Source organism: Myotis myotis, unplaced genomic scaffold (assembly GCF_014108235.1).
Source record: "Myotis myotis isolate mMyoMyo1 unplaced genomic scaffold, mMyoMyo1.p scaffold_m19_p_7, whole genome shotgun sequence".
Classification (NCBI taxonomy): domain Eukaryota; kingdom Metazoa; phylum Chordata; class Mammalia; order Chiroptera; family Vespertilionidae; genus Myotis; species Myotis myotis.
Window position 1 is genome coordinate 38,743,583 of NW_023416379.1, and position 106,022 is coordinate 38,849,604.

Below are 106,022 nucleotides of genomic sequence, written 5' to 3' on the forward strand. Positions count from 1 at the left end.
ACCCCCCTTGCTGGGGATTGAGGCTGAAACCCAAGCATGTGCCTTGACTGGGAGAACTGGGACCTCTTGGTACATGAAAAGATGCTCAACCATTGAGCCACACTGGCCAGGTGGAACCAGTATTTTGTAATGTTTTATGGATGAGCTCTACTTTTTACTGCAATATCTACACTAATAAAAGAGAAATATGCAAATTGGCGTCACTCTGCTACGCCCACCAGCCAATCAGGATGAGTATGCAAATTAACCCAACAAAGATGGGGGTTAATTTGCATATGCAGGTGCAGAGCAAATACTGAAGGCTCTGGCCTGAGCGAAGACTGCAGACTGAAGAAGACGACTGAAGACTGAAGAGGCTTGGCTTCTCCGCTGCGGCCAGAGCGAAGGCCTGGGTCCCGGGTGCCGGGAAAACTGGTGCCGGCAGCCAGGGGAAGGAAGGCCTATTGCACGAATCTCTTCATGCAGCGGGCCTCTAGTACTCCTTATAAAATGAAATGTTTTCCCAGAACAACATTGAAGTTGGGTTGCATTTCTGACCCAACTACAGGTAAATAATAGGCATCACCAGCAATGAATTGTGAATGCAAAAATGTAGTAGTAACCTATGTAGCACTTTATTTATTTATATTTATTTATTTATATTTATTTTTTATTTTTTCACATTCCATATTAGTCTGTATTAGTTTCAGGTGTACAACATAGTGGTTAGACAATCATACAGTTTACAGAGTGGTCCCCCTGATATTTCAAGTACTCCCCCGCCCCGGCCTGTACATAGCTATTACAATATTATTTTACCCCTATTGACCTCTCCCCAGCCATTCCCACCCCCCAGCACATGCCCTCCTCCCCCCCCCCCCCCCCAGTGTCTGTGTCCATTGGTAATGCTTCTATGCATGCATACAAGTCCTTTGGTTGATATCTTACCCCCACCCCCACCTGCCTTCCCTCTGAGGTTTGACAGCTAGTTCGATGATTCTCTGTCTGGATCTATTTTTATTCATCAGTTTATGTTCATTATATTCTACAAATAAGTGATATCATGTGGTATTTATCTTTCTTTGACTGGCTTATTTCGCTTAGCATAATGCTCTCCAGGCCCATCCATGCTGTTGCAAATGATAAGAGTTCCTTCTTGACTTGTATGCATGCATATAAGCATAACCAATGGACATAAGACACTGGAGGGTAGGGGAGGCCAGGGGATTGTCAAGGGCGGGGAAAAAAAGACACATATGTAATACCCTTTGTAATACTCTAAGCAATAAAAAAAAAGTTCCTTCTTTTTTATAGCAGTGTAGTATTCCATTGTGTAGATGTATCATAATTTTTTAATCCGTTCGTCTGCTGATGGGCACTTAGGCTGTTTCCAAATCTTAGATATTGTAAACTGTGCTGCTATGAACATAGGGGTGCATATATCCTTTTTGATGGGTATTTCTGGTTTCTTGGGCAATATTCCTAGAAGTGGGATCACTGGGTCGAATGGGAGTTCCATTTTTAACTTTTTGAGGAGACTCCATATTGTTCTTCACAGTGGCTGCACCAGTCTGCATTTCTACCAGCAGTGCACGAGGGTTCCTTTTTCTCCACATCCTCGCCAGCACTTGTTGTTTGTTGATTTGTTGATAGCCATTCTGATAGGTGTGAGATGGTACCTCATTGTCGTTTTGATTTGCATCTCTCAGATGATTAGTGACTTTGAGCATGTTTTCATATGTCTCTTGGCCTTCTGTATGTCCTCTTTCGAAAAGTGTCTATTTAGATCCTTTGCCCATTTTTTGATTGGATTGTTTATCTTCCTTTTGTTAAGTTGTATGACAACTGCAAATTTTTGAGATTAAACCCTTATTGGAGATAACATTGGCATATATTTTCTCCCATGCAGTGGATTTTCTTATTTTGTTGATGGTTTCTTTTGCTGTGCAGAAGCTTTTTATTTTGATGTAGTCCCATTTGTTTATTTTCTCCTTATTTTCCATTGCCCTAGGAGCTGTATAGGTGAAGATACTGCTACGATATATGTCTGATATTTTGTTGCCTGTGGTTTCCTCTAAGATTTTTATGGTTTCCCGTCTTAACGTTTAAGTCCTTTATCCATTTTGAGTTTATTTTTGTGTATGGTGTAAGTTGGTGGTCAGTTTCATTTTTTTGCATGTGTCTGTCCAGTTTTCCCAACACCATTTATTGAAGGGACTGTCTTGACTCCATGGTTTGCTCTTGTCTCCTTTGTCAAATATTAATTGAGCATAATGGCTTGGGTCGATTTCTGGGTTCTTTGTTCTGTTCCATTGGTCTATATGTCTGTTCTTGTGCCAGTACCAGGCAGTTTTGAGGACAGTGGCTTGATATCTGGCATTGAGATCTCTCCTACTTTGTTCTTTCTCAGGATTGCTGCATCTATTTTTTTTTTTTTATTCCATATAAATTTCTGGAGAGTTTGTTCTAGGTCTGTGAAATATGCCATTGGTATTTTAATGGGATTACATTGAATCTGTAGATTGTTTTGGGTACTATGGACATTTTAATGATGTTGATTCTATTAATCCATGAACACGGTATATTCTTCTATTTGTTTATGTCTTCCTCTATCTCTTTTTTTCAATGTCCTGTAGTTTTCCAAATACAGGTCTTTTACTTCCTTAGTTAAGTTTATTCCTAGGTATCTTAAATTTTTTTGTTGCATTGGTAAATGGGATTGTTTTTTTAATTTCTTTTTCTGTATGTTCATTATTGGTTTATAAAAAAAAATAGATTTCTGGGTGTTAATTTTGTATCCTCCTACATTGCTGAATTTATTTATTAAGTCTAATAGTTTAAAACTTCCAGCAAACAAAAGCCCTGGGCCAGACAGCTTCACAGGGGAGTTTTACGAAACATTCAAAGAAGAACTAAAACCTATCCTTCTCAGACTATTCCAAAAAATTTAAGAGGAAGGAATACTTCCAAGCTCTTTCCATGAAGCCTGCATTTCCCTAATCCCAAAACCAGATAAGGATACTACAAAGAAAGAGAATTACAGGCCAATATCTCTGATGAACATAGATAACAAAATCCTCAACAAAATCCTAGCAAATCGGATCCAGCATTACATTAGAAAGATCATACACTATGACCAAGTGGGATTTATTCAGGGGATGCAAGGATGGTACAATATCCACAAATCAATAAATGTGATACATCCCATAAACAAACAGAAATAAAAAATCACATAGTCATATCAATTGATGCAGAAAAAGCATTTGACAAAATCCAACATCCTTTCTTGATAAAAACCCTCAGCAAAGTGGGAATAGAACAGTCATACCTCAACATAATAAAAGCCTCATATGACAGACCTACAGCCAACATCATACTCAATGGGCAAAAACTAAAACCATTTCCCCTAAGAACAGGAACAAGACAAGGTTGCCCACTCTCACCACTCCAGTTCGACATAGTAGTGGAAGTGCTAGCCATAGCAATTAGACAAGAAGAAATTAAAGGCACCCAAATTGGAAAAGAAGTAAAACTGTCCTTATTCACAGATCACATAATATTGTACATAGAAAACCCTAAAGATTCCTATGTAGCATTTTAAAATGGAAAAAATTATGTTCTAAATCTTTTATAGTTTCTGTCTCTCTGCTGAAATTCCCATCAGTTTTTGCTTGCTGTCCATCCATTCCACTAGATTCTTTAGAAATTTAATCACAGTTATTTTACTTATTTATTTTTAACATGTCATTTTATTGGAACTACCTTTTTTTGTTTGTTTGTTTTGTTCATCCTCACCCAATAATATTTTTCCATTGATTTTTTAGGGAGAGTAGAAGAGAGAGAGGGAAAGACAGACAGAAACATCGATGTGTGAGAAACATCGATTGGTTGCCTCCTGCACATGCCCAACCAGGGAGGAGCCTGCAACTGAGGTACATGCCCTTGACCAGAATCGAACCCGGGATCTGTTGGTCCGCAGGCCAACGCTGTATCCACTGAGCAAACCCAGCTAGGGCTAATCACAGTCATTTTAATTTTTTGATTGAGAGAGAAAGAGAGAGAGAAACATCAACATGAGAGAGCATTGATCTGCCTCCCACATGTGCCCCAACCGGGGATTGATTGAACCTGCAACCCAGGCATGTGCCCTGACTGGGAATTGCACCTGTGACCTTTTTGTGCACAGGAGGACACTCCAACGAACTGAGCCACACAGCCAGGGCAATCAACAGTTATTTTAAAGTTCCTATTGTGTAGTATCAATATCTGGGCCACCTCTGGATCTAGTTCCGTTGACTACTTTATCTCTTGATAATGGGCCATTGTCATTTTTTCTTGCTTTTTAATGTATCTTGTAATTTGTGATTGAATGTCAGACATTGCATTTGAAAAAAAAAAACAGTAGAAACTGGTATAAATAGTATATATATATCTACAAATGGGCAAATCTCTCCTTCTATTAGCCATTAATGTCAGGGGGACCAGGAAACTCTCATCAGTAATTGATCTGTATTTGAGTTTTATTGCTGACCTTCAATATAACACAGATTTCAAATTCCTTCAGTGGTGGGCTGCTGCTACTTTATGTTTAGTGTGTGGAATGCCAGAGTTTTCCTTAGTGTTCCTGCTTCACCCTCAGCTTTCAGCTGACTGTACATCTATACAAAAGTGCGATCTCTCACTTATCCTACCTACCTCCTAGCTGTAGAGATCTTTTGCTTGTTTCTTTGTGCAAGACTTGTAGTTGGGGCCGCAGTCTCATGCAGGCCCTGTGCTCTTAACTAGTTAACTGCTACACATCCAAAATGGAAACCATCCCCACACACCATGATATTTTGAATTTAATTTAAAAAATCAACTTGCAATGAATATTATAAAAATAAATATATTACTCACAATCGGGCGTTCTTAAATATTTTCAGCTGAAAATTCTCACGAAAAATGATTTTACAGTTGGTCAGGGCTGCCATTTAGGGAAAACATGGCGTGTGGGAAAGGTCCACCGCTTGCGTCTACAGACACTTATAGCGTACAGTGGGTTAAACTTTAAGTGTGGGCCTTCCTCTCCTTGTGGCAGTCAGACTCTGCATTGTAATGAGGGTCTTAAGTGAGTGAGTTCCCTGTTCCTCTCTTATAGGCAGCAGAACAGTATCAGTGCAGGATCCTGGTCACAAATGGGGTGACTCCTGCGCCCCTCCACCATCACAGCCTTTTCCTGGCACCAGGGGACAGGAAGGTTTTATGCTACTCCTCTAAATGTTAAGAGATAAAACAACAACAACATGAAATTGATAACTTTGGAAAACATAAAAAAGGAATCACGTCCCCAAGGGAGGATAGGGGAGTAGTGAACTTAACTCAATGAAAGGGTTTTGTAGCAAATAAGACATAGAGATAGATAATTAAGACTATATTAGAATATCTCCAGAGGGAAACACTTAGGAAAATAATTTTAGTAATACAGGTGAAGTGTAAGAGAAATAGGGAACACAGTAAGATGATTTAAATGTATTTAGAATCCCTGAAGCAAAGAAGAGAGGAAAATGGGACAGAAGCAATTTTTTAAAAAGCTAATAGCTGACAATTTTCGAAAACTGGTGAAAACGTCACAGATTATGAAGCCTAAGCCAAACTTAACCCCAAAAAAACCTAGTCACATTCACAGTAAATGAAGACCAAAGAAAAACATCTTACAGAACATCTAGAGAAAAAAGACATTACCTTCAAAAGAGCAATAGTTGAACTTATTGATGGTTTCTCAAAAGATATATGAAAGCCAGAAGGCAAATGGGAAATTTTCACAGTGCTAAAAGAAAGTAACAATCTAGAAATCTATACCCAGCAAAACAACAACAACAAAAACACCTTCTTCAAAATTAAGAGAGAAATAAAGGCATCTCTGGACATCAAGGCAATTATCACAAATAGGCCTGCGTTAACAGAAATAAGACAGGTGTTCAAGCAGAAGTGAAATGAACCTAGATGGAAAATCAGAGGGGCAAGAAGAAAAAATTGATGAGAAGGGTAAAATCTATGGACAAATCTAAATAAATATTGACAGCATATAGCAGTAATGCACTGTGGGGTTTAAAACATAACAATGGCATGAAAGTCGAAATTCTTGGAGTTAAAATGTTTTAAGATCATTGCACTGTCTGGAAAAAAGGGTTCTCTTGTGCTGTTGCTGGAAGTTGAATTGACTGTCAAATGGGTACTGCTAAAGACTTTTGTTATTTTTAAATTGGATTGAAGGAACATTCTCCCTCAGACCCAATTCCACTTCTTTCATGACATTTTTGAAATGACTTTCTTCTGCTTTTGACTCCTAACATTTCTTAAAGAAGCAGCTTACCATAAAGGACAAAGCCAGGGCTTTCAAGTCTGACCTGGGTTTACACTCCTGCTTGTCCCTTTACTTGGACAAGCAATTTACTGGAGCCTTCCCTTTTCACACCTGTGACATCGAAGGTAATAACACAGCCTCTCAAGATTATTGTGCAAATTAAATGAGATTAAGTAAATGAAGAGCTTGCAGTGTCATGGCCAATGCTGAGAGCCCCGTGCTGCTCCATAAGAAGTAGCCGTCGTCCTCATGGGCTGCACTGTGCACAAACTGTCCTGTGCAGCTTGGCACTTGATTGATCACCCTGCCGCACTGCCTCCCAGGTTCCTATGTTTGTGATGATTCTCCTTCCCCTCCTGACCAGATTGTAATCTTCTCCAGGTCAGGGACTATATCTCCTTTTCCTCTTGTATCCCTAGTTCAATGAATGGTTTTTGGAGTCAAGAGTAATACTTGTTTGGAGAAAACGTGTAAATGAGATGAAATACACTCCTGAACCACACAATGTGTTGGAAGGTGTCTTCATAGCTCTCATTGCAGAAGGATGTCTGCAACCTTGAATTAAAGTTCTTCAGCTGCCCATGAAAAGCATAAATGGTGAAAGCGTCACTAATTAATGAAAAGAGAAAAGTGCTGTTTTACCGTTTAGGATCCCTCCAGTTGAAGCACTGAAGAATCCAGTGAGGCCAATGCTGAGTGTCATGGATTTATGCCCTTAAAACCAGCATCTTTGAATCATATATAATACCCTTCCTGGGCAAGAATCCCAGCTGCTTAATCTCTGCTAAATGAGTGTATTTTAGATCTAACTGTTGAAAAATACCAAGCTAAATCAGTTAAAAAAAACAACAACAGAATGCTCATAACTGGTTTAATTGACCTTTCAGTAATCACACACATTACCTATTTATTTGCTATAATGAACACGCCATTTCAGCTAAAATAAAATGTAACTGCTCAAACCGTGGCATTACAGGCAGGGAACTTCACTGCTGCTTTGTGTCCATTGTAGGTTTCAGCAGTTAAACAGTACGGTGTTGTCATTTCTTCCTTTGTCTCAAGACTGTTTCACTTAGGATTAGGGCTCCCCAGCCGATTCTCCTGATGGAACATTTGAAGCAGCAAATTTCTATGTGTAGGTTACAGCCTGGCAGCGATGACAACATTCAGAATCAAACCCGTTGGCCTCATCAGCACTCAGATTGCACTGCTCTTGGTGAAGCCCCCCTCTGCTGTAATGGTGATGACTCTCGCCTGCCAGGCAGACTATGCAAGGAAAATCGGAAGGGGGTTGGCCGTGCATCTGGAAAATGGCATTGTGATGACTCAGGTGGGATCAGAGTTCAGAAAATCAATCCAAGTTCCCCTCAAATGAACAAACATTCACCCGTTCTCTGAGTCAAGGTCAAATCCCACTTCAGTGAAGCTTTTTAGACTGTTCCAGCCCCACACACATCTCTCTCTCTCTCTCTCTCTCTCTCTAACTCTAGTTGCAATTATAGTTCTCCCTACATTACTTAAGACTGATTATTTATTGATTTATATGAGTCATATTGTTGTTCTGTATGGGCTAACACTAGTCTCTTCAGTTAGACTGCAAGGTCTCAGAAGTCGGGGACTAACATCTACATGATTCTGGGCCCATAAGAAGGGCCCAATAATAGCACCTGACTGAAGGAAATACCCTCTGTGTGATTTGACCCTTTATGACTCTGCCTAGATAGTCTGCAGTGGGGATAGCAGCCTGCAGGGAGCTCCTAAACCTTATTACGCCTTCTCTTGTGTGGATCAGATTCCATGTTGTTTGTGAAACAGAGTTAACATGGTGACCAACAGATTTGCCCATCCACTCATTGATTTATTCATTCAATAAATATTAAGCACCTACTATGTGCCAACTCTCATTTCTCAAAACTCTAAGAACTGAGAAAATCCTTGCTGACCATTTTGGTAGAAACGGGGAAAACAGTTGAAAAGAGCTAGAAGAAAACTTTCTTCTCACACACTTCCCTTCAACCCCAACTATTGAGCAGGAGCACGCTTCCCCCTTTCTCACCTCTCCTGCTAAAATCACTGCCCCGATAGGTGGAACTGCCCCTCTCCTGCCTCCCTGGCTGCGGTAATAACAGGCTATTGCAGTAATGGTGAACCTATGACATGCATGTCAGAGGTGACACGCAAACTCATTTTTTTTGGTTGATTTTTCCTTGTTAAATGGCATTTAAATATATAAAATAAATATCAAAAATATAAGTCTTTGTTTTACTATGGTTGCAAGTATCAAAACATTTCTATATGTGACACGGCACCAGAGTTAAGTTAGGGTTTTTCAAAATTCTGACACACCAAGCTCAAAAGGTTCGCCATCACTGGGCTATGGCATTTTCCTGTGTGAAATTGGTCTGCTCAGGTCTCTGCTGGGCAGGCTGCCCTTGCTAGGTTGGATGGCTTCCAGCTATGTTCTGGATAAGATTTCGTGTGGATCAGGATTCCTCCGAGGGCAGGAAGAGGGTGGGAGGGAAGAGGAAGATTAAGTTGGCTCTGCTCTCTCTGCCTAGGGGATCAGATCACTTATTTTATGAGTTATAAACAGGAAGCCCTGCCTTGGGTCTGCCCTCACCCCCAGCCCAACAACCACTGACCATGTTTTAACTCCCCAGAGAAAAGTCAGAGCCTCAGGTGCCCATGGGATGATCTGAGCTGCCATCTGAGCTGGACCTCGTGGGAAATCTGAGGTCACTCTCTTGACAGCTGTGAATCCAAGAATGATGCGCCCTACTCCCAGCTTCCTTCCTTTTCCTACTGGAAACAGGATGTGCTAGAATGATAGGCTGTTAGAACTGAGAGGCACCGTAATCATCCTTCATTGCAGGCCTCCTTTTTCTCAGGTGTGGAAATTACGAGTCAAAGTGGTTTATCCAAACAGGCAGAGCCAGCGCTGTGTGCAGGTCCCCTGACTCCCAGACTGGGGCTCTCTGATAGGCTCTGTTATCTCCCACCATTCTCTTTCCATCACTCTGTTCTCTCAGTCTGTTCTTTCTGCCTTGACTGGCTCATCTTACTGTTTTTCTTCCTTTTACAATTATAAAAGCAAAAATTACTAGTATAAGAATGAAAATGAGCAAAACTGGTTTCCTCAACATTCTGCCAGACACCTTTGATTTGTCCACAGTTTGCTAAAAAAGATTTCTTAGATTTCAATCTGGTTAAGCATTCATTCTATTGATTTACTGTGGACTCCTAGAAGTTTATTGTCTTGCGCTGCTTTGCAAGCGTAACCCTGCTGAACGGAATCTGCAGGCCAGCTCGGCGGTTCTGTCCTGCAGTCCAGCATCCTCTTTTCCTCCATGTCACCCCTTCAAGCATCCTTTAGGACAGGCTCGGCCTTCACTGCTGAATTCCTTCACGCCACAGGGAGAAGAAGCGCCTGTCAGAGCATACAAGTGAGAAGTACTAGTAAGTGATGGTCAAATGAAAAGCTGATTCAATGATTAAGACAGATTTCTTATGAGACCTACTATCACCATCTGTTTTTTGAAACCCATGAATATTATATCAGTAGGAACCAAGCATTTATTTCCAATTGCAGCAGATAATGACAAGTGATGAGGGACCAAGGCTCGTGCCACTATCAGTTGTGCTTATTTCAGATTATTCACAGACTTTACATTAAAAGGAATATAGAGAACAACATAGACTGATGAACAGGGACAGATCCAAAGACAGAGAAACAGTGATCAGACTATCAATCCCCAGAGGAAAAGTAGGGGAGAGAGGGGGTAAAGGGGAGAGATCAACCAAAGGACTTGTATGCATGCATATAAGCCAAACCAATGGACACGGACAACAGGGGGGATGAGAGCATGAGTTGGGGGGTGGGAGGTGGGGCCGGGGAGGTTGGGGGTTCATGGGAAATGAGGACACATTTGTAATACCTTAACCAATAAAGAAAATAAAATAATTTTTTAAAAAAGGAAGTAAGCAATTTGTGAGGAAAGTATTTTGGTGAAATGAAGGATAAATAATTTGATAATCTCTTGATTTCCTAAGAAGGAAAAACTTTAAAATCTGTAGCTTCCTCTCAGAGAATACTTTACACTCATTAACTCAGAAAAAGTTTGTTATTGTAAAGAAAAGGAAAAGGTAAATTATCACATAAGCCTCTGGGAAGCAGGAGTGATTAAGTGCCATTGCCGACCTAGAGTGCAATCTTGTTTTCATGAGAAAACATCTGAAAAAAAACTTGAGTAGCCTACACAGTCCAAAGCAACCTTTGTAAGCAGACATTGCCACCTCTGGAGCCACTAGAAAACAAATCACTGGGCAAATTACAAAATGGAACTTTTAGAAATTAGGAAAATAATGAGCCATTTTACTTTCAAACATATGGTGATGAAATCATATCTGTGTTTGTGGTTCAGTTTTATTTAAAAGTATTTTTTAAAGTTGGTAGGAGTAAAAAAAAAAAGTTAGTAGGAGTGAAGACACCCCACCCCCATCCTTCCCACAAGTACCATCCAGCCAATGGCAGGGCACCCTGGGAAAGTGGAAGTATAAAGAAGCAAAACTTTTAAGTGTCATTATTCCTCTGATGTTCCTTAAAACCACTTCTCTGGAGTATCAGGCAAATTCTCTTAACCTCTGGAGTTTGGAATGGTTTTGTAGTTCATGTGACAACAGACTTCAAAATAAAGGCTGCAACTAGCTGCTCTCTTCTCTAAATATGACTTACTAGAGGCCCAGTGCACACAAATGTGTGCACTCGGGGGGGTCCCTCAGCCCGGCCTCTGCCCTCTCGCAGTCTGGGACCCCTTGGTGGATGTCCACCTGCTGGCTTAGGCCTGCTCCCTGGGGGATCGGGCCTAAGCTGGCAGTCAGATATCCCTCTGGCAGCCCGGGAGCCCTCGGGGGATGTCCACTTGCCAGCGGGGAGCAGGCCGAAGCTGCAGTCGGACAGCCATCAGCCTGGCTTGTGGCTGAGCAGAACTCCCCCTGTGGGAGTGCACTGACCACCAGGGGGCAGCTTCTGCATAGAACATCTTCCCCCTGATGGTCAGTGTGTGTCATAGTGACTAGTCATTCCCAGTTGTTCTGCTGTTAGGGTCAATTTTCATATTACCCTTTTATTATATAGGATAGAGGCCTGGTGCACGGGTGGGGGCTGGCTGGTTTGCCCTGAAGGGTGTCCCGGATCAGGGTGGGGGTCCTGCTGGGGTGCCTGGTCAGCCTGGGTGAGGGGCTGAGGGCTGTTTTCAGGCTGGCCACACCCTCTTCAGGGTGGAGGTCCCCACTGGGGTGCCTGGCCAGCCTGGGTGAGAGGCCGATGGCTGTTTGCAGGCTGGTCAAGCCCCCCCAGTGGGGACCCTCACCCCATGGGGGCATGGCCAGCCTGGGTGAGGGGCTGATGGCCGTTTTCAGGCTGGCCACGCCCCCCAGTGACCAAAGCTCCCAGCCTCTCCTTTTTTTCTTTTTTCCCCCTGGGATTTATTTATCTTCTATAATTGAAACTTTGTAGCCTTGAACGGAGCCCAGGGCAGGCGGGAAACTTGGCTTCCTCCATCTCCGGGGCCAACCCAAGCCTCCTGCTTGCTCCATCTCTGTAGCAGCCGCCATCTTTGTGATGGAGTGATGGCTAATTCGCATATTACTCTTTTATTAGGTAGGATAAGAAGGCATATGCCTATGGAAGCGGGCATGGGATGGGGAACCAGGGAAATAGTAGAGGAGAAAAAGAGGGGGCTTGGAGGAAGGGTGAGAGGGAGAGTTAGAACAAAGGACACATGGGGTTCCAGTGTTCTGCCTCCTGGTCCCTCTTGTTAGCACAAGTGATGGGGCTGCCCATGTATTCACAATCCTCTCTAGCTCTTCTTGAGAGCTGCTTGAGGCCTGAGGCCCAGGCTGACTCTCCCAGGAGAGTGTGGCTGTAGCAGAGGCAGAGGTCAGACAGACAGGCTCTGACACGTGAGTGAGCCATGGGATGATGTCAACAACAGCTGACCTGTCACAAGTCCTGAGGATGAAAACCGATGGGAATCTTGTTTCGGAGCTGCCAGTGCCCAGCTAGCTCTTGGCTAGGTGCTTGGGAACAGACTGACTAACATAATGGAGTAATTTTGTAATCTGTCATAATACCATAAGCCACAGATCCACAGGCCTTGACCCCTCACAGGTATAAAAAGCTCCTTTTTTTCAGCTGCACATGTTCTCCCTGTGGGGAGCAGAAAGGGGGCACTTTTTCAAAATGCATATCCAAAGCAGATGTTTTTCTGGAGAACAAAGCATTATATTCATTAGCAGCAATCTTATAAACCAGTTCTTTTTACTAGCCAGTTAACTAATTGACAGGTAAGAATCTGTATTAATAATATACTGTAGCCAGGCATTGCTTAATCTCACAGTTTTATTAAAAATGTAGGCAAGCTTTGCAAGCCAGCATGACTGTCAGCTTTAAGCAGGAATCCTGCTTACCAAGGATCTTAACATTGCCTGTAAAACAATATCCCACCAGCAGAAAATTGTTCTCCCAGGACACGAGTCCAGGAGTCAGCAGAGTTCCTCACCTGGAGGACTTTTTGTTGTTGTTCCCTCTGTGATGCATCTGAGCAAGGAATTGACTTTTGTCCCTGTTTTCTTAAAATCTTATTGGCATGATTCACATGTTCTGGACCAAATTATCCAGGTGGTGAGTTATCCCGACTCTTCCTTTCTGCTTTTCAGTATCCTTCACCCTCTTCTAAAACATTTTATTTTATGGGGTATGGAAAGAACTATTTCTCAAGTCATTAGCAACTCCATCAAAAGTTTTGTCCGTAATGGCAGAGATGGTGAAATTCACAATCTATAATATCACCTTTCCAGTCTTTGCCCTTGAAACCGCACCCATTTTTCAAGGCCCCGCTTACACACTCCCTGAATCTTCTCTCCTTTCCCCCTCTGATGGAAATCAAGTGTCTTCCTCTTCCACTGTCCCAGCACTTGTGCTACACTTCTCTTGTGCCCTCGACTCACCTTGGGGCACAATCTGCCCCATCCATGTTCTCAGCCTCCCTCCCATGATCCCTTGCCCACGGCAAATACTAAATACTCAGTAGGTCAAATGGAACTTACCTTTCAGTGGTATCTCTAATCTCAGTCAGTCTGTAAACAGTCTTTTGACCTCTGTGCTTTTTATAACTACCTCTAGAATCTAGTCCTTCTCTGTGCCAAGACCTTTCACACCTCTTGCCCACCTTCCTGTTTCAGCCTCAGCCCCCTTAAGAGGACTATCTCGAACCAAAAATATGACCATGGGACTCCTCTGCTTAAAATTCTTCCACAGGTATTCATGCATTCCCCAGATATTTACAGAGCACAGACTGTGTGCCACGTACTGTGTTGGGCGCTGGTACCTCAGCAGTGAACAAAACGCTCCAAAATCCTGCACTCGTGGAGCTGATACTCTAGTGGGGGGGACAGACAATACATAAACAAGTATATATAAGTGCTATGGGAGAAAACAAACCAGCAAGGGGATCTGGAGTGAAGAAAGGGGAGTCCATGCCCTGCCGACATGGCTCAGTGGTTGAACAGTGACCTATGAACCAGGAGGTCAAGGTTCAATTCCTGGTCACCCGGTGGGGAGCATGCAAGAGGTGGCCGACCCATGGTTCTCTCTCATCATTGATGTTTCTATCTCTCTCTCCCTCTCCCTTCTTCTTTGAAATCAATAAAACATATTTTTAAAAAAAAACAAAAGAAAGAAAGAAAGGGAAGGCCCGTGCATCCTGGGTTGGGCAGGAAAGGACGAGCTTCTGTGAGAAGGTGACTTTGACCAGGGACTGGGGAAGTGAGGGAGAGAAGCAAGTGGAAACCTGGAGGAAGAGCTCACCAGCTGGAGGAAACAGCAGTGGAAGAAGGTCCCATGGTGGCAAGGAGCAAATCAGTGTGTTTGGAGCAGAGTGAGGGTAAGAGGTAGGAGGTGGTGGGTGGGTGGGGGGCAGTGGGGGGACTGGGGGGTGTTGGACTTTGTGGGCATTATAAGGACTTTGGATTTTACTGAGTGATATGGGGAGTTCAAAATGTTTCAACAGAGGAGAGTTTTAATCTAACTTCAGTTTTTAAAACCATTCTTTCCCTCACGGCTCCACTCCTGCCCTTTCACCTGGGAGCTTCTTGCCTAGAACGTATCACCTGATGATTTTTTCACTCAGTTAATTTCTGATTCTTCATAAAATTCCCAGTTTAAACAGCATGTCCTTAGGGAAGGTTTCCCTGACCACCTAGATCCCACCCCTATTTCTCGGATTCAATGGTCACAGCACTTATTTCACCACATGATAAATGCTTAATTGTCTCTGCCCGTCCCAACCTCTGTGCCTGTTCCCCATGGTGTCCCTGGTTCTAAAAAGAACAAATGAATGTCTATCCTCTGTAATCTATTCCAGTTCTGCTCCTCCATCCCATCCCCAGAGCCCTGTGCTAGGCCATGGCCCTGTCACCCTGGATCATGAAGTAGCCTCGAACCAGCCTCCCTGCCTGAGTGTCTTCACACAATTCATCCTGCTCACAGCAGCAGGAGCCTCTGTCCTCAAGCATTTTGATCATATCACTGCCCTTCTTAGAAGCCTACAGTACCAACTGCCTCTTGAATGAAATTAAAACTGTTAATTATGGGTTTCAAGGGTCTCTACCAATTAGCTGCCTCCCTCCCCCCACATCTAACTGCTGTCATCTTCTCACAGGCCCTCAAGCAAGGCTTCCCCTGCTGCCCTGAAAACCTGGGCCATGTCCGTCCACCTCCCTCCTAAGCCAGTACCTGGGGCATCTCTCTCCTTTCTTAGCTCACTCTCTCTTTCTCCCAAGTCATAGCTCTTCCCCCATTTTAGAAATACAGGGTAGGGCAAACGTAGGCTTACAGTTGTTCATATGGAAAATAGTACAATAATGAATAAATAATAATACAAGAATAAACTTTTGCATACTCATGACTGTAAACTTAAATAACTGTTTCTTAAGTCGATTCCATGTGGCTTTGTCCTTTCTATTATAACCTGTTTTCAGGTCTCAGAATATCTGTGCTTATATGTTAGTGCCTCAGCCTGTGACTTCTGCTCATTGAGTTTTGGTATTATCTGCCCTATTAGGGCCCAGCAACACCAAGGACAAGGGACTGTGTCTTTTCATCCCTTGGGACTCCCTGTGATCCTCAAGCATGTTCTATGCCTGAGGTCCTTGCTCACCTTTGCAACAGAGATGGAGGGGAGACTAGAGAATGGGAATGCCTAAAGGAAACCTGTTTTCCTTCAGGTTGCCCAGCCCAGACTCCAGGCAGTCTGACAGGTGCAGCCCAGCTGAGCAGCAGTTAGTTAGTGGTCAGCATCGCTGCCACGGTGGTGGGGGTGGGGGTGGGGTGGGTGGGGATGGGGGTGGGTGGAGGGGTGGGGGGTAGGGGGGACCTCACTGTGGTGGTGAAGAAGAGGGACAACAGCAAACCTTCTGAGTGCCCACTCTGTGCCAGGCCCTGTGCTTGGAGCTTTACAGTTGTTTTTCATGTCCACGCCCCTGCTCTCCCCGCCCCGCCCCCCAAACCTGACAAGTTAGGTGAGATTATTAACTTACAAGCACTTTAGGAGTCAGAGCAGTGTGTATAATCAGCCCCCTCACTGACAGAGGTCTTGCGGACCCCCTAATGTGCTTCTCTGCTCACACCAGGAAGGACACGTAGGGGGGAGCGGACCTTCTGGCACAGTGCTCCAGATCTAAACCCGAGGCGGACAATGTTGTATCCACACAACACATACACAACATACACAATGTTGCCTCCCACTTTATGTCTGAGGAAGATGCCCCAAGCTTGCCTGCCCCGCACAATCCTGCTCACCTTGTTTCTTTTTTAAAATATATTTTTATTATTGATTTCAGAGAGGAAGGGAGAGGGAGAGATAGAAACATCAATGATGAGAGAGAATCATTGATCGGCTGCCACCTGCACGCTCCACACTGGGGATCGAGCCCACAACCCGGGCATGTGCCCTGACCAGAAGCGAACCGTGGTTCATTGGTAGATGCTCCACCACTGAGCCATGCTGGCGGGGCCCTGCCCACCTTGTTTGTCTAGTCAGCCCATGTGAGACAGGACTCTTCCTATAAATAATTACTTTTTAAATTCTAGCCAAAGATTCCTTTAAGAATTTGATGAAAGCCATGGACTCTTTTCTGAGAAAAGAACGACATGAACATGCGACATTTATGTATAGCATCGGTGTTCACGGAACTCCTCCCTGACTCCTCGCCATCGGGTTATCCCAACCCAGGACCTACAGCGAGAACTGCGTGTTCTCTTCCATCTTTCCGGCTTGCAGAATTCAGAACTCATTAAAGGGACGTGCTGGAGGACTCTGTGTCCATGTTATTTCTGTATGTTCATGTTTCAAATGATGTGCTGCAGGAGTCTGGAGTTATTTAACAATGCAAGTGCTAGCTTGATAGTGGCGACCTAAGAGAAAACCTAGCGATTGAAAAAGAAGTTAGAGAAGGGGTTTGCGGGAAGGTAATTTCATGCTCCTTTGCTCTGATTGTACCCAATGAATCTGTGGTCCCCACTGTCGGTTTGAGTCACAACACCTTTATTTCCAGAGGGACTCTTGTCGTGACTATAGATTACACTACCATTCTGCTTCGGCTTAATGTTTTGAAGCACTATGCCAGAGTGGGCTCCATTTACAAGGGGGAGCTCCTTTTCAAACAGTGAACTCGTTTTCCTGGAAAACTCTTCCCTTTGTATTTGATGAGAAAGGAAAAAAGAAAACAACTGGTCTTGAGAGAGGCTGTTTGAGGCTGAAGCGTGACATCTTCGGTGGGGAGAAGGAAGGCCTTCTAAGTAGGCCACATTTAACTGCGACATGCCCAAGACCAGTGTCTGTGGCTTCAGAGTGCCTGTGAACCCCCTAAAGGTGTATGCAAAATTTGGGGTGTAAAATATGCGTTTTTCTTAACAAAAAATTAGAAAAAGGTCCAGAGCTTTCATCAGGTCCTTAAAGGCTCCTTTGCTCATGAAAGGTTAAGGTCCACTGGGTTGGGCCTGTTTTCTCCAAGTATTTGAGAGAAGATGACCTCCAGCAGAACCACTGGGGGAGCTTGTTGAACACTCAGATTCCGGGGCTCCCCCCCCCACGCCCATCTTCTTAATCAGAATCTCTAGGGGTGTGACCTGGAACTCGGAATCTTTAACAACTTCCCCAGGTGATGTGGTTACATTTCTGAATTAGCTAGGAGGTTTCAATTGTTTAACATCACTGGTTGGAATAAGACCAACAATGACAGTGTGGTGCCTATATTTACCCAAATAGGGCTGCGTTCAAATCCCAGCCCAATTACTTGCTAGTTATGTAACCTTGACAAATTATGAACCCCTCTGAACCTGAATGCCTTCATGTGTAACTGTGGGGCTAAATAATTTACCTGACTTGAGGTAATATTGCCCAATGCTTAGTAAGAGTCCAAAAAATACTTACTGGTCCTCGCTCCTCTTAAACACTGAGTATTTCCAAAGCTCTCCAGGTCCAATGTTGTTTTCTTAAAAATGCCGCCGCCCCGACCCATAAAAATGTTGTCATTAAAGAAACAGGTTAATCATTTTCCACAATGATCCACCATCCATGTGTAAAGGAGTCTTGTTATGTCATCAAATATGCCTGAACTATAAACTGTAAGTTGAACTTTCTTTGTCTCAACTTAACAAAATAGCAATATTCATATTTTGCAGGTTCTACTACACTGTAGCTCTCTCTGTGGAAATCCCTTCCTACTCCTCTCCCCCATGCACACACACTGGATTGTTTTGAGCAAATTCCTTCCCTCTGGTGATTTTGCAGCCCTATTCTACAACAGTTGCATGTTTTCTGTCACTGGAAACTCATTAACACAACCGGTCATTTTTTATATACCAAAGAACATTTATGATATAAACAGAAAATATAAAAGACATACAATGTCTAAATAAAAACAACTCTTCTCATTCATTTTCACATACATTAACCAAAGTTGTCATTTGAGGAAAAAAATCTAAGAATTTGTCCCTGGTGCCTTTTTGAGGTTAGACATTTATTTCAGTCACTGGTGGAAGAAGTGCTTATTTTGAGCAACAGAAATTATGGCTCTGTGAAGAACCACAATTCTGCTTACCTTAAATTTATCACCTTATTATTCTTAAATCTGTTTATCAAAATCTTTTTGAATGGGATAAACCCAGGTTTTGTAGTCTTTGATTGCCATCTGCTGGTGGTTCTCCATACTAGAAAGTAAAAATTCCCAGGAAGATTGCAACACCCTGGCTATTGCTTGATTTAAGTAGTTCTTGCAACCTCAGAGAGAACGATATTCTAATGCCCGTAATGATATCAGAGAATCACGCCAAAGTTCCAGAGAACATGCCTCTCAGAGACATACCTTGGGCAGTTGTTTCTGGGGAGGATGGTTGCACAGCTACCAAGCATCACTCTGCAGGGCCAGTTGCTCACTTTTTTTTTTTTAATAAATAGACTTTACTTTTTAGAGCAGTTTTAGGTTCACAGCAAAATTGAGTGGCGAGTACGGAGAGTTCCATATACCCCCTGCCTCTACACATGCACAGCTTCCCCCACTATCAACATCTGGCACCAGAGTGAAATGTTTGCTGCAGCTGATGAACCTATATGGGTGCATCATAATCACCCAAAGTCCATAGTTTCCATTAGGGTTAACTCTTGATGTTGTCTATTCTATGGGCTTTGACAATGTATAATGATGTGTATCTAACGTTATAGTAGAGAATAGTTTCACTGCCTAAAAATCCTCTGTGTTCTGTTCATCCCTCCCTAAACCCTGGCAACCACGGATAGTTTTAGAGTCTCCACAGTTTTGCCTTTTCCAGAATGTCATATAGTTGGAATCCAATGATACGTAGCCTTTTTATTTTATTATTTTTAAAAATATATTTTTCTTGATTTCAGAGAAGAAGGGAGAGGGAGAGAGAGATAGAAACATTACTGATGAGAGAGAATTATCAATCCACACTGGGGACTGAGCCGCAACCTGGACATATGCCCTGACCGGGAATCAAACCATGACCTCCTGGTTCATAGGCCGATGCTCAACCACTGAGCCACGCTGGCTGGGCGGGATATAACTTTTGTACTAGATCTTTAAAAGGTTTGGCTGATATCCAAGAGTGAAAACTATATTCTGAGTAAAGAGAAAAGAAGGAATTAGTAGAAATGGTGAGCTAGTTCACCCCTCTTGTTTACTGCAGGAACATACTTAAGCCATACTAGTTAAAAACCACCTCTCTCTCTCAGCATCCAAAGGAGATTGCAATGTCTCTCACTCATGTACTCCTTTAATAAAGTTCAATTTAAAGGAAGTATTGCTAATGTGTAGACCAGTGGTGGCGAACCTTTTGAGCTCGGCGTGTCAGCATTTTGAAAAACCCTAACTTAACTCTGGTGCCGTGTCACATATAGAAATTTTTTCCTATGAACTTATAAATTTTTTGATATTTGCAGCCATAGTAAAACAAAGACTTATATTTTTGATATTTATTTTATGTATTTAAATGCCATTTAACAAAGAAAAATCAACCAAAAAAATGAGTTCGCGTGTCACCTCTGACACGCGTGTCATAGGTTCGCCATCACTGGTGTAGACTGTAACCTGGAAGCTGGACTGAGAAATATTTTCCCACCTCTTATTCCTATTCACAGCCAGACTGGACTTCATGCTATTTTCCAAATGTGCTCTGAGATGATTCCACCTGGATTTTTTTTCTTTCATTTCTAGTTAAGTTTCAAGACCTAGCTCAATTGCCTTCTCTCTTCTTTGAGGCCTTCTGATTCTGTCAGAAGAAATGACCCTTTCCTATGAACTTATAAATGATTTATTTATATATCTCTTATAACATTTACAATTTCTTTTTTGGGTTTTGTCCACTTATTGAAATATTTTGTTCTCCTTATTAGATTGTAGGTGAGTTTCTGGAGGTCAGAGACCCTGTCTTAAACATTCCTGTACTCCCCACACTGGCTAACAGTGTGTATGAGCTCTGAGAATGTTGAATGTTGAGTGACTGAGTCTATAATAATCTGTATATTTGGAGGTTGGGAGGTACATTCATTCTGGAGTTGGTGATGTTTTTACGTGGTTTACAGTTACTTGATGTATAGTTGCTATCACTTCCAGGAATGCCCCTTCCACCTCCAGCCCCTGCAGCAAACTCACCCAGCATCGAAACATGAGTGATACATCTTTTTTTGTTGTTGTTGCTAATCTTTACCAGAGGATGGAGGGATATATATATATATATATATATATATATATATATATATATATATTTTATTTTTACATTGATTTTTCAGAGAATGAAAGGGAGATGGAGGGAGGGAGGGAGGGAGGGAGGGACAAAGAGAGGGAGAAACATCAATGTGAGAGAGAGACATCGATTGGCTGCCTCCCACACATGCCTCAACAGGAGTCAGGTATCGAGCCTGCAACCAAGGTATGTGCCCTTTACCAGAATCAAACCTGACACCCTTCAGTCCTCAGGCTGACACTCTAACCACCGAGCCAAACTGGCTAGGGCAAGAGTGATACATTTTGATTCACAATATGAATATATCTCACTAGGCCTGGCACCTTAAGTATGTAGGTAGTGGAGGAGAAACATTGTTTAAAATGTATGGAGTCAGAAACTATTCTGTGGAAAATTCTTCTACTCATTAGATGGTAAATTTGTAAGCAGAGGATTTGATTGTCATTGAGCCTTGTCAAAAAGGAAAATCTATTTTAGTAGGAATATACTCAATATGCAGTGCATACAATTATGAATGTATCATATTTTTTAAAAATTCTGATGGGAATCATGCAAAATAGAATTTATCAGAATTTTTCTGTTTGTAGAATACAAACTTACAGCAATTACAATTATTATAAACTAGAGGCCTAGTGCACGAAATTCATGCGGGGGAGGGGGGGGAGGGGTCCCTCAGCCCGGCCTGTGCCCTCTCACAGTCTGGAACCCCTTGGTGGGTGTCTGCCTGCAGGCCTAAGCCCCCTCACAGTCTGGGACTCCTCACTCCTTATCACCCGCCTGCTTGCTGTTCCTTACCACTCCCTCGCTGCTCCTTAGTCCTGCTGCTGAGGTAGGAGAGGCTCCCGCCACCGCTGCTGTGCTCGCCAGCCATGAGCCTGGCATCTGGCTGAGCAGCAGTCCCCCTGTGGGAGCACACTGACCACCAGGGGGCAGCTCCTGCGTTGAGCGCCTGTGGTCAGTGCGCATCATAGCGACCGGTCTTTCTGGTCGTTCTGCCATAACGGTCGCTTAGGCTTTTATAATATAGATATTAATTTTTTGAGTAGACCTTTATTTCTTAGAGCAGATTTAGGGTCACAGAAAAATAAAGTGGAAAGTACAGAGGTTTCTCATATCCTTCCTGCCCCCGCATCAACATCCCTCACCAGAGTGGTACAAGTGTTACAACTGATGAACCCACATTACACATCATTACCACCCGAAGTCCAGAGTAAATATTAACTTTTGTACCTAACTTTATAATTTTGTATTTTTCTTAATTAGAGATCTTCAATTTTATAAGCTTCAGGACCCAGAAATATTTGCTTTTTAACAAGATGATTTATGTTTTTACTGAAGTTCTAATCTCTACTGAGATGTTTTTCTTCTTCTTACTCAAATATCTATGCCTTTGATTGCCCAGAGTGAACTCTTCCATTGACTTATGGCACTCTTCCAGGTTATAATTCAATCTGGGTGGGAAATTTCACTAAGTGCTATTTTATGGCTTACTTTGCAATGCCAATCATTACTTTTTCACCATGCAATTTAGCTGTATTGGTGATGCATAAAGTTAATTCATAAAGAAATGACCTGAGTTTGTTGATACTTCATTGACAACTTGCTGTAGGACAATAAATTTTCAGCTTTGTAATCGCAAAAGTATTGACAAGTCCAACAACATACTAATGAAAACTGAGGAGCCAAAATACTAATCTGCTCCCAATACTAAAGGAAAAACATAGACCTCAACTCCTCTTTTAAAGTTGTTTTCATGGTTTTAGAGTTGAGCATAAACAAGTTCTAATGTCTTTCTAACTCACACCTCCCTTCACATTCTCTCCAAGTCTGAGATTGGGATTTCATTGGGTCCTAAGGGCCTTAGGGGGATAGGGAATGAAAGAATTGCAGTTGTTTAGTTCCTTTTACCTAGTCAAAGTTTCCACATGTAGGCTACAATTTGAAATTTCAACTGAAAAAGTGTTGTGAAAGCTTTTTGTCAATCATAAGTGTTGTAGAAATGTTACTTTGTTGATGTTACTGTTGTCATTATGATGGAGGTTACTTTTCATTTTTATTAGAGACAAATAAAAGAAATTGGTTAACCTGAAGAAATTTAGCTCTTTCTTAAAAAATTTGTTTTTATTGATTTTATAGAGACAGGAAAGGAGAGGGATAGAGAGATAGAAACATCAATGACATTGAATGGCTACCTCCTGCACACCCCCTACTGGGGACCAAGCCTGCAACCAGGAGGCGTGTGCCCTGACCAGGAATCAAACCAGTAACCTCTTGGTTCATGGGTGGATGCTCAACCACTGAGCCACACCATCTGGGCAGATTTAACTTTTTTTTCTTTATCTTTAAATTCTTTATTAGTTAAGGAATTACAAATGTGTCCTCATTCCACCCCATTAACCCCCATCCTCCCCCCACACCACTCATGCTCTCATCCCCCTGTTGTCCATGTCCATTGGTTAGGCTTATATGCATGCATACAAGTCCTTTGGTTGATCTCTTCCCCTTACCCCCACCCTCCCCTTCTTTCCCTCTAGGGAATAATAGTCTGATAGCTGTTTCTCTGTCTTTGGATCTGTCCCTGTTCATCAGTCTAAGATTTAGCTTTTAATGGGAAAAAATCCTGACTCTGAAACAAAATAAGGGTGATTTGCTAGGCTTTGGCAGTGAAGGTTATTGTAAGGTTGGGGGGAAAAAGGACTGGAAACACTGTATGTATCTACTTAGTAATTCCAATCTTTCCAGTCTTTTTGAGGCTAATTCCATTAAGTAGAAAATTAAATAATGTTGATTATGCCTACACAAATATATTTTGGTATGTATAAATGTAAGTCAACACCAGTAGTACAAGGATGACTTGCAACGAAGAAAAGAGTCACTCTAAAGAAAAAGCAAATTATTAAAAGGAACCTAAAAATAGTTAGGCTTTCTACACTTGAGAGGAAATATCTGCCTAGCAATTAAATATTCATTTATAGACACATATAGAGACAACACAAAAATGCCTTTTAACATGTACCATTAGAACGAGAAGAAAGTGTGGTTGTAGCTCTGGTTCTACCATACTCATTTTAAATATTTCATTAAAATGATCTCTTGAAAGGAACTATTGTGTTGGCTTAAAAGCATCACAGTGAATTAAAAATTGTGATTAATTAAAGGTATAATTCAGATTTGCTTTGGAGAAAATTTGGATGATTTGAGTTTATCTATGTTCAATAAAGTTAAGTTTTAGGGTGAAATGTGTTTATACTTTTGGAAATATAATACATTTTCAAATCTTTAATCTGCTTTGGTAAAAAAAATCATATTTTAGACTGGTCTGGATGTTAGTAAATAAATGTGATTTGTTCAAAATGTTGTTTCATGGTTCAGTTCTGTTCAAGCCACTCTTATGCATGACCCCAAAGCTGCAGTGAAAAGATTACTACTGCAGAAAAAAAGTCAGAAATGAAGTATTTATCATCAATAATTTACGTTGCCACGAGATTATAAAACTGATATGTTATCTTTACACAAATGCTGAGTAAAACATGTAATCAGAACAATAAAAAATAACCAGTTCAGCATTATTAATAGCTGGGAAGACTTAATAACAAATTCAACATAAACAAAAGAAACGAGGATCCTACCCATATCCGCAGAGCCAACTTTTGTTTCTGAAGCCAGGCCAATAGTTCTGAGCATCTTAGCACTGGGTGATCACAATACTGCTCTGACTTCATAGTCCAGTCCTCTTCCTCTCATGTCTATGTTTTATTTTCCCCTCTCTAATATAGTCTTTGATAACTTTATACAGAACAAAGTGAGGAGGGAAACACAGAGAAAATGATTTCCTGAAATTTCCTTTCAAAATGGGACATTTCAAAGGGAAGACAGAATACGTGTGAACATAGTCTATGGCAAAGGAAAGCATTACTGATAATGATCCTACTAGCTTTGAGGACATGATATAAAAGATGACATAGGGCTAGATTTCTCTTCCAACAACGGCAAGTATATGGAAAGGAACTTAGTAAATAGAATATAAAGTCTTAAAGTGGCTTTTTAAAAAATACAGTGTACTATGTAATAGGACATAAAGAAATCACGGTCTTCGCCTACTGCCTGGGTCGGAGAAAGCGCGGTTGGCTTGGCGGAGGGGACGGGGAGGTCGCCGCCTCTCCGGCTCGGGGAATGTCCAGCTGTAAAATGGGCGCATGGAAGACCCCAGTCTTTTAATAACAAGCACTACGTGGCAACCAAAACCTTGTCCGCCCTGTTCTGAGTGACCCTTGTTTCCAAAATGTGGGGGCTGGAGGAGCGGATCCGGAACCTAAAGAAAATGATTATCCGCCATGGAAATTAAAAAGCGAGAAGGCAGAACTGGGTGAGGTAGGGGTAGGAGAGAGGGAGAGACAAGGACGTTCTGCGCCCCCAATCCCACCACGTGACCAGCCCGTACCCACTGCTCGGCGGGCGCGGAAGCCGTCGTTGGGGCTCCACTCACCGCCCCTGGGCCGGGAGTGGGCCCTGGGACAGGAGGCAAAGAAGGAGGGTGGAGGGACTCCAGGACCCGGAGCCGGGTCCCGGGGGCGGGCCCACGGGAGCTCTGGGGGGGGCGGAGCTGTAGCTCCGGGGGCGGGGCAAGGGGCGGGGCCTCGCAGAATTCCACGGCTGCGCGCGCCACGTCTCCCTTAGCGAGCGTGTGAAGCAGAGGCAGGGGGAGGGAAAAACCGAGCTGGGCGGGAACTATCTCTTCTCGCGAGAGTAGGCGACGGCAGCGGCGGCGGCGGCGGCGTGTCCGTGAAAGTAGCGTGGGGGCGGGGAGGAGAGGCGGCGTCGGCGTCCGAGCTACGCCACACCGGACAGGAGCGCTGGGCGTCAGAGCGCTGAGCGGGGTCGTGGGGGCGGCGGGGAGAAGAGGGAGGCAGAGGAGGGTGGGCCATGGCGGGGCAGCAGTTTCAGTACGATGACAGCGGGAACACCTTCTTCTACTTCCTCACCTCCTTCGTGGGGCTCATCGTGATCCCGGCCACATACTACCTCTGGCCCCGAGACCAGAATGCCGGTAAGTTCCTCCTGCAGCTGCCCGCGGACCTGCTGAGGCCCCGCCGGCCCCTCCGGGCCGCGCCGCTCCCGCCAGCTCGGGCCCAGCCCAGCTCGCCGCGTCCGGGTGATACCGCCCGCGCGGCCCGGTCTGGCTCCAGGCGGCCGCCGCTCGCGGGCCCCGGGAGCGGCGGTGTTCATCCCGGTGCCCGTCCGGGCTCCTCTCCACCAGCCTTCATTGTCCTCCTGCAGTGGGGAGTTTCGCTTCTCCCCCTCTCCCCATTGTTCTGGACACTCGGCAGCCTCCTCCTGTCTCTTTGTCTTCTCGGCCTCTGGTTTTATTGTCTATTTTTCTTTATGGAGGGAGCAGGGTGGGAATGGGGAGTGAGAGAAGAGTTGGCAAAGGCGGTAGCCGAAGGTGCAGGCACAACTCTCAGTCCCCCAGCCACGTTCCTCTGCCCCCACCCCCGTTTCCCAGCTGCAGCTGTCGGTACAGATGTTTTAGGTACCGTCTGAGCTGGGTGGCGTGTTTAGGATTCCAGCGGAGCTCACCAGCCGTCCCTCCCCCGTCCCTTTCCCCCCCTCGCTTTTCCATTTGTTAACTCACACTTGTGGTGGTTATTCATTCCCCTTAGCAAAAATAGGCTTTTCTCTATTTCCCTTTCTTTTGGCGTTTCCTGTTTGTGGCGGAAAAAGTGCGAGTGCGAAGGATTAAGGCTTGGAGGTAGTCCGTCTTGTAGGTAGTTAGGAGGTAGCTGGTTCATTTGCTTTTAGTTCCAAATCTTTTCACATTAAATGACCATTGGATTAGAACACAGAATATAGATTCTTGTCAAGGTATTTTATGTGTGGGCAATGCGTGCATTCCATTTGTTGCACTCTCCTAGGGCATATGGCAGGTGCTATTCTTAATGCAGATGGAACTGTAAGGCCCTAATAGGTTATTTATGGAAGCGTTAACAGTGACTAGTAGGTTTTGAGTACTAACATTTAGGGAAAGTTTCTACTTCACAAGAGCTTTGCTAACTTGATTAAATTTTCCCCTAAGTTAGGTGTAGTGGAGGTCTAGGTTGTCCAGGTTATATACTGTACTTTGGGGTAAATGTTAACACAAACATTTGAATATGTCCAGAACTTATGCTTTAAGGCTGATTATTGCTTTCCAAAATTCTTTGAGTTATAGAAGTTAAAATTGAATGTAGGATAAATAATAGCAAAGGGTTCCATTTTTTTTTGTACATTTAGCAGTAATTAAAATATCCATTAGGTGCAGAATACTAATCAAAGTTACCAGTTTTCTCATTCAGTGGGTAGTTTATGAAAATTGGATTTTGATCTTTTGTGCCTTTTCTTTCCTAAGTTTATTTAAATTTCTGGGTTCTTTGGACAGTGGTTGTGTATAAGTGGTAAAGTCTATTGTTTCCCTTTATCTTCAAATCCTAGGCCATTTTGGTAATTTTATTTCAATCAAAAAGAGTTCATTTTTCAGTATAGAGTTTGTTTTCACTTATCACCCATTTGTATGTGTAGTTGGTTGTGTGGAAGACAAAATGGTATTGGGAGAATAGGTAGGTTTGGTTTGAATGTACTGCAAGCAGCTGCCCGGATTTCAGAAATTAGTCATTTTAGTCTACATTGAATTTTTGAAATTTGAAAGTTATATATGTATATATTTTTATATATATATAATTATTATTTTTTAAATATATTTTTATTGATTTCAGAGAGGAAAGGAGAGGGAAAGAGAGATAGAAACATCAATGATGAGAGAGAATCATTGATTGGCTGCCTCCTGCATGGGATTGAGCCTGCAACCCAGGCATGTGCCCTTGACTGGAATCGAACCTGGGACCCTTCAGTCTGCAGGCTGACGCTCTATCCACTGAGCCAAACCAGCTAGGGCTTGAAAGTTATATTTTCATGATGGGTTTTATATGATAAAATTTGCCTGATAACATATCATAGGCAGGTCATACTTGAGCCCCTTCATATAGTTTGGTCTTTGGAAAAGTGGTAGGGAATTAATATTGACTAAGTCAATATGGACTTCAAATGTTACTTTATTTAATCCTCAAAAATACACATTATTTTTTTAATATATTTTATTGATTTTTTTACGGAGAGGAAGGGAGAAGGATAGAGTTAGAAACATTGATGAGAGAGAAACATCGATTAGCTGCCTCCTGCACACTCCCTACTGGGGATGTGCCCGCAACCAAGGTACATGCCCTTGACCAGAATCGAACTTGGGACCCTTGAGTCCGCAGGCCGATGCTCTATCCACTGAGCCAAACCGGTTAGGGCAGTAGGTACTATTATTATCACCTTTATTCCTACATGCAGAAACTGGAATTTAGAGAGCTTAAGTAACTTTCCTGTGTGGTGTGGTAGAGCCAGGTCAGTTTAGCTTCCAGTCCCTCTGTTATTTCCATATTGCTAGATAGAAAGTTAGATGTTTATCTGCCCTTTCTTCACACCTTTGCCTTAGCCAGTAAGTGTGCCTATGTTGATGTTTGTTTGGTCTTGCCTCACATTGCATTATAAAAGTTAAGGTGGATACTTAAATGCTATTCTAATCATGAAAATTGGTGTGTATCTTTAGAATAGAGTCGTTTCTTTAGAATTGCAGTGGTATTAAAAGGATGTTTTTGTCATAGTGACATTTTCCCCAAAGTGTCTTGAATATCAGAGAAATCTTGAATTATAGGTTCACCCAAAGCTCTGAAAAAAATAGTTTTTCATATTTTTGCAGCAAAATAATTTGGTGACTGGTACTGACAGGAGGCTACTTATAATATTTATTCATCTCACTTAAAAAATCATATTTTGCTGTTGTAGTATTTCTTCGTTTGTTTATTGGAGCTGTTTTAGACCTCCAGGGCTTGTTAGGGTAGAAATATACTGTCTTTCTAAAATCTGAGAAATTCTGAAGTATATCTGTCCTCAAAGATTTTGAATAAAGGATGTGGACCTGTAATAGTACTTTTGAATAACACAATAGGATATTTTAATATTTGAGTTTTAAGCTTACATTTTTTAATTTTCCTGTGAAACTGTAAGTAGCCAGTACAAAAAGTTAGGCATATGAGTCTGAATTTCAGAGTTCTTATGGCAGTCTTGACTTTTCAGGGATATCCTCTGTATGAAAGCATGAAAAGATTTTCTTTGCCAGCAATTATACAACCTTAAAGTTTAGTTTAAGTAATTTTTGTTTAGCTTTTTTTAAAAAGATGACATATTTGGGGCTTTTAGTTTCATGGTTAATAGTTGTTTTAGTGTAGCTCATTTGGAATTATTGGGCTCTCAGAAAATATGGCACCATTTCACAGATTGTAAAATCTAGGATTTGAGAAATAGAAATAGCTTGGTCGTTGGCATATTTGGCATGTTAGTTGAAGTTAGTCTGTTATCCAAAACATTATCAGTAGGATCCTTTTGCCTTGATGTTTTGTCTAATATTTTGGGTTAAGTGGGCTTATAATTAATACCCCTTTTAGTAGTTGAAGGTGATAATATTGTAATGAACCCAGTTATTAATAACTGGAAAGGAGCAAAGAAGGCCAAATATTATAGGCATGCCCAATGAAGTCTGGGTGAAATAGGGAAGGTACTTTGTCTGTTAGTCACACCTAGGAACAAGTCATTGGCCAGAGTAGGTGTGGCTACAGCAAGTGTGGGAAGATTTAAGATACTTAAGCTCCTAGCCAGCCGTGGGCAAACTATGGCCCGCGGGCCGGATCCGGCCGGTTGGAAATGAATAAAACTAAAAAAAAAAAAGACCGTACCCTTTAATGTAATGATGTTTACTTTGAATTTATATTAGTTCACACAAACACTCCATCCATGCTTTTGTTCCGGCCATCCGGTCCAGTTTAAGAACCCATTGTGGCCCTCGAGTCAAAAAGTTTGCCCACCCCTGTGACAGAGGAGTTCTCTCTCCTGCTTGCTCGTATTTGACTCCTGGCTTGTGGTGTTCTCATGCTCCTGCATTTGCCCACATGGCCCACTGCCATGTGTACCCCCCCCCCCCCCCCCCACACACACACAATGGACTGATGGAATGTAACTAGCCTGACCCAGCACTACCAGGACTGGAAATTGGACACTAGTTTTGTTTCTAGCTCTGCTGAATCTCCATTTGCAAACAGAGGGATGTAACTCCACATAAGTCTCTCATCCTCTTGTGAGAGTTTCAGAAGATCATTTGTCTTGATATTGTAAGGACCTCCCCGCTAGCACTCAGTTGGGAAAAGCGATTTTCCACATCCACTGGTGGATAACACTTTGATAACAATTAGACATTTATATAACTTATGAAGCAATCATCCCAATAAGTCTAGTACCCACCTGACACTATACTTAGTTATTGTAATGTCATTGACTATATTCCCTGTGCTGTACTTTACCTCCCCATGACTGTTTTTGGAACTGGCAGTTTGAACTCCTTAATCCCTTCACCTTTTTCTTCCATCCTGCCCAACCTTGCTCCCATCTATCTGGTGGTCAATGATTTGTTTTCTGTATCTATGAGTTTGTTTTTGTTTTGTTTGTTTATATTGTTTTTCAGATTCCACATATAAGTGAAATCATACAGTATTTATCTTTTTCTGACATATTTAACTTTGCATAATACCCTCTAGATCAGCCGTGGGCAAACTACGGCCCGCGGGCCGGATCCGGCCCGTTTGAAATGAATAAAACTATTGAAATAAAAGACCGTACCCTTTTATGTAATGATGTTTACTTTGAATTTATATTAGTTCACACAAACACTCCATCCATGCTTTTGTTCCGGCCCTCCGGTCCAGTTTAAGAACCCATTGTGGCCCTCGAGTCAAAAAGTTTGCCCACCCCTGCTCTAGATCCACCTCTGTTGTTGAAAAGGCAAGATTTCATTATTTTTTATGGTTGAGCAAAATTCCATTTTGTGTGTGTGTGTGTGTATTACGAGGGAGAGGGAGCGAGAGATAGAAACATCAATGATGAGAGAGAATCATTGATTGGCTGCCTCCTACACACCCCCTACTGGAGATCAAGCCTGCAACCTGGGCATGTGTCCTTGACTGGGAATCGAACCATGACCTCCTGGTTCATAGGTCCCATGCTCAACCACTGAGCCACACCGGCAGGGCTATACTACATCTTCTTTATCCATTTATCAACCTGTGGGCACTTAGGTTGCTTCCATATCTTGGCTATTGTAAATAATGCTGCAGTGAACATAGGGGTGCATATATCTTTTCTAATTAGTTTTTCGGATCTCTTCAGATAAATATGTAGAGGTGAAATTGCTGAAAACTTTTTGATCTTACTCCTTGATCTTTTTCAATACTCACTGTGTGATCTTAGGCAAATTACTATTTAACTTCTATGTGTTTACTTATCTGTAAAAGAGAATGTAGTTACCTGTTTCACAGAATTTAAAGTCAGGATTAAACAAATAGATACATGTAAAGTGTTAGTGTCTGGCACATAGTGGGGCTGTTAGCGCCTTCTGTTTTTGCTGGTTACATATCCTTTAAAAAATATATATATATTTATTGATTTCAGAGAGGAAGGGAGAGGGAGAGATAGAAACATCAATGATGAGAGAGAATAATTGATTGGCTGTCTCCTGCACGCCTCCTACTGGGGATAGAGCCTGAAACCTGGGCATGAGTCCTAACTGGGAATTGAATCATGACTTCCTCGTTCATAGGTCAACGCTCAACCTCTGAGCCATTCTGGCTGGGCTGGTTACATAGTCTTTCTGGAACAGTTTCATTGGGAACTTAAGTACCCAGATTTTTATTTTTGCTTGGAAGGATTAATGAAACTTTTTTAAAAGGTTACATTTCTTTATTCTTCTTTGCTTACTCCCTCTCAAATGTCAAGTGTTTCATCTCTGACCTGGGAATGTCAGTAGGAGTCCACTTTTAGTGCTTAGAAGTAGAGTAAGAAAAACTCTAAATTTGAAAAGTTAGACATTTTGGTTTTAAGTTCCAACCTAGTCCCTATTTAGTTATTTCTGAACTCACAGCTTCATTTTGTAGGGGTAGTAATAAAAACCTGCCCTAGCTACCCAACAAGTGATTATGAGAAGCAAATAAAGAAATGCATACAAACAAGCAAAACTGTGCACTGTAGAAATTGCTTCATTTAGCAAATGTTTATAGAGTATTAACTTTGTGCTAGATGCATCTTCTAGATAATGGATTAGAAGCATAAGGGAACTGAACAAAAATTACCCATGCTAATTAAATATTTTGGTGTATGCAACCCCATTGTTTTCCCCCTGTGGGGATGACTTTAGACATAATTCCTCCTCTTGTGGGGAAAGGCCTCACATCCCCTCCAGTCTTGAGTGAGATAATTGTGGTCCTCCTCATCAGCTCTGCTGCTGTTTATTGAATGTTTACTAGCATCAAGGTGGGTAATACTAAATGCACTCACAATAGCACTTTGAGCTAGATTCATGTATTATCTCAGTTTTATTAATGAAAAAATGGAGCCTTATAGAGGTAACTAACTTGCTTAAAGCCATATAGGTACTAGGTAGAAGATTGGGTGTTAGACCCAAATCTGTCTTATGCCAGAGCTTCTCTTATTAGCCACTAATCTATACTGCCTCCTGTAATTAATATAACATTATAATAAGTATTAAAATGGCAAGTGGAAAGTGCTCTGGGAGGACAGAGGAAGGAGTGGATAATTTTGTTTTGGGATTTAGGTGTTTAATGCACAGGAGAAGTGATTTATGATAGGTCTTACAAGGTAAGTGGGATAAGAACATTCTAGATGTGGGGAAAGCATATGCAAAAGCAAGATGATGTTCAGAAATGGTAAAAATTTAATGTCATTGACACTTAGGAGCATATCAGCCATTTTAGGAAGTTCATACTTTATTTGGTACGTTATTGCATAAACAGTGGAGGTTTTTAAGTAGGGGAACAACATAGTCAGTTTTGCTCTTGTGGAGCATTGTATGAAGAATGATTTCGTAGAAGCGGGGGTGGTGGCTAGGTGGGAAAAAAGTAGATGGAGAAGGAGTCCATTTCACAGACTTATTAGTCCATTGAGACATCAGGATGTAGGGGAATGGGCAGATTCGAAAGAGAATTCTAAGTTAACTTGGGCTATTTATGGAATATAAGTATCAGAGAGAATGAGAGAGTGGAATGTAGATTTTGAATTTTCACTCATCTCTGTTTTTACTTATTTCTCTTTTTCTTAAAAGCTATTTGGTGATTGGCCCAATAATAACCTATTAACATTTGTCAGTTTTGAAGATTGAGTTCAGGGAAAAGGATGGGTATGAACATTTTTATTTAAAATGAAATATTGGTCTTACTGATTTACGTTAGGGGATTTCTAATTACAGTAGTTTTCTCAATTTCTTGAATAGATTTATTTGTGTGTGTGTGTGTTTTTTTAAACAAAAAACTGGCTAGTATCAGCTTTATGTTCAAAGAAATATATTTTATGAGTGTGCGTATTTAATTTAGAGCAGCTGTTGCCAAACTTTCGGACTTCACGGACCACCAGTGGTTCGCGGACCGCTGATTTAGAGCATATAGTCTTCCTAAGACTTTAGATCTCAAAGGGATATTAGAGATCTGAGAAGTTTGAGTTGTTTTAAAATAAAGTCATTCCCACTGTGTTCCATCTAGACTGGTAGCATAGACACACTGAAGTCCTACACAGTAGAGGAAACCAGCTGAGTACTTGGCAGTATGAATTGTATTACAGCATTTAGGCTTTATAGATGTGGTGACAAACATTGGGTTAGTAAATGCTTTGTGTAAAATTGTTTTTATTTAAAGGTCATATTGCATACTTGCTTGATCTTAGAGAATCTAAAAAACAAAGATAGGCTTATTTTTGTTTCCTCAGATGTTCTCTTAATCACACTTTTTATTCAGACATAAAGGTCATAACAAATATATCCATATTGTACCTGGACTTCCTTTTAAGAAATGTTTCCTATTAACAGACTATTGATAAGAAATGTTGCCACCTCACTATCACATTGCTTCTTTGAAAAGTGATGTTCATTCTCTTAACATTGTGGAATTGTGTTTGTGTCAGTATGGATGGAGGAATTTTCTCATATAGATTTCAAATCATTTGGCTTTAGATTTTTGCCTGTTTAGTTAAATCTAGTAGTTATTGGTTGAACATTTCACTGTTTGCCTGTACTAGGAGCAGCAGACACCTATAGAGATGAATGCAGTATAGTCCCGTTTTGATAAGTCTGTAATCAGGGTGGATTGGAAGGATTATAATTAGATAAGTACACAAATTATATTCAGAGCACAACAGAATGTATAGTTCTTTTTTTTTTTTTTTTTAGTGAGCTATAAAAATATTTAAAAATTTATAATTCCACTTCTGGGACTCTTCTGAGGATACAGTCCTTTTATAATAAACTGGGTGTTTGCTTTTCTTTTGGACTTTGACATTTTATAGCAAATTGAGAAAAAAGAAATGAGAAAGAACTAGTTTGCCATCCCCCTCCCCCCTGAAATTTATGTGCTGTGTTGCCCTGTCCCACACAAGTAGAACTGAAGTCCTTGCAGCAGTTTTATTTGTTGCAGTTTCTTTTTTGTAAAATTCTATTTTGACTTTTTATTAGAGGTATCATCTGATAAGTTGTTTTTATTTTATTTATTTATTTATTTTTTTTTAAAATATATATTTTATTGATATTTTACAGAGAGGAAGGGAGAGAGATAGAGAGTTAGAAACATCGATGAGAGAGAAACATCGATCAGCTGCCTCCTGCACATCTCCCACTGGGGATGTGCCCGCAACCCAGGTACATGCCCTTGACCGGAATCGAACCTGGGACCTTTCAGTCCGCAAGCCGACGCTCTATCCACTGAGCCAAACCGGTTTCGGCTGATAAGTTGTTTTTAGCTACCTCTCGTTCTTAAAATGTTTGACTTGGATTTCTTACATATTACATTTTCTGCTTTGGATATATAGTTAGGATAGGTGTGATTAAATTAATGAGAACAGGGACACTGTATTTTAGACAATCTAGCTATTCCTTTAGTAGAGGAAGGCAGTTAAAATAGTGATTAATCACACAGGCTTATGAGTTTAAACCTGGGCACAATTCCCATCTCTTTTCTTTAGTGGTTACTTGCTACTCCTTTGATACCATCTGTAACTTTGGGCAAGTTACTGAACCTCTCGGAACGTTTAAAAAAAAAAAAGTATAATACATACATACCCCCAGGGTGATAGGGGAGTGTCCTAAATGAGATAATTCATACATTCAACAAATTAGCACCTCCAATTTGCCAGACATTGTGTTAGGCACTGGAATATGGGTGAATAATATAGATGAGATACCTGTTCTTTTGAAGCTTACATCTTAATGTGGGGGAGACATACTACATATAAACAATAAAAAATATCAGATAGTGATAAATAGTGTGTAGAGAAGTAGAGTATTCAGAGAATCTTCCTGAGAATGTTTCTTTGAGCTGAATGACAAAGGAGAGTCAGCCATTCAAAGACATGAATTGGATGAGTAAAGCCTATTTCAGGCTTGAGGAACAGTATGTACAAAAGCTTTTACTAGTAAAGCAAGAAACAGTGTACATATTCCAGGAACAAGGGAGACCAAAGTGGCAGGTATGTGGCGGGTAGGGAGAATAATCTGGGATAAACTCAGAGAGGGAGCTGGGATACATCATATCTGTAAGCCAGGGTAAGAGGCTTGAATTTTATTTTAGATGCATTGGGAAACTATTGAAGGTTTATAAGCAGAGAAGTGACAAGGTCTGACTTACTACTGTATTTCTTAATGAGATGAAAACATTCTTTTTTTAAAAAAAATATATTTTATTGGTTTTTTACAGAAAGGAAGGGAGAGGGACAGAGAGTTAGAAACATCGATGAGAGAGAAACATCGATCAGCTGCCTCCTGCACACTCCCTACTGGGGATGTGCCCACAACCAAGGTACATGCCCTTGACCGGAATCGAACCTGGGACTTTTCAGTTCACAGGCTGACGCTCTATCCACTGAGCCAAACCCATCAGGGTTCTCATTTCCAATTTTATGAGTAAAATGCAGCAGGGTGGGGTGGCGGAAATTGGATACTTGGCCATATAAAGGACTTGTATAAAACACTGTGAAATCTCAAATGGAAAAAATTATGTGACAGTGAATGAAGAATGGGAGAATATATATATATATGTATATATATATGTATATATATACATATATATATATATATATATATATATATATATATATGGTCAAAATCTATAATTAAGGGTGGTGGACAGACACATTAGGTTTCAGGTATCTGTTTCAATTATAAAAGGTAAATAAATACCAGAATTAAAAAAGAAAAAAAAGAAAAAAAGGAGAGGCTGGGAGCTTATGTCGCCAGGGTGCTTGGCCAGCCTGAAAACGGCCCTCAGCCCCTCACCCATACTGGCCAGGCACCCCAGTGGGGACCCCCCACACTAAAGGGGGTGTGGCCAGCCTGAAAACAGCCATCAGCGCCTCACCCAGGCTGGCCAAACCTCCATGGGGTGAGGGTCCCCACTGGGGTGGACATCCTCCAAGAGGTCCCACACTGCAAGAGGGCATAGGCCGGGCTGAGGGACCCCCCCGAGTGCACAAATTTTTGTGCAACGGGCCTCTAGTTTTCTATAAATTGAATGATTCAAGGTAATTTGCAACTTCAGGTTTTGGCAAGGAAATAGTTCTTTTCAAAAATTTCAGAATACATTATACTGTATATATATCCCACATTCAAAGACTGTTAAATTGTGTTGTTTACCCATATCTTCAGAAAAAAATCTCTTCTACTGTTGTGGTAAACTACCTGCTTCCCTATTTATAATGGTCTGGCCCTCTAGCAACTTCAGCGTGAAATTATAGCTAATTTGCCTACAAAGGTCAGGTGGTCATAATAATCTGGCCACTTAGTGTATATGTTTTGTTTACATTTGCTTGGGATATAGGACTTGGGTTCTGAATATGATACAATCACTGGACATTTTTCCCCAAGCCACAGGTGTGTCATTATGTAACACTAGTGACACAGTATGTGAAATCACGTGAGACCCAGACCCGTGGGAAATCACATGAGACCTGGGACCCCAGACCCCGCCACACCGCAGGACTCCCCCGAGACCCAGAGTCAAGTCCCCGCTCACCCACGCGTGCCTTGCTGTGCATGCAGCCTCTTGGTGACCGGTCTTTGGTCGTTACAGCGTTAGGGCCACTGGGTTTTTATAATGTAGATTAGGTATTTTGATCATACTTTAGATAACTTACAGCATTTTTAATTTCCATAATGTAGCCACTTGCTGTATTTTTAAAGTGGTCTTTACAGAAGTTGCTTACAGTAACAGATAACACTTGTAATTGTGAGATATACATACCTCCTTGGGATAATTATGGAAATTATTATTGTTATTGCCTTTAGATGATCTCTAAGTATGCCTAACTACCATTGAGATGTTAGGAGGAAGAGGGGGCTGTTTTTTTTGTTTGTTTTGTTGATGTTGCTGCTTGGCTTTTTGGTCTTTTAAAATAGTTATCAAGCTCCCCAGCTTGATTGTCCCAACAATGAGTGAACCAGTATCATATTGGTGAGAGATTTTCTCAGCTAACTGCAGATAGACTTTGGATAGCTAGAAAACTGATGTATAATGTTTTTAGACTTTTAGAAATATTGAATATAACTTTTGATTCTTGGTACTGTTTTCTGGGATCTTTTTAAGGATTTAGGAATAGTTTTAAGAGTTTCTGAATTTTGGAAAGAGAAATGTGGAACATCTTTTTCTTTTAAATAAATGGTTATCTGTATATCATTTGGCTTTAATTTTAATAATCTTTGTTAAAAGGCATGTCCTAAAATTTAATCCTCAAAATATAAAAATTTATAGATATATTTATCTGAACTGAAAAATGAAGTCAGACTTTTCTGACCAAGTTTCATTTGCCTAATTGGTTTAACAGTGAGGACTGCTTTTGCCAGTTAGGTTACACAGCATATATTTTCTATAAATTGAATGATTCAAGGTAATTTGCAATTTTAAGTTTTGGCAAAATATGGTTAAAGTAGAAGATAAAGCCATTTTGTCTTTGTCTTTATATTTTGCCATATGGGTAAGAGTGTACTTTTTATTTTTAAAAATAAGTTATAGTATTTACAGTTTTAACTCTTTTTGGACATATAGAATATTTACAAGTTGCTTATTAATGAAAGCATACATATTTTTCTTTTAATAATTTATCAATTTGTAATATTTATGTTGCCTTGATAACATAAATGTAGTGTCAGATATTTTAACACATAAAACCTTATAGATGTTAAACTTAAGTATGATATATAAACTTATGATATGTAATAAGTCTTTGGTGATATGTGCCAAAGCATTTATTAGGTGTAATGTCTTGATGTCTGCAACTTGCTCTAAAATAATTCAGATAAAAAGGAGGGGGAGGGAAAGTGGGAGCTAGAGTTAAAGTCAAAGCTGCAAAATCTGTGAATTTAGGTGAAGGGTGTTTATTTTAATATATATATATATTTTTTTAGCTATGCTGAAGGCCTGAAAATGTTTGAAATATAAAGTTGGAAAACCGTAGTAGTCACAGGGATTAAAAACTTAATTTTGAGAAGTATGTGTCAGTGTTATAAGAAATGTCTTACCAGGGTGAAAGTACGTTAGGATACAATTATGTGGGGAAGTAGAATGATGGGCTTGTTCATGAATTTTTGTAAATGGATGATGGTCGTATGAAATTACTATGATTTTTAGATGCCATTGGTACATTTAACAGCAATGGAACTATTTTATTTTAAAATGTCAACTTTATGTAAGAAATGGCATCTTTTGCAACTCTTCAAACTTACGATGAAACATTTTTTTCTGCCAAATTAGAAATCTATAAGAAGGTACATGATTTTAATGAAATTTTTGTGGTAAACAGGCAGGCAGGTTTGAAGACTTCAGACCTGGCTAACCATTCTTTCAGCTCTTTGGGTTCTAGGAATATGGTGCTCTGAGTTCATTCAGTTATACTACACTTTGGCAGATTATCATGGCACGGCCAGATGGATGTGACTGTTTTAGCAAAGGTACTGTATAGCACAACCATAATGGTTCCCCCCCCCCCCCAAACCTGAACTACTCCCACAGACATATAACCTTACGTCCAACTGCTGAGAGCAGTCATAATATGCTATGTTATTATGCTATTTTTTAAACTACAGAATTGTTTTATGACCTTGTAATTTCCCTTTTCTATAAATATGGATAATTTCTTAAAGAAACTATATCATATGTTAATGATATTACTAACATAATTTTTACTGGCCATGAAATTAGTAATTTCATAAACTGGAAGTTTAAAAAGTGAACTGCTTTTTTTTATTCTTTTAAGTGTCTATGTCATTGTACTGTGGGATAAACCATACCTTGTAATACTTATTGACTAACTTAAATTTCTCTTAAAAGGTTAAGAATTTTAATTTTTGGATTGGAAGAGTGAAACATAATGTACATATTGTACAAGACTGTGGAGGCTGAAAACCATGTGTACTTTTTTCTTTTGGCCAGAGACATTGGGAGAATATCATTTCTTTGAATAGATCAGGCTGTCTGGCTAATAGACTTCAGCATTGTTCTTATAATCTTATCAATTGTTTCCTTGGTTTTGTGCCTGAAAATGGGAGATTGTGGAGGCTTAATTTATTGAAATACAGATAAAAAAAATCACCAGTGGTATTTTCAGAAGTGTCCATAATTTAATTATGAAATTCAGAAAATTAACATTATTACCATTTCCTTTTCAGATCCCATTCAAGTTTTGTCACTTATCTTACTGATGTCCTTTACAGTAGAAGATCCAATTCAGAATTACACATTACATTTAGTTGACACGTTTCTGTAGTTTTTTTAAGTGCAGCACAATTCTTCAGCTTTTTTCTTGACTTTAAAGATTATTTTGTAGAATGAACCTGAATTTGGAATGTCTGGTGTGTTTTGTTTTTTAATCCTCACCCCTGGATATTTTTCCATTGATTTTTAGAGAGAGTGGAAGAGAGGGAAAGACAGAAATATTGATGTGAGAGACACACATTGATTGGTTGCCTCCTGCACAAGGCCCTATCAGGGCTTCTGTCTTTGGTCCTCTTGCCTCCTTCTAATAAGGACCCCTGTGATTATATTGGGCCCACCCAGATAATCTAGGATAACTTCCTCATCTCAAGATCTTTAATCACATCTGTAGAGTCCCATTTGCCATGTAAGTTAATATGTTCACTGGTTCTGGGTATTAGGATGAAGACATCTTGGGGGGAGGAGGGAGGCGGGAATTATTCAGCCTATTTCCCCACTGTGAAATCATTCTTTTCTCTTTTGTAATGTTTTTGTGGGAAGATACTTGGATCCCTGGTTCCTCTTAATGGAGAAAGATATTTAGAAGCCAAGATCTGAGTGCTAGGTGTGCTCACTACTATTGAGATGTCAGTGTTCTAGCCTCACTTATTAGATAGAGCTAGGGAATATGTATATATGTGTATTGAGCTACTTCTGTATTAAAAAATATTAGTTCATACTGAGACCTTCAATTCTAATCCAATAACACACACACACATCTATACTAATAATAGCCCTCACATCATCACAAGATGGCTGTCACAAGATGGCTGTGCGCACAGCGGAAGTGGGGCCCAGCGGCTACTCTGCATGGTGAGGCCTGGGGGTCACATGGCTCTGCGTGACGTAGAGGAGGCTGGTCCTGGCGTCTCTGCTGCCTCGTGCAGAGGAGGCTGGTCCTGGCAGAGGAGGTGGGTCATGGCAGGGGAGGGCAGTTGTGGGTGATCAGGCCGCCATGGGAGGGCAGTTGGGCGATCAGGCTGGCAGGGGAGCAGTTGGGGTGATCAGGCAGGCAGGCAGGTGAGCGGTTAGGAGCCAGCGGTCCTGGATTGTGAGAGGGATGTCTGACTGCTGGTTTAGGCCCGATCCAGCAGTCGGACATCCCCCGAGGGGGTCCCAGATTGGAGAGGGTGCAGGCCGGGCTGAGGGACACCCCCCCCCCACCTCTGTGCACGAATTTCGTGTACCGGGCCTCTAGTGTGTGTGTGTGTGTGTGTGTGTGTGTGTGTGTGTGTGTGTGTGTGTGTCTTCTCTGACAGTGAAAAACTGATTCCTGTTACCTCTAGAGGGTTGGGCAAAAGTAGGTTAACAGTAATAATATACAAGAATAAACTGTGTTTTGTATACTAACAACTGTATACCCACGTTTGCTCACTCCTATATTATTTGGTCAGTCTTCCTGCGATTTCCCTTTCTGCCACCTCCCCTTCAACTACATGGATCCTCCTTTACCATATCTGGTTCTGGTAGCTCCTGCCATATAGCTAAGCTGCCTTGTGGATGCTTTTCTCAAAGCATGGTGCTAACAGGATAGTTGGACTTCTTAACATGGTGGCTTTGAAGCATTCTATTATCTATAAAGTTCTTTTACTTATTTGACATCTCATTTAAGGACTGTGGTTTTGTAGTTTCCTAATAGCATTAGCCAGCTGGACTCAGTTTAGATGACTTTGGTTTTATTGGCAGCATCCAAAGCATCCTAAATAGTCAGGACCCAGTTGAACATATGCCTTCTCTCCAATAGGCCTGAGTAGTGTGTGACCTTGGCTGTGTCATTGTCATAGAGCTTTTTTTGTTTGTTTGTTTTTTTAATCCTCACTTGAGGATATGTTTTTATTGAGAGGATATGTTTTAGAGAGAGAGGAAGGGAGAGAGAGAGAAACATAAATCGGTTGCCTCCTGTATGTGCCCTGATCGGCAATCGAACCTGCAACATTTTGATGTATGAGATGGTGCTCCAACTAACTATGAGCCACCCAGCCAGGGCTGTCATAGAGTTTCTTCACAGTCTGTTTGGTCTGGTGCTTGTTAGCCTTGACATTGGCAATGAACCCAAGTGTGTTTTTGTCTTCTATTTTCATGGTTGACTTCAGTACTAAGGGGGAACCCAATGATGACATAGTGGTCAAGCTTGTTGCTCTTTTGAGGATACTTGGGCTGCTTTTGGAATGTCTTGGGCTACCAGAAGGTGAATAACATGTGGATAATTTTTTGTGTGTGGCTGTGGATGCCTTATAGCACCTGCCTTCTCGGCCTTGGCTTCTTTCTTTGCTTTCTGCGTGCCATCTTTGTGAAAGGGTATTTTATTTTAAAACTTAAAACATTTTTTTTTTAAGTTGGGAGCATTATCCAAATCAAATGATTATAGTTTTATTATAGTAAAATTCTACATGATATTTTGGCCTTGGTTTAATTTCTTTTCAGTTTTTTCCTGGGCACTAAAATAATGCCTTTTGTCATAACTTATATGGACTCATTTTAACATCTTATGGATTTGGGTGACTTTTCTAATTTAATATAATTACTTTCATGTTTGAAGAATATAATTTCTGCCTAGCTTCCTTAATAAACCACATACTTCAACTACTTTATACTTTTTATTCTTTTTTTTTTAATATATTTTTTATTGATTTTTTATAGAGAGGAAGGGAGAGGGATAGTGAGTTAGAAACATCGATGATGAGAGAGAATCATCGACCAGCTGCCTCCTGCACATCTCCCACCGGGGATGTGCCCGCAACCCAGGCACATGCCCCTGACCGGAATCGAACCTGAGACCCCTCAGTCCGCAGGCCGACGCTCTATCCACTGAGCCAAACCGGTTTCGGCACTTTTTATTCTTTCTATAGTAGAAGGGAAAGGAGGAGAGACTATCTCAGAAATTACTGATTATGTAACTAAGTATTTTGGATTCAAGTTAGTTTTTACTTATTTCATTTAGAAGTATTTAGGTCTCACATGGAAAATGATTCCCTGGTAGTTGAATAAAATTTCCCAAATAGATCATTTGTTCTAAGTGGCAGAAAATTTAACCTATCTTGTGAAATTTTCCTAAATGTTATTTAAGTAGGCAGTATTTTCTTGTGCCAATAAAGTATTAGCATGGCAATGAAGGTTAGTATGGTATTAACTCTGGTTTTGCCTTTACTGTGAAAAATGGTTTAACTTATCCCCTTATTATTTTTTTTGACAGAGCAAATTCGATTAAAGAATATCAGAAAAGTATATGGAAGATGTATGTGGTATCGATTACGGTTATTAAAGCCCCAGCCAAATATTATTCCTACAATAAAGTAAGTAATTGGTTTCAATAAAAAAATATTTAGTGTTTACTTTTTGCTAGGTATCGTCTAAAATAGGTGTATAATAATGAATAAAACATGTATCTGTAAAGAAATTGTGACCTTAGTATGGTTAAGATGTGAATAGTAAATTTGAGAGGTGTCTGAACAGAGTTGTTTACAAATTGAAAGGAGAGAGTGTGCTTCTGACTCAAAGGAGAAGGGGAGAAAGAGAAGTCAAATCTTAAAGGAAAACCTTGTGCATCTTGTGTCAGTATTTGAATTTTTGTCTTAAAGACATAGAAGAATCTTTAAAAGATTATAAAAAAAGCAGGGAAGTGACATGATCAAGTTTGAATTTCATGTTATAAAGTTTATTGAGCACATACTGTATGCCAGGTGCTGTGCTAGGGCCTTGTAAGTTATCTCATTAGTTTTATATTAACTTCAAGGTAGATGTGTTTGCTTTTTCTCAGATGAGGAAACTGAGACTAAAAAAATGAGGTTACTTGAACGAGATCATACAGCTAGAAGTGGTGGATTGGAGACCTAGTTACTCTTTGTTTTGGCAGGCCTATCTGCTTAAACAGGCCATTACCATGTTTAATTAGAGTCGGCCTATTTGATTTTGTGAGGCTATGGCAGTGGTTGGCAAACTGCAGCTCGCGAACCACATGCAGCTCTTTGGCCCCTTGAGTGTGGCTCTTCCACAAAATACCGACTTCTGCGCATGGGCCACGAAGTTTCAATCGCACTGTACGTGCGCGCCCGCACGTGGTATTTTGTGGAAGAGCCACACTCAAGGGGCCAAAGAGCCGTATGTGGCTCGCAAGCCTCAGTTTGCCAACCACTGGGGTATGGGATATGCCGGTTTAGAGCATAGGCTTTGGATCTTCACCCTAAGTCAGTGGTTCTCAACCTTCCTAATGCTATGACCCTTTAATACAGTTCCTCATGTTGTGGTGACCCCCAACCATAAAATTATTTTCGTTGCTACTTCATAACTGTAATTTTGCTACTGTTATGAATCGTAATGTAAATATCTGATATGCAGGATGTATTTTCATTGTTAAAAATTGAACATAATTAAAGCATAGTGATTGATTACAAAAGCAATATGTAATTTTATATGTGTTTTCTGATGGTTTTAGGCGACCTCTGTGAAAGGGTCGTTGGACCTCCACAGGTTGGCAACCCACAGGTTGAGAACCGCTGCCCTAAGTCATCAATCCTTTATAATAAAATTGGTCAACACTTTGTAGGTATTTGAACCTTAGTTTTCAAGAAAAAAACAGCAGACCAACTCTGTGAAATTCTCTTCAGTGATTAATAAACTGATTTACTTAACTGGAAGTACAGATTAAAGAATGTTCAAGTAAGGAAGGGTTACATTGATACTGGTAACAATTTAGATAAGGTCGGAAACATCAAAACCTTTTTTGCTACTTAACCCTGAAGTATTCTTTTACAATTAAGCAGTCATTGTGTAATACTCTAATTTCTGAAAGTTGCTTCCAAAATAACTTTGAAAGTGTGCTTAAGAAAAATACAAGACTTCACAAGTTAACTAATTACTGACTCTATATATACAGTGGGGCCTTGACTTACCAGTTTAATTCCTTAGGAGACCGAGCTCGTTAAGGAGCTCGTTAACTCAAATTACTCTGTCAACTCAATGCAAAAAATCGGCAGAGAGACAGCTGGTATCTCAAAAAACTCATTAGTCGGGACACTTGTAAGTCAAGGCCCCACTGTAGTGAAAATGCTTATCTTTTTAGAGCAGTGGTTCTCAACCTTGGCTGCACATTAGAATCACCTGGGAATCTTTTTAAAATCCTGATTTCTGGGCCTCATCCTCCGGAAATCCTGTTTCTCTGTTATGGGGTGGGGCCACAACATGAGTAACAAAGAAACAGAATTTCCAGAGGATGAGGCCCAGAAATCAGGATTTTAAAAAGATTCCCAGGTGATTCTAATGTGCAGCCAAGGTTGAGAACCACTGTTTTAGAGGAACCAAACATGCTTTCTAAAAAAATTGGTCACAGAGCATGATGCAGTTTATTGTTTCCACCTTTGCTTTGGCTCGGGAAATTAGACCAGGGTTTTATTGATTGTGGTAATTTTTTTCATCAATCTGGTGGGTTCTGTCTTGAGCCTCTGCTCTCCTCCCTTTGGCTTATAGAGTCAGATGCTACAAGTAAAGCATCTAAAAAGGGGCCTAACATATCCTAGGTGTTTTGTTTCCTTTTCCTTCTGCCCTTGTTTGCTTTTAAATCTGGCTTTCAATTTCACCTTTATCTTTGTTTTCTGACCTTTGTTAGCCTGTTGGGAGAATTGGTAAAAGAAAATGCGGAGCCCTAGCCGGTTTCGCTCAGTGGATGGAGCGTCGGCCTGCAGACTCAAGGGTCCCAGGTTCGATTCCGGTCAAGGGCATGTACCTTTGTTGCGGGCACATCCCCAGTAGGGAGTGTGCAGGAGGCAGCTGATAGATGTTTCTCTCTCATCGATATTTCTAACTATCATTCTCCCTTCCTCTCTGTAAAAAATCAATAAAATATATTAAAAAAAAAAAGAAAATGCGGAGTTATTTGTGTGGGAATAAAGTATATTTTCATGTGTTCTTTTGGATATTGGGGTAATTAGCAAACTTTGGAGTTGAGTTAAAATTACTATTTTAAATTATTTTTATTTTAATTCAATAAATAGTTATTGTGCACCTACTATGTATATGTCAGGTATTATGCTAGGTGCCAATATACTGTGATTAATAAGTAGACATGTTTCAGCTACTTACAGTCTTGGGGGATACTGTTAAGTAAACAAGTAATAATAGAGTTTAGTAAGGGGGATGCCATGAAGGAGTAGAGGAATGGCTTATAACTCTGGCTCTACACAGAGAAGTGTCCCTGAATAATGAGGTCTGAGCTGAGATTTGGGTGGAGTTACTAATAACAGCCAATAGCTAGTATGAATTATTTATGATATCTGAAGCACTTTCTAGGTGCTTTACATACCTAATCTCAGTTGATTCTCAAACCTACCCTAAAAGTTGGAAACTGAGATATAAAAGGCTAAGCAACTTGTTAAGATCTCTTGGTTAATAAGTGGTGAAGCAGGGATTTGGCCTTAGTTGGTAGTTTTGTTCCAGAGCCTATGTTCATAAGTACCTCTCCCTAGATAGCCAGGTAAGAGTGGGAGCACTCCAGATAGGGCTCCCTTTTCTTCTTTTGGCCTATAGATAGTGTGGAAAGCAGCTTGCAGTACTTATTATGCTCTTAATAAAGAGTAGAGCGTTATTTTGACCAGATGGAAATAAATTTGCATCTCAGTGCTAACTGTTTAAGCTACTCTGAAGTTAGTTAAAACTGAATTAAGATCATATCCAGGGCTCAAGGAACTTGCATCAAGTCAGAGGAGGAAAGTCATGGTTTTTATTTTTTTGTGACAGTAGTTACAGTCTCCCCGTTGATGAGGACTGCTTCTTGGAGGGTGAATAACCTGAGTTGAGTCTTGAAGAATGAAATAGAGTTTGGATAGGCAGAGATGTGAAATGGGAATTCTAGGTAGAAAGATCCAAGAGAGCAAAAGTGTGATGGTGGGACAAGCTTAGGGGATTTTGAAAAAATCAGCATGATAGAGGTAAGCAGGTGGGTTGGAACTTGATTAGTCTCATTCCAAAGCTAGGTTCCTAACAAGAGAGATTAAACACATGGAACATTTTCTTTCTGTCTTTGAAGACAGGCCACCCCAATTTTATTTTTTATTAGGCCTCCTATGATTCTTTTTGTATTGGTTTAACAATTTCTATTCAGTGTAACAGATTGTGATATTTCATAAATCTTTCAATTTCATCACTTAAAGATAGCCACTATTAAGATGATTTACATTTCTATATTTTTATTTGCAATAGACTTATTTACAAAAATAGGATTATATTACATGTACATACAGCTTTGAAAGCTGTGTTGTTGGTTTTTTTAATTTAATAACACAAGGTAGATAATCTTCCAGTGCACAAGTTTTTAGTGGCCAGGTAGTGTTTCACTGTATAGGTATACAGTGTTTCACTGTTAATTTATTTGTCTAGTGCTCTGTTGATAGGCATTTATGTGCATATATGTTTTCTGCTGTTATTTATATCTGTAACCACCCTTTTATATTTTATGTATTTAATTCTAGTTTATTTCCTTTTAAGTTTCTTGAAGTAAAGTAGATGGACAGTTAAAAGGGTATGTACTTCTTTAGGTCTTTTGATACCTTATTGCCAGATATTCCTTCAGAGTATAGAGTGTGTGTGAGAGCTCCTTTTTTCTTTAGTCTCTCCAACACTGGTAATAATCTCTAAAATATTTTCACTAAACAGAACATATCAGAGAGAATAAATTAGTTTTTTCCCAAATTAAATGTTATTTTATATCTTTTTAAAAACTAGTATGTACATCTTTTTTATATCTTTATTGGCTAAAAAATGTTCCATTGTGTGGTTCTATCTTTGTTTACTTAGTTTCCTATTAAAGGACACTTGTTTCCAGAGTTTTACCATTATAAACATGGCTATATATTCATCTTTGCCCAATTGACCCATTATTTTTTGTAGTTTGTTTTTCTAAAAGTGTTATTGCAAGGTCAAGAACAATTCTTTTTTATATTAAATGGTTTACTGAATTCTTGGCATTAATGTATTTTGATTGAATGCAATAGTCCAATAAATTAATAAGTTGAATTTGGTACTTACAGTTCTGCAAGTAGTAACTGAGAATATGAAATGACAGGCATTATACAATATTCTAGAGATTCAAAGGTGAAAAGGACACTGTTCTTGCTATAACAGGAGTTTAGAATTTGAGTCAGTGGCATAGTGTTATGAGACCACTTCAGATTGTTTTATGCCTTGATCTTGCCATAATGACTCTTAAAGGAAAACCATGTAGATGTATTTATTTATATTTCACTTATCTTTTTTCTAAACAGGAAAATAATTCTGCTTGCAGGATGGGCATTATTCTTATTCCTTGCGTACAAAGTTTCTAAAACCGACCGAGAATATCAGGAATATAATCCTTATGAAGTATTAAATTTGGATCCTGTAAGTAGTATTTTTATATAATGCACATTAGTTTAATGATCCCATGAAAACACTGTAAGTCCACGTCCTAAAAGAAATTGGACTGTGCCTAAAAGTAAAACTGTGGTCAGTTAAAAAATTTTTATTAAAATGAGCTATCTAATCCATTATTTATTATTCTGATGTACATATGTTTTTTAAGCTACAGATGATTGCCATCCTATTAAGAATTGATTTGTAATTACTAAAATGTAAGAATATTTGAAGATCAGGTGGAAAGTTAGTGAGTGGGTATATTTTTAAAACACATATGTAAGATGGGTTAATGCAAAGTTAAAACCAGGAGATTTATATATGTTAGTTGGATGATTAAAATCTTATGTCCCTGTGTTAGTTGACACTAAGGTAGAGTGTTAACCCTTTATGTATTTTAAAGAACTGGTGTCATTGTCATAGAAATTCACATTAACTTTGGGTGACCCATTGGGTGATCTCTTGATTGATTAATTGAACTTGATTATTGGGTCCCAACAGAAAATTAGTCTTTTAGGTTTATCAGTGGAAAGTTAGAACTGAAATGAATGCTAGAGGTCAGCTAGCCTTTTTTCCTAATGGTGAAAATGGGACCCGAAAAATTTGTATATTGTCCAGGATCCTATAACTTCTTAGGAGTCAAGTTAATCTAGTGCTCTTTCCATGTTTTCCCCAAACCAGTTCTTTTACTTCTAGTGTCTTTGCTCAGTACTAGTAGATGACTTGACCCAGAGATTCATATAATACAAAGTAAGGAATGTGTTTATCTTCCAGTTTTCTGCTTTGTTAGAAGCAAAGTATTTCTATAATTTGTTTTTCTTTCATTGTGATGATCATGGTCATCAAGAAATTTTAAAAATTAAAAGGTTTGGGGGCAATTTGATGCTATGAAAGTCATGAAAAACTTATTAATAGAAAGTGAATCTAATAGGAAACAACTAAAGTAAGCTTATTAAGTATTTACTTAATTTTAAAATATTGACAAGCAGATGAAACCAGATATTCTTCAGATTATTTCTTAGAAAGGAAGTTAAGCTTTGATTGGAGGTTTTTTTCAGCCAGACTTAATTTACCGTGATCATTCTTTGATATTTAAATGTGACAATCCTTTTATTTTATTTAAATACATCATTACAGTTGACCCTTGACAGCATGGGGGTTGAGGTGCTGCTCTTGCCTGGTCAGAAATTCAAGTATAGCTTTTGACTCTATAGTCCTTCACATCACAGTATTTTTAGTCTGCGGTTAATTGATTCCACAATGTGAAATCCTCGAATACCAAAAAAATCCATGTATACATAAATGAACTTGTGTAGTTCAAATCTGTGCTGTTCATGGTTTCATTCTTGTATCATCAGTGCCTAGTGTACTGCATGACACATAGTAGGTGCTCAATATAATAAATATATCCGACAAAATAAGTATATTTTTATTTAAAAAGTACATGGGGCGGAATTTATGGCACAAAATATATAGGCTAAAAATTCATTTTCTCTTTCTGAAAATATTGAGTATTTAATATCTTAAGTTCCAGATGAGATGGGTTTTGTTTTTATAGCATTGTGCTTGCTTTTACTAAAACAAACCTTTTCCTTTTAGGGGGCAACAGTAACAGAAATTAAGAAACAATATCGTTTGCTGTCACTTAAATATCATCCAGATAAAGGGGGTGATGAAGTTATGTTCATGAGGATAGCAAAAGCTTATGCAGCGTAAGTATCATAGGCTTCATTACATATTTTTAAGAGTGGTAAAGATAGTTTTCTATTTGAATAAATTAGTAAATAAAATAGTTGTCATACATTTTTATTAAATGTTGACCTCATATGCAGAGTCTGTCATTTATAGAACTGCCTGGCAGAGCTAAAATGGCAATCTAACTAAAACCTTAATTTTAAGTAACGTAGATTAGTGCATTTGCCATATGAAGTTGGTTAGATTAAGTAGTGATTTGTTAATTGACCTTTTTCTAAGCATCCTAATTAAAAGAGGATATACTTATTCCCGTTTTCATTTCTAGTTTTTTTTTTTTTTTTTTTTATAAGGTAAGATTTATTTCTCTTGTTTTGGCAGTGTAGCTTGTCTCATTTAAATTCTTTACAAGACCAATTTAATTTTGGGGAAACAGGATAGAGTATATACAATTAGAAGTAGTTATTCCTTGAGCATTACTATTACAAGAGTTAAAGGTTAGCTGGATTCTTTAGGACTTGTGATAGGTATATCTCTACATAGCTCTTAAGTTGAATTAAAGAGTAAAATACAAACAAGATGTCTGTTTTTTGAGGATTCAATGACATAAAATGTAAGTAAATATTAGGATACTCAGATATAATAACAAACTGACAAAAGTTGGGGACATACTCTCTTATTTATGTTCTCAGTAAAAATACATTGACTGTGTCTCTTCTTCCCCCTTTCCTGTGGATTGCTTGTTATCTATATGAATGTGATTTTGTAATTCAGGAGCATCTGAAGTCCGTACCACTTTTTTCTTTTCTGTACAGCTAATGTCCTTCAAATTACTGTCTTTCTATTGGTGTCTCCTTTTCCCCCATTTTTTGATTGTGTCTCCTTCAAGAATTTAATTGTGCAAGTATTGCGGTGCCTTAGTTGCCATTTTCAGAACTGAAGATTTCAGAGGAAATCAGATAGACAGTATTACTTAATTAGTTTTAATTTTAGTGCAGTTTTTTTTTTTTTTGCCCTAGTCTTCAGGTATTGTAACATGTTCAAATTTCTGAATTTGTTCTGAAGTTACTGGAAATCTGACTGTTATGTATCACTATTCTAAAAAGTACAGAAGAATAAAATGTGGCCTTTCATTTTAACTCAGTTACATGATCGAGATATAGAATGTTTTGTATGTAAGATGTCTTAGTTGATGGTCTATATAACACAAATTGAAAAGTAAATGATTATGGGACCCAGACTTTGAGATCTTGTAACTTGTACAAGTATAACTAGATTTGATAAAACTGTACATTTTACCAAATATAAGTTCTGACTGATTGAATTGAAGCTCCCATCTTATGTATAACTCTAGCAGCCTAAGTATAACTCAAGCAGCTTTTGGAATGCAAAAGTTATAGGCTTTGATCTATAAAGCTTTTTAGAATTTGCTTTGGTTATTCAGGATATTTTCTCTTCCCTTATTTGTCCATTATAATAAACTAGATGGGTCATTCCTATTTCTTCATACCAGATTTTTAACTTAGAGGAAAAAAGGTGGTCTGGTTATTTTTGAGGAGTTAGAAACTATTCAATTTTCTGTTTCTTTCTTCTGGATACAGTTGGGATTTGACTTTCAGGTATAAAACCTAGGATCAAGCTACTTTCTCACAAGTGGGCAGCAGAGATGTAACCTTAAAGCTATTCCAGTTTTTAAAAATATGTTTTCATGTGGTTGTACACATGAGTATGTAACTTAGCTTTACATAGCCAACTCAGTGTCACGAATGTATAATTTAGTGAAAGCATTCTCTAGATCAGATTTATAATCTGGGGTCCTTGAAATTGTATACAGAATATTATATATATAAGTTCTTTATTGATTTTTCGAGAGAGGAAAGGAGAAGGAGAGAGAGAAACATGGATATGAGAGTGAAACATCGATTGGCTGCCTCCTGTATGCCTTCTACTGGGGATGGAGCCTGCAACCTGGGCATGTGCCCTGACTAGGAATTGAACTGGCAACTTTTTGGTGCCCAGGATGACACCCAACCAATTGAGCCACAATGGCTAGGGCTTTATGTATATATTTAAATGTGTATATATTCCAGAGCAAAAGAGGCACAGATTCCATTAAATTTATACTTGGATCTGTGATACAACCTTCTACCTCCAAAGTTAGGGGATATAATCATGTTTAGGAAACTTTATTCTCATTGAATTAAAAAACATTATGTTAGCATTATTGGCCTTGTTTAAACTTATACGAATTAACAAATCACCTATAGCATGTTCTTTCATATTCTTTAGCATATTTATACTTTTTCCTGTGAAAATTTATGATTCTTTGTTTATATCTTTACTAGAGACTAAGTCTTAGGAATGGTATTATACTAAAGCACTAGTAAGTGGCAAAGAAATCACTGACTTTTTAAAAAGTTGATGAGCCGAAACCGGTTTGGCTCAGTGGATAGAGCGTCGGCCTGCGAACTGAAAGGTCCCAGGTTCGATTCCGGTCAAGGGCATGTACCTGGGTTGCGGGCATATCCCCAGTGGGAGATGTGCAGGAGGCAGCTGATTGATGTTTCTCTCTCATGGATGTTTCTAGCTCTCTATCTCTCTCCCTTTCTCTCTAAAAAATCAATAAAATATATTTAAAAAAAAAAAAGTTGATGAATCCTTTTATTTGAGTATCCAGCATGGTGCCTATCACAGTGGTTGTACAAGTTGGTTTAATGAATGAATTAATAGAATTATAATCAGGTATGGTTGCAGGTTAAAAATCAAGTGCTTCTATTATGTGCTTTATTTTGCAAAATCTGTGCTTTATTTTGCAAAATCTGAGGGCATTGAATAGAGAACAGAGCAGTTTATTGTGCTGCCATCAACAGAAAGGCAGAGGGGTCAGAGATAATTATTTTGTGGAAAAGAATCTAGTTAGAATACAGAATATTGAGAGAAACAATAGCTGAAGCTTTGGGTGGGGTGTACAGTTGTACAAGGAAACTGGGGCAAACTTTTTTGAGAAACATCTCAACAGAAAAGAATCTTAGCACCATTTCTTATTAACTTGAAATCTCTCTAATTATGCTTTCCATTGGCTCCTGTGTTTTATTGTGACCTTAGTTCAAATAGTGTAAGTAGAGATACAGTTAAATAAGGGCTAAAGATGTCAGGATACTTATTTTTATAAATTATCAAATCGATAAGTTCTAAAATATTTTCAAATTGTTGAAAATTTTTGCTATTTTATAAAGGTACTTCTGCATTCTCTCTTTCAACTTGGAACTTGGTTGACTAGAACCTACATTGTATCTTAAGTACCTATATTCTGGGAAATAGAAATAGGACCAAAATTGGATTTGGACATAAACATAATCTTTTGCCAACTAATCTACAAGAAAGCCTTTCTTATTTTATTATTAGTCTTTTTTTTTTTTTTTTTGGTGTATTTCTGCCTTGTTCCCTTAACAACATTATAAAGTGTTCGAAGGAAATAAAATTTTATTTTAATGTTTTCTTAGCATCTACACTGGAACCTGGAATAAAACCACTCTCACTCTGTGCCTTTAGCTATTGCCCAGCTCATAGGTAATATTTATATTTAGGTGTTAAAAAATATATTCACTCTGTCACTTCATATTGCCTGGGTTAGGAAGAAAATTGTGGTCTCAGCACAGTGCTAATGACCTTTTACACAGCAATAGACTTTTATAGGTGTTTTTCTTCTTTTTTTTGTTGAGAATATGGTACCAGTTTTGGAGGGATTATTATGGATTAATTTTATATTTAGAAAATAGGTTATATTATTATTGAAGTGTGAGCATGCTTATTGAAGAAATTTTGGAAATGTATGAGCATATAAGAACAAAAAAAGGCACCAATAATCTTCCTGCCTTCTCTCAGAAAATGTGTTAGCTTTTAAAGTTTCACTTCCTGGCTTAAAGTAGCTAAATTTGAAGACCCATGGGGCAACCAGGAATTTGTATCAAGGCTCAATAGTTGACATTTTCTGTTAATCCAGAATTTCTAGCTTCCTTGTTTTTCTGATTTCAAAGAGGCTTTCCTTGATTCTCTGAAATTAATATCTTTAAGAAATGAGTTGGTTGGTTAATGGAATTTGTATATATGAGTACTTTTTTCAGGTAGGGCTTTCTAACTATTAAACTTTGTTCTTTTGATGCTAGTTTAACTGATGAAGAGTCCCGGAAAAATTGGGAAGAGTTTGGAAATCCAGATGGACCTCAAGGTGGGGTAAATGATTATTAAAAAACACTGGGTATATGATATATATTATTAAAATATTAATTAGATAGAAAAGAATATTTTAACAGCCACAGGGAGTTAAACAGATGTGTCAATTGAGTTCCTTTTAATTAATTTTTAACTATTTTTTTTCTAGAAAATAGTTTAGAAGATAAAACTTAGATTGATTTGATGAGAAGAGTAGTCACTGTCATTCACATTTTCAATTAGTAGTTCATAAAAATTGAATGACAAAAATGTTTTTTTTGCTGACTTTAAATATTTTCTCACATACAGTGTTTACATAAACTCAGGAAATATAAAAGGATTTAGATTTTTTTTAAGAAGGAATTTATGTACTTTGATTATTTTTTTCCTTCTGGAAAGATTTAGTTTCAGATATAGACTATTTCCATTAATTTGTGTAATGAGAACATATGTTGTAATGAGATGATTTTTCTCAGTTGTTTTTTTTGGGGGTGGGTGGGGGTGGGGATGAGAGGCAGAATTTTGGGATATAAATTCTGGAAGTATAGAAATGTTCTTTCTATTTTAGCCACAAGCTTTGGAATAGCCCTGCCAGCTTGGATAGTTGACCAGAAAAATTCAATTTTGGTGAGTCTATTTATATCACATTATAATACATTTGACATAAAGAGAGCTATTACAATGAAAATATTGGTATGCTATTTTTAATTTAACTGTGTATTGTGAAACTTTTTATGTGATGGAGAAAAGAATTCTTTCCCATGATTAGGTTGCTGGTTTGGGGCAGTGTGTTCTAACTGTAGTCTTAAAACAAAGATGTGATTTTCTTTTGGAGTCAGTTTCAGATCAGGTCATACCCTTGGTTTGGGGAACTACTGCTTTTTAAATTTTATTTGCCATTAATTTTTATTTTCCAATTCAGTTGACATACAATATTATATTAGTTTCAGGTGTATACCCAGTGATTAGACATATAACTTAGACCTGATCCCAGTAAATCTCATACCCATCTGACACCGTTCATAGTTATTAGGATACTATTGACTATATTCCCTATGCCAGTGATGGCGAACCTATGACACGCATGTCAGAGGTGACATTCGAACTCATTTTTTTGGTTGATTTTTCTTTGTTAAATGGCATTTAAGTATATAAAATAAATATCAAAAATATAAGTCTTTGTTTTACTGTGGTTGCAAATATCAAAAATTTCTATATGTGACACGGCACCAGAGTTAAGTTAGGGTTTTTCAAAATGCTGACACGCCGAGCTCAAAAGGTTTGCCATCACTGCCCTATGCTGTACTTTACATCCCCATGACTATTCTGTAACAACCAATTTGTACTTTTTTTTAAAAAATATATTTTATTGATTTTTTACAGAGAGGAAGGGAGAGAGATAGAGAGTTAGCAACATCGATGAGAGAGAAACATTGATCAGCTGCCTCCTGCACATCTCCTATTGGGGATGTGCCTGCAACCCAGGTACATGCCCCTGACCGGAATCGAACCTGGGACCTTTCAGTCTGCAGGCCGACGCTCCACTGAGCCAAACCGGTTTTGGCTCAATTTGTACTTCTTAATCCCTTCACCTTTTCCACCCACCCCTTCAACCCCTTCCTATCTGGCAGCTGTAAAAATATTCTCCGCATCTATGAATCTGTTTCTCTTCTGCTTGTTCGTTTATTTTGGTTTTTATATTCAGTTGTTGATAGGTATGTATTTACTGCCATTTTATTGTTCATATTTTTATATCCCCTTTTCTTAAAGAAGACCCTTTAACATCTATATATATAAAAGGCTAATATGCTAAGTGTCCCTCCGACCAGTTGCTATGACACACACTGACCACCAGGGGGCAGACGCTCATCGCAGGAGCTGCTGTGATGCACATTGGCCATTTACAAAGAAACGGCACCAGGGACCTGGCACCCACAAAGCTACACTTGGCTCCCCCAAGTGGAACACAGGCCCTGCCACCACGCTGGAGCAACACCCCACCAAATTGCAGCTAACACTGCCGAGACCCTATGGTGCAAAATTCAGCCCACAGCCCAGCCCAGCCCGAAAACGGTGGCTGTGGGCGCCAGGTAATGATGTCATGTAGCAATGCCCGGCTTCCTCTCCCTAGTGACTAGCCTCCTTGGAGTTTTTTCAGCCCAGAAATACGACTTGCTTTATAGCCAGGTGGAAACATTTTACACTTTAACCAAATGTCTGTGAAGTGTTTTCCCATGCCTCATCTCATTTGATCCTCACAGAAGTCCTGGAGTAGGTACATTGGAGACTTGGTGGAATTCTATTTTTTTTTCATTGGCCAGCAAACAAGATTTAGAAAGTTTAGAAACTTGACCCAACTGAAAAGAAGGAAGAAATGGTGGAACTTGAAAATGACTTCAGATTTTCTCACTGTGCAGAATATAGTCAAAAACTGCTGCAGTCAAATATTTTTTCCTTTGTTCTCCCTGCGTGATCTACAATAATAATCTGCTTTGTGTTGATATTTATTGCTGTGTTGCTGACAATTACCTGAAAGAGAAGTTGGGGTGCTTCACTGGGCTGGAAAAAGTTTAGCTAAATCAGAAAGCAGGTCTAATTAAGCAAGTTTATTCTATATTCCATATATATAAAAGGCTAAGTTGACTCGCACATGTGTAGTGCATTCAAAACTCTTGCTGGCACCAATCGCATGTGTGTGTTTTGATCTGTCATTGTCAATTGTGAATTTGGTTGACACTTCTATTATAGAGAAAGGGTGAATAGCGTTATTAAAATATTTCTTCTAATTAATTTCCTTTCAATGTGCATGAATTTGTGCACCGGGCCACTAGTTTCATATAATAATGATTTGGTGGTGATGAGCTCTTTTAGCCTTTTCATGTCTTGGGAGCTCTTTATATGTCCTTTGATTCTAAATGATAGCTGGGTAGAGTAATTTTGGTTATAGGTCCTTGCTTTTCATCACTTTGAGTATTTCTTGCCATTCCTTTCTGGCCTGCAAAGTTTCTTTTGAGAAATAAGCTGACAGTCTTATGGGAGCTCCCTTATAGGTAACTGTTTTTCTCTTGCTGCTTTTAAGATTCTTTGTCTTTAATCTTTTGCATTTATTTATGATGTGTCTTGGTATGGGTCTCTTTGGGTTCACCTTGTTTGGGACTCTCTGCACTTCCTAGACTTGTATGTCTATTCCCTTCACCAAGTTAGGGAAGTTTTCTTCATTATTTTTTTTTCTAAGAAGTTTTCAATTTCTTGCTTCTTCTCTTCTTCCAGTGACCCCATAATGCATATGTTGGTACACTTGAAGTTGTCTCAGAAACTCCTTATACTACCTCTTTTTGGATTTCTTTTCTGATTGCGTAATTTGGCTTCCTTATGTTCCAAATCACTGATTTGATTCTTGGCTTCATCAAATCTACTGTTAATTCCCTGTAAATTATTCTTCATTTCAGTTAGTATATTTTTCATTTCTGATTGGTTCCTTTTTGTGATTTCTATGTCCTTTTTCATGCTGTTGAAATTCTCACTAAGTTCCTTCAGCATCCTTATAACCATTGTTTTGAACTCTATAGTAGTTTGCTTGCTTGCTTCCATTTCATTTAGTTTTATTTTGTTTTTTTTTTAAGAGGGTAAGGGGGAGAGAGAGAAAGAAACATTATTGTGAGAGAGTAACATAGATTGGTTGCCTCTAACACACGCCCTGACCAGGGATCAAATGTACAACCCAAGTATGTGCCCTGACCAAGAATCAAACCAGTCACCTCTGGTGTACAGGATGACACTCCAACCCAACCAACCGAGTCCCACTGGCCAGGGCTCATTTAGCTCTTTTTCTGAAAATTTCTGCTGTTCTTTTATTTGGGACCTATTTCTTTGTCTCCACATTTTGGCTGCTTCCCTAAGTTTGTTTCTAGGTATTAGGTAGAGCTGCTATGTCTCCTGGACTTAGTAGAGTGGCCTTGTGTAGTAGGTGTTCTGTAGGGCACAGAGGCACAGCCTCCCCAGTTACCCCAGCTGGGAACTCTAGGTGCACCCCTGTGTGGGCTGTGTGCACTGTCCTATTGTAGTTGAGCCTTAATTTTTCTGTTGGCATCACTGGAAGGGATTGACCCCCAGGCCAATTGGCTGTGAGGACCCGCTGTGACTACAGCAGAGTAGCTGTTGTTCAGGAGCCAACCTTATAAAACTTCAGTGGGGCTGTTGTGCTCACCAAGTTAGCCCAAAGAGTTTCTTGCTAGTGAAGGTGGTAAGATTGTAATCTAGCATGGTCTAAAGCTATCCATGAGGTGCACTGGCCCTGGGGACTCCCAGGAGGTGCAAGGTCATCCACTGCCTTTGCCCTGTCTGGGACCACCTGGCATGAGCTTTGGAGCAATCTGCAGATGGCTCCTACTTGTGCTTGGTTTGGAAGTGCCCAGGAGAGGCCAGGCTGCAAACTAAGACTGGCTGCCACTAGTGCTGGGGCTGGGCCCACTTAGTGAAAGGTACAGGATATGTGCCAAGACCAGATGTTGCTTGTTTGAGAGATTTTAGGAAAGTCTGTAGCAGGTGCCAAGAAAGGTGGTTTGTATGGAAAAACCACTGGAAATGGCTTGGTCGGGCCCTCAAGTTGGGCGAATGGGGTCTCAGGCAATCACTACAGTGTGGTGAACAGTGTGAGCCAGGTTGATGGAGATATGACACCCACTTGCTGGCTCTTTGAGGTTGGAGGGGGTCTCAGAAAAAGAACAATGGCTTTTGCCAGCACATTTGTCTGCTCCTCCAGCTTTTGCTCTGATGCCAGATAATTCAGTTCCTCCCTGTATGTCCCTGGTGCCTTTTGAGCTGCTGTCCCAGTGCTGGAGCTCAGAGGGAGTGAGTCTGAATAAATCCATGTGCAGGCCCTTTAAGAGGAACTGCATGGGATTCCAGCAGCCCTCATTATCACTCAGCCACAATCCCCACTGGTTTTTACAGCCAGAAGTTATGGGGACTTCTCCTCCTGGCACTGGAACGCTGGGCTGGGGGGGCCTGGTATGGGGCTGGGATTCCTTGCTCTTCAGGGGGACCACCATGACTGAGGTACTCCTCCTGATTTTTATCTAGCACATGTGGATGTGGGACTAGCCCATTCCAAGTCTCTGACCCTCTGACCAGTCTCTATGTAGCTTCTTTAAATCCCTATTTTTAGGTCTTAAATTCAGCTAGATTTTAGGTGGCTCTGAATGATGGTTCTGTAGTTGAGTTGGAGGATTCAAATACTGCATTTATCTATGCCGCTGTGTTGACTGGAAGTCCTGGAACTACTCTTTTTTTATGGTATCTGTATTTATCCTAAGTTGTACTCAAATGTTAAATTACCCTTCATTTCACATTTACCCTGGCTAAATTAATTATAATATATGCTAAATTAGTGGTATATATTCCGTATGGTACTTCAGGAGGCAGTAGGATACAGACTTCAATCATATAGATGCTGAACTCTAAAATGTCAGAAATTCCTATTGTTTAGGAATAGATGATTCCCTGCTTTCTTGAAAATAATGATCTAGGTAGGAGCTATCTTTGAAGTAATAAAAACCAAAATCCATATAGTCTGTAATTTGTTTTGAAATGGCTATTTATAATGTTATTTTATGGCAGATTAACATTTGTTTTCTTCAGTGGTATATAGTTGCTGTATGTAAGTGTGCTTATCATGCCTAGGCTTATTCTGGGAATACTAAAGAAGAGAAACATAGTTAGCTACGAGATTAGGGATCAAGCAGTGGGAGAAAAATCTGAGACCAATAGACTTCAAACAGAACATTATGAAGTTACTCCTCAATATTTAGACAAAGGAACCAAACAGGGTTCTATTATTATTTATTTCCAAGGCATTAACCGCTTGCCAAGGTGTGACTATATAAGTACTTGACTTGAAGGGAAATATAATTTCTGTTTTGCTGGTGTTATCTATAGAGCAAATGAAAAGGTAATTTATTAGTAGTGGCAAAGAACATAGTTTCTGTAGGTGGAATGCCAATCCTGGTTCTTACCTACTTACTAGCTGTGTGACCTAGGACAAGCTATGAAACATATATATGCTGCAGGTTATCTTCAAAAGGAAAATAATAATGGTACCTTCCTCAGAGGATTTGAAAATAAGAATTAAACAAAATAATACATGAGGAGTGCTTTTAATAGTGCCTCCTCCATGTAAGCCTCAAAATAAGTGTTCATGGATATTGTTATAATTTGCCTGATGTAGACCATAATTTTTTTCTCTTTAATTCTAGGTTTTACTTGTATATGGATTGGCATTCATGGTCATCCTTCCAGTTGTTGTGGTAAGTTCTAGCTTTTTTTTTTTTTTTTAACATATTTTTGGAAAGGGAATTGTTGGTATGCTTTGGAGTCTCCTTGTTAGATTATAATTTGTATTAGAATATAATCCATTGATCCTTGAATTTTAAGAATCTTATTATATTCAACTATATTTTGAAGGTCTTCTAAAGGTGACATCACTTGAGTATGCTAAAGTATATTTCCTCCCAATTCAAAAATTAGACACAACTGATAATACTACAGTTGTATTTAGAGTTTAAAATGAGTCTTCCTTCACTACCTCCCTCCACATCTCTGTTGGAGATAATCACTGCTTAAGTTTGGTGATTTCCCTTTTAAATACAGTTTCAGGCAAAAGTAGGTTTACAGTACATGAAACAGAATTTATTCTTGTTTTATTATTTATTATTTGTATTATTTTCCATACAAACATCTTAAACCCACTTTTGCCCCAGCCTGTATTTTTCTATACACACATTACAAAATATATGTACTGTTCTGACTTTTTTGCTTTAACTATAAGGGGCATGACATTTAGAGCGATCTCATTTTTAAAACAGCTACATGGTACCTCAATATGTAGATACCATAAAGTTTATGATTTTACTGTTTATTACTTTTATGACTGGTGGTGTTCTTTTTGCTCTTACAGTTTTTGAGTTCTATGTGAGGCTAATAATTAACCTGTGTGCCTTCTTCAGAGGATTTTTGTGTGAGGATCCAATTGTATGGAATAATGTGAATTAAAATAGTAAAATTGCTTCTTTATTTATTTATTAAATATTTATTGAAGGCATATTATGTATCAGGAACCAGTTTGTTGCTTATAGTAGTGGGTTGGTTCATTTCTATTTTGTCTTCAAACAATTTCTAGTTGAAACTTAAATGTCTTAATGGTATAATTATAGTTAGGTAGTCATCAGGCAGTATACATATTTGCAAAATAAATAATTTAAAATATGTGTTGAAGGTATTTGTTCTAAATCTGAGGAATTTTTATTGGTTTATGAGCATTTAGAAAATTTGACCACAAACATATTCCTTATTAAACTAGCATTTATTATAGTTTTTATGCTTTATTTATTTAATTTTATTTGTGTTTAAGGGGTCTTGGTGGTATCGCTCAATACGCTATAGTGGAGACCAGATTCTAATACGCACCACACAGATTTATACATATTTTGTTTATAAAACTCGAAATATGGATATGAAACGTAAGTAAATTTAAATAACCATGACAATAGATTATTTTCTGAGTCACTTATGTGGAATTGATACACATTCAAATAGAGAAATTCCATTTTACGTTTATAGATATTTAATTCGTGTACCTAAAACTGGAGGAAAATGCTAACACCCTTACCACATTTCTTGATCTATTGCTATTATTTCCATCTACTCAGCTATATATGTATTTTTTTCTCAGAAATTTTATGTTTAAGCTTCATGTGGACTAATTTTATAATACCAGCTAACATTTTTTGAGTATTTGTTATGTGCCAGGCGTGCATTAACTCATTTAGTATTTGCTATGCCCCTGTTAGTGTGTGCTGTTTGTAAGCACATTTTATAGATGCGAAAACTGAACTCAAGGATGCATAGTAGGTGACAGAGCCAGTATCAAACCCAGGCAGTTTGGTTCCTGAGCCATAAACCAGTACATTATCCTGTATTAATTGTAATAAAATAAGTAGAGGTCTTGGGTGTGTTGAAAGAAAACTGTCAGGATATTTCATTCTCAGAGTCTTACTTTAAAATCCTATATAATAAAGGACTAATATGCAAATCGACCGACCAGTGGAACGACCGGTTGCTGTGTTGTGCACTGACCACCGGGGGGTAGACGCTCAATGCAGGAGCTGCCCTCTGGTGGTCAGTGCCATCCACAAGGGGAGTTTCACTCTGTTAGAAGCCAGTCTCATGGCTGGCGAGTGCAGTGGCGGTGGCGGGAGCCTCTCCCGCCTCCGTGGCAGCACTTAAGGATGTCCGACTGGCGGCTTAGGCCCACTCCGGGACTGTGAGAGGGCACAGGCTGGGCTGAGGGATCGTCTCAGGGCCCCTCCCCCCGCACAGATTTTGTGCACCGGGCCTCTAGTTTCTTAAAAAAAAAGATACCATCCTAAATACTTTCCGTGAGCTCATAAAGCTAATATTGTAAATTTTATCCCTGTAATATAGTATTGTCTTTCACAATCACTGCTATGCAGAAATCATAGACATCCCGCTTCCTCTTTTAAAAGTTTTAAATTGTGCCTCACTGGAAAATGCATTTTTTTGTTTCAAAACTTAAGTGGACTTTTCTGTATTTTGGATTTGCCATTTTACTATCTTTCTTGATAATCAGAAAGAGACTCCTCAGGATCATGTGACTGTGTGATTATATTCCTGAGGAATGAGCATATCTTTTATTTCTGAGGAGCAAGTGAACATTACTCTCCCTTATTAACACATGCCACTCTTCCTTATGCTGGCTTGAAATATTAATATAGAACTATTTCCTTATGTCGATGTTTCATGTTTTTATTTGTTTTAATTTTTTTTGCATCAGTAATCTTTTTTCTGTTTCATTTCGGAGGGTGGTATTTAGACTTATACAATTGGTCTGTTAAAAAAGCATTATTTAGCTGGTGGGTTTGGTTATATATCTTTTGTTACTTTATCATTGGCACCACTTATATGGCCATCTTAGGAACAATTTCATGAAAACATTTGGAGGTAGTAAGGGTAATAGTTCACATATTACTGTGTTTATTGTGTGTCAGGCTCATGTGAAGAAACTAGGGTCCAAAGAGGTAAAGACTATTATTTAGGTCAGTGGTCAGCAAACTCATTAGTCAACAGAGCCAAATATCAACAGTACAACGATTGAAATTTCTTTTGAGAGCCAAATTTTTTAAACTTAAACTATATAGGTAGGTACATTGTTATTAACTTAATTAGGGTACTCCTAAGGCTTAGGAAGAGCCACACTCGAGGGGCCAAAGAGCCGCATGTGGCTCGAGAGTCGCAGTTTGCCGACCACTGATCTAGGTCATTTAGCTAGGAAGTAAAACTCTAGGTCAGGGGTGGGCAACATTTTTGTGAATGCGTGCCAAAACCAGCAGAATCTCTGACTCAAAATTCTTCTGCGTGCCAACCCTAATTTTTTGAGAACATGTTACGCCTACTTGATATCTCTTAAGGTGTACGTATGTGGAGAACCTTGAAGAAATAATAAAATTCATTTGAGCGACAAAAACACAGTATATGATGATGAAAAATACATTTATTTTTTAATGTATACATGTACACTGATAGTCCGACAGATAACTTTATGATTCCGTTTGATATTATCAGTGGGACTTTTGCTGCTGCATCACTGATGACAGAGATTTTACATCAGGTTTATATTTCGTGACCTTCAGAGATATGCATGAGCTACTACTTTCATCCATCAGGCTACTCCTATTACGAGACTTAACAAAATTCATCACTGAGAACAAAGATTCACAAGCATATGTGGATGAACACATGGAGAGTAACTCTGTTGCAAAGTTTTTTAAACATAAAAAATTTTCTCGAATGACATTCCAAGTCCTCAATAGCTAGTTTTCGACACTATTGAAATTGCTCTTCCCCTCTCTCGTCAATCCATGTCTATGGTCTTTAAGATAACTTGTTATGTAAAATTATTTATTTATCTAAGATGCACCTTCACTGAATTTATCTGAAAAATAAAAAAGTCGATATTAAGAAAAAAATTGTAAATGGAAGATTATAAGAGAGGGTTTCGCGTGCCAGCAAAAGTTACTGGTGTGCCATGTTTGGCACGGATGCCAGGGGTTGCCCACCCCTGCTCTAGAGTTTTAGGCACTTAACCTCTGTGTTGTCCTGCTTTTTGTGAACAGATTGTATTTTCTGCTGTAAGGTGAGATTGATAACTCTAGTGCCAGTCATGAAAGAGCTTGTATAGGCTTACAAAAGTAATGCTAATATTCGGGTAGGGCAAAAATAGGTTTATAATTGTATGGAAAATACAGTAATTAATAAATAATAATAAAACTGAATAAACTCTGTGTTCCACCCACTCACAACAGTAAACCTACTTTCACCCCACCCTGTATGAGGCTGCAAATCATGTGTTTTTCAAGGAACACTATTCTCCCAAACCCTCCAGAGTTCTATAATAAAAGTTTCTGTAAATGACAGTATATTTTGGTTTATTGAAGGCTCTGAGAAGTCATAAAGCAAAGAAACATGTAGCTCTTTTTAACTCATTATTTCCCATATTTAACTCTGGCCCCCTTTTTTCACATAACATTTCTTAATATCACATGGAATATTTAATGCTCTATAGAAAGTTTCTGTGGAACACATGGTTAGGTCTAGAAACAGACATTATTTGAAGTGATTTTAATGCATCTAGTTGCTTTGGGGTCCTTAATTTGATTTATATTTCTATTCACTTGCGATAGGTAACATTGTGCATGTTTTAAAACGTGAGGCTTTTTTATGGAATAAATTAATACTTGTTAGTAGTGGAGTTCACATGGCTTTTAAGCATTGTGTATGGTTGGAAAATTGCCTCACCCTAGGATTAATGAAGTATCATAGCAGGGAAATTAATAAGTGAGCAAATATATGTATTTACCTTCATATGTCTTTTGTTTCCTTAGGTCTTATCATGGTTTTGGCTGGAGCCTCTGAATTTGATCCTCAGTATAATAAAGATGCCACAAGCAGACCAACAGATAATATTCTCATACCTCAGGTTAGTCCTATCTCCTACATTCCTTGATAAGCATTTACATATTAAAGTTAATGCTTTTTTTTAGATGTGTATTTTTGAATAATTATTTTATTTACTCTAGCTAATCAGAGAAATTGGCAGCATTAATTTAAAGAAGAATGAACCTCCACTTACATGTCCATATAGCCTGAAGGCGAGAGTTCTTTTACTGTGTCATCTTGCTAGAATGAAAATTCCTGAGACCCTTGAAGAAGGTATTTATGATATGTGGATTTAATTAGACTTCATGGTGCACTGTTTTAGTCACTGTTATTTTTTGCTCAATCAAATAATTGCTCAAGGGCTTTTTAAAAAGAAATCGACATGGTACATAATTACTTCACAAATACTTTGAAGGTCTAAGTAAGTCAGATGTTAGAGCAAATGTTAAAATGTGAAAGTGAGAATATATGAGAAATGTTTAGTCAGTTGCAGGTTATGTAATAATTCCTAATGACTTTTAAAAAAAGGATTTTGTAAGGTTTTGCAGGGAGGGGATGAGAAAACATTGATTTCACAATAAATATCTCAACTCCATTGCTCCACCCACCACTCTCTAGGAGTGGTTACCAAAGAATGGTTAATCTCTAGTTAAAGCTTCATAAATACTTGAAGCCATCTATTCTACTTAAAAGAAAGGCAGTAGATTGAGACAGTGGTGTTTCCAGGGCTGTCATAAACTCGAGTGTTGTTCTTCTTCACTTGTATCATTTCTTTTTTTTTTTTTTAATATATTTTTTATTGATTAAGATATTACATATGTGTCCTTGTCCCCACGTTACCCTCTACCCCCTCCCCCCCCCCCCCCCCGCTCATGCCCTCACCCCCCCGTTGTCCATGTCCATTGATTAGGCCTATATGCTTGCATATAAGTCCTTTGGTTGATCTTTCCCCCTTACCCCCACCCTCCCCTACCATCCCTCCAAGTCCCGACAGTCCAATCAATGCCTCTCCGTCTCTGGATCAGTCCTTGTTCATCAGTTTATGTTGTTCATTATATTCCACAAATGAGTGAGATCATGTGGTATTTATCCGCTCTCCAGTTCCATCCATGATGTGGCAAATGGTAAGAGTTCCTTTTTCTTCTTCCTCTTCTTAAAGAATACCTTTCAGCATTTCATATAATGCTGGTTTGGTGGTGATGAACTCCTTTAGCTTTTTCTTATCCGTGAAGCTCTTTATCTGACCTTCTATTCTGAATGATAGCTTTGCTGGATAAAGTAATCTTGGTTGCAGGTTCTTGCTATTCATCACTTTGAATATTTCTTGCCACTCTCTTCTGGCCTGCATGGTTTCTGTTGAGAAATCAGCTGACAGTCGTATGGGTACTCCCTTGTAGGTAACTTACTGTCTTTCTCTTGCTGCTTTTAAGATTCTCTCTTTATCTTTTGCTCTTGGCATTTTAATTATGATGTGTCTTGGTGTGGTCCTCTTTGGATTCCTTTTGTTTGGGGTTCTCTGCGCTTCCTGGACTTGTAAGTCCATTTCTTTCACCAGGTAGGGGAAGTTTTCTGTCATTATTTCTTCAAAAAGGTTTTCAATATCTTGCTCTCTCTCTCCTTCTGGTACCCCTATAATTCTGATGTTGGTACGCTTGAAGTTGTCCCAGAGGTTCCTTACACTATCTTCATATTTTTGGAATCTCTTTTCTTTTTTCTTTTTCGGTTGGGTATTTTTTGTTTCTTTGTATTTCAAATCTTTGACTTGATTCTTGGGATCCTCTTTTCTGCTGCTGGATCTCTGTAAATTATTCTTTATTTCAGTCAGTGTATGCTTAATTTCTAGTTGGCCCTTTTTCATGTCCTCCATGGTCTCACTATACTTATTGAGAGATTCATTAAATTTATCGGCGGTTTCCATAAAATTCTTGAAAAACCTTATAAACGTGGCCTTGAACTCTATATCCAATCGTTTGCTTTCCTCCATTTCTGCCATTTGTGACCTGTTTCTTTGTCTCCGCATTTTGGCAGCTTCCCTGTGTTGATAGAGTGGCCCTGCACGCCAGGTGTCCTGTAGGGCCCAGTAGCTCAGCCTCCCCAGTTACCTGGGGTGGACACTCTTGGTGCACTCTTGGTGCCTTGGTTGTTGTAGAATCACTGGGAGGAATTGACCTCCAGGCCAATTGGCTGTGAGAATCAGCTGTGTCTAAAGTGGGAGAACTTCTGTGCTGAAGACACCCTTCTGGGGCAAGACTTGCTTCAGTGGGGCTTTGGTGCTCACTGAGTCTGCTCCCTGAGTGTGTCCCTTATGGATCTGAGGAGTTGCAATCTGGATGGTCCCCCTCTGACCACTGGGTACAGTGGCTCCTGGATCTAAGGAGGTGCTAATTCAGCCTCTGCCTGAGGCCACACAGCAGGAGCCACGAAGAGGCTCAGCTGTGAAGCAATGCAAGCCGCTGTGGGGCCTTGGGCCTTCTCTTGGAAGTTCCGGGTCTGCCTGGCTCGGCTGCAGTTAGGTACATTCACATGCAAAAGCCTCTGCCGCAGCCTGGGTGGGGCGGGGTCTCAGGGAATCAAAGGGCGGATCAAGGAGCTATGGCTGATTCTCCGCCCGGAGTCGCGCGTCTCAGTGACCCGTTAATTGCTGCAAGCACCTCTGAGGGAAAGCCGCCTTCAAGTTCGCCCGCTGCCGGACAGACCAGCTTCTCCCCGTATGAGTCCTGGGTCCCCAGAGACTTCCGGAACCGGAGTTCAGAGCAGTCGGGAGCTTGTGATTCAAAAAGACAGCCGCGTCCTCAGGTGCCACCCCCTTTACTCGCGCGCGCATGCCGGCCGTACCTCTGCACTTGTACCTCCGCACTTCACCTCTGCAGCTCCTCTGGCTCTCAGCGTGCTTTTCTTTCCTTCTAGTTGTAGAATTTACTCTCAGCCAGCCTTCCTGTTGTTCTGGATGATGTTTGCTCTGTCCTTTGCGGTAATTTTCAATTGTTGTGTGAGGCGACAATTTCCCGGTGTTTACCTAAGTCGCCATCTTAGTTTCTCCCACTTGTATCATTTCAATTGAAGTTTTTTGTTGTTTTTATTTTTAAATATTTTTTTTTATTGCCCTAACCGGTTTGGCTCAGTGGATAGAGCATCAGCCTTCGGACTCAAGGGTCCCAGGTTCGATGCTGGTCAAGGGCATGTACCTTGGTTGCGGGCACATCCCCAGTAGGGAGTGTGCAGGAGGCAGCTGATCGATGTTTCTCTCTCATTGATGTTTCTAACTCTCTATCCCTCTCCCTTCCTCTCTGTAAAAATCAATAAAATATATTAAAAAATATATATTTTTTATTGATGTCAGAGTGAGAGGGACAGGGAGAGAGGGGGAGGGAGGAAGGGAGGGGGGAGAGAGAGAGAGAGAGAGAGAGAGAGAGAGAGAGAGAGAGAGAGACACAGACAGACATCGAGAAACAACCATGATGAGAGAGAATCGTGGATTGGCTGCCTCCTGCACGACCCACACTGGGGATCGAGCCTACAACCCGGGCATTTGCCCTTGACTGGAATTGAACCTGGGACCCTTCAGTCCGCAGGCTGATGCTCTATCCACTGAGCCACACAAGGGCTCAATTGAAGTTATAAAAGAAAGTTATTCTTAGGGAATAAATGTTCTTTTTGATTGATCCTTTTAAGTCAGTAATGCAATCAAATGCCTCTGAAAACAAGGCCAGTTGATGCTCAGTGATTGGTGATAGGATAGTTTGCTTATGATGGCATGAGAGAGCACTATTTAAGCATTGTTATTAGAGTTGCAAGTTAAATAATAATTCTGTTTCTAATATTTTGTACAGATACCAACCATCTCCATTGTTACCAAATACCTAAGAAGTAGGGAACAAAATTTTTTTAGATTGAGTATTAATCCAATGGATGATCTTAATGGTTAACTATTATATGCAGTACTAGACGCCCAGTGCATGAAATTCATGCATAGTAGGGTCCCTAGGCCTGGCCGGCAATCAGGGCCAATCTGTGGGGCAACCGGTGGGATGATTGGGGCCCCCGCTTGCACATGTCTTGGCTGTCTTGGTGCTGCCCCCTTGCTGGCCCCGCCCCCCACCGTTGCTGCTGGTTGGGGCCTGCAGGCTGGGGGTAGCTCCTGTGTTGAGTGTCTGCCCCCTGATGGTCAGTGCACATCATAGTGACCAGTCATTCCGCTGGTCATCCTGCCATTCAGTCTATTTGCATATTAGGCTTTTATTATATAGGATAAATGAAAGCATCTCCCCCTCATTTCTCCTCTTCCTCTCTGTGCATTTATTCTCAATCTTAGCCTTTGGATTTATCCATAATTCTACTCATAGAAGAAGGAAATTCTTAAAGTTCTTAAATATAGTAAGATTAAGCTAAAGATTAATTGGGTAGGGAGTCGATTGATAAAGCCTAATACCATAATATTAAAATTTGGTCTTTGAAACATCTAATCTGAGTTTGGGTTTTCTGACTGATTGTGATGATATATTGAGTAGATACTATTAGGTTCAACCTGTAAAATTCTGAGGTCATGGGAAATATTTGTAGGATACCTTAAATTTGTATTAGTCTTGGACTATAGGTGATAAAGATGTTTTAATTATAAAGATAGAATGATTTGTCAGGTTTTTCATTGTTTTGCAGATCAGCAATTTATGCTGAAAAAATGCCCTGCCCTACTTCAAGAAATGGTTAATGTAATCTGCCAACTAATAATAATGGCTCGGAGCCGTGAAGGTGAGGAGGAGATGTAATTAATTATGTTGTACTTTTTCTTGCAAGCATATGTAGATTACTCTTCATAGTTTTAAGATTTATGGGTACTTCCCGTAATTCTGTCTATAAATTGAATCAGCTTTCTCACATTTATTTATGATTTTTCTTATTTTTTTCCTTATATTTTCCACCATGTAAGTGTTTATCACAACTTATGTTTTAATTTTATTTTTTTCATGTTTTATTATTATTTGAAAGATTTAAAATATCCTTTTCTTCTGATTTTGTTAGAGTTTGGTTATTCTGTATTTTAACAATGAGTTTAAAATAATTCTTTAAGTGATGTAATGATGATTCCTCTGATATGTAGTGCTTTTTTTGCATGAGGAAAAAAAGAATGAGGGAGTTTGTGGTCTGTAATGGAAAGGGGGAGAGAGGCCCTTAAGAAAGGAGGCAGTGGTTGTTGTTTGTTAATATGGATGATGTCAGTTATTGGCATGCTGTGAGTATATTCTTGATAGTGATAATTTCTGATAACTTGCTGTTTTTGGAGGTAATGCGAAGAATTTTTCTATTAAATCAATGGTTGTTGCTGGATAATATGCATTTAACCAAGTGTGTGTGTGTGTGTGTGTGTGTGTGTGGTATTTTATCCAATAACTTTTAAAGGAAAATCAACAATAAGATTTTAAAATTTGAGGGGTTAGGGATAGTGAATCTTAGTTTGTCATGCATTGTGTACTCCTCAACATGTAGAAAGTCCAGCTCTGTCTTTTCTTTTCTTCCTATTCTTTCTAAGAAAGGGAGTTTCGTGCTCCAACTTTGGCATCCCTAGAAAACTGCATGAAGCTTTCTCAGATGGCGGTGCAAGGCCTTCAGCAGTTCAAGTCTCCCCTTCTGCAACTCCCTCACATTGAAGAGGACAATCTTAGAAGGGTTTCTAATCATAAAAAGGTAATTCTTTGCTACTTTAAAATTGGTTTTAAGCAGTTTGTCATGTCACTTAAAGATAACATGAATGAAAGTTTTCTAGAAATTGTTACTATGAATTACTTAGATTTAAAATATCTTAAACATTCTGAAACTCCCTCAAGTGGTTCTGTCAGGTAGCTGTTTAATATCTTACTACTGTAAGTGATTTTAGTACGGGGTCAGTGCATTTTTAGCAGTTAACACTTTGTTCTTTATATTATGTTACTAAAATTAAATGCACTAAGTAAAAATGCACTGTATACTTTGCAATAATTTTATTTGTGGGTTAAATGTTGGGCAGTGGTTTATTAGTTTAGAGTGAACAGAATAAGTGTTCAAAATAAGTAGATTAGCCCTAATCAGTTTGGCTCAGTGGATAGTGTCGGTCTGCGGACTGAAAGGTCCCAGGTTCGATTCCAGTTAAGGGCATGTACCTTGGTTGTGAGCACATCCCCAGTGGGAAGTGTACAGGAGGCAGCTGATCGATGTTTCTCTCTCATCAATGTTTCTAACTCTCTCTCCCTCTCCCTTCCTCTCTGTAAAAAAAAAATCAATAAAATATATTAAAAATAAGTAGATCAAATAAAGATAATGCTTTAAAAATATACATATATATATTTTAAATACTTTTTTAAATTGATTTCAGAAAGGAAGGGAGAGGGAGAGATAGAAACATCAATGATGAGAGAGAAGCATTGATTGGCTGCCTACTGCACACCCCCTACTGGGTATTCAGGCCGCAACCTGGGTATGTGCCCTGACTATGAACTCCTGGTTCATAAGTCAGTATTCAATCACTGAGCCACACCGGCTGGGCAAGATAATTCTTATTTAGAAAACACGGTTTATAGTAAAGACATGATAATGAATCTTAAGATAAATGAAAAACTTGAGGAAACACAAGGAAATACTGAACAAAATCGTAATTTTGTAGATTTTAAACATTACTTTGTATGCATTAGACAAAGTAGGCAGAAGATGTACATTAGATTGATAGTATATTAAGGTAAAACTAATGTATATTAGAAATTTGCATTAGAGTTCTCCTTTCAAGTAATTGTGTTATTATGCTTATAAGTTCGATCACATTTTAGGTTACAATTGAAGATTTAAGAATCCAAAAGCAGGCATTTCACATACCTTGTGATCTAATCCATGTCTGTGAAAATAAAAATTAGTGACTAGCACTAAACACCTGAAAATTAAAGAACACTCCTAAGTATCCATTTAGATAAGATACATATTACTGTAATAACAAATAGCTATATTTAGACAATAAAAAAATGAGAATATTCCATAGGATACAGCTGTACTTGGAGATAAAGTCATATTCTTAGCATTAAAATTGAATAAAGGTCAGAAAACTGAGCACTGAAATGACAGTAGGTCTTGCATGGGTCAAGATTCTATATGAATACTAATTTTTCCCTATAACTTTTATTTTTTCTAATTAAAAAATATAACTCTGTATTAACTCTATAATAAATAAATACTAAATTTAAATTTCCTTGGAGAAAAAGGCCATGAAATGCTATAAAGCTGCTATTTGCTGCTTTGAAATATATATAATCTTAACATTTTTCTACAAGTTCTTGGATTGTGTTTTAGTAAACATGCTAATAGTTTTCTTTTATGAAATGTTTTATGACTTTAGGATTTATTTTCTTTTATTTTTTAAATTCAGTACAAAATTAAGACTATTCAGGATTTGGTGAGTTTAAAAGAAACAGATCGTCAATATCTATTGCACTTCCTAGAAGATGAAAAATATGAAGAGGTTATGGCTGTGCTTGGGAGTTTCCCACATATAACTATGGACATAAAATCACAAGGTAAGTGGGAGGTTTCCTTGTGGAATATTGCTTCCCTTTTGATAGAATGGTTCTTGTTTGCTTGACTCAGAATGCTCCAAGCACTTCATTTAATAACATAACTTGTAATTAGACTTACAGAATCTAATTACCTATTTACCTGTCAGATTTACTGTGATGGAAAATGATGTACACTTAATAGTTTTGAGAGCACAGAGTCCTACTTTTATTATCCTCGTGATGGGAATGAAAGAGTTCCAGATGTAATGAAAGAAACTTAAAATGTATCCATTAGTGTGAAAAACATTGCTTAGTTCAAACATTAATTAAAAACTCCAGCTTATTTATGTTCATGAAACCTTGAAAATTATCATAGTCTGTGCTACATTGCACGTGTTTTTCTTGACTTACCTCTGTGTGTGCTTGGAGTGAAAAAAATAGAGATTGTTTATTTCACCTTCATAATTGCCCTGTTTGTTCCCATTTCAATAGCTGAATAATATCGTGAAATGACCAAATTAGAGATTATCTGCTTCATTCCTTCATTCTGGCATTGTTCTGAGCTTTGACATTTATTAAGCTACTATTGTGCTAACATTCTTGTGGGACCAAGAATACAAACATGCATCAGGAATGGTTTCAGTCTTTAAAGGGCTTATAGTCTAACTAGAGGCCCAGTGCACAAAATTAATGCACTGGTAGGGTCCCTAGTAGCTACCGGCTGCCGGCTGGGTACTTCCTCCCTTCCCCCGGCTGGCCCCGGATGAACTCCCAGTCAAGGGGACAATTTGCATACTATGCTTTTATTATATAGGATTGGGGATATAGGTCATAAACAAGGATTAAAATAAGGAATCTTGGGCTAAGTGTTAAGTGAATGGCACAGACATTGTGCATTTATTCACTCAACAAATATTGAATGACACTACTACTTCTGAGTGCTGGGGAAGCAGTGGTATGACAAAGATTCTGCCTTACTGAGTTTACATTCTAATTGGAATCAAGATAGAAGGCTCTCAAAGATTGGGTGTTTGAGAAAGGAAGCTAAATTGCAATCTGGTTTCAATTTGGCTGGTGTATAGGATACATGTAGTGAAGACTGGTGCTGCTTTGATGGGGTTGGGGTGTTAGGATTTCCTTGTAGGCCCATGAGTTTTCAAACATTAAACATACAAAGCTTCATTCAGGACCATAATAATTTAATTAGAAGCTATTAATACATCTAGTTTGAGACTGAAGAGATACTCTTTGATAATAATCAAGGGTTGTAAAAAGTACATGCTGCTTTAAAAAAATGAATGTTGGAGAGATTATTTTTTCATCTTCACTCAAGGATATTTTTCCATTGATTTTTAGAGTGAAAGGGAGAGAGGAGTGGGAGAGAGAGAAACATTGATGTGAGAGCGAGACATGATTGGTTGCCTTCCACATCCACCCTGACCCAGCCCGGGGGTAGAGCCTGCAACTGAGGTACATGCCCTTAACCAGGAATCAAACCCGTGACCCTTTATTTCATGGGCCAATGGGAGAGATTCTTTATTAGATGTGTAAGGTAAGATTATTCTGTCTTACTGCAGAACGTTATGATGTGTTTCTTTCCATAGTATTTTGTATAGATGATTTATATTTTTACTATGCTATCCAAATGTATAATATGAGTAGTGTAGTTACTGGAGAGAGAGTAGAATTATAGAAGCAGAAAGGGGCATCTGCATGATCCAGTGTTGGAGATGGTGGATCCCTTTTCCCACATTGCTGGAGGATATATAGAGTAAGCTCTTCTTCACTTTAAAGCAGTGGTTCTCAACCTTCCTAATGCCACGACCCTTTAATACAGTTCCTCATGTTCTGGTGACCCCAACCATAAAATTATTTTCGTTGCTACTTCATAACTGTAATTTTGCTACTGTTATGATTTGTAAATATGTGATATGCAGGATGTATTTTCATTGTTACAAATTGAACATAATTAAAGCATAGTGATTAATCACAAAGACAATATGTAATTATATATGTGTTTTCCAATGATCTTGGGCAACCCCTGTGAAAGGGTCGTTTGACCCCCAAAGGGGTCGCGACCCACAGGTTGAGAACTGCTGCTTTAAAGTGTCAGAAGGCAGGTAAACACTGTTAGAGCTGTTGATTCATGTGCAGTGCTCATGTACATACAGCTTTGCAATCTTGATGAATATGTAGCCCAGATTTTGTTTGAGGTAATGGAGACTTCCAGAAGAAACGATATTGTACCTTTTTTTGATGCCCAGCCATTGCACTTCACAGCCAGTAATTTAGATAGTAATTATAGGTTGTTGGAGGCCTTCTTTTCCAACTGGTGGTGTGTCAGTGCAGACTAGAACAGAGTATGCTCATCTAAAGCTGTGTAAAATACACATGACAAATTTAGAAAAACCTGGAGGCAGAAATGCATAGTGAAGAAAACATTTATAGGTAAAATCTGTAGAAAAAAAAAAAGAATACATTTGAATGCAGGATCATGTTTGGTAAGTTATATTAATTTTACTGTTAGTTTATTTTAATGTTATTTTAATATTAAAATTTATTTCATTATTAGACTTTTGGGGCTGTGTGTGGCAAACATGGTTTTAAGAAATTAATTGCAGACCGCTGGTATGCTCAGTGGTTGAGCATTGACCTATGAACAGGAGGTCATGGTTCAATTCCCAGTTAGGGCACATGCTTGGTTGTGGGCTCGATCCCCAGTGTGGGGTGTGCAGGAGGCAGCTGATGTATGATTCTCTCTCACCATTGATGTTTCTATCTCTCCCTCCCTCTCCCTTCCTCTCTGAAATCAATAAAAAAAATAAATAAAATTAATTGCAAAAACATTGCAAAATATAGTTTTAAATATCTTGAAGTTCTTCCCTTAAAAATTAATCCTTTTTTATGTGGCTTACTAGAGGCCCGGTGCATGATATTCATACACAGGGTGGGGGGGGGTGGGGGGGCACGGGCGTGTCTCTCAGCCCAGCCTGCACCCTGTCCAATCTGGGATCCCTCTCACAATCCAGGACTGCTGGCTCCCAACTGCTCGCCTGCCTGCTTGCCTGATTGCCCCTAACCACTTCTGCCTGCCAGCCTAATCACCCCCTAACCATTCCCCTGCCAGCCTGATTGACGCCTAACTGCTCCCCTGCCAGCCTGGTCGCCCCCAACTGCCCTCTCCTGCTGGCCTGATTGCCCATAACTGCCCTTCCCTGCCGGCCATCTTGTGGTGGCCATCTTTGACCACATGGGGGTGGCCATCTTGTGTGTTGGAGTGATGGTCAATTTGCATATTGCTCTTTTATTAGATAGAATAATACTAGTTTTAGTTTATTCTGATAGGCAGCACTGATCATACAGGTAAAATCTTTTGACTGTAAGGTTTGCACAATTCAATGGAATAACATAACCCTATTTTTAATATCACTGTGAGAGAAAGCTACGGTATGGTAGCCCTCACATTATACTTTGTTTAAAAAAAGCAGCCTGGGTTTGAAACGTGGTAGTGCCAGTTTAGCCATTATGTGACCTTAGGCATTTTACTTTATTTCTGAACCTTAGTTTCCTGTTTAAAGTAGAAGTAACAGTAATCCTCCATAGAGCTAGTTCAAGGGTTTAAATGAGCACATTGCTGAAGGCATCTATTGGAGGGCCTTATACAAAGTAGGCAATCACATTATTTTTTTAAGTTTAAAATATAACATATTTGAAATACTGAAGTATCAACTTCATTTGGGTAGGTTAAGTTTTATTGTTTGCATTGACATAAAGCTTAATTTTTAACTCAAATTTTTTCTTTCATCTTACAGTATTGGATGATGAAGACAGCAACAACATCACAGTAGGATCCCTAGTTACAGTATTGGTTAAATTGACAAGGCAAACAATGGCAGTAAGTAGTCTATTTGTATTTTTATGCTTTAAGTTATGTGTTATGTAACCAATGTCACCCTAATAAATATAATAAAAGGGGAAAAAAAGTTATGTATTAAGGTTTTTATATTTAATTTCTCATTTTAAGCTATATATTCTCAGATTAAAACTATTGAATAGCAAAATCTAATTTTGCAAGTTATGTTAGCTGTTTTGAAATTTTAAATTAACTCTCATAGTTTTTCATATGAGTTTTCACACAAGAAAACTTTGGAAAATAAATTAATTTTTCATGTGATGGTTTAATTTCTTATATAAAACATTATAATAACAGTAATGTGGGTATAATTCTTAAATTTTTAAGTGCTATACAGAGTTTACTATTGATTATTGTTGAGAATTTCATCACCTATTCTTTTTCAGTCCATTCTTTAGAGCAGCGATCACCAACCTTTTGGACCTCACGGACCACCAGTAGTCCACGGACCACCAGTTGGCGACCGCTGCTTTAGAGAATTTTTTATTTAAAAAATTTAAAAATTATAATGAAAATACCCAATTTTAATGTGAAAAATTCATGCTGTTTGAGAAAAAATTTGGCACTGCAAAAAGTAAAGGAAGAAGTGAATATTACTTAAAATCCTACCCTTCTGATATTATCAGTTTTGAACCTCGCCCCTTTAGATATCCTAATGCATGACTATCCATAAAGTTAAATTCTTTTTTTATAATCCTCACCTGAGGATATTTTTTCCATTGATTTTGAGAGAGAGAGAGAGAGAGAGAGAGAGAGAGAGAGAGAGATAGACAGAAACAGTAATGTGAGAGAGAAACATCAATTGGTTGCCTCCTGCAGGCACCCTGATCAGGGCCAGAGATCAAACCTGCAACCCAGGTACATGCCCTTGACTGGGAATTTAACCTGCTGCCCTTGGTGGTTAGGCCAATGCTCTAACCACTGAGAACACTGGCCAGGGCTTAAATGATGTTTTTTTCACAGATCCCTTCTCTCACTTCTCTCAGGAAACCCCTTGTCCATCTCCAATGACTAGAATTTAGTCTTGTGTATATCCTTTCATATGTTTCTTCATTGGTTCTATTTGTATTTACTACCTGGATCTTTACAGTGCATATATGTATATATATATATATACTGGTATTTTTCTCATTCTTCTTTATTAAATGTGATCATATTAATATGTTTCCTGCATCTTGTGTTTCTCAGTTTCTATTACATTTATGTTACTTCCCAAGTTATAACTTTAGTTGTAATTTGTTTTTAATAGACTATAGTATTTCAACTCAGTTTATTCAACTAATGGTAGATTTTAGCCTGTTCTGCTCTGAGATCTGTGAGCATCTGTAGGAAACATTTGCTGCACTTAAACTCTATGTCTAAAACCTCTGGTAGGAGAATCATCTTTTGTAGTAGGCTATATCAAATCAAAATATGTTGATTTTATAGTAGCAAGTGGTAAGGAAGCATTTGTGTTACAGATTCTGGATGAGAGGTGCCTTCTGGGAGAAGAGGAAACTAAGTTAGTGATCAGGATTGGTTTTAGAATCCAAATTTATATTACCTACATACTTTGGAGTTCCCAGCCTGAGAAATGAACAAGATATCGGCCTTGGGCTGTTGGTACCTGGAATAACTGGTAGAAGGAAAACAAAACTGCTTTGGAGGAAGGGAAAGAATCAACTATTTATTCAGTTTTTGTGTGAACTGTACCTCAGAGTAATTAAGAATTAAAACCCAGTAATAAATGAAGAAATGAACCAGAGATGATAGAATTAGATAAGAAGTTGGCAAATCTTTCTGTAAAGGTCCAATTAATAAGTATTTTTTGTGATATAGCCCATGTAGTCTCTGTAGCAACTACTGAACTCACAAATGGGCATTGTGTTCCAATAAACTGTTTAAAAAGCAGACCCCTAAATTAGGCAAACAGTTTAGAGCCTAACAATTGTCATTGTTTTTACTTGTTAGCTTTAATAATTTCAAGGAATTTATGAAACACAACCCACATCACTTGTCATCTTCTCGTGTAGATTCTTACTGGAATTTAAATGCTAAATGTACTGATTCTAAATGGATTGTATGGTGGATGGATGTCTTTAGGGTATGTGGATTTTCATGGTGTTCCACTTCTTAGTTATAGACCCAATGAGCAATATCACTGACAATAAAGAATAAACTAATATTAGTCTCATGAAGTTTTCATGTTGGAAAATATTGTAATATATTCAAATTTTCATAACATTAAAATAGTCATGTCTAATTACTATTAGAATAAAAGTGAAAATTTAAACTAAAATATTTTTGAGTTTATAATGAGTGTACATATCTTAAGTCATTGCATTTATAAATTTCAGTACAGTGTACTTTTCAAAAAATATTCAGGACAGATGTGAGATATTTCAGAAGGTAATGTCTGAAGTATCATTTAGTGATTGCTAATTTTCCTGTTCTCTCCCTCCCTCCACCCCGATTGTCACCAATTTAAAAACTTACTGGTGATATATTTGAAAGATTGTTTTGCTTACCTGAAGGATGAGTGCAGGTTGATGGATTATACTTTCCTTCTTGCTTCCTCTAGGAAGTATTTGAAAAGGAGCAGTCCATCTGTGCCGCAGAGGAACAGCCAGCAGAAGATGTGGTAAAAACTTGAGTTTTCTTACAGTTCTTTCCTGGTGATAGGAATGCTTTCTTTAGTTTTCTGATTGATTTACATTTCTGTGGAAGAATCATTCAGTTTATGAAAACGTTTACTTTAGCCATTCCCACTTAAAAATTACCCTGACTCCCAAATGAAACTATTGCTATAATTTCTGAGTGTGTATGTGATTTACAGCAAGGCGATACTAACAAGAACAGGACAAAAGGAGGATGGCAACAGAAGAGTAAAGGACCCAAGAAAACCACTAAATCAAAAAAAAAGAAAACTGTAAAAAAAAAACCTATACCTATTCCCTTATCACAATCAAAGCAACAGAAACAAAAGCAAGCAAATGGAGTCATTGGGAATGTAAGTTAATTATTTTTATTATATAATTATCTTTATTGAGGTATAACATATACTAAAATGTTCAAATCTTATGTGTGCAGCTCCTGAAATTTTACATATGTATGTACTCATGATACCCAGATCAAGATATAAAACCTTACCACCATCCTAGAAAGCTCCCTTGTGCCCATTTTCAATCAATGACCCTTCCACCCACCTTTGTACTCTCCCCTCTATTCTATTATTACCATAGATGAGTTTTGCCTGTTCTTAAACTTCATGTAAGTGGACTTATGTTTGGTTGCTTTGATTTAACATCATATTTGTGATACTCATTTGTATTATATATAGCAGTAGTTCATTCTTGTGTGTGTGTGTGTGTTATTCCATTGCATGGATATACTACAATTTCTTCTGTAGTTGGTGGACATGTGGATTGTTTCTAGTTTTTGCCTCTTATGAATAAAGGTGCTATGCTTATTCTTGTACATTTCATTTTGTGGACATTTATTTTTCTTGGATAGGTACCTAGCAGTGGAATTACTGGGTCATAAAATTGGTGTGTGTTTTAACTCATTGAAAGAATCTGTCTTCCAAAGTTGTACCGTTTTATGCTCCTGCCAGCAAATAATGAGTCCATTTGTTCCACATCCTCACCAGTATTTGGTTTTACCAATCTTTTTTTATTTTTATTTTTTTATTTTAACCACCTGTGGTAGATCTGTTATAGTATCCCTGTGTGTGGTTTTTATTTGTATTTGCCAGATTAATGATATAGAGCACCTGTTCATATGCTTACTGATAATTTTGGATATCCTCTTTTTCTATTGGGTTGTTTGTCTTCTTATGGAATTGTAGGATTCCTTTATATATTCTAGATATTAGTCCTTTTTTACTCTTCATGGTAGCTTTTGGTGGTTCTTAATTTTAATGAAGTCTATTTCATCAGTCTTTTATGATTAGTTCTTTTGTGTCCTGGTTAAGACATTTCTGCCTATCCCAAGAACATGAAGATATTTTTGTTCTCTTTTAGAAGTATTATTATTTTACTTGTTATATTTAGCACTGTGATACATCTTGAATTAATTTTTGTGAGTAGTGTGAGATAGGGATTATAGACCAGTTATTCTAGCATCATCTGTTAAAAGGATCATCCTTTCTTGTCTGAATTGCAATGGTGATTTGTTTTAAAACAAATGGTTATAACAGTGTATGTGCAGATGTGTTTATGGATTCTTAAATCATTTCATTGGTTATTTGTCTATTCTTGTGCCAGTGCCACACTATCAATTAATTAATTATGGTGGTTTTATGTTAAATCTTGAAATATGGTAGTGTAAGTCCTCAAACTCTTCACTTCTTCAAAATGTTCTTGACTACCATATTTAGATCCTTTGCATTTCCAGCTAAATCAATTTTCACCCAAAAAAAAAAAATTGTTTTAGCTGGAAATGCAAAGGATCTAAATATGGTAGTCAAGAACATTTTGAAGAAGTGAAGAGTTTGAGGACTTACACTACCATATTTCAAGACTTAACATAAAACCACCATAATTAATTAATTGATAGTGTGGCATTGGCATAGAACAGTCATAGAGAACATGGCCCTGCCAGCACCTGGATTTCAGACTTCTAACCCCCAGAACTGTAAGACAATAAACTTCTGCTGGTTTAAGCTACCAAAAAAAATAATAATAAAAAATCATTCTGCAATATTTAATTGTTGATGTATAGAAATACAGTTATTTTCTAAATACTGACCTTATATCAAAGAGTCTTGATGAATTGACAGTAATTCTCACCATTTGTAGATGTTTTTAAAAAGATTTTCTATGTATACAATTATGCCATCTGGAAATAACAGTTTAGCTTTTTTTTCTTTTTAAATCTGTATGCTCTTCCTTTTTCTGTTAACATACTGGCTAGAACTTTCAGTGTAATGTTGATTAGAAGTGAAGATGGTTATCCATGTCTTATTGATCTCGGGGAGAAAGCAAACATTATTTCATATTAAGTGTGATGTTAGCTCTAAAGTTTTTGTAGACATCCTTTATCATTTTAAGAAAGTGTTCCCCTCTCTTTCCATGCTGAGAATTTTTATGAACAGATACTGATTTGTATTAAAAGTTTTTTAAACTCCATCTAATGAGACAATTTTTTTGATTTTTTTCCTTTCTGTTAATATGGTGAATTATATTGATGTGTTAAAAATTTTTAAACCATCATTGCATTACTGGAACAAATCTCATTTGTCATAACATAGTATCCTTTTTTTATATTTATCTGGATTTGATAATATTTGTTTAGGATTTCTAAATCTGTTTTTATGAAAAAATATTGGTTTATCATTCTCCTTTCTTGTAATATCCTTCACATGTTTTGTATTGGGTTTACCTCATTAAACAAATTAGGAAGTAGTTTATCTTTCTTTTTCCTGGAAGAGTATATGTAAGATTGGATTTGTTTCTTTCTTATTTGGAAGAATTATCTAGAGAAGCCATCTGGGTTTAGTTATAGAGTTCTTATTCTCAAAATATTCTACTTTTTTCTTATATCAATTTTCAAAATTGTGTTTTTCAAGGAATTTGTCCATTTCTTCTTGATTTATCAACTTTATTGACATAAAGCTAATAATAATGTCCTTAATTTTTAATGTCTTTTGGATATGTAGTTATGTCTCTTATTCCTAATGTTGGTAATTTGTATTTTTTATCTGTTTTCCCTTTGGTCAGTTAGTCTTGCCTAATAATGCCTATCAATTTTATTTATTTACTATTATTTTAAAGAGAACTTTGGTTTTCTTTCTGAAAAATACAAAATTATCTCTGTGATATATTGCCAACTCTCATTTATCTATATTTGAATTATTCATGTTATGGATTATCCAAGGAAATTTTTTTGTCTTTCTTTTTAAAAAAACCTTTTATTATTGAAAGTATTACATATATCCCCTATAGTTTCCCATTGACCCCTTCTAGCATGCCCCCGCTTCCCACTTACCAATTTTATTAATATTTCCAAAGAACTAACTTAGTTTTGTTTGGGTTTCCCTTCTGTATATCTGCTTCCTCTTTAATTGATTTCTGATCTGTTTTATTTCTACTTTTTTTGCGTTGAATTTTGCTGTTCTTTTTTTTTTTTACTTCTTGAAATAGACTAGTAAGTATTTTGTTTAGGATATTAGCTTTCCTTACCGCATTATACTCTATCAGTTATAGAAGATAATATTGAACTATTTAAACAGTACTTTTCTATAAACTTTCTATTTTCCCTCTTCAAATAAATATATTGCATAATGTATGTTTTTGAAGTATGAGCCATCTTAGCCATTGTGGTAGTATACTTTGCAAATAGGAATAAAATATTTTTATTTTACAAAGTATAAAAAATGAATAAAATGTCTAACAATAGACAGATAAGCCAAATGTTAAAGCCTTTCAGCCTGACTCCCACATATTTATAAGTAAGAATGTTTATAATTCTCTAAAATTCTACAGAAGTAGTGAAATTGTGATTTGAGCTATATTAAATAAGTGACATTCAGGGACTCGGAGTCATATAGTCATTGAGACACTCAGGACCTTTGTGCTTGCTTTTTCCTTTTAGGAAGCTGCAGTAAAGGAAGATGAAGAAGAAGTTTCTGACAAAGGCAGTGACTCTGAAGAAGAAGAAAATAGAGACTCCCAGAGTGAAAAAGAGGATGGTAGTGACAGAGACTCCGATAGAGAGCAAGATGAAAAACAAAACAAAGATGATGAAGCAGTAAGACTTAGGGATTTAAATAATTGGAATTATAACTCTAATGATAATTTTGGTTATTGTTATTGTTTATTTGCTTGTTTCTTTGCTTGTCAGTTTGTTTCCAGTATATTTTATAACCCTGTATTGTTTTTTAGGAATATATTTGAGGAATAGTGGTCAGAATTATAAAGAAAATAGTTTCTAACAAGGATTGGAAATGCTAATTTTCTTGCTATTTTTCAAAATGTTTTTATTGATTTCAGAGAGAGGGATAGATAAAAACATCTTGGCTGCCTCCTGCACACCCTCTACGGGGGATTGAGCTTGCAACCCAGGCATGTGCCCTGACCGGGAATAGAACCAGTGACCTTCTGTGGGACAATGCTCAAACAAGTGAGCAACACCAGCTGGCTAATTTTCTTTTCTTTTTTTTTTTTTTTAAATATATTTTATTGATTTTTTATAGAGAGGAAGGGAGAGAGATAGAGAGTTAGAAACATCGATGAGAGAGAAACATCAATCAGCTGCCTCCTGCACATCTCCTACTGGGGATGTGCCCGCAACCTAGGTACATGCCCTTGACCGGAATCGAACCTGGGACCCTTCAGTCCGCAGGCCGACGCTCTATCCACTGAGCCAAACCGGTTTCGGCTGGCTAATTTTCTTAAAGTTTGGATTGCTAAGTAGATTAGGATCCGGGTCTGAGGTGACGTCAGTTCAATCTCTTAAAGCAGTTTTCAGTTCTAGAGATGTCTGGAAGTATGAGTAAAGAAAAGTGGGTTATGAAATAGGTATCAGTTTACTGGGAAGAGTCTCTCAGAAGTTCAATGTAATGGTTAGGGTAAAGAAACATTACTGTTAACTCTAATGTCAAGAGGTTGGTTAAGGGAAATGCTAACATTTATAGAAAGCCACCTTATTTCAAGAGGTATATTGGACATTAAGGAAAGAGGAGTTTCTTAATAAGATTGTGAAGTTATAGAGAATAGAAAAAAAATCTCATGGCATGGCATTAAGTTTCACATGATTTATGGGAGGACAATAGAAAAGAATATTTGGTGGACAAATAATGGTCATTACAAATTCCCAGTAAATGATCTCTAATTGATCAACTGTTTTCTTTATGTTTGTGTTGTTCTTTTTGACTGAGCCATTTATCTAAAATAAGTGGTTTAGGAGAGAAAAAGAGATAAAGGGCAAGGATGAAAGTAAAGGAAATAATGTACTGCTTTTGGGAGTGGTGGGAAAACAAATAACGATGATTTTTTTAAAAAAATATATTTTTATCGATTTCAGAGAAAGAGAGAGAGAGAGAGAGAGAGAGAGAGAGAGAGAGAGAGAGAGACACAGAGACATTAATGATGAGAGAACCATTGATCGGCTGCCTCCTGCATGCCCCCCGCTGGTGACCAAGCCCTCAACCCAAGCATGTGCCCTGACTGGGAATCAAACCATGATCCCTAGTTCATAGGTCAACACTCAACCACTGAGCCACGAAGGCTGGGCCATACTTTGGGAATTAAACTGATAGTCAGAAAATTAAAACCTATCAAATTATCCCCAGCCTTGCTTTGAGAAAGAGTTTACGTATTCCTTTCTGAGTCTATTAGGGTTAGAAGAGTAGATTCTTAGGATTCAAGTCTCTTCAGATGACCAAAAATGCATTCATTCAATTGACAAAAATTATACAAATAACGAATAATTATCCATTATCTGTCATATTCCAAGCACTGCATTAGATGACAGGAGGGCAAAGCCAAATGTGAAACAGTTTCTGCCCTTGAATGATAGTAGGGTAGTGGGCAAGGCGGTAAACAAAACATTAGAGTACAAAAGAAATTATGCACATTTAGAGCAGGGTGCAGTTATAGCACCAAGGAGAGAGCAGAGGGAAATTGGTGGAATTTAGGGACTTATACTTCAGGCTTTAGATCAGCGATTCTCAACCTGTGGGTTGCTATCCCTTTGGGGATCGAATGATCCTTTCACAGGGGTTGCCTAAGACCATCGGAAAACATACACAATTACATATTGTTTTTGTGATTAATCACTATGCTTTAATTATGTTCAATTTGTAACAATGAAAATACATCCTGCCTATCAGATATTTACATTACAATTCATAACAGTAGCAAAATTACAGTTATGAAGTAGCAACAAAAATAATTTTATGGTTGGGGGTCACCACAACATGAGGAACTGTATTAAAGGGTCATGGCATTAGGAAGGTTGAGAACCACCGCTTTAGATGCTCCTGAAAGAATAATGAGTAGGAATTTGTCAGGTAGAGAAAGAGGAAAACAAAAATGGAAACAGGGTTTAGGACAGGGGCGGGCAAACTTTTTGACTCGAGGGCCACAATGGGTTCTTAAACTGGACCGGAGGGCCGGAACAAAAGCATGGATGGAGTGTTTGTGTGAACTAATATAAATTCAAAGTAAACATCATTACATAAAAGGGTATGGTCTTTTTTTTTTATTCAGTTTTATTCATTTCAAACAGGCCGGATCCGGCCCGCAGGCCGTAGTTTGCCCACGGCTGGTTTAGGAGAAGTGAAATAGCTTTGTGAGTTCAGAGAAGTCTAGGTAGCTTGAAATGACTGTAATAAAGAGTGCAAGGAGGAAGGCAGTGATTGGAGACTGGAGAGATGGGCCAGGTCAGATTGTGAATGGAACTGTGGTCATGCTAAACGAGTTAGATTTGATTCATGAAAAGTAGTGTTGTAAGTTTTGAGCAGGGACATGATCAGATTGGTGGAACTGAACTTAGCAGTAGTTAGCATTTTCAGGAATAATCCTATCTAATAAAAGAGAAACATGGTAATTGGCGTACGACCGCTACCCTTCCCATTGGCTAATCAGGGAGATATGCAAATTAACTGCCAGCCAAGATGGCGGCCGGCAGCCAGGCAGCTTGAAACTAACATGAGGCTTGCTTCAGTGACGGAGGACTCCAACATTCCCCGCCTGACTTGCCGGCGTCTGAGCTTGCAGTTTAAGAAACATTGTAACAAATATAGAAGCTAAGCAAAACTCCAGAAACCAGCTTTCAGCCGGCCGGGATCTCAGAGCTGGAGTTGATACAGAGTTTCGATTATAGAACCTAAACAAACCAGATACCTTCTTTCAGCAGCAGAGGCCTCAGAGCTGGAGCCAGAGCTAAACCTGGCCCAGAATTAAAAAAAGAAAAGAAAAAAAGGAGCAGTTAGGAGCTTCAGTCGGCCTGAAAACAGCCCTCAGCCCCTCACCCAGACTGGCCAGGCACCCCAGTGGGGACCCCCACCCTGAAGGGTGTGTGACCAGCTGCAAACAGCCATCATCCCCTCATCCAGGCTGGCCAGGCACCCCAGTGGGGACCCCCACCCTGATCCAGGACACCCTTCAGGGCAAACCAGCCAGCCCCACCCATGCACCAGGCCTCTATCCTATATAGTAAAAGGGTAATATGCCTCCCAGCACCGGGATCAGTGGAGCCGCGAGGCCTCCCAGCACCGGGATCAGCGTGACAGGGGGCAGTGCCCAAACCCCCTGATCGCCCTGCGGCTCTGTGTGTGACAGGGGGCAGGGCCACAACCTCCCTATCCGCCCTGCTCTGTTCGTGACAGGGGAAGGTGCCCCAGCCCCCTGATCAGCCCTGCTCTGTGCCTGATAGGGGGGAGCTCCCCAACCCCCTGATTGCCCTGCGGCTCTGTGTGTGACAGGGTGCAGTGCCTCAACCCCCTGATCGGCCCTGCTCTGTGTGTGACAGGGAGCGCCCCCCCCCCCCCCCCCACGGGCCCTGCTCTATGTGTGATGGGGTAGAGCCATAACCTCCCCATTGGCCCTGCCCTGAGTGTGAGAGTGGTGGCGCCCCAACCCCCTGATTGGCCCTGCTCTGTGGGTGATAGAGGGCGGCGCCCCAACCCCCCCCCCCCCTACAGGCCCTGCTCTGTGTGTGATGGGGTAGAACCATAACCTCCCCATCGGCCCTGCCCTGAGTGTGACAGTGGCGGCACCCCAACCCCCTGATCCGCCCTGCCCTGAGTGTGACAGGGGGCCGTGCCCCAACTCCCCTATCGGCCCTACTCTGTGAGTGACAGGGGGGAGCTCCTCAACCCCCTGATTGGCCCTGCTCTGTGCCTGATAGGGGAAGCTCCCCAACCTCCTGATTGACCCTGCTCTGTGCGTGACAGGGTACGGAGCCCTAACCCCCCTGATGGGCCCTGCTCTGTGCGTGACAGGGGCAGCACCCCCGGGCCAGCCTGGGCCAATCTCAGCCTGACTGGGGCGGATCGGCCGGACCCCACCTGTGCATGAATTCGTGCCCCGGGCCTCTAGTATAGAATAAGATGGAAGCTCCTCAAAATGATTGAAAACATACTTGACTTCATTTAATTTTTATTTTACTAGGAGTGGCAAGAATTACAACAAAGTATACAGCGAAAGGAACGAGCTCTACTGGAAACCAAGTCAAAGATAACACATCCTGTTTATAGTCTTTACTTTCCTGAGGTGAGTTACACATGGCCTAGTGTTTTCCTTATTCCATTCACTTTCTCTTCATATATTCTCAGTTGCCATTTATCCTTTTGTGGTGGGTACTGGCTCAGATGTGCTAAATGCGGTCTGTTCTTGATAGGCCTCATTTCTGAAGCATATATTTCTTTTTTTAAGGTATGTTTTTTATTGATTATAGAGAGAAAGGGAGAGGGAGAGAGAGATAGAAACATTAATGATGAGAGAGAATCATCAATCGACCGCCTCCTGCACACCTCCTATTGGGGATCAAGCCCAGACCCCAGGCCTGTGCCCTGATCGGGTATTGAACCATGAAGGATATATCTCTATATGAATTATGTGTTTAAAAAGAGGATTGTTAACTTCTTAAGAACTTTTGTGGTTCTCTGTGCATGTGTGAAGATTACTAACGGTTGTGTTTTATGATTTCTCATTAACAGTTCAGGCAGCTACTCATACAAATGCATATTTTGGCTCTAGCTAGGTAGCTATTGTGAATCTTTCACTTCTGTCAAGTTTTAAATAGGATGAGAGTTCTTAAACTTTTCCCATGGGCTTTCTTTGTGAGTCCTGTACTGGCCGCCTAGAGCTACTAAACTTGCTGTGGTCCCAGTAATTGCCTCAGACTTTGGCAGTTGTGGGACCAGCTGAAGGTCAGTAATTGTGAGTGTGGCTGAGCCTCTGGCTCACGTCAGGTCATTGCAATGCTGCTTGTTCCCTTGTCCTTGTTTACTTTGTGCTTGTGGCCTGCTCAACTTTTGATCTCTTTGATAGGCTATATTTGTCTTTCAAATGAATGGGATTTGCTTGACATTTCACTTCTGTGGATGATTCTGTCTGTGGCTAGAGGTTAAGAAGTAGTTGCCTCAGTTCAGGGAAGCTGTCCTGCAGATTGCCTCACAGCTTTGCCATAGAACCTATGTTTATCACTCATGTTTGGCAGGTGATTTCATGTATAACCCTGCTTTCTGCTCTGTCAATGCAGAGTTGCTGGGAGCTGCTGAAAGCAAATTCCTAAGTAATTTGGCTTTCCTAATAATTAATGAGTCGCTCTGACAGACTTTTGTTGTGACTTGGTGAGACGTCAGCCCAGGATTCCATCTTAATGCACACGCTGATCCATGGCATGTCCTGAACATGAGCCCATCTGTTAGGGGCATTTTTCCCATTGCATTGGTCGTCTGCCAACCACAGGGCTCCTGAAATCAAGCAAATAAGTTCACTCAGTGATTTATTTTTAAAAGTGCCATGGGATTCTTTTTTTTAAATATATATTTTATTGATTTTTTTTACAGAGAGGAAGGGAAAGAGATAGAGAGTCAGAAACATCGATGGGAGAGAAACATCGATCAGCTGCCTCCTGTACATCTCCTACTGGGGATGTGCCCGCAACCCAAGTACATGCCCTTGACCGGAATCGAACCTGGGACCCTTCAGTCCGCAGACCGACGCTCTATCCACTGAGCCAAACCGGTTTCGACGCCATGGGATTCTTTAAGCTGCATAATTTTTATCCTTGTAACAGTTTCATTTTAGTCCATGCTTAGTTAACAGGCATAATATTCATTCACTTTCTTAGAACATTTTAGCAGTAAAAATACCTTTTCCCAATATAATCTGCATCTGCATGTTAAGCATCTCAAAGTACCATTTATCAGATAATATTTATTTAGGACTTTTCTAATGTTTACTTGTCTACTTCCCAAGTATCTACCCAACTACCCTAACTACCACACTACCCACTTAAAGATTTATATTAATAATTGACTTTCATGTTATTGAAACTCATTTACTATATTTATATTTAGTATGTTAAGAATGGTTGGGAATCATACACAACAGAAAAACAATTTTAATGTGCAAATAACTCTGGGTAGAGCATCTTTTCCACTTTCAGGATGTGCATCAGAGTTTAGGCACAGGTGCCATGCCACAGATTGATATTCCCATGCTTCTTAATAAACATTCTGGAATGAGTCTCGTTTTAATAAGTAGCCTGGGAGAAGGGAGAGAGAGGCATTCTCCAAGTGGAGAAGTAAAGAAGAAATGCATGTTCTTGAACATATCTCTGTGCTTCCTATGTTACATGCATGTTCTGACAGTGAAATGTCACAACTACCTAAATAACAGAGGCCTTTACCTCACTTCACTAATAATCATAACTTATTTATTACTATCTTTATGCTAGACATTATAACATATTTTACTTGTATGATCTCAGTTCATCTTTACTACACAGCCTGAGGTAGGCACTCATCATTGAACAGAAGAGAAAAGCAATGGTTAGAGCAGCCGTGGGCAAACTACGGCCCACGGGCCGGATCCGGCCCGTTTGAAATGAAGAAAACTAAAAAAAAAAAAAAAAAAGACCGTACCCTTTTCTGTAATGATGTTTACTTTGAATTTATATTAGTTCACACAAACACTCCATCCATGCTTTTGTTCCGGCCCTCCGGTCCAGTTTAAGAACCCATTGTGGCCCTCAAGTCAAAAAGTTTGCCCACCCCTGGGTTAGAGGAATGAAATAACCCAGGCCTGTGTGGCTTTAAAACATAATTGGCAAACTGCAGCATGCAGACAGATCTCCTTCCCTCCCGCTCTTGTGAATGAAGTTTTATTGTAAATGTTTTACTGGAACACAGCCACATTCATTCTCGTCCTGCTACAATGGCAGAGTTCAGTACTTAAACAGACTCTGTGGCCCACAAAGCCCAGGCATTAATACTCCACTTTCAGGCACTTATGTTTTTACCCACTTTGTGTGCGCAAAACACACAGATAAACTTATATACATACACATATACCTGTTGTGGTCGTCCTAACCCTCAGGTTAAGCTGAGGTTGGGTTAATCATGTAACATGTTCTTGTGATTTATTTATTCTGCTTATTAATGTTGTATTACTTTTTTTAAATTGCTTTTAAGTCATTTAAACAAAAGAGCTTTTAATTTTAATGCCTCACGGTTAAAATAAAATGGGAAGTGCAAGTGATTTTAGCTTAAACACAAACATTTTTCCTATGAAACTTCAGTAAAAAGTTATTTTTTTAACCTTCTTTTGATGATTATTTAGAATAGTCTGTTGTTGTTTTGGTTAAGTATTTAGAATATTCTAGAGTTAATTTTATTGTTGGCTCCAAAACATTTTTTAAGCTATTTTATAAAGATATCTGTCCTAAGCAGATGACTAAACAACCACTGATGTACGGTAATGTAGTGATGGTAACAAGCAGACTGGAGTTCAGTGCTTCCAGGCTGCTTCGTCATCTGTTTTTGGTTGTTTTTTTAGTTTTTCTGTCTCCGTTGGTTCTCCCTGATGTCCCTGCTGTGCTTTCTGGTGACAGGTGTTTTTGTTTTGTTTTTAACCACTCCTTTTCTGTTTCTAATCTTTTATGAAGTACACCTAAAAATGCTGAACTTATTAATATAAAAATCATGTGCAGTGAAAGGTATAGACTCTTAGATTTCAAGATGGTCTCTTATGAGTAATGTGTTTCAATTTATTGATTTCTCATTTGGTTGCCCAAGTCTCTTCCACTCCTACTTTCTGGCTTTTGCTTATTACTAGCTGAGATTACTAAGATTATTTGCTAGATGCCATTTTAATAGTTTATACTGTTTTCTTTTTTTAGAATATCTTCTTTTTTAGCTTTCTTAAGGTTAATCAGGGGTTTTTTAATACAGAGGCCCACTGATAAGGCCTAAGGGGCCATTGGAAACCCCAAAGTTCGATACAAAATTCTTTTGGAGAGCAGATCTGCAAATGGATAAGAAAAATTTATTTGTTCAGTAAATATTTCTTATACATCTATTTTGTACAATACAGCAATGACTAAAACAAGGATAATACCTCTTAATCGAAACAAGGCAAAACTGTTTCTCTAGTTCTTTCTGATGATTTATACTCTTTTTTTCGCTTGCAGGAAAAACAAGAATGGTGGTGGCTTTATATTGCAGATAGGAAGGAGCAGACACTAATATCTATGCCATATCATGTGTGTACACTGAAAGATACAGAAGAGGTAACTGTCCAACAATAGTATTTTAGTTTTTACAAGTGTACAGCATCTCATCATCATGCTGCTTCATAAAATTTGTCTTTAGAAAACAGTTTATCATATTTGGCTTATTGCATTTTAAGACATTTTAAACTATTCTCTGATGTCTCCTGGGGGAAGGTCATTTAAAATTTGTAAAGTTTGAATGGCTAAGGTAGGCAACTTGGTCAGTCTTTGAAAAAACTTGTTTTCAACTTATTTTTGAAGGTTTTCACCGTGTCTAAGAACATATGCCTTTCCTTCTCTCTAGAATTTCATTGCATTGTACAAAAATGTATGGTTAGTGCTAAGTTATATACCTTTCCTAAAAATGTAAGAATGGGTGATTAGATTTGTAGTGTGGAATTTTTGATTATGTGGCATTGGCCACTGTTGTGATGAACATATTTTACCCCTTGGGAGCGCTTTTCTTTTTTATTCTTGATTTTTTTTTTTTTTTACTCCTCACCCAAGGAGTGAGGATATTTTTTCCATTGCTTTTTAGAGAGTAGAAGGGAGGGCAGAGGGGGATAGAGAGAGGAGAGAGTAACATCGATGTGAGAGAGACACATCGATTGGTTGCCTCCTGCACACACCTTGACTGGGGTCTGGGATTGAACCTGCAACTCAGGTATGTGCCCTTGTCTGGGAATCAAACCTGGGACCCTTAGTGCATGGGCTGAAGCTCTAACCACTCAACCATGTGGGATAGGGCTAGTTTTGTTTTTAAATTCAGGATCCAATCAAAGATCACATATTACATTTGGTTGCCATTCTTCTTTAGAACACTTCCTTGGCCTTTTTCTTTTTCAATTTTTCATGCCATTGATATTTTTGAGGAGTCTAGGCAAGGCATTTTGTAGAATATTCCTTTGTTTGAATTTGTCTCATTAGTTACTCATGGTTATATTCATCTTAAATATTTTTGGCCAAAATACTACGCAGATGCTGTAACCTTAGTGCATTATATCAAGGGCATAAATGTAACAGTTCTTCCCATATTGCTGATATTATGGTTGATCATTTAGTTAAAGCTTTTCTCTCTTGTGAAAGCTATTTTTTTCCCCTAACCTGGGGAGGCGGGGGAGGTGATACTTGGGTACCATGTGACTATCCTGTTCTTCAACAATCTCTTAGCCACTCATTTTAGCATACATTGATGATTCTTGCCTGCATCAATTTTTACTCTGCTGGTTGTATTCAGTGTAGTTTTAATGAGTGAGTCTGAAGATTGAAAATCAGGGTGTTTGAATTGTATTTCATTTTGTATGTGTTTGTGACTGTTGTTCTTTTTTGTCAGGTTATTGGTCTTTTAATTGGTTTTAGATTTTTTTTTAATGTTAATAAAATAGCTCTTTGTTATATGTATAGCAAATGTTTCTCCCCAGTTTGTTTTACTATTAACGATTGTTTTTACCAAGCAAAATTATACATATTTGCTTATCCATTTATTTATTTGGAGTTTTTTAATAATGTGATTAAGTAATTTTTCTTTTATGATTTTTAGGTTTTTGTATTTTAGTTGTTAGGAACACCAAACTGTGAGATCAATAAAAAAAGAGATTCTCCCATCATATTTTTCTAGTTTGTATTAATGTCATATTTTTAAAAATTTAAAAAATAATAATTAAGTTGATTTTTAGAGAGAAAGAGAGAGAGAGGAAGAGAGAGACATAGACATCAGTTTGTTGTTTCATTTATTTAAGCATTTATTGGTTGATTCTTGTATGTGCCTTGATAGGAAGTCAAACCCACAGCCTTGATGTACCCTCATGATGATCTAACCAACTAAGCAACCCAATTGGGGCTTAATGGCATATTGTAATACATAATCTTGCCTACAAAATCTGAATTTTGGAGATTGGAGGCAGATAACCAGAAATTCCAAATGTTATCTTAAATATGTATTCTTCCTTTGTCCAAGTAGAATTAAAACTTCTAAGACTTTGTAACTCTGTATTTGAAGGCTATGATTTGATAGGAAATAAAATATCTTCTTGACCTTTTAAGGCATTGGGCATTTGTAAAGGAAAAACACAACTTCTCCTGTGTTTCTGCTTTACTCATTCACATTACTAACATCCTCACAACACTTCTGACACAGATGTGTGGTTTGCCCCCACACCAAGCAATTCTCTATCATGCCAGCTGAGTGTCCTTCAGTTTAATTAAATGCTGCCGGTATAGCTGGATAGTGTCAGATCTCACCAGCTAAGATCAGTCCCACAAGACTGCTGTCCCCCACTTTCCCACTTCAGGTGCCACTCACAAGTCCTAGGTTGACACTTGTACTTCTCACCAAATGGCTAAAAATCAGGGTCCCATGACTCCCTCCCTGGATTCAGTAATTTTCCAGAATGGCTCACAGAACTCAAGGAAACAAGTGTACCATTTTGTTATAAAAGAATATGATAAAGAATATAAAGAACATCCATATGCAAGAGATAGATAAGAAAGGTATGTGGGAAGGGGCATGGAGCTGTCATGCTCTTTTTGAGTATACACTCTCCCAGCACCTCCATGTGTTGACAGTCTCAGAAGCTCCCCTGAACCCTTTGTTTGGGAATTTTTATGGAGGCTTCATCATATAGGTGTGATTGATCATTAACTCAATTTCCAGCCCTTCTCTGGAGAATGGGGTGGGGGACTGAAAGTTCTAAGCTTCTCTAATCATGGCTTGTCTTTCTGGTGACCAGTTCTTATCTAGGAGTCCACCAGGAGTCACCTCATTCGAATAAAACATTCCTATCACCCAGGAAATTTCAAAGGATTTATGAACCAGGGTCAGAGAGCAAATATTAGAACAAAAGATGCTCCTAGTGTGCTTGTCACTTAGAGAGTTATAGGGATTTGAGGAGCTCTGTGCCAGGAACCATCAGCAAGGACCAATATATATATATTCTATTATTTCATAGCATTTATTTTAGAAATAAGTAAATTTGGCAAGAATTATTACCTTTCTGGTGAAGTCTATTTTATTTCAACATTTCATTTTACTTTTATACCTTACCTGCTTCATTTCTTCAAGTTGTCAGGGTGTGATGGTCAACAAAGAACTTTGTTGCTTTAAATATACTTTCTTAAATTATGGTGATACAAATTAACCCTATCAATTCTGCCTAATTTTATTTCCTTTTGTATAGTATATATAATGTATGACATAATTATCATATACATATTTGCTGTTGTTAGAACTTTTGTAGCATTTGTTAGGCTGTCATCTGAGTAAACACCTAGCTATTAAATACTCTGGTGAAGGAATTTTAGGAGTGCTGTGATGTTTTTTCCACTCCTCAAGATACAGGTTTTAAGTGCTAATTTTTCTTCCAGGTAGAACTGAAGTTTCCTGCACCAGGCAAGCCTGGAAATTATCAGTATACAGTGTTTTTGAGATCAGACTCCTATATGGGTTTGGATCAGATAAAACCTTTGAAGGTAAGAATAGTGACTCTTCAGTAAATGTGGTTATCTATTTGAAGAAGTGTAAAATGTAGAGTAATGGAAAAAGAGTTCATCTCATACTTTATATGATACATTTGATGGACTATTTTTCAGTAATAAACCAAATTTGTTGAGTTAAAGGGGTGTTAACGATTTAGAATCTTAGATATAAATTACTGTAATAATTTAGAATCTTGACTATAAACTACTTAAGTGATACCTTTTAATGTGCTGTAACTTTATAGGGGTTCTGTTTTCTTTAGAAAAGGATAATGTGTTTTCCCACAGATTCTCTTGGCCTGTTTATTAATTTTTCTTTCTTTTAAGGAGATTATTTAGGTTACTGTAATAGGGAAAAGGTTCGTTGTATCAAAAGGAAGGGACTCTCGATAAACAAGGGTGTGTCATCCTCAAGTTTTATGGGGGTCATGAGTAAAGATGGAGATGGTCCTACCTTTGCATTTAAGAGGGCAGAGGATCCTTTACACTTAGTCATCTCCCAGAACACAAAAGAATGGGGAAATTTCTCAACTGGTGTTGCTCAGATAAAGGTCAACGTTGTCAAAATAAAGTATGTAAAACATTTAGCACAGAGACTTAGAGCTCATAGTGGGGACTTCTAAGTGACAACAGTTGTTTAGAATAAACAGAAGAGTAAAAGCTACCCTTTAAAGACCCCATCGCTAGGAGTTTCCTCATGGACAGCTGTTCCATATTCATTTTTTTGAATATTTATTCTAGTTCTGTGAAATATGCCATTGGTATCTTGATAGGTATTGCATTGAATCTATAGATTTCTTTGGGCAGTATGGACATTTTAATGATGTTAATTCTTCCTATTTATGAACATAGTATATGCTTCCACTTATTTGTATCTTCTTCAGTTTCTTTCTTCAGTGTCTTATAATTTTCTGAGTCAGGTCTTTTACATCCTTGGTTAAATTTATTCCTAGGGGCTTTTTTTTTTTTTTTTTTATGCAATTGTAAATGGGGTTTTCTTAGTTTCCTTTTCTGATGGTTCATTATTGGTATATAAAAACGCTGTTTATTACTTTTGAAGGTAATTTACTCTTTAGCGTTTTAGAGCATATACTCTGTGTAAGTGTCATGTGAACCATACTCCCCTTAGTGTTCACTATTTCGCTGCAGGATTTTTGTGAAAGCATTCTGTTGGCTTAGGAAGATTGTGCTACAGTATCATTTCATGTGGACTGGAGTCCCAGAGTAAAGGGAGCCAGTAAAAGCACACCTCTTTTCCCACAAGGGTACCATATGTCTTTCCCTTGGCTGTAGAATTTTGCTTCACGAGTCTGGAGGCTACAAAATACCTCTTTGAGTTTTTTTTCCTCAGCAGAAGACATGAAGACATCACTCATTGTTTTTGCTCAGGAATTAACAATTATTAATCTTTCATGCCACAGAATAAATAGTATAGCTTCTATAAAATCAAACTATCAAACAGAAATTTAACTACATTTACATGTTAATAGATTTACCTTTTTATTTCTGGGATGAACGTCTGTTCTAAATGAATACTTCAAATTTAGAGTTATGACCATAAACTCTAGTCCTATATAATAAAAGCCTAATATGCTAAGTGTCCGGTCGTCCGGTCATTCGTTCAACCAATCAAAGTGTAATATGCTAATGATATGCTAAGGCCACTCAACCGCTGGCTATGCCATGCACTGACCACCAGGGGGCAGAAAGTTGACTGGTTGACTAATCGCTATGACATGCACTGACAACTAGGGGGCAGATAGTTGACCAGTCGCTATGACGTGCACTGACCACCAGGGGGCAGACAGTCGATTGGTCGATCAGTTGCTATCATGTCCACTGACCACCAGGAGGCAGATGCTCTGACTGGTAGGTTAGCTTGCTGCTGGGGTCTGGCTGATCGGGATTGAGCGAGACAGGCTGGACACGCTCTGGAGCTCTCCCGCAGTCCCTCCCCAACTGGCCAACTTCCTACGTTACTCTCTGGCCCCGATGGTGCACCGGTGGGGTCCCTCGGCCCGGCCTGTGCTCTCTCTCAATCCGGAACCCCTTGGGGGATGTCAGAGAGCCTGTTTTGGCCCAGTCCTGCAGGCCAGGCCGAGGAATCCCACTGGTGCACGAATTCATGCACTGGGCCTCTAGTTACTCATAACTGCTTTGGTCAAAGAAAACTTTTTTTTTTTTTAAATCAGTTATATCTATCAACATTTCTGTTGTCTACATTTAATTCTTCTTTATAGTTGGAAGTTCATGAGGCTAAGCCTGTGCCAGAAAATCATCCACAGTGGGATACAGCAATAGAGGGGGATGAAGACCAGGAGGACAGCGAGGGCTTTGAAGATAGCTTTGAGGAAGAGGAAGAAGAAGAGGAAGACGATGACTAAGCAAGACTACAAATGGACCATATTTGCACATGTTTGCAATTTTTTGCTGTTTTGGAAGTGTATAATAAACCAGAAACAGTGCAGAACTGATGTTGAGGGAGGTATTCTTTCCTAGAAATGGATGCATAATATAACATAGGCAGTGCTGGTGCCTTGGTACAGTCTGAAAAATGCTTAAGGCTTGTTAAAGCCTTTCAAGTATGGGAGGGTGCATTTACTTCATTTGCAAATGATAATAAACCCTTTGTTATAATGTCCAGAAGTGTGGGCTATGTATTATCTGATCAATTTATGGTCCCAGTAAAAGAAAAAGTACATGAAAAACAGTCTATAAATGAGCAACTTCTTTGTTCAGTTTTAGTTTTAGCAAACAAAGTATGATAAACATCACTCTGTTTTAAGTAACATCTGCTCAAGTTTTCATCTTGGTAAGCGCTATCATTTATTGACATTTTGCAGTGATACAAGATTATTTATCACAGTTCCATTTATAGCTTTAAACTTTTTATTTTTAGCTGTCATCATCATAAGTTGGCATTCTCTCACATTCCACATTAAATAGAGGGCTACATTTTGGGATTTTCCTTTCTTAATTTCCCAGAGTTAATAGACAGATTATTAAAATGGCTTTTAATGGCTTAAAACATTTTTAAGCCTCTGTTTGAGCAGATCAATGCAGGATCTAGTTCTTTTATAAGCTATAGATCTAAAAATGATTGTGGGACCATATGTTCTCTGATGTGGTGACTTAGGTTATTAAACCTTTTTTTAAAGGTTCATTATAAAAGCTGAAACACATTCATAGCTTTTAATCTACCTGATTTTATCACAAGCCTTTTAAGGAAAAATATATATAAATGCAGAGGAGGCATTTTTTGTATTCATTTTGGACTCCTGTCAATAAAATAGAAGTTTGACTCGTTTTACGTTTGTAATGGTGTGTGTCTTTTTACTCCCAGAGAAAGGATATAATAGGATAATTCTTTTATTTTCCAACTAAAAATTTAATATTGTACATTACTGCTGAAGTGACTGCTCTTCCTGTATACCATAGAAAACCCACCAACGGGAGGATTTTCCCTCTCACGCTACATCCTAGAAGGAGAGTGCTCATAAAGAGTAGGAATGTATACGTGATGAATCGTTGAAGTAAGATGATTATTTTCATGACTAGGTATGGAGGCAGCATAAGTTTCTAATATTATAGGACTGATTGCAATAATACTGTCCTATCAAAATCTTCATAGGCCAAAGTACTATCGGAATACTAATTTGTGACCTTGTGTATTTAAAAGTTTGCCACTTTCCATGCAGAATTAGTACTGGTATTTTGTTACTCCAGTAATTGGAAATAAAACTTGAAAATTACCAGAAACATGAATGTTTTTGGGGGTTCTAAATTTAAGATGTATTCTTTTCTGAGATACAGTGAAAGTAGTTTTTCCATTGGAACTTTAATCACCTGTTTTTCTTTTTTAAAGGTGTGAGACCCTTCCTTGGCAGGCAGGAGTGCCATTGAGGATTTGTTTCATTTTACAAGTCAGGAGTGGGTTTAATTTTTGAGTCAGGTTTTACTGGGAAGCTCCGGTGGCAGGGGAGGCAGCTGGTGGTGGTGGAAGGGAGTGAGCCAGCCTGTAGCATCTGTGAAAGGGGAGGCTAGAGAACGCGTGTGGCGTGAAGGCAAAGTGAGCAAACCAAACAGTGTGTAACATGCATAGGTCATGATTCTCGTGAAAAATTCTTCCAAGAAAGGAATGCCTATTCTATTGGCTGTTTTCTCTTAAAGAGGCTTTATCAGTTTATTGAAATAACTGGCTTCTTTCTGTTTGACTCTAGTAAGGATGATTTCACAACCCAGTAACTCCCCACAGTGCTCACCACAACAGCATCACCTCAACCCACCACTTGGTTTTCCCTTGCCCTTCTGGTGATATACAGGGTGGGGCAAAAGTAGGCTTACAGCTGTTCATATGGAAAATAATGCAATAATTAATAAATAATACAATAATAAACTCTGTTTCATGTACTCACAACTATAAACCTACTTTTGCCCCACCCTGTATGTGTACTTCCTGATAAGATAAGTACATTTTTCTCTAATGAGTACATTAAGTAAACTCTTTCCATACCACAGTAATGAAAGCCTTGAGCCTTCAGGTTATGGTTCATCTTTCCAACAAGTCTGGAAACTGCATCCCATTTTTCTTTCCCTTAACTGAGATTTACTAGTGAGAACTGACTTAAATGTACCCTGGTTTGCATTTAATCTAATGGAAACCCTTACTGAGTGTAGTTCACGTTTTTGTTCCCATCAAGAAAGTGACATTTTGTCAACAGGATACATGAACATATAGGTGAAAACAGTGTGGGTATACAAAGTGAAACATTATAAAATTAAGTTGCATAATATTTTTATCTTTGTAATTGGTGAAGTTCCTATTAAAACAAAAAGCTCTCCCAAGGGGAAACCACAATTAAAAGTCTAGCAGTTGTAAATGTTAGGGTTATAAAACTTGAGGCCCCACGCTGCCTTCTATGTGCATAACTCAATCTCAAAGTCAGATGTTCATGTCCTTTAAAATTTTTGGTCAGTTTTTTAAAATTAAGGGGCACATTGAATGAGGTTGTATAGAATAAATGTTCTGTTGTGTTTCTCAGCTTGCACTGAGAGGTGAAGGACCAGCCTGTCAATCCGAATTGCTCCACTCTGTGGTGGGAAGCTTAGGCCCTGGGGGAAGCAGAGCTGGAGAAGGGGAGGGGACGGGAGAGAGGTGTTGAATGCAGTGAGGCTCTGAGCATATTATTATTCCTCACCCGAGGATATGTGTATTGATTTGAGAGAGAGAGAAACATCAATCAGCTGCCTCCTGTACACACCCCAATCGGGATTTGAACCCGTGACCTCGGTATGTGCCCTAATCAGGCATCAAACCCACAGCCTTTTTGGTGTACAGCCACTGGCTGGGGCTGAGCATATTATTCTTGATCACAATCCTTATCCGGTTACTTGTTTCAGCCAGTCAAAACCAGATATTGGAACGTTCTTTAGCAACAATCCTTTCAAATGGAATTCAGCACTTCTGATAGTTTTTGGGGATTGTTGATCATCATTCATTGCATATTTACTGAGTGTCTGTGTGCCTGAGTCTGTGATTGGATACTGGGGCTATGAAAAAAAAATTTGTATTTTCTTTTTTAAAAAATTATTTATTGATTGATTTTAGAGAGAAAGAAAGAAACATTCATTTACTCCACCTCTGAATTCATTGGTTGATTGCAGTATATCCTTTAAGCAGGGATCAAACCCGCCACCTTGGTGTGTAGGACAATGCTCTAACCAGTCAGGGCAAGAATTTGTGTTCCTAAGGACTCACTAGTATCAGGGCAGATGTGTGGCAATCTATTTTAATCCTTTAGCATTAGCTAATATCCATTGTTTGGAATGTCTTTTTTTTCAGTCTGTAGGCAGAGGGATTATATTTTTCGGTGCTAGCTGTTTATTGGCTTAAAAAAGAAAGCAAATCCTCGACCTTTCTTTAAAGCATTTTTCTCCCCAAATATTCTTACTCAACTCCTTGAAATCCCCTATTATAGTCTGCCTTAAAGTGAAACAGCCTAACAGTGAACCATAATGTGACATTTTACCAGCTGTGTTGTGATTAATCCAAATACATCTTAAGAAGTTAACATTAAGCATCTTTACATATTTAAACTTGATGCTAGGGCTATTTTGCAAAACTTAAAAAAAAAAAAAAAGCTGTGACCTTGTACATTTTTGTAACCTGAGCTAAAAATCCAAATGCAGCAGTCATTGGCAGGCTCTAGGGCTGTGGTCTCAGGCGGGGGTGCACATCGCAGGGCATGGGATGATCCGTCCACTGGGGAAATGTTAAAATGGTTATTTGTATTTAATCTCATCCTTTAAATTAAATTTCTATTTTTGTGTGTTTTATAATGTACACAATATATTGTTCAATTGTACACTTCTATAATTTATAAATAAATAATACATTTTATTGGTGTATTATTCCTTCTGATGTCAATGCATGGTAAAAACATTTGGAAACTCTGTGTTTGAAGTACTGATAGGGTGACATTTAAGCTAAAATTAAGGTTTGGACCTTTGGCAAATCACCATTTGAGTTCACAGTTGTGCTACTCTGCTGGAGTTGAAGGGTTGGCATTCACTGTGTCTCGCCCTACAGTAGCCCAGGAGCAAAGTGATGCTTTCGGTGATGGAACTGAGCCGGCTTGGTGATGGGGGTTACTGGAAGAAGGGAGAGGCCCATGGAATGGAAGTGGGGCAGGTAAGGGCAGAGGGGCTGGTGGTTGATTTCCAGCAAAGGCTGCAGCTCTGTTAGTGGTCCCCACAATCAGTGGCTGCTACAAATTAAAGGTGAGTGTGGTAAGGGCTATCCACTCTCTTCAGCACTAAGTGGTTCAGCAAAACCTGTCAAGCTGGGTCTGCAAAGGGAACTGTGTTCCTCTCACCTCTGAACACCTGAGGTTCCGAGGTCTGTCTATTTGAGGTTAAAATCTGGATAATGGCAGCAGTGGATGCCACGGAGGAGTGCAGTCCACAAAGCAACTGCAAACGGTTACCTGTAGTTTTCAGTGTGGTTCCAGTAGAGGGCGCTATGGCTGCACTTTTCAGAAGTACAGATGGTTTAGCTTGCGGGACTAAGAACCACAATTTAAGACATGCTTTCTAATGCATTTATATTTCTGAATTCTAGAATTATTTCCTTTTCCTTTAATCTCTGTTATTCCTATATAACTGTTTCCTTTCCTATGTGTGTCCTTTAATACATTCAACTCACTTCTCAGTTTTCTGGCTGGAAACATTAAGTCCCTTTGCAACAAACCACAGGAGACAATCCATATTTGTTCATTGTGTCAGAACTGTATTAGATTGTTTACTTGAGAGAGGTAAGAAGTCAGGTAGGACAAAGAAATCCTTTTCTACAAATTTAAATTTTTTGGATGTTTTTAAGAACTATGAAAGGTCTGAGATTTTTACTCTGTGCAAGCTAATGAGTTAACCCACCACAGGGCCACGGACACTGGCACAAGACGGCACTCCCAGGTCAGAGGCACCGAAGGCCGAGGGAGCTTCATTCCCCATCTGCTCCTCTTGTCCCCCTGGCTCCATTGGGGGTGTGTGTGTGGATTAGCCCAGGCGGGCGCTGCACATGCAGTGTGTTTGTGTCACAGCTGAAGAATTTTGAGCTCAGAAAACCTAATCTAAAGGATCTGCAAGCAAAGCTGTGTACAGAAACATGAGATATCCACGGAAATTGTCTCAAAAGTTCGAGTTCAAAATATATAGAACCTCTATTTACAAAGAGATACAGAGCACATATTTTCAAAGGGTGTGAGTTCTATTTAGCGAACGTGAGGACCAGCGAGGTCATCGTCCTGGAGAATAATGTGCATGTAAGCCTCTTACCTTGTTGTCAAGACAGTTTTATATTACAAATGAAGATAGTTCACCAACTGAAAAATACCCAGAATTTTCCAAGTTGAAACTGGTCCAGTATGACCATGGAAAAAGGGTGTGTAAAAAGTGAACACTCTTGTATATTGTAACCATAAAAGATTTTTTTTATTGCTCTCTGCATCCCTTCCCAAAACCTCAACCCCAAAGCCTGTCCTTCCCCCAAACAACAACCCTCCACACTCTTCCCAACAAACCGATTGTCTGCCTCCAGTGAGTCTGCGTACTGGTCGGAGAGTCGCCATTCCATTAGCCATGTCCTTCCTGAGACGCTGCCAAGCCAGGGAGTGTTTGGAACCCCCATTGGTTGAAATAATTGAGGACCCTCTGAAATATTTTTCTGAACAGTCATGCTGGCACCTGATCATCCTTTGAGGGGAAATTTGTTTCTAGCTGTGAAAATGTATTTATTTAGAGATGATGCAGGTGAATAGAGAGGGCAATCAAATTTGCTGATATTTTGATAAAAAAAATTAGGCATGTGACTAGAATTCAATGAGATTTAAAAAATCATGACCTCTAAATTATATTGCAGATTCCCAAGGCAATATTCACTAATATTTCTGGAGTACGATAGGCTCTTGCATTTCTACATCAGTCTGCATCTGTATCTTTGCAAAACTAGTCTGCTTCCTTTATTAATCACATCCAAATTTCCTCAACTTCATTTATTTTGTGCCACGTTCTTGGGACTCCAGTCACTGGCTATCATGTGCATCACTTTCCAAATTTCTCCCAAAGCCTACAATTCCTCTTCTCGACACATGAGAGAATGATGGGGAGCATCCGGAGGGGCCCCAGGTTGAAGGGAGGCAAGACACCCCTTCCTGGTGTCTTGGAGTTCCCCCAACTCTTGGTTCAGAACGCTGCACTTCCTCCTCATCTCAGGATCCAAAGGATCCTGCCCTATCTACCCCAGCCCTCCTCACAACACACTGATCGAGGCCTATTATGGAAATTATAAGGATGTGATTTTCAGCAAAATGCTTTTGAGACTTGGAAGTGAGACAGTCGTGTTAGGATTCAGAGCATCGTTTATACACGGAAACCCCCACATCCTTCTAGTGCACTGACTTAATGACAGGGTATCTCACAAAATGTCAGGAGTGACACTGCAAGCACAGTGCATTTCAGATGGGTTTAGGTTTGCTAATACCAAAACCGAGATTGTGAATGTGTCAGTGTGTTAAAAAGAATAGTTTCTAGAGTGAGAACAAAATCTCTAGCAAGGAAAGTCTTCCTCCATCTCAGTGTGGTTTGCAGTTTCCTTTGCATTTGTTAGTAGGTACTTTTGTAATCCCATTGAACCAAGTGCCTGCCTCCCTCACCCCCTCTGCAACCTAGTAGCAGCAGAGCTGAAATGGAGGGATGGTAACAAAATTCCTGGATTTTAGTCTTCAAGCCACTGCCATGGGGTAGAATTGTCGTGGGAAGTTAAGTGTGTGTGTGAACTTGTGTGTGTGTAAATGTGCAGAGCTTATGTGTGTGAGTGTGGAGAACTTGTATGTGTGAGTGTGGAGACGTGTGTGTGAGTGTGGAGAACGTGTGTGAGTGTGGAGAACGTGTGTGTGTGTGGAGAACTTGTGTTAGTGTGGAGACATGTGTGTGAATGTGGAGAGTGTGTGTGAGTGTGGAGACGTGTGTGAGTGTGGAGAACGTGTGTGTGTGTGAAGGACTTGTGTGTGTGAGTGTGGAGAACGTGTGTATGTGCGTGTGTGTGTGGAGACCGTGTGTGTGAGTGTGGAGACGTGTGTGTGAATGTGGAGAGTGTGTGTGAGTGTGGAGACGTGTGTGAGTGTGGAGAACGTGTGTGTGAGTGTGGAGAACGTGTGTGTGAGTGTGGAGAATGTGTGTGTGTGTGTGTGTGTGTGGAGACCGTGTGTGTGAGTGTGGAGAACGTGTGTGTGAGTGTGGAGAATGTGTGTGTGTGTGTGTGTGTGTGGAGACCGTGTGTGTGAGTGTGGAGAACGTGTGTGTGAGTGTGGAGAACGTGTGTGTGAGTGTGGAGAATGTGTGTGTGTGAAGGACGTGTGTGTGAGTGTGGAGAATGTGTGTATGTATGTGTGTGTGTGTATGTGTGTGTGGAGAACATGTATGAGTGTGTGGAGAACAGGTTTGGCGCCCTCTCTGCAGCTCTGATTTGAAGTGAATGGCACTCCCAGTTGCACCCATGGAGAAAAACCAATGGTGTCCGGAAGACCCTGTGACAGCGAGAAGTGGGTATCAGTGTCAACTGCAGCTGAAAAGGCAAGCGAACTGAGGACTGAGAATCGACCATTGGATTTGCCAAGAGGAGTTGTTGCTAATCTTCATAAGGGCAATTTCAGTGGAACACTCCGAGTGGGCTTGAAAGAGAATGGGGATTATGACTGTGGTATTGGGACAAGAGCAGACAAAGGGGCCAGTGGGAATCCAGAAACCGACCCACACGTGGGGACAGACATACTTGACATATGTGACAAGTTGGCACACAGAACAGTGGGGGGAAGGAGGCATCTTCAAAATGTGCTGGGACAATGGGATATCCATCCGGGGAAAAATGACATATGGCCCCCATCTCATGCCTTACACAACAATTAATTCCAGGTGGCTTGTAAGTCTAAATTTGAAAGACAAAACAATAAAAGCTGTTAGAATATAATACAGGACAATCTCGTCATGGCCTTAGGGTAGGATACAAAGAGCATGTCTCAAAAGGAAAAAAAATAATGTGATTAATTAAATTACATCCAAATGAAGGGCTTCTGGTTTTCAGAGACACAATAAAGCAACGAACAAGGCAAGACCCAGACAGGAGAAGATATTTGCCACACATGTAATTGACAAAGCACTTGAATCCGTACTAAGTAAAGTCTCCTACAAATTGGTAAGGAAAAAAAAAAAAAGACAACTCAATAGGAAAATGGACAATAGGCTTAAAAGGTGGCTGGGTCATTCAGAAGTAGACCCTGAGAAGGAGTTTGTGGTGCAAGATGTTTATTCTGAACAAAAAGGGGAGGAAGCAGGATTGGGCAGAGGTAGGATTTGAACTTCGATGTCAGCCTAGCAATGTCTGGGCCAATCTGCTGTGGCTCAGGAGTGATATTGCTTGTTAACGTGTCCTGTGTCAGGCTGACATGGCCTTGCTCAGTCAGGGCAGGGGCTCCCAGGAACAGCGTGACCTGGGACAGGG

General features: G+C 39.1%; 1 protein-coding gene across 5 annotated transcripts; it reads left to right on the plus strand.

Annotated features, from left to right (window-relative positions):
• The first annotated feature begins 25,552 nt into the window (after window positions 1-25,552).
• SEC63 (SEC63 homolog, protein translocation regulator) lies at window positions 25,553-101,109 on the plus strand. 5 transcript variants are annotated; one of them, XM_036316177.1, is made up of 21 exons: window positions 25,569-25,692; window positions 42,762-42,861; window positions 47,821-47,935; window positions 49,547-49,659; window positions 53,806-53,867; window positions 54,420-54,478; window positions 60,106-60,156; window positions 61,260-61,368; window positions 64,810-64,904; window positions 65,005-65,137; window positions 69,521-69,613; window positions 70,392-70,546; window positions 72,249-72,396; window positions 76,188-76,270; window positions 78,849-78,908; window positions 79,104-79,277; window positions 82,862-83,017; window positions 87,385-87,486; window positions 91,415-91,513; window positions 94,859-94,963; window positions 97,210-101,109. In XM_036316177.1, the coding sequence occupies exons 1-21, from the start codon at window positions 25,569-25,571 to the stop codon at window positions 97,351-97,353; spliced, it is 2,280 nt and encodes a 759-aa protein (XP_036172070.1). In that variant the 3' UTR covers window positions 97,354-101,109. The 5 variants fall into 5 exon arrangements, with proteins under 5 accessions (XP_036172073.1, XP_036172070.1, XP_036172072.1 ...); XM_036316180.1 differs by lacking the exon at window positions 47,821-47,935 and having other exon boundaries at window positions 25,553-25,692; XM_036316179.1 differs by lacking the exons at window positions 25,569-25,692; window positions 47,821-47,935 and adding an exon at window positions 40,385-40,479.
• Window positions 101,110-106,022: the final 4,913 nt, after the last annotated feature.

Excerpts from the sequence above, each read along its gene's own strand:
- SEC63 (XM_036316177.1), top strand. The coding sequence starts at position 25,569 with ATGGCGGGGCAGCAGTTTCAGTACGATGACAGCGGGAACACCTTCTTC. Across the intron at positions 61,369-64,809 it reads TCGAAATATGGATATGAAAC|GTCTTATCATGGTTTTGGCT; the intron begins GTAAGTAAATTT and ends TTGTTTCCTTAG. Across the intron at positions 78,909-79,103 it reads AACAGCCAGCAGAAGATGTG|CAAGGCGATACTAACAAGAA; the intron begins GTAAAAACTTGA and ends TGTGATTTACAG.